A 144179-nucleotide genomic window follows, 5' to 3' on the forward strand; every position below is an offset into this window, starting at 1 on the left:
CCAAACACACCATCTGCACATTCATCGAATGATAACTCTTCCGGTTTCTGTACACCTGTTCACTCCTGCAGGGGGAACCAAGGCCACATGTGTCCCATCAATGGCACCTATGATGTTGGGGATATGTCCCAGGGCATAGAAGTCACCTTTCACTGTACGCAAATCCTCCACCTGAGGGAAATTGATGTAGCTCCGCATGTGTTTCAGCAGGGCAGACAACACTCTGGAAAACACGTTTGGAAAACATAGGCTGGGACATCCCTGATGCTATGGCACTGTTGTTTGAAATGACCTACTTGCAAGGAAATGGAGTACTGACAGCATCTGCACTTGAGGGGGGATTCCTGTGGGATGGCGGATAGCTGACATCAGGTCTGGCTCCAACTGGGCACACAGTTCCAGGATTGTGGCACGATCAAGCCTGTATGTGATGATTACATGTCTTTCCTCCATTGTCGACAGGTCCACCAGCGGTCTATACACCGGAGGATGCCGCCATCTCCTCACATGTCCCAGCGGACGGTGCCTATGAAGGACAACAGCGAGCACAGAGTAAACCAACTCAGAGGTACGTAAACACAGCTTACACAGAACACGATTCATAATCCAAAATTAGCATGTATGAGTGTTGAGGCAAGGCCTAGTTATGTGTGATGCAGTTAAAAATAGAGCCATGTGGGCCCCTGAAATGGCGGCTGCCTGACCTGTAAAGTGGGACAATGGGATATGAGGTAACTGCGCTGGAGTTGTACACCATTGCGGTAGGCGGTCGAAGACCGCTGCACAAATCTGCATTGGTTAACATTGGACCCTATTGGTCCCAGGAGCCAATGATGATGTACGCCGGCGGTGACGGTACGCACCGCCGCGGACGTGACCGCCATTTTCTATCTGTTCAACCCCTCGATACCTGATCTTCGACAGGAGAGGACCTACACTGCAAGTGCTGCTGTGACCTCAGTCTGAAAGGGACAATGGCTCGTGCGTCTGGGGAAAGGGCCCCTGCCTTCACATCGGAGGAGTTGGAGAAACTCGTGGATGGGGTCCTCCCCCAGTACATGCTACTCTACGATCCTCCAGACAAACAGGTAAGTACACTGGGAGCATGCTATATGGGCTATGCCTGTGTGGAGTGGGGTGGATGAAAGATGGGGGGGAGAATGAGGCATGCATGAAATGATGGTGAGTGCATGTGCCACATGGCAAGGGTAGGGATGCGGACCAATGACTGTGACGGTGCAGTTGGTAATAACTTCTCTTTTTTCCCTGTACAATTCATGGAGGTCAGCGCCCACCAGAAGAAGGATATTTGGCGTGCCATCGCCAAGGATGTCCGGACCCTGGGGGTCTATCATAGACGGAGCACCCACTGCCGTAAGAGATGGGAGGACATTCACCGCTGGACGAAGAAGACGGCGGAGGCCCAGCTGGGGGTGGCCTCCCAACGTGGGAGGGGTGCCCGTCGCACCATGACCCCCCTGATGTTCAGGATCCTGGCGGTGGCGTACTAGGAGTTGGATGGGCGCTTGAGGGCATCACAGCAGCAACAAGGGGGTGAGTACACTCTCATTCTGCTGATTCAGCGCGCAGTGGAGGTGTCTCGTGGGGGTGGTGGGCTGTGGGTTCCCATAGGCCAGGGCGAGTGTGCTAGTTAGGTCTCCTTTTTCAGGCAGGCCCTGTGGCACCCCACCCCACCTGGGTACAGTGCTAACTACACCTAGTCAGGCTCCTGTGACATCCATGTGTGCAGATGTTGGCCATAGCCTTGTAGGCCATGTCCCAGGGATTGAATAGTGGACCCCAAGTGCGCGGCGTAGTGCAGGGGGCTTCTGTGTCTGTCGTGTCCGCCATAGGTGTCGGTAATGCATGCTCTCATCATGTCTTTCTTCTGTCGTCCCCACCCCCCTTTTTGTGGTCTCCCTGTTCTTGTGTGCATTAGCATCATCAGGCGGAGGAGCAGTGGCGCCGGACAGGAGGGAGCTGCATCCCACATGGCCCTGGAGGGAGTCGGATTTCACCAGTGGGACGGAGGGCGAGGGGAGCTCCACAGCGGGACAGGAGATGAGACCAGTGATACAGACTCGTCCTCTAATGGGAGCTCCCTTGTGGTGGCGGGCCCATCTGTGCCCCCCCCCATCTACAGGTACAGCCGCCACCCCCCCTTCCAGCACCGCCCTCCCAGCAGCCCCTCAGCCTTTGCCCTGTGCCCGCTCACCCAGGAGGGTGGGCATCACCTTCGCCCCAGTCACATCAGGCCCTGACCCAGTCACCCCTGCTGACCTCAGTGAGGAGGCCATTGACCTCCTCAGGTCCCTCACTGTTGGGCAGTCTACCATTTTGAATGCCATCCAGGGTGTAGAGAGGCAGTTGCAACAGACAAATGCATTCCTGGAGGGCATTCATTCTGGTCAGGCAGCCCTTCAGCGAGCTTTTCAGACTCTGGCCTCAGCATTGATGGCAGCCATTGTCCCCGTCTCTAGCCTCCCCCCTCGAACTTCCTCTACCCAGAGCCACACCCCTGTACCTCAGCCTACCCCAAGCACACCATCAGACTAGCATGCACACAACCCAACACACAAAGGAAGCTCAGGCAAACATAAGCACCACACATCCCACAGGTACTCATGCAAACATCACACACATGCAGACATAGCAACATCCACTGCCTCCACTGTGTCCCCCTCCTCCTCATCTCCCTCCTCCCTCCCAGTCTCGTCTCTACTCACACCTGCATGTACTACATCTACAGCCACTACTTCCATCACCACCACACCCCGCTCATGTGCAGTCACCACCCCCACTATAATTCACACATCCCCTGTGTCCTCTCCCAGTGTGTCTGTGATGGTACCTCCCAAGGTACACAAACACAGGCACACACCCACCCAACAGCCATCTACCTCATGACAGCCTCCAGCACATGCACCTTCACCCAAAGTCACCAAACGTACACCTCCTACAACCACAACCTCTTCCTCCACTCCCAAACCCCCTCCAGCTACCCGTCCCAGTGTTCCCGAGAAACTTTTCCTGTCCACCCTTGACCTCTTTCCCTCACCTCCCCCAACCCGTCCCCTAGGGCTCGACTCTCAAGGTCCCAACCTAGCACCTCAGCCACGACATCGGCGGGATCAGTGGTGCCAGTAGTCACCAGATTCTGGAGTGCACCAGGCAGCAGGGCAGCCAGTGTGGCAAGGAGCCACAGCATGGACAGTCCCCCACCTGTCAAGCATCAAAAGTTGGCTAGTGCCCGGCGGGAGAGGGGGAAGACACCAGCCACCAAGGCCGCTCCCAGAGTACAGGTGGGAGTGTGGAGTCAGCTGTGACACCTTCCAAGGTGGGGAAGGGGCACAAGAAACCCGGCAAGTCTGGGAAGATCGGCACGGCGGAGAAGACCGCCATCAGCCCCGCTGCCCAGGAGGCGACCACCATCAGCCCCGCTGCCCAGGAGGCGACCGTCATCAGCCCCGCTGCCCAGGGAGCGACCGCCATCAGCCCCGCTACCCAGGGGGTGACCGCCATCAGCCCAGCTGCCCAATGGCTGACCACCATCTGCCCCGCTGCCCAGGGGGCGACCGCCATCAGCCCCGCTGCCCAGGAGACGACCGCCATCAGCCCCGCTGCCCAGGAGTCGACCGCCATCAGCCCCGCTGCCCAGGAACCGACCGCCAGCACCAGCCCCGCTGCCCAGGAGGCGACCACCAGCACCAGCCCCGCTGGCCCAGACAGGACCGCCAACACCAGCTCTGCTGGCCAGGATGCGACCGCCAGCAGCAGCCCCGCTGGCCCAGACAGGACCGCCAGCAGCTGAGTCGCTGCCAAGAACACCGCCGCCACAAGCACCGCTGCCAAGGACACCGCCGCCACAAGCACCGCCGCAATGGACACCGCCGCCACAAGCACCGCTGAAATGGACACCGCCGCCACAAGCACCGTTGGCCCATGAGCGCCAAGAGCACTGACGCTACTGAGTCCGCCACAAGCAGGATGAAGCACTCTGGGCACAAAGCCCCCTCCAGAACCAGTGGAGATTGACATTCACTACCTCTGTTCTTGGCAGGATGAAGCACTCTGGCCACAAAGCCCCCTCCAGAACCAGTGGAGACTGTTATCCACTTGAGAGACTGTGGCTTTGCACTGCCCAGGATTGAACAGTGGGAAACCCACCCACTGTAGAGACTTGAGAGACTGTGGCTTTGCACTCCCCAGGATTGAACAGTGGGCAAACCACCCACTGTAGAGACTTGAGAGACTGTGGCTTTGCACTCCCCAGGATACATCAAGGGGCCTGGAGCCCCCTCATGGATCTGGCGTCGTGCACTCAACCGGCTGAGGTGCCCCCCCTTTCCCTTCCCCCTGAGGTGCCTGTTTTATTTCCATCTGATGCCCCTGCAGTGTTCTCTCCGTCATGTTTGGGTATTGAGTGTGGGCCTCGCCCATGCAGTGTGGGCCCAGTGTTCCACGGACTTAAATGGAGCATTACCTGGACTTCTATTCTTGCTGTATATATTTGTTAATAGTGTATATATATTTTTGCGTACTGGATTTTAAATGATTACAATGGTTACACTCATTTCCATTTGTCTTTGCATTCTTCCGGGGGGGTTCGGGGGTGTAACTGTGATGTGTCAATATGTATTAGTGTGTGTGTTGCTGTGGGTGAGGGTGGGGGTTTTGCGTGTTGCTTGTGTGTGTCCCTGTTTTTTCCCTCCCCCCCTCCCCTGTGTCGTCGGTGCAGTACTCACTGTGGTCTTCGCCGCCGGCGTTCGTGCTCCTGGTAGAGGAGCAAGAAGATGAAAGCTGGGAAAATATGAAGCTCTGGTTCCATGGCGTCCTGGTTTCTCGTGGGGTGTGTTGAGGTGAGCGTTTTACCTTTGAAGTTCTGTTTCCGCCGTGTCTTTGTTTGCGGTGAATCTGCCCCGGAAAAGGTGACGGATTGGTAGGTTGTGATACTGTGGGCGGTACATTGTCTTCCGTCTGTCTGTTGGCGGTTACTGCTGCGCTGTTTGTTTGTACCGCCGTGGCGGTCGGAGTGTTAAAGTGGCTGTCTATGTTGGCGGTTTCCGCCACGGTCGTGATTCAATTTTTTTTTTACCGCCAGCCTGTTGCCGGTCTTATCGCCGCTTTAACACCGATCGCCAGGGTTGTAATGACCACCTATGTTATTTAAGGTATATATTCGGTTGAACAGGGTATTAATCCCATTATCCACAACAGCCAATGCCTTTTTTAGATTTTCCTGGTCTATTTGCCTTAAATGGGCAGCTGCTTCTGGTTGGGAAAGCTTCCAAATTTCAATATATACTTCATATAAGAAATGCTTTCTGCTGTGTCTTCTGGGGCCTAACAGGAAATTCTGCAAGTCAGTATTATTAGACAGGAGACTGAGGTGTTCTCTAACCGTATTAAGTGAGGAAGTAATTAACCACTGCTGGCATAATTTCCCTACACTATATGTTGTAACTATACCCGCATGTTCAGATGATATATAGCGAGGGTCCCGCCTATTAGTTCTAAAACCCCCCTGAGGAGTTGATAAAACGTTGGTGACACTCACCACCAGGACGTGTCAGTGAAACATTAAATTACCATTCTGGACCGATTCATCAAGCTGATCTTCAGTTGCATTTGTGTATTTCTGCCATTTATAAAATTTTGCAGGGGCAGGTATACTGGGCGTGTTTAATTCCTTAATCTTTGCTAAGCCTAGACAACTTGTTTGTTGTACTGTTTCATTTAAGAATATCATTTGTACAGGTATCAGGCATGCTCTGAATAAAGCTTCCTTCCCAATTATTTGCAAAGGATTCCGAATATATAAATTTCGTATTCGTCAATGATATATGTATATCTTCAGTAGAGGCTGGCAATTTAAGATAATAAGACTCAGCATTTTTTTACATTGTGCCCAGAAAAATATGTAAACTTTTCAAAATATGTTTTGGAACTCCCTTGTGGTGGAGTTGGACAATGTTCCCATTGTATAAAATGAAAAACAGTTTTGGGGCTGCTCATCCTTTGTATGAAATGGTGCCCATAATAATTATAGCAAAGCATATCACCATGCATCTTCGTTTTCAAATACAGTATAATACTGCAATTCAGTCATCATAGAATCAACTGTTTTCACATCCCAATCATCAGAAACAATGCCTGGTATTATTATATCATTCATTCATAGTTTGAACACATATGGTATTTGAATAACTTCTGTGGGACCGTACATATCAAATATTACTTTATCCCAAATAATCCAATCAGGAATTGGTATTGCGGAAATGTTCACAAAAGATAAGTCTCTTCGGAACTTGTGTGATGAAAAGTGTGGTCTTAGGACCTCATCCACCAATTCAACTGTTGATTTTTCAGGAAGAAAATGACCATGTATTAATAAAAAGAAAGTGTTAACAAAACCAATCCAAAGTAGGAAAGCTAGTACACTCAAGGAGAGCCATAGATAGTTCCATGGAAAAATAAAGTAAGTTATTTTAAGCCAGTTCATTAGCTTACGTGTGTTTGACAGTTCAGATGTCGAAGAGGCGAATTAGTCTGAGACGTCATCATTGATGTCGGCAAAATATCCAGAAGCAGTTTGTGCAAAAGCTAGAGTTGTGTTCATCGGTGGAGTTGGTGTTTCTCGCGGTTGCTCAGAATAAATAGCACCATCCGTTTGGGTTGAAGCTGTATCGAATCGATCAATTGTCTCTGTATTATTTGATGTTAGTGGAACTAATGCTAGATTATTTTCCATCCTCCCCAAGGTCGGAGAGGTGTCCGTGTTACTGCTTACAACTTGTAGAGGAACTTCTTGACCAGTAGTGAGAGGGATTTGGGAAATACTGGGTGTTCCTCATGGTCTGCTGTGCAGGATCGGCCACCTGGTGTAGTTTGACATTGTCGATGGAGACAAAACGATTTTCTTTGACACCTGCCAACAGCCGTAGAATTACAGTTCTGGTACCGTGTATCCTCAAGACTGGGGCTGGGACTCAATAGGAAGGACCCATTTCCTTTTTCATAGCAACCTTTTCACGTACTAGATCCCCGATTCTAGGAATCTAGCCGGTAGGCGTTACAGGTACATCCATGATTCCTGTGGAGGCAGCACTGATAGAAGAATTGTCATCACGGAACTGTTGCAATTCCTGTAAGACAGTGACACATTCATTTATGTCAAAAGGTGTTTCTGCCGCCTCCACACCAAGACCATTAAGATCAGGAACATACATTTGAGTTCTGAACAGGCACTCATATGAAGTACGACCCCCCCAGGGACCTTCTAGGCAGATTGTTAAGTGCTCTCTGAACCCCATACAGGTGATTAAGTCAACTACAACCCATACCTAAGACTCTGGCTGTTAAGTATTGCTTTATATCACGGTTTAATTGCTCCACAACACTATGGGGGTTATTCTAACTTTGGAGGAGTGTTAATCCGTCCCAAAAGTGACGGTAAAGTGACGGATATACCACCAGCCGTATTACGAGTTTCATAGGATATAATGGACTCGTAATACGGCTGGTGGTAAATCCGTCACTTTTCCGTCACTTTTGGGACGGATTAACACCTCCTCCAAAGTTAGAATAACCCCCTATTTCTCTTGGGATGAAATGGAGACGAGTACTGGAGTTGGACCCCCAACGAAGCCATGGCGTCCCTGAATGCCCTTGAGGCGAAAGCAGGGCCCTGGTCCGAATGGAAAGCCGCAACCGCATATGTACTGATAAAGACTCGCAAATCTTTATAACAGTCCGAGCGTCAGCCAAGCGTTGTGGCCACACTCATAAAAATCTGGAGCAAGAATCAACAGCGACTAATATATATATGTATGCACTATCCGGTGTTAGGGGACCACAATGGTCCAAGTAAAACACATTGCAATGGTTTATTTGAAATCTAGAGGGGTATCTGTGGCGGGTGTTTGGCTGTGGAAACTTTAATTTGTTGGAAGATGTCACAGCAAAGGACATACTGCTAGAGGCGGGCTTGTAAGATTGAGATTGTAGCCGCCACACCAGCATGGGCAGAAGCCACCCCTTCATGCGCTGCTTTAATCAATTGTGATCTTATATCTCTGTTGGGAATATCTTGTACCCCTACGCCTGGTATCTTAACCTCAGCGTTCAACATACCTCCCATTCAGTAGGAATATTTGTCAGGAAATCCTTTGGATTAGGGTGTACCATCCGCCGTAGCTGTCACGGCAGCGCATATGTCTCCATCCAGTTTTGAACTCAAACGAGTTACTGCAGCAACAGCAGCCACAGCCACTGCTGACTTTGCTGCTTCATCCACCAATGTATTCCCAGCAACGTGTATTCCAACGTGCTGGTGTACAAGTGTATGTACAACATGGACATCTGGTAGCGTTTCTTTCAGATCTGCTACCTTCCCCCACAGAACTCTGTGTTTAATGGTGTTGCCTTTAGAATCTCTGAACCCATTCTGGCGCCAGTAATGCAGGTATTCATTGAAGGACTGGAAACAATAATATGAATCACAAACAATCAGCGTTGGCTGTGCAGGATCCGTATGTTCCAGTGCCATCAACAGAGCTTTTAACTCTGCCAATTGTGCTGTGCAATCCCCTAGGGTTTGCTTAAATGTATGTAGGGGACAGAATTTATTATCCTCCATATAGCCGCTTATGACAGCGCAAGCAGCAGAATATTGGTGCTTTGTGCCAATTGCAGGTTGTGCAGATCCATAAGTGTACATGACTCTATGATATTGTTCGATAGGCAGTGTGTTTGCTGGAACTGGGTATTCTAGTTCATACTGCAAATATTCTTGAGTTTTTAATTTTGGGTAAAAAAATGTAGTCTACATCAGTGGCTGTCAAAGATGTGGCCCATTGTATCCAGCGTGGATGTAATGCTTTTGCATTTGGAACGCTGGCTTTGGTAACAGCCTCTAGGGCTGGGATTGGGGAAACAACAATTATGTGTTTGTCCTGGGCTAGAGGTCTTTCTTTAATGACCACCATCTGTACAGCAGTGAGTATCTGATGGCCAAATGTGTTTTGATGTCCCTTGTGTGTAAATGTTGTGCTGCAAGCATGTCTGTCTGCATTTCTCTGAGAATGCCTGGATGTTCAATTGTCCACAATTTACTTCAAAAATCAGGGCGTATCAAATCATATAAAGGTTTTATGCGTGAAGCATAATCTGGAATGTAAGTTCTGCCAAAATTTAGGAAACCCATAGAGATTGGAGTTTTTTTATTGTATTTGGGGGTAGTAGTTGTGCGCATTTTTCTAGGAATTGTGGGGCTAGGCTCTTTCCTTCACTTGACAGCTCATATCCCAGAAACAGGACGCTGAGGAAGGCAATTTTTGTTTTTTTAAAGTTGAACTTGTAGCCAAATTCAGAAAATCCTACGACAATGCGGGCTACCCATCTTAAATGTTGTAGCAATTCAGCATCCGTAAGATAAATATCATCTACATAGGACAATGCTTCAGTGCAATCTCGTGCAAAATTGCTGTAACAAGGGCTGCAAACAGTCCTGGGGTAAACAACAGAATTTTTTCTGGGAGCCTAGTGCACTGAAACTTGTTAAGTCTCTACTCTCAGGCGCTATATTCTGGCACAAGAAACCATTGGAAATGTCCAGTGTTGTTTTGTATTTTTTATGCACTATGTTGTTCATTAGTGCTGTGCTATGTGAATTTTGTATTGCATATGTGCGTGTGTGACTGTAAGTGTCTGTAGTCTAAGACTATTTTGTATGAATGGTCTTGTTTAGTTACTGGAAATAATGGATTATTCATTGGGGAGACACAGGGTTCAATTACGCCCTGGTATTCTAGTTGTGTGAGTAGTTTCCCTAACAGGTGCTTTTGCATCATGTTTTATTGGATACTGAGGTTGTGGATGGGGTTGATTTTTAATAGGAATTACATGGTCTTTATCCCATCCTACGTGATTGCGATATAACGCAGGTGCCTGTGCAAAAGCCCAATCAATCGCATAGGATTCAGTGAGTTCCTCTGGAACAAGGGGCGAGAAAGAAGGTTTAATAACTTCTTCTCCATATGGGCAGGTACAGACAAATTCAGGTGACCAATCTTGTTCAGCCAACATCATATATGTTTACTACGCGATCCAAAAAGATTGCGTCTATTATGCGCTCAATGTCTCCTTCTAACTGTAGCTTTACTTTATACACCCTATCAGGCGTGGAGACACGCATATACGCAGTTTCTACTTGTATAAAGTCATCAGTTGCTTTCACCTCCAGAAGACTCCGGCGAACTATTGTGACCTCTCCCGTGCTGTCTAGCAGTGCTAGTGCTCACTTCCTGTTCTTCAAGAGGACCCTCTTCCTGAGTGGCATGTCGGACTGCGACTGCTGCCACTTTTTTCTTTTTGAATTGTTTTTTTTGTTGGGCAGGTTTCTCTTCCTTTTTAACAGAAACCGCCGATGAGCTTTGTGATTCCTGTCTCGGTTTCACGTACTCTGACCTTCGTTCTGATCGCCCACCTCTCTCATTTTGTTTTTCTGATGAGTCCTGAAAGGAATGAGATTGGCGTGTATCAGTATATTGATATCTCACAGGCGTTTTTATATTATCTCTATTTCTGAGATTATATCTATTCTGTGGGGTCTCCATGCGTGGATATTCTCCACTCTCTTTTTTAGGAGCTAGTTGTTTTTTATCCCAGCGTTTCTTATTACCCTCAGGAGCTTGCTTGGAAAAATCCTTATTAGATTTTCCCTGAAATTGTGGTTTAGTTGGTCTGGCCCTGAAACTATCTTGACCAATGCTAGAATAGGTCTCTGCGATAATCTTAGGCAGCTTGCGTTCTTGATCCTGTTGAGGAACGTCACGGGGCCACATGCGCACTGCTAGTGCGACCGCTTCCCCTTTATGATTACTTAAAATAATAGAGGAAACTGTGGCAAAATTGCCCATTAGTTGCATCCCCCAGTCCAGGGCCGGGGCATCCCCGTATTAATCTTGAATTTGTTTCAATACTTCCGGCAAATTGGCAAGTGTTGGTGTACCATGTGCGGTTGTAGAAAGCATGGCAAATACCGTGCCCCAAGTGTTACAGTTATCTACTGTAGGGACCATCCCAAATGGCAAGCACATCGTTAGAATTCTATGTTTATCCTGAGGTCCTGTATGGGGAAATACTGCTTCCAGCGCATTTATTTTTTGTGCTAACCAAAATGGAGTTTCCTCTTGTTTGGCGGGTACTTTACCCATGATCGAATGTACAGTCACAGGGTTCATGCCTGGCGTCACTGAATGTAGTTGTGCTGGCGCAGCACATGCTGGGTTTGTATTTAATGTTTGCATCACAAACTGTACTAATCATCTATATGTCGCTCTTAATTCAGTATATAAGCGACGAACCTCAGCCACTGCTAAATTCGCTACTGCAGGATGTGGTGTATAAGTGGTCAATAAAGGCCAGGTAGGACCATCATTACTTAGAGGACCTAACCTTACTGGTAATATTGTTTGGGATAGGGCGCCATCAAGCCAATTATTATGTTCTTGATAAGATAATGGTATTTCTAATGGTATTTGCATGTGTATAGTGATCAAATGTATTTGTGTTCCCATCAACTGCTGGAAATGTAACCCAAAAATAGAAGATTTCTGTTCTATATACTGGATGGGCGTCCACCACAAATGTTAGGCCATTTGCTAGTAAGTGTGCAGTCAGAGGTTGTCTCATATTGACTGCTATTGCTATCTGCTGTGGAATCACCATACTAGATTAAAGAAATGTTCAGAGAAGGCACACCAAATAGGATTTTTCCTTTTAAAGTTCAAGCTTGAACAACCTCCAGCCCCAAATAGGATAGCCTACCTAGCTGGAGTAGAAATCCTCAGTACCACGGACGTCTCCGTATACAGTATTGAGGCATCATTTTATATAATGAGACAGAGATACTCCGGAGGACCCGAAAATTCGAGCCTGACCAATCGTTGGTGGTGCCATGTCGCATAGGCTCTCATTATTCTAATGAGACTACTGGATTTTGAGTGGCAGAATCACCCACGGTGTGGGAGAATAAGTCTAACCCACTGCAGGTGACACCTGTCGCTCCAATCCAGGTTTTGCTCCGGCTAACTAGCAGTGCCTCATCTCCACCCAAGGATAGGGATGACTGGGCAGCCGAGCGCATGACATACTTGGTTTCTCAGGGAAGCTGTGGTCATTCAGGTCTCATCCATTTCTCTCAGTTATATTTAGTCTCATATGTAAATGACAAACTGAGGCAGTGTATGTTTCAATAATGATTTTAATAAAACAACTGCATCTTAGATAGCAAACGTGAGCTGCAATAACCAGGACGACACAGCATGACAGTATTAAAATTGTGACGAGGAGAGTGAGGCATAAAAATACTGCTATCATATTGTCACTACGGTCAATAGACTAACTCCTACATAGACTATGATAGAGCACATTATGTTAAACTCTAATTCTGCCCTTCAGGTCCCCCTGGGAAGACATCATCCCCCATACCTGAGCAAAGGCCTGCTGTCTGCATTAGTATCTGTAGCGAAGCATTCGGCACTCAGCATACAGTTGTGGTTCTCTGGCTGGAATCTCCCTCTAACGTGTAAGGGACAAGGAAGTGTTTTTATAACAACACAGCTGATGTTCTGGGAAAATGTCCCTATGTAAGGATGTGTGTTTTCTACGAATGTTGGAGGCCAAACTTCTACCACGTTCACCGGCAATGTACTGTTCTGTAGCCTTGGAAGAAGCACGGAGTGATCAAGAATGTCTTGTTTGAGAACAGAGTGCTGGCCTAGGAAAAAAAAACAGTTTCATAAACAGAAAATAAGACAAGACCGTAAAAGTGGCTATTGTAACAATAATAAGCTATAGCTAAAATGGCTACACAACAAGCCGATATGCAGATTGGTTTTTAGATGTTTCCAATGACACTGAGGGCCAGATTTAAAGAAAAGTGGTGCAGCACGGTGCTGCACCAAAATTGGCAGCGAAGCGCTGCGTCACTTTAGAAACGCAGGTATGCGTCGTATTTAAGGGAATACGACTCACACCCCTGTGTTTTCCCCTGTGCTGGCACTAAATTTAGCTGCCAGCGCCAACACAGGTATCCTTGCACCATCGAGAAAGGATGTCTGTGTTGAGGGGTATGATTGTTTATGTGCAGGAAGGTGTCCCTTCCCGCACATAAACAATCGCTAATGGTGCTTTGGCACTTCTGTGTGTGCTGCACAATGCAGCACACGCAGAAGTGTCAAAGCGTCATTTTCAAATGATTGTTTAAGTGCAGGAGGGGACACCTTCCCGCACATAAACAATCATTTCTGGCATTTTGCTTTTTCTATGCGTGCGGCAGAGTGCAGCATGCATGGAAAAAGCAAAAAATGAGGAGGAATAAAAGTATTCCTCCTCGTTTCGCCCTGCTACGCAACCTCTGGGAGTGGCGTTAGATTTTGGCGCTGCCTCAGGTTTACGAAATTTCATAAATCTGTGGCAGCATCAAAACGCAATGGGTGTTGATGTGGCATGCCCACAGCAACACCCATTGCATGCCCCTTCCACTCACAGTGCTGTGTGGGAAGGGGCCGTAATTACAAGGTGGCATTAAGCCACAAAAAGTGGCTTAACGCCACCATGTAAATACGGCGCTGTGCTTAGCGCCACAGGAGCATCACTGAAAGTGATGCTCCTGTGGCACTAGGGCCTCTAAATACGGCCCTGAGTTGTTGTTTCGCACAATCAATGGAAACATTGTGCCTTGCTGATGTGAAAGAGTGAACCTGAATTTGTTGAAAAACTCCTGGAACTGAAAGCCACCATCAAAATATTGGTTTTGGCACTGACACTTATTACTAGAACTCAGATAGCACACACCTGATTTATGGTTCTTTCTAGCCAAAGTCCCGCCGACAAATGACCGCACCGCGGTCAAAAGACCGCGGCGGCCATTCTTACATTTCTGCTGGGCCGGCGGGCGCTCTCCAAAAGAGCGCCCGGCGGCCCAGTGGAAATGCCCCTGCAACGAGGATGCCGGCTCCGAATGGAGCCGGCGGAGTTGCAGGGGTGCGACGGGTGCAGTGGCACCCGTCGCGATTTTCACTGTCTGCTCAGCAGACAGTGAAAATCATGGTGGGGCCCTGTTAGGGGGCCCCTGCACTGCCCATGCCTGTGGCATGGGCAGTGCAGGGGCCCCCAGGGGCCCCACGGCACCCGTTACCGCCAGCCTATTCCTGGCGGTGAAAACCGCCAGAAACAGGCTGGCGGTAAGGGGGTCGGAATCCCCATGGCGGCACTGCAAGCAGCGCCGCCATGGAGGATTCCCTGGGCCAGGGGAAAACCGGCGGGAAACCGCCGGTTCCCCTTTTCTGACTGCGGCGGCCCAGGAAGCACCGCCAGCCTGTTGGCGGTGCTTCCTCTGCCCTGGCGGTGTTACACCGCCAGGGTTAGAATGAGGGCCATAATGACGTATTCTCTTTATGTTCAGAATCAATATACTGAACAGAGGTTTATAATATGGAATACAACTTTTCTTTGACATCGGTGTAGGGAATTAAGGAATGGCAAATTCTAGCAAAGGATGCACTTTTTTTAGAACAGATTTTATTGAGTTTCACAATAATATGGCCACCCAGGCCAGTGACTACAAAAAGAATGAAGCAAACCAAATGATCATAAACATTAACATAAAATGTGCTCATAACACCCCCGGCCCCACTCCACCACCCAATAGTTTGTTCCAGAATTCTCAATGAGCGAGAGTTCAAGTTGACTCCCTATATCTACCTCCCTTGTCTCCATATGTGTAAGGAAATGCCTCCTTGGCATGGTTATCCCCTGACTTTTTGCCTTTGCTGATGCCAAGTTATGATTTGAAAGTGTGCATATGGCTATGGCGCAATTGATAATCAAGTTGTAGCTCCTCAAATGATTTCAGAACCACTCATTACATCTTCTAAAGTGGGGATACCAATAATATTACATTTCCTAAAGCCTTCCAACTGAGCCACCTGCTGCAGATCAGTACCATGCCATAGCAGTGTCCATTCAGTTAATCTTCCACACCACCCATACACTACAGGGTATTCTGCCATATATTCAGGGCCCCCTGTGTTGCTGTGGGAAGAGAAGAAACATTTTCCCTTCCATATAGGTAATCTAGTAGGGGGTTGCACCCATTGCCCACTTTTCAGCTGCATATGCCGGATCTCCATAGAGGTCATACCACCAGTCGTTATCATTAATTTTGAAGCAGAGTTATAGGAGTATACATCCACCATTGCAATTCCACCACCATAAGTAGATTGGAAGCATTTGGTGAATGCAATGTGAGGGTTACCTCCATTCCAGAGGAACCCAGTAAGGGTGGAGTTGATCTGTCTGAACCAGGTCCAGGGGATAACCTATAGATAACTGTGCAACTGATAGTCTGGGTAGGAAGACAATTTTAAATATAGCATACTGGCCCGTCAATGAGAGTGGAAGATGCGGCCACATACTTACCTCCTCCTTCACCCGAGCCACAATTGGTTCTATATTTCATGACCATGACAACCTTGCATCCATCGATATATAGACCCCTTGACATTTAAAGCCTCCTTCCACCGACCAGATGCCAGAGCCCATGTTGCATACCCTTTCAGGGGGGAGACCACGGATTTTGAGATGTTTATATATAGGCCGGAAGTTTCCTAGAAAGTTTGTATAATTTGCATTAGTCGTGGTCCAGAGGCCCCGGATTTGTAATGAAATAAATATAAAGCTATACTATCTGAGCACTCAGAGTTCCATGCAAAACCCCACACCTGGGAATCCATCCTGACCCAGATGACCAGGGGCTCGACAACTAATGCAACAGCAATGGGGAGAGAGGGAACCCCTGGCGCTTTTCCTGCTGTTTTGGAAATGAGTCTGATATGTGACCCGCTACTCGAACCGTTGCAGTCAGGTCGGTATATAGCTGTTGGAAGTAGGAAAGGAACCTGGGACCAAAACCTAGTCTCCGAAGCAGGGCAAATAGATAATCCCAGCTAAATGAGTCAACCACCTTTTCCACATCTGCCTGGAGCACTGCCGCCAGCTGTCTCCGGCAACCGACAAGGGCGTTAGAAACGTGATGGATATTATGTTGTGTGGGTCGGCAAGGCATTAAGCCTGCTTGGTTTGGATGGATCAAGTCTGGGATGAAGGGTATCAGTCTATTTTCTAGAGCTTTGGCGAGGAGCTTTGCCTCCATAGTCAGGAGGGATTATGGGCAATAGGAGGAATGCTCATCCAGTGGGTGGCTCGGTTTGGGGAAGACCACCATTTCTGCATGCCTCCACTCTGGTGGAAGCGCCACAGCAGTATGAATCGGTTCTAAGTAATGTCTCCCAAGTTTAAGCAGGAAGGCTTTGAAAATTTCACCTGGGAGCCCATTCAGGCCGGGAGCTTTGCCGAACTGGAGCCCCGAGAGGCTACTGAGATCTCTGCCTTTGAAATCATCCTATCTAGTTAGTTCCTTGCAGTATCTGGAAGTGTCTTAAGGGGTAAAGCGTCCACAAATTCAATCACCTGCTCAAGGGACAACGTCACCTAAAGGGCATATACAGCTCTAAAATATGCTGCAAAGCTGTGGGCTATCTCCTGGGGGTCTGCCAACAGTGTCCCCTGCAAGACTCTAAGCAATGGAAGGGCTGCAGGCTGGCACGTAGCGTGGCACAAACTATGAAGTAGTCTCCTTGATTTGTTGCCTCATTGGTATATGCAGCTCTGTGCAGCCAACCATATGTGTTTTAACTCATCTAGGAGCAACTGTTGATAATGTTGCTGTTCCAGTACCAATTGCTGCTGCGTCAAAACTTCATCTGCCCAACGACTGCACTCCTTGACGATACTGTTTTTAAATCTGGGGCCAGCCAAGATCCTTTAAATTTACTAAAATATGTGTAATATATTTATATATAGTGGCTTTCAGCTACCTCTTGTCATCCATTTTTCTGTTGTGTCATTCACTTTTTCTTTTTGCCCACTACAGCATTTAGCATTGGGCAATAATAGGTCAGCCTATTAAGCCACTGGTTAACTTCATCTTGAGTGACTGCCTTTTGCTGTCTCACAAGAAGCACATAAGCTTGTTCCCTTCAGTGCCAGTGTTTTTGTTTTTATGTTATAATTACTTTAGTGTTTCATTTGTGTTTAGGGCCTGATGTGATGGCTGGATGTTTCTGATGCACATTCAATATTTATCAGATCCCGTCTCCCTCCAATACTGTTGTAAATTCCTTCTGGAGTGCTTTGCTTTTCTGACTGCTGCTATTTCACAGCATGCCATATTGTGTTCATTGTCCTTTAATTAGGGATCCTCTTTTTACTTTTTTCTTTCTTTCCCTCTTTCCTTCCTTCTTCATTTCCTCCTTTCTTTCTCTTTCCATCTTTATTTCTCTTTCACTTTCCTTTCATTCTTGCTTTTTCTTTCTCTTTCCTTCTCCCTTTATTTCTTCCCTCTTTCCTTCCCATCTCTATTTCTCTCTTTCCTTCTCTCTCTTTCTTTGTCTTGCTCTTTCTCTCTTTCTTCCGCTCTCTTTCTTTCTTACTTGCCCCTTCTTTCTTTTTCTTTCTTTCTCTTTCTCTCTATTTTTCTCCCTCTCTTTTTCTCTCTCTTTCTTTCTTTTCTGTTTCCTGGAGTCCTGGGTCCACACAGGCAGGATGGATTCAGTAGACCATCTCACAACAGCAGAAGAGTACCAGTGCAGCAAAAGCAGGCATTGGCCAGGATAACAGTCCTTGGTCAGGAAAGCAGGGCTTGGGCAGCAGGGCAGATTTCACAGCTGGGCAGTACTTCTTACTGGCAGAGTCCACAGGTCCAGAAGTGACCAGAGGAGTGGGTCTGAGAGCCAACGTTTTATCCATAATACCTACTTTGAAGTTGGTGAAGTTTCTAGAATTTCCCCTTTCAAGTTGCTTGAATATTCCTGCCTCCTTGCCCTGGCTACAGTCATAATGGATAACCTATTGATGTGTAAGGCCATCATGCCTGAGATGGCCTATCCAAGCACATCTAATCCCTCTTTTGTGTGACTGCCTGGGAGGAAAATATACAATATACAAAATATACAAAGACCAACTCCCACTTACACCTAGTCATGTGACCCAATAACAGTTTGCAGGCACCAAAAGATTGGGACAAGACAATGCCAACTTTCTAAAAGTGGCATTTTAAAAATTGTGACTTAAAATCTGACTTTACCATTAAAGAGGATCTTAATTTACAATTCCTCATATACAAAACATGACTTTTCTATCTGTTCCCAAACAAACGTTAGCATTTTTTAAATGTATTAAGGTAACCCAATGTTATCTCATGGGAGAGGTAGGCCTCACAGTAGTGAAAAACAAATTTAGGAGTTTCACTGCCGGGACACGTAAAACTTAAACATACATGTTCAACTGTTTAAATACAATGCACCCTGCCCTGTGGGCCATCAAGGGCATACCTTAGGGTGACCTATATCTAGTAAAACGGGAATTTTTGGCTTGGCTAGGGGGTTCAATTGTCAAGTCGAATTAGCATTTTAAAACTGCATACAGGCAGCAATGGCAGACCTGGGACATGCTTTATAAGGCTACTTAAGTGGGTTGGGTGGCGCAATGTGTGCTGCAGGCCCACTAGTGGTATTTAATTTACAGGCCCTGGGTATAGGGTACCCAATTTACCAGACACTTAGAAGTAATTTAAATATGCCAATCGACTGTAAACCAGTTTTGCCATGTTTTAAGGGGTATGAACAAGCACTTTAGCACTGAATAACAGTAGTAAGTTGTACAGAGTCCTTAAGTCAGCAAAAATGAATTCAGAAAAATAGGCGGGAGAAGGCAAAACATTTGGGGAAGACCAGGTTTAACAGATACTATGTTAATGGGTGATTTGTTTTAGCCTAAAAAACATTTTTTTCCTGTAACAATTTGTTTTGGTTGCTGAGGGCCCAGCTATTCCCAAAGAATAAGGTTTTGCAAAAACCATGACAAAACAAGAATTAACAGAAGGCTGGCGGCCAATGTCAGGCCTATTTGCTTTGCCAATGCTTGTTTTTTGCATGCTACTGGCCGAAAGAATCTACATTTCTGAATGGCACTGTCCAACAAATAATGTGCTTTGGTTTTGTGAATATTAGAGAACTAATAATTTATATTGGTCGTAGACAACATTACTCACTCTTTCAAAACTGGACGTGGAGATAGAAATGAAATGAATGCATTGATTACTTATGGCATTTGAAGAAATATAAAGATGAGAAGCACATATTTGAAACCTGCACAGAAATGAATGTCTTTAGACATTTGCTAAAGGAATTGTGGGACCATTAGAAAATAGGTTGTATCGTATCCTAGATCTGTAGAGGTCAATATCAGCATCTAATGTAGTAGTAATTGTTTTTCATTTATAGTCTAAAAGGTGCCGCATGTAGTGTCGCATGGCAAGTAGAAACAAGAGAAGAAGAACAATACATCCAATATCCAGATGTATTTATTGAAGTAGTTTTTCTCATTAACAAACTCCAACCACTTCTAGCCTCCAACACCCCCACACATCTCTTGTTCTTTTCTCCTGTCTCATTCTAGAAAAAAAAATCCTGGCACAGTTCAAAATGCCACAGAGAAGGGGGATGGATTATTCCAGATATAAAATATATAAAATAAGAATAATAAAATGAAGAAACATACACAGATTAAGATAAATACTACAGTGTCTTCTGGCTATATTTACAGAACAAAGAGAATCATTTAATTAATAAATGAATGAGTGTTTCCTTGTGGGACCACAATAGAAAAGTAGACCAAAAGAGACTTAGGAGCATATTTATACTCTATTTGTCATTTATTTTGACGCAAATTCAGAATAAACTTAACTCCATATCCGTTAAGCGTCAAAATATTGACGTTAACGTCATTTTTTGGATGCGTGAAACCTCCTTGCGTCAATGAGATGCAAAGTAGGCGTTCCCGTGCAAAAAATGACTCTAAGCCCCTTGTGCATTTTTTTTCCTTCCGTGCAAAAATGGTGCACAGAGGGAGGCGGGCCTAAATAATGGCGCGAAGCCTGCTTAGTGCCAATATTTAACGCCTGGGTCAGGGCAGGTGTTAGGGGACCTGTGGACTTATTTCCATGGTCAAACACCATGGAAATAGCCCACAGGTGCCCATCCCAAGGCCCAGGAACACCCCCACCCACACCAGAGAGATACCAGAGGATGGGGGGACCTCATCCCAGGTAAGTAGGGTAAGTAGAAGTAAGTATTTTTTAAAAATTGGGGTGGTGGGCATGACTCCTCTCTCTTATAAGACAGGAGTCATGTGGTATGGATGGTTTTGCATCAGGAAATGATGCTAGGCTAGTTAAATGCATTTTTTGCCTCTAACCAGCCTAGCTTCATTTTTTGAGGCAAAACCCCCTTCCCCCGTACCCCCACCCCTGACCGGCTAATGTAATTTTCCCAGACGCTAGCCCACCCTTTGCGCCGGCTTGCGGGGTTCCATAAATTTGGCGCCCCGCTGCCACAATGGAATGATGCAAACTGGCGCTATACTTTGACACAAAACTGTGGTTGCGCAGTTTTGCATCAAAAAGTATAAATATGGGCCTTAGGGACTAATTTACAGTTTGGCGGATGGGTTACTGTGTCATAAATGTGAGGGATATCCTGTCCGCCATATTACAAGTGCCACAGGATAAAATGGATTTGTATTATGGTATACGGAATATCCAATATGTTTGTGCCAGAATTACCCATCCACAGACTTTAAATTAAACCCATAATATTGTAAAAAAACAATGGAAGTTTGCAAAAATATCTGCCAATTCCACGAGAAAAGTAGCTATGAGGGGTTAGGAAGGAAGATACAGAATGTCTCTTGTGAATACTATGCATACTATGATTGCCTGATGTATATCAGTGTTCTAGTGAAGAGTGACATGTTGATGTAATGCCTTTGATTTGTGGAAATGGTAATAAAAATATGTTTCACAAAAATAAGGCAGGTAGATACAGAAAATATTAAAGGTACTGTAGAACTCTAGATGGAGAACTTAAAATGCTGAAATAATGTATTCATTTTCGGAATTGACTTACTCTGCTCTCAAAATTGTGAAAGACATACTGGAAATTAGCAAGCATGAACAAGAGAAGTAAAAAACTGTGTATGTGTTGGACTCCTCTTTACAGGTGCTGCAATAGTGGAACTTTATCAACAACTGTATAATAGCTGAACATTATAGCATGAAAGATCATAAAGCAATATTGAGTAAACTGAAAGGTATGTTAAGCTTAGTTTCATTTCAAGAATTTGAGCTATCTCCGTTCCCCGTATATGAAAAGCAAGTATTACACAGTTAATCTACTGGTTTATTTCAATGCCAACAAATACTTTGGCCCATATTTATACTTTTTGACGCTAAACTGCGCTAACGCAGTTTAGCGTCAAAAAATTTAGCGCCGTGTAACGCCATTCTGAAGCGCCATGCGGGCGCCGTATTTATGAAATGGCGTTAGCCGGCGCTAGCAGACCGGCGCTGCCTGGTGTGCGTGGAAAAAAAACACGTAGACCAGGCAGCGCCGGCGTAGGGGGAAAATGGCGTTAGGGCGTCTTAAAATGGGGCAAGTCAGGTTGAGGCAAAAAAATCGCCTCAACCCGATTTGCGCCATTTTTTTCGACGCCCAGACGCCATTTAAATGACTCCTGTCTTAGTAAAGACAGGAGTCATGCCCCCTTGCCCAATGGCCATGCCCAGGGGACTTATGTCCCCTGGGCATGGTCATTGGGCATAGTGGCATGTAGGGGGGCACAAATAAGGCCCCCCTATGCCACCAAAAAAAAAAAAATATATAAAAAATTATACTTACCTGAACTTACCTGAATGTCCCTGGGGTGGGTCCCTCCATCCTTGGGTGTCCTCCTGGGGTGGGCAGGGGTAGCAGGGGGGGTCCCTGGGGGCAGGGGAGGGCACCTGTGGGCTCATTTTGAGCCCACAGGCCCCTTAACGCCTACCCTGACCCAGGCGTTAAATAGTGGCGCAAATGCGGGGTTTTTTGACCCGCCAACTCCCGGGCGTGATTTTTGCCCGGGAGTATAAATACGACACATTTGCGTCGCCGTCATTTTTTTAGACGGGAACGCCTTCCTTGCATCTCATTAACGCAAGGAAGGCGTTCACGCAAAAAAATGACGCTATTTGCCCATACTTTGGCGCTAGACGCGTCTAACGCCAAAGTATAAATATGGCGTTAGTTTTGCGCCGAATTTGCGTCGAAAAAAACAACGCTAATTCGGCGCAAACGGAGTATAAATATGCCCCTTTATGTTTTGAGGGTTGTCTGTTTACAAGTAAAATAGGTTGATTAGGAGAATGTTGTTGTATATTATTCTTGGAAAGTCCCTTACTCATTCTATTGTTTATTGGAAGACAAGCCTGTATTTCTATGTACAAAACATTTGTATTAGCTCATTAGTTCCTTCCTTAATATGTAAGCAAATTACACCAAACAGTGAATGTAAGAAATTATAATGGTTGATGGCGGTGGAAGCTCCACTCAGGCAACAACCATGATCCTTCCTTTTCAGGTTGAGCTACAAAATGTCACTAAATTAACCTGTGCTTAACTTTCTAGTAGCTTTATGCAAAAGCAGTCAGGCTTAACTTAGAGGCTATGTGTACATAATAATAAGGTGGAAAAACAACACAAGAGAAATCACTCACCACTTGCGATAAATAGAATACATTGTAATAAATAAAATGACACCAGAACGACTTTAATCCAATCAGTAGAACTGAAGTTATGAATTTTTAAAGTTCTTAGTGAAACATTGTGCCTAATATATCAAAGTGCCAAACACGAGTATCTGGTTGCGCGAGACCAAGTCAGTGTTAAGAGTTAAGGTGGCCTGCTATGGAGAGCTGGTCAGATACAAAGGGTGGATTGGTGCAGGTCTCAGCTTAACTTCGGACTTAGAAAAATTATTGAAAAAGTTCTTAAGAAAGTAGAGTCTCAGCGTGGGTAGGCACCAAGCTGTATCTGAGGATGCGCAATCAATGATGGGGAGATGCTGGATGAGGTCTAAAAGAAGCCGTTGATGAAGGCAATAAAAACTCTGAGCCGTAGAAGCTGGATTTCCAGGCTGAGGAGGTTTTCGTCTTCAATGGGGTGCAGGTCATTGATGAGCCTGGTGAAGATTTCTACCTTCAGACTTAGAGGTTTTTCTGGACCTCAGATTCGCCCCTGCAGGACGAGGTTGCAAACTCTAGCCAAAGAGGGCTCTACAACGCTAGATACCATAGCCAAGAGGCCCCACTGAAGAGGCTTTGCTGTTGAGGAGAAAAACATTGTGGGAGTTGATGTAAAGTCAACCCAATGAGCATTTCACCTGTCGGTTCTCAGAACAGTTTTTGCTGAAAATGTTTCTAAGTGCCAGGTATTGGATTTGAGTGAAAGGATGACACTTTGACACCACACCAAGAGCCCAGGACATGGGGGGCACCATGTGGGGGCTAGAACGTACTCCAGCTAGAACCAGCAGTAGCAGAAAGGAGCTTTTTGTGTCCCTGCAGGGCAGTCCTCCAGCAGCAGGTTGGCAGATCTATCCTTCTCCTGAGTCTTCCACAGGTCCATAAGTGCGTGCCCTGAAAAGTGGTTCTGGGGGGTCAATATGCATATCTGGTATCAGTCTCTGCATGTGGGGAGTGAGGGGTAGGACTCTCTTTGCTACCCCCACATCTGGTTTTGGAAAGTTCTTCCCCTGTCAATGCTCCAAATTGTCTGGGGTGATAAAAGGCAGGTGTCAGGTTCCTTTGTGTGTGCAGGAGTCAAAGCCTTTGAAGAGTAAGTGGGGTGGGGCACAACCCAGCATCCAGCCATTCTAGCAGGATGGCCATTCCTGTTCAAGCCTTGTCCGCTTTATGTCACTGTGTGGAAGGAATACATAAACTCCAACAGCAGAGCTATTCACAGGTGTGTCTAAACAGCATATGTTAGCGCTTGTACATGTAAAACCTAAGTACTCATTTCCTACGTTTTAAATAGCATGCACCATGTCCTATGCACTGTTAGGGCATACCTCAGGGGTGACTTACAGCTATTAATGTTTAGGAATGGCAATATGTTTATTTTCCCTAGAAGAAATGCCAGTTTAAAACTGCAGTAGAGGCTGCAGTGGCAGGCCTGAGGCATGTTTTACAGTGCTACATTAGTGCATGGCACAATGAGTGCGGCTGCCCAGGAGCAGTATTTCATTTACAGGCCCTGGGTACATCTATCACTATTTACTAGGGGCTTATAAGTAAATTAAAATTACCAATCAGGTATATGCCAGTTTTACCATGTTTTAGGGAGAGAGCACAAGTATTTTACCACTGGTTAGCAGAGATACGGTCCTATTGCCAACAAAAACGGGTTCAGCAACAGAAGATAAAGATCTGGGGTGACCCTACAAAAAGGACCAGGTCCAACAGTGAATACAACACAACTGTTCTGAATGAGCAAAGTCTATGTTAATATTTGGCTAGGATTTCAAAAACATGATGTTCGTTGTTAGACCTGACAGCCTTAGGGTGGTCACCCTTAACGTTTTGCCTGCCTCCCTCCACTTTTTACCGTTTTTGCTAGTTTTTAAGACTCTGCACACCTTACCACTGCTAACCAGAGCTAAAGTGCATATGCTCTCTCCCTTTAAACATGATAAAATTGGATCATACCCGATTGGATTATTTAATTTACTTATAAGTCCCTAGTAAAGTGCACTATATGTGCCCAGGGCCTGTAGATTAAATGCCACTAGTGGGCTTGCAGCACTGATTGTACCACCCACTTAAGTAGCTCCTTGACCTTGTCTCAGGCCTGCCATTGCAAGGCTTGTGTGTGCAGTTTCATTGCCAACTCGACTTGGCATTTAAAGTACTTGCCAAGCCTAAAACTCCAGTTGGATTTAATATTACTATTTTTGAAATGCCACTTTTAGAAAGTGAGCATTTCTCTACACTTAAATCATTCTGTGCCTTACAATCCACATCTGGTTGGGTTCAGTTGACAACTCCCTTGTGCAGTCACTCACCTCAAACACAGGATACTCAGCCTCACCTGTATACATATGCATTTTGAATGGGCCTTCCTGGGCTGGGAGGGTGGAGGGCCTGACACTTACATGTCAAAGGACAGTAGCCTGCCCTCACACAAAGGACTGCCACACCCCCTACTGGGACCCTGGCAGACAGGATGGAACTGAAAGGGGAACTTGTGCACTTCTAAGCCACTCTTTGAAGTCTCCCCCACTGCTTTCTGTGAAGGACTGCTGCCTTGCTGTTGCCCTGCTGCCTTGCTGCTCTCTGGCTGTGGTGAGAAGTGCTCTCCTAAGGGCTTGGATCGAGCTTGCCTCCTGTTCCCTGAAGTCTCAGGATCAAAAATACTTCATCTCTACTAGAAGGACTCCTTGTGCGGCGAAAATCGACACGCACCCTGCCAGAAACGACGCACAGCCTGCATCGCGGTGAAAAATTCACCACACGCAGAACCGGAACGACACAGCCAGAGTTCGCAATGAGGAGATCGACGCAGTGCCAGCGTAGAGACTGGAAATTCGACGCATGCCCCACTGGATCGACGCATAGCCGAGCCAGAACGACACAGCCCGACTTCCAAAGAGGAGTCGACGCAGCATCTGCTGTTTTGGTAGTATTTGTGATACGATATAAGTCATATTAGAAACAATTGACGAATTGAAGAGAACAGGGTTGAATTGTTTATATTTCTCATCATTTTAATAATGCTTATAATAATGATATGTCTCACATGTCTAATTATTGCAGTTCATGTTTTACTTAAAAAGATTAGATCTTTTCAACAAACATTTGAAAATGTATTGTTGTCTTTTTTTTGTAAAACTTTGGGGATGCAAAAGTGACAAATGAAAGGGTTAGATCTGTTTCCACTTAGTCCTGGGAAATAAGGGTTATCATGCTTGAGGTTACTGACAGCATCGACAACTCTTGGGATTTAGGAGTTTAGATGAGGTACTGTGAGCTAGCCTGAGCAATACTTACTGCTGATATGAATAGAATCAGCCTCTCTATTGTGAAGTTTTGCTGACCTAATTACACACTCCTACTAAATTCGTAGGAACCAAATAACAGTCTAAAGGGCAGATTTCCCTAGCACCTCCTTGTGCCACATTAGCATCATTCTTTTATGTTAATGTGGAGTTTAGGAAGGCATTTTTGCTACACCGGATATACAAGTGGCGCAATGCATGCATTGTGCCACTTTGCACCCCCTTGCGCCACATTATGCCTGCACCAGACATAATGTATGTAAGGGGGTGTTCTAGCATTAGGAGACCCGTAAAAATGGTGCAGTGAAATCTACAATATTCACTGCAACATTTTTGGCATCATTTTTAATGCCTACTCAGAGCAGGAGTTAAAATGACGTACCCATATTAACCTATTGGCCTCCATGCACTTTGCTCCACTAGCGTCAAAGTTTTTGACACTAGTGGAGCAAAGCGCCACAATAGCATAAAAAATGTTGACACTATTGGCCTATTGTGCGCCATTCTATAAATATGGTGCCCCCATGGTGTCGTTATGTGGGGCAGGGGCGATGCAAGAAAACTGGTGCATCAGTGCTGATGCGCCAGTGTCTTGCAAATCTGCCCCTAAGTGTCTTGTATAATGATACTGGAGCCAAACATGAGCTAACATCTCCTTGCTCCATTGAAAATCATACCTAGAAAAGGTATATAAGGTATTGTACAGGGGCAAGTTTAGACTCACAGACTGGTTGCTGAACCATGGAGTTCTGATTTCGAGCCTGAAGGCAGCGTAAGGTATGCAGTGAGACACTGTATGATTTGCATTAGCATACCAATATGTTACAAAAAATGATTAATCATTCCTTTAGATATTCTAAGCAAAATATGGCCCAAGATTAGTTTTTTTTAACCTTGTGGTGAAAGTACAGGCTCAATGCCAACTTATCATCTAGAGCCCACTTACTACACTTACTGTAGCCCATTAACCACCTGCTCATTGAATAAGGATGGTGCATTCTGGGTAATGATTCGTCCTGTAAGACTCACAGTGGTGTTTGTTGTTAATGGGTTCCAAAGTATTGTCATCATGAATAGGCACACTCAAGAATCCACACCAGGAATATATTTAAATGAATTTATTTTCCTATCTTAGTGCATATGATGCGTATAGTTGTAAATATATCAAGCATTTGCAATGCAATAGGTCTCGCATTAGCGAGAGTTTGAGCTGTAGGCGTTGTAAATGATAATGAAAACCTTGCATTTGGGACCTTATAAATATTTAGCCATGCAGTACATTAAGCCTTTATCAGAAATAAACTGCGTTTGTGCATTTCTTCATACAATTGGCATTAGACTGTAATGGTCTGAACAGCCCCTACAGAGCACCACAGTAAAATAGCATTTGGAGGAAACATGGTCATGTAAGCATATATTCTGCCTCTAGTGGGCATAATCACATAAAAAGAATGAGAAGGATTACTGCAGTGTAATCATATAATCAGCCCCTTGATGGAATAGTGTTTTACACATTTTCAAGCCTAGCAGGCTTTTTAAATATAATTTAACTGTGGAGTCAGTAGCACAAGGGGGTAGTGCTGCAGGCCATTACTAAATGTCCCTGTAGATTCAATAGCAGAAGGCGCAGTAACACCGGTCATGGCTAGATGCCCCTGTAGAATCCAAAACAGGAGGTGCATTGCCACCACCAGTGGTGGTGGCTATATGTCCCTGTGGAGCCAACTGATTTAGTAGTGCTTTGGAAACAATTATCCTTTTGAGTAAAGCATAGTGCATTACACATCTGCAGACCAAACAGAACTGTCAAAATACTAATACCAACAAAACCCTTATAACACAAAGCCCTCTCAGCTGTAGAAACAAAACGTTCAACTATGAAAAAAATTGAATAAAGAAGCACTGAGTGGAGGAAGGGGTTATGATATTTGGGCCCCCTCTCACCTAGTGTGACCCACAAGATTGCCTAAATAGAAACAGCACATCATTTGAAATGTTTCAGGGGTGGTTCCTTTGCCCCGGGACCACCACAGGCTGAGTTATGGGCACAAATGTGTTGTAAACTGAATGCCTGGAAAGCATTATGGGCTGATTTTCCCTGGATACATTAAACTTTTATCAAAAATCAAGTGTGTTCATTCATTAGCAGGAGGTGCAGTACCACTGGTGGTGGCTAGGGGTTCCATTAGAAAAAGGTGCAGTGCCACTGGTGACAGCTAGATGTCCATTAGCAGAAGGTACAATATCACTGGTGATGGATAGATGTCCCTGTTGGGCTAAGTCAGTAGTACCTTGGAAAAATTATTGTTTTGATATCGGCCTGCGGCCAGGCAGAATTGTCAGAATACTAACAAGGCCCTTCTTACACAAACCCCTCTAAGCTGTAAAAATAAATTTTTTAGCTACGAGAGACTTTAAATATGCATTGAATGGTGGAAGGGGTTATGATATCCCCCCACCCACCCACCCACCCACAAGATCGCCTGAACAGAAAAAACACATTATCCTAAATGTTTTTGGGGTGGTCCCATAGCCTTAGGACCACCACAGTCTGAATTATGGGCACCAATGTGTTGTAAAACGAATGCCTACAAAGCATTATGTGCTACATTTCCATGAAAATCTTAAACTTTTATCAGAAATAAACTGTGTTCGTTCATTAGCAGAAAGTGCAGTACCACTGGTGGTGGCTAGATATTCCTGTTGAGCCAACTAAGTCAGTACTACCTTGGAACAATTATTCTTTTGATATCAGGATGAAAAGAGCACATCGTTATAAATGTTTTGGGGAGGTCCCATTGCCCTAGGACCACCACAGGCTGCGTTATGGCCACAAATGTGTTGTAAAACGAATGCTTGCAAAGCATTTTGGGTTGAGGTTTCCCGAGTGCAGTGAATATTGTAGTATTGGCTCTCCCACTGTGCCGGGAGAGCCTAAGGATTCATTCCTAGGTCAAATTATTGTTTTATATAGCAACAAAAAAGTACAAAACACAGGTACAAAACAACTGCTTGTTATTACTGACTATGTAAAGTAAGGACCAAATGATAGGCAAACACAGAAAATGAACCGCATGCGTAAACATGAGTGCTCACTGACAAACACGAGAGGCAGGAAACAAAGAAAAATAGTCCATTCAAACAGAAAAACATGCAAGGCATAAGTGAACTGTACTTGGCCAGTGCTCCTCAGCGAAATACAGGAAGTGACGTATCGGCTGCCAGACCGCTTAGAAGGCAGCACAATAGCAACACTGCCTTCAATTTATTGGAAGTGGCAGGCAGCGGCAGGCATGACCAAATGCCTATACACTTAACAACAGGTCTTCCAGACTGCGCATACGCACTGACGAGGCTCGACCTAAAAATGAACAGAATAGTGTCAATGAAAACAATTAACAAACAAAATATTAAAAAGAATTACAACATTGTAACTGTTATGATGTTACAGAATTTCCCTGCACGTCTTTGTTCTCCAGGCCCTCTCTTCATGTCCCTCCCTAAGCTATCTTAGTATCCAAAGGAGCCTGCATGAGTTTTTAAGTGGTCCTCTCACATACATACCTTAGCTTGAATAACAATGATGTTTCGATTTGAGGAAGGCTTTTCCAACTTGAAAAATTTGTTCAGTACATCCTTAAAAGCCAGTTTATGGTTGCAAAACCTGTGATTTTGTGAATTGGGGTTGTAATTGCAAAAAACCTTTGGTCATCATTTCCTTATAATTTTGTGGTAATTCACAGCTGGTAATTATCAAACCCAAAATTAGTGCAAACTGTCCTGGAGCAGAACGACTGATGCGGTTTTCCACCCATAGTAAAGGCTTAACTCGGCAGTTGATGAACCAAAATTACCATAGACCAAATAGTTAATCCTCCCACCATCATTACAAAATTGATCCCTCTTTTCATAAGGATAGTAAAAAGGAGGGTGGGCAGTTATCCAACAAGTATCTGATCTATTGTCCTCTCTGTACTGGCCAACGCCCTTTATGTTAGGCATCAAATTCATGCCATCAATGAGAAAAAAATGAAAATGGTGAAGAAACTATGGGCCAGATAATTATACACTTGGAATTGCGACTTCCTAATTGCGATTCGATTCGAATCTCAATTAGAAAATCGCAATTCCAAATGTTCAGAACTCCACTGAGTTACATTTGCGATTCCCAGTGGGTCACAAATAGACCTACCTCATTAATATTCAGGGCTTGAAAAATCTACTCAACCCCTGCTGTGGTGAGTTTTATTTTATGAGGTTGAGCTATTTTTAGATTCCACTCAGGAGACCCTTCTGGGAGAGGACAAAGAACAGGTGTTCTGTTCAGTTACAAACTGAATTAGCAATTAAAATGCCTTTAAATCTTATTGTCACATTTGCTCTGTGTTCAGAGGCAGAGGTCAAAAGTCTGTTTATCTTCTTGCCATGCAGTACTTTTTCTTCTGACTGCAGAGTTCCAGGATTTTGTAAGGTGAATTGTCTGATCTACTGAAATGAAAGGCTTTTGGTATCAGGTTTTTCCTAACACACAACATTAATATAACTAAGTCAACTTTACAAATATTTCAAAATATATTTCAGTAGCTTTGAAAGACAATTTTTTCTACTTCTGTGTGATAAAAAAATAATTTAATAGAATTAAAAAAAACATCAGAACGCTTTACTTGGTGATCTGCAAATGATGAATGTTTTCTGAAACCCAATTTTCACAGATTATTATGAATACAATATATAGTTTTATCAGTAAAGCTGCAAGTTAGTGGGAAACGTTTTGGACATCTCTTGGAAATTTACTGTCTGTAAATGACAGTGCGCTACCACATCATGCTTTAGTAATATATTTATTAAAAGTGAGTGTTTAAACATACACTGAGAAATATTCCTGCCCAGATGGCAAAGCTATTAGTAAACTAAGGCCCATATTTATACTTTTTTAGCGCTTCATTTGCACTGTTTTTTTACGCAAAAGCTGCGCAAACTTACAATATACCATTGTTTTGTGTATTTAATCAAACAAAAGAGCAGAAATGCTGAACTCACACATTTGAAGATGCAGTTATACACGAGAATGAAGAAAAAGGTGATTGTAAAATACAATATTTGCCTAAGATCACACAATTTGAGCCCCATTTCCGGGTCAAGTACATTACAGTTAGGTCGAGTAGTTTATTCAAGCTACTCGACCTGCAGGCCTAGTAAAATTTTTATGATTTTTCAAGGCCTGATATTCATGAGCTAGGTCTCCCTTTGCGACCCACCGGGAATTACAAAACATCACAGGGATGGTGGCCTGCTGGGATCAGCAGACCACCATGTCTGTGATTGTGTTTTTTTTTTATGCAACCTGTTTTCCTTAAAGAAAAACATGATGCATTTAAACAAAGAAAATGAAAAGTTTTCCTTTTCTTTTTAAAAAATGCTTTTGAAAAATGCTTTTACAGACATTCACAAATAGGAAGGGGTCCCTCGGGGACCTCATACCATTGGCAAATGGGTTACCACCAAAATAAAGTTTTGCATGACTGAATTGCGGTCTCAAAACATTCAATCATACCACTGCGATTCGGTTTTAGGAAGAGACGTCCTAAACACGCCCCTTCCTAATACTGCATCACAGTGCCAAATTGCAGTTTGTTAACAGGTTACCGAATCACAATTTTACATTTGGAACATGCCAGACATCATTTCAGTGGTCACAAATGGCCTTTTTCTGCGAATCGGACCTTTTGCGACCGCTAAATAGCTTTGATCATCCGGCCCTACAATGTATAATTTAATGTGAAGAATACATCGTGCATTAAGACTGCAGGCAAAGTGGGCGACAAACTTTCAAATCTGTCCCTGGGGAATGGTGTACCTTTGGGTGGCGTTTGTTTTTCCAATAACCTTAAATCAAGTACAACCAGAGAGAACCCTACTGTGTTCATTTCATGATACTCCTTCACCCATAGGTAAAACCTTAAAATGGAAGCCCTTTATGATATCAGAGCCACAGCTAATGTCATGGCTACTGCGTGTTTTCGTGATCTGAGTTTTCATGTCTTGGGGTTTTTAACTATTGGTTTGCGTGGGTGCTCGCATGTTGCAAAATATTGCTCTGGGTTACTTGCCATTCAGAAGGCCCGTAGGAACAGAACAAAATTGTGCAGCACCACACGATCCTATAACATCCAGTAATGAGTCCAAACTAACCTGTATACTGGAAGAAACAAGAAGTGGCAGTGACGTGCGCATTTGGTGTTAGATGTTCCAAATGGCCAGATGTATGTCCATTTCATTTTGCGCATATCTAATTGCCACTTTTTGTGAGTCACAATTAGAGACTCACAAAATGAAATCTACAAATGTGTCTCAGACACATTTAGCGATTCCCAATTGGGTCGCAAAGACCTATTGCATCAATATTCATGAGGCAATTTGCGACCCCATTGGGAATGGCTGCACTCACAGAGATGGTAGCCTGCTATGGACAGCAGACCACTGTACCTGTAACAGATTTTAAATAAAGCAGCTTTTTTTAAAATGCAGCCCATTTTCCATAAAGGAAAATGGGATGCATTTCAACTAAAAAAATGAAAATTTTTCTTTTCATTTTTCCAGAGTAGGCAGCAGTCTTTGGGACCACTGCCTGCTCTGAAAAAATATTTACGCTTCCATTCACAAAAGGGAAGCAGTCCCTGGAGACCCCTTCCCATTTGCAAATGGGTTGCCAACAACTTGAAGCGGGTGGTAACTGCGATTATACTTTGCAACCGCATTCACAGTCGCAAAACATTCCTACATGCCAGTGCGATTTGGTATTAGGAGGGGACGCCCTAAACACGCCCCTTCCTATTACCGAATCGCAAAAGCAAAATACGATTCGGTAAACAAATTACCGAGTTGCATTTTGCTTTGTACATAGAAAAAAGCATTTTTCTGGTTGTATGCGACTGGAAAAATGGGGTACGATGTATGACATTTTGTTTTGCGACTCACAATTTGCGATCCTTTTAGGAATAGTAAATTGTGAGTTGCAAAACAAAATGTACAACAGTGTAAAGCAAATTACCTATCTCATCAATATTCAAGAGGTAGGTCGCAATTTGCGACCCCATTAGGAATGGCTACAGTCACAGGGATGGTGGCCTGCTGCGGACAGCAGGCCACCATATCTGTGACTGCTTTTTAAATAAAGCAGTTTTTTTTAAAAATGCAGCCCGTTTTCCTTTAAGAAAAATGAAAACATTTTGGCACCTCCATACACAAAGGGTAAGGGGTCCCCTCAGGACCCGTTCCCATTTGCGAATGAGTTACCACCAGTTTGAAGTTGGTGGTAATTGCGATTGTTTTGCACTCAGGGTCGCAAAATAATCTTACATACCACTGCAACTCGCTGTTTGGAAGGGACGACCTTTGGCATGCCACTTCCAAATAGAAACTCGCAAACCAATTTTGCCATTCGGTAAATAGGTTACTGAATCGCAAAATTGCATTTTTACATATGAAAATGTTTGTGACAAGAACATAGTACGTACATCTGGCCAATGCTTCGTACATCTGGCCCTAGGACTTCACATTTATTTAGGGTTATTTGGTAATACCCAGGCTTTTTATTGTTTGACAGCAGCTCACACTGTTCCTTATCTTACTCAAGAAGGTTTGAGAAATTGTAAATGTAACTCGTAGTTGTCTGGTTGTGCATTATTTTAAACACACCTGCTGGCTCTGTGTCAGAAAGTAGCCTCTTTCTAGCATGGTTACCCCTATTTTTGGCCTGTTTGTGAGTGTGCAAGTGTGTTTTTACTGTGTCACTGGGATCCTGCTAGCCAGGACCCCAGTGCTCATAGATAAAAACCTATATGTCAGTGTGTTTAGCCTGTCTCACTGGGATCCTGCTAGCCAGGACCCCAGTGCTCATAGTTTGTGGCCTAATGTATGTGTTGTCAGTAGTGCTTGACTGTCACTGAGGCTCTGCTAACCAGAACCTCAGTGCTTACGCTCTCTCGGCTTTTAAATTTGTCAATGTAGGCTAGTGACTTCATTTACCAATTTCAATTGGCACACTGGACCCCCCTTATAAGTCCCTAGTATATGGTACCTAGGTACCGAGGGCATTGGGGTTCCAGGAGATCCTCAGGGGCTGAAGCATTTCTTTTGCCACCCATAAGGAGCTCAGACAAACCCTTCCACATGCCTGCCATTGCAGCCTGCGTGAAATAGTGCACACACTATTTCACAGCCATTTTAACTGCACTTAAGTAACTTATAAATCACCTATATGTCTAACCTTCACTTGCTGAAGGTTAGGTGCAAAGTTACTAAGTGTGAGGGCACACTTGCACTAGCAAAGGTGCCCCCTCATAGTTCAGGCCCATTTCCCAGGACTTTGTGAGCGCGGGGACGCCATTACATGCGTACACTACATATAGGTCAATACCTGTATGTAGCTTCACAATGGTAACTCAGAATATGGCCATGTAAGGTGTCTAAGATCATGGAATTGTCTCCCATTCCAAATCTGGTGCTGGGGAGCCAATGCCATGCATCCTGGGGGCTCCACCATGGACCCCCAGTACTGCCAAACCAGCTCTCTCTTGCACTGCAGCTACAGATGCTGCCACCTCAGAGACAGGGTTCTGCCCTCCTGGGGTCTGAGCAGCTCAGTCCCAGGAAGGCAGAACAAAGCATTTTCCCTGAGAGCCGGGTGTTACACCCTCTCCCTTTGGAAATAGGTGATACAGGCTGGGGAGGGGTAGTCTCCCCCAACCTCTGGAAATGCTTTGAAGGGCACAGATGGTGCCTTCCTTGTATAAGCCAGTCTACACCAGTTCAGGGACTGCTTGTACCCTGGTCTGGCACGAAACTGGACAAAGGAAAGGGGAGTGACCACTCCTCTGTCCATCACCACCCTAGCGGTGGTGCCTAGAGCTCCTCCAGTGTGTCCCAAACTTCAGCCATCTTGCTTTGCAAGGTGTGGGGGCACTCTGGAGGGCTCTGAGTGGCCAGTGACAGCAGGTGATGTCAGAGACCCCTCCTGATAGGTCCTTACCTGATAAGGTAGCCAATCCCCCTCTCAGGGCTATTTAGGGTCTCTCCTGTGGGTTCTCTTCAGATTCTGCTTACAAGTTTTGTTCAGGAATCCTCTGCAACTACTACTTCATCCTCTGACCTCGGATCAACCGCAGCCTGCTCCAGGAACCGCTGTAACAGCCACAAAGTATCCACAAGGGATACTTTTCCTCTACAACTTCAGCTCCAGCCAGCAACTGCAACAGTTTCCACAGTGTGCATGCTCTGAGGACTCCCTGTCTTCATCCTGCACCAGAAGGACCGAAGAACTCTCACGTGGGGTGACAGAATCACTCCCCTGCTCACGCAGGCACCTTCCAAGGCGACGATTAGTACTCTTGGACTCCTTTCACAGCGACAAGCGTGCTCCTAAGGACACAGTGGGTGGACCCATCGACATAGACTGTCCTGAGGTCCTGCTGACGCAATTTGGAGGAGGTAAGACCTTGCCTTCCCTGACAGTGACGGTACCCCTGTGTACTGCTTCTGCTTCACCTCCTGAGGCCTCTGTGCACTATTTACAAATTCCTTCATGCACAGCCTGGCCCAGGTCCCCAGCACTCCATCCTGCGATGCTCAACTCGCTGAGTTGTTCTCCAGTGGCGTGGGACCTTCCTTTGTTGTGCTGCACCAACCACGTTTTACAACTCCTTTGTCCCAGTGTCCTGGGACTTCCGTGGGTGCTGCCTGGTATCCTGAGGAATCTCTAAAGTGCCCCCTCTTCCTCCTCACACAGAGTTGAGGCCTCCAGGTCGCTCCTGTGTCCAGCCAGAGCCATTTTTACACAAAACGCATATTTGTTATAACCAAAGCTTGTTGGCGACTTCCGACACAAAATCACGTCTGCATCTATCTTCACGTTGTGGGACATCTTCTGCATCATGCAGGAACCTGCTGGCATCTTCCTAAGGTGCATTTCTGCAACCTTTGTCCAACTGGGAACTCTTCTTTTGCACCCTCTTCTGGGTCGGCAGGGGCTCCTGTCCTTCTTGGAACTTATTTCGACTTCTGGGTTTCTGGGCTTGGTCCCCTTCTTTTGCAGATCTTCAGGTCCAGGAATCCAGCAGTTGTTGTTTGCAGACTTGGTTGGTTACTGCAATACAGATACAGTTGCAACCTCCACCGCAGATACAGAGAATCTATCCAGACGTCCCAGTACTAGAGACTACTACAAATCTGATAGTGCTGCCAGACCCGATATATACAAAATCGAGGTTAGTGCAGATTGAGCCAACTCCGCAATTGCTGCCCCAACAACAGCCACAACTGATACCAGGGTATGATCCAGTAGCAGGTCCTCCATTAATACCTGCCCCGGCTTCAGAAAATCAGACCTTTGGAGTTGCCGCTCCACGTGGTTTGGGACCAGGTCAGACACCAGCTGCGATATCATTGCCAATTACTGTTGGTCCACCTGTACCACTCTATGCACAGGGTAAACCTGAGACAAGTGATCAAAGAATGAGGACCCAGGAAATTATAGGAGGGGGATTCATAGGAACCCCTCGATCAATATCACCAGGATCACAAACAGCTGAACACCTCAGGTCTCTGTTAAGCCTTAGTCCGATTGGGGCTCCTATTGAGGCGATAAGAAAAGTAGGGTCAAGTGTGTTAGCCCCTCAGACAATGAGTGCGGAAACATCACAGACTCCAATAATGCAAGCAGGAAATATCTTGTTGCAAGGTTTTTCTGTGCAGCAACTAAACGAGTGGCTGGGAAATAATAAACCTTCACAACTTGCTGCAATATCGGCAGAGAAAGATGATTACCTGAACTTTGTGAGACTGGGCGTGGAAGCGGCTGAATTCGTGGACGGAACAATGGGGGTGAACAGATTAGAGTCATACACAGAAGCAGAATTGAGATACCTGTGCCCTAAGATTACTAAAGAAGTAGGCAAGGTACATCAGAAATTAGCAAATCTGGCAGACAAATACAATATTGATATTGAGAATGCTAAACATTTGAAAAGAAGCTACAGGTTAGACTTTGATTCAAAAGACTTCGAGCCCATGAGGTCTGCCGGAATGAAAGCGCATTTAAAGGAAATACTGCAAAGTGCGCAGATCTGGGGAGCATTAGAAAAGTAGGAAGGCAGATGAACAAAGAAAAGAGACAAGGAGAAAGGTGACAGCCCAGGATCAAGTCAAATTAAAGCTACACCAGATACGGAATCGGTAAAAATGCTACCAATGAGAGAGACAGCTGGTGGGATTTTAATTCATGTACCGTGGTCCAGGGGAGACATCCTATCTTTTACAAATGATTATCTCAGGTTGAGGGAGAAACCGATCGAGTGGTACCAACAAACGGATAGGTTTGTGAAGCTTGAGAAGTGTCTCTGGGAAGATCTGAATACCTTGTTTGAGATTATTGTTCTGCCCGACTTATGGCTTGAGTGCAAGAGAGGGGTAGACTGGCCGACACAGGAGCCGGCAAGGGATAAGGTGACCGGAGCACCCTCTGAGGAGGTGATGAAGTATTATCATAAAGGGATTGAGTTTTTGAAGCAGAAAGTGTCGCTGAAAGTGACTGATTGGCACAAAATCGACCGGACCTCGCAGGAGGTTAAAGAATCAATACATGCTTACTATGAGTGGTTGCTGAAGGCATTCAAACATTACAGTGGCACTGAGACAATTGAGCCGAAAGACATGAACCATCTTGTGTTCAGATTTATCAAAGGGTTGAGACCAGAAGTTAGCCAGATGATTAAGAATCATTTGATCTGTTGGCAAGCGAAGCCGATTGACGAGGTGTTGCAGTATGCGAAATACTGTAGTGATGAGATTGAGCTGAAGCAGAAAAAGTTGAAGGAAAAAGTGATGGTGATGCAGATAAGGGCTGCGCAGGCAGGAATGCAGGGAAATGGAATTCAGCAGATAATACAGCAGCAACCGCAAGGGAATGGTGTGTTTCAGGCACAACCAAGAGGTCGAGGTTTTGTGAATCGCGGTCCAGATTTGAATACTGTTGTGGTCAAAATGATGCACAAGGGATGAAAAAGATGTCACCATGTCACACGTGCGGGGCATGGGGCATTGGAAGCGGGAGTGCCCAAATGTGGTGCAGGATGGTGTCGTTCAACAAAGCACTAATGTCGGTACATTGCAAAATATGAGAGGTCCAAAATTGAGGAATCAAAACCCGAAATTCCAAAATAACATGGTTCAGATGCAAGGGTTACAGCCCATGCAGCAAATGCAAATGCCGCGTGTTCAACCAGCACAAATGCAGCAAGTACAACAGCAGGCTCCCATGGTACCTAGACAGCAAATGCAATTACCAATGGCTCCAATGGGACAGCGACAGGTGATGCTTCCTCAGCAGATCACAGGTCAAGTGATGGGCCAAAATAATACAGTACAGCAATTCCCATTGCGTGGTGAAGATGGAATGAATGAGGAATGGTCGGATGACAGTTCAGACAGTGAAGAGTGCAGGCTTGCAGCTTCCCTAGAAGTAGATCAGAGGGGACCCTATGTAGAGGGGGAAAGGTAATGGGTCATAAGGTTTCATTCTTGGTTGATACCGGAGCTACACGGTCTACAGTCAGGAGTGCAGAGGTTTCGAAATTGCCACTTTCGGGGCGTACCATAAGAGTGGTCGGAGTAGCCAACCAGTACTTGACAAATCAAATTACAGATCCGGTGCAAGTTGAGATTGGCAACTTCCAGGGACTGCATAAGTTTGTAGTCTGCGATTCAAGTCCGGTATCCCTACTGGGAAGAGACTTACTGTGCAAAACAAAATGTTCGATTACCTGTTCCAATGATGGAATTGAGGTGCAGACAAATAGTGATGATGAAGGGGATGATGGTCAGTTCTTAGAGTCAGAAACAGCAGCTGCAAATGAAGATTACCCTTTGATAACATTATTCCCAATGCTTACAATGACTGACTTACCAGCTGAATTACAGGGAACAGTGACAGAGAAAGTGTGGGACTTGACAGGAAAAGAAGTGGGACTGATAAAAGGAGTGGAACCAGTTAAAGTTCAAGTGAAGCCAAATGCAGTGTTTCGCCAGGTGCCACAATATCACATGGCACAAGATGTTCTTATCCAGGTGGCACAAATAATTGCGGACTTTGTGAAACAGGGAGTCCTGAAGGAGGTATTGAGCAGTCCATGTAATTCACCAATAATGGGTCTGAAAAAGCCTTTTGGGAAGGTTCGAATTGTGCAGGACTTGAGAAAAATAAACAAGATTGTGGTGAAGTGTTGCCCCATAGTGCACAATCCAGCAGTGATTATGTTTCAGGTCCCGTGTGATGCTGAATGGTTCACCGTTGTAGACCTGTCACAAGCTTTCTTTTCGATACCTCTTCATGAGGCAGCCAGTTTTTATTCAGTTTCAAATTCCTGGACAAGATGTACAGTTGGTGCAGAATTCCTCAAGGATTTTCTGAATCACCGTCCATCTTCAATCAGATATTGAAAAAGAACTTAGAATCCTTAGTACTGCCTTTCAATTCGACTCTAGTACAGTACATTGACGACTTGCTGATTGCGTCCAGGACAAAAGATGACTGTAAGTATGACACAATTGCCTTACTGAATCATTTGGGAAAGAACAGACATAAAGGGGGTCATTCCAACCCTGGCGGGCGGTGTTAAAGCGGCGGCCAACCCGCCAACAGGCAGGCGGTGTAAAAAATTGAATTCTGACCCTGGCGGAAACCGCCAACAGAGACCACCACTTTAACACTCCGACCGCCACGGCGGGACAAACAAACAGCGCGGCGGTCACCGCCAACAGACAGGCGTGAGACAATGTACCGCCCACCCTATCACAACCCACCAATCCGCCACCTTTTCCGGGGCGGTAGCCCCGCCGATAAAAACACGGCGGAAACAGACATTACGAACGGAAAACGCTCACCTCTACACACTCCACGAGGAATCTGGACAGCATGGAACCCGAACTACACATCCTACCAGCTATTGTATTCCTGCTCCTCTACCAGGAGCACGAACGCCGGCGCAGAAGACAACGGTGAGTACTGCACCTACGACACAGGGGAGGCAAAAAATTACGGGGACACACATACGCGACACACCCACCCTCACCCTCACCCAAAACTACATACACATCAATGCAGAGCAATAACTCAGAGTGACACCCCCAAACCCCCCGGAAGAATGCAAAGACAAAAAAAATGATCATGAAATTTGAAGTATATTGTACAGCTAAGTAAAAAAATATATCAAACATCTATAACTATATATACATATGTAAATTGTCCAGTCCAAATTGGGTATCAGCCATTGTTCGTGGGCCAATGGGCCTAAACACATGGGCAAAGCCCACACAGGATACCCGGCTCCAATGGAGAGAACACTGCAGGGGCATCAGATAGCAAAACTACAGGCACCTCAGGGGGAAGGTAAGGGGGAGCACCCCAGCCAGATGAGTCCACGACGCCAGATCCACGAGGGGCCTCCATGGCCACTGTTCAATCCTGGGGAGTGCAAAGCCAGAGTCTCACAAGTCTCTACAGTGGGTGGATTGCCCACTGTGCCATCCTGGGGAGTGCAAAGCCACAGTCTCACAAGTCTCTACAGTGGGTGGATTGCCCACTGTGCCATCCTGGGGAGTGCAAAGCCACAGTCTCACAAGTCTCTACAGTGGGTGGATTGCCCACTGTGCCATCCTGGGGAGTGCAAAGCCACAGTCTCACAAGTGGATTACTGACTCCACTGGTTCTGGAGGAGGCATGGTGCCCAGAGTGCTTTGTGCAGCCCTGCCCGAGGGCCAAAGGGCCAGCGGTGCTTGAGACGGCGGTGCCCAGCGGAGCGGTGCTTGAGATGAAGGGCCCAGCGGAGCGGTGCTTGAGATGAAGGGCCCAGCGGAGCGGTGCTTGAGATGAAGGGCCCAGTGGAGCAGTGCTTGACATGAAGGGCCCAGCGGAGCGGTGCAGAGACGGCGGTGCCCAGCGGAGCAGTGCTTGAGTTGAAGGGCCCTGTTCAGCGGTTCTTGACTTGAAGGGCCCTGTTCAGCGGTTCTTGAGATGGCGGTGCCCTGTTCAGTGGTTCTTGAGATGGCGGTGCCCTGTACAGCGGTCCATGAGATGGCGGTGCCCTGTTCAGCGGTTCTTGACTTGAAGGGCCCTGTTCAGCGGTTCTTGAGATGGCGGTGCCCTGTTCAGCGGTTCTTGAGATGGCGGTGCCCTGTTCAGCGGTTCTTGACTTGAAGGGCCCTGTTGAGCGGTACTTGACTTGAAGTGCCCTGTTCAGCGGTTCTTGAGATGGCGGTGCCCTTTTCAGCGGTTCTTGACTTGAAGGGCCCTGTTCAGCGGTTCTTGAGATGGCGGTGCCCTGTTCAGCGGTTCTTGAGATGGCGGTGCCCTGTTCAGCGGTTCTTGAGATGGCGGTGCCCTGTTCAGCAGTACTTGACTTGAAGGGCCCTGTTCAGCGGTGCTTGACTTGAAGAGCCCTGTTCAGCGGTTCTTGAGATGGCGGTGCCCTTTTCAGCGGTTCTTGACTTGAAGGGCCCTGTTCAGCGGTACTTGACTTGAAGGGCCCTGTTCAGCGGTTCTTGAGATGGCGGTGCCCTTTTCAGCGGTTCTTGAGATGGCGGTGCCCTGTTCAGCGGTTCTTGACTTGAAGGGCCCTGTTCAGCGGTTCTTGAGATGGCGGTGCCCTGTACAGCGGTCCTTGAGATGGCGGTGCCCTGTTCAGCGGTTCTTGACTTGAAGGGCCCTGTTCAGCGGTTCTTGACTTGAAGGGCCCTGTTCAGCGGTGCTTGCCTTGGCAGTCCTTGCCATGTTCAGCGTTGCTTGAGTTGGCGCTCCTTCATTGCCCAGCTGGGCTGTGGCTGGCGCTCCTTCATTGCCCAGCTGGGCTGTGGCTGGCGGGGCCCTCCTGTGCAGCTGGGCTGTGGCTGGTGGGGCCCTCCTGGGCAGCTGGGCTGTGGCTGGCGGGGCCCTCCTGGGCAGCTGGGCTGTGGCTGGCGGGGCCCTCCTGGGCAGCTGGGCTGTGGCTGGACTTGTCGGGCGTGCTGCCCTTGCCACCCTTCCCTGCTCGTCTGTGGCCCTTTCCTCCCTTTGCCGGTGTGCCAGGTGGCACCCCACTCCCAGACGGTGCCAGGGTAGTGCTTTTGGAGCCTGCTGTCTTTGGCCTCTCGCGCCGGGCACTGGCTTTCTTGGCTTTTTTTGCAGGGGGTGGGCTGGCCGGCTCTTTACTCCTAGCCGAAGTAGCTGGGCTTGAAGGTGGTGGACTCCAAAATCCTTGGACTATTGTCTTTGTAGGTCCAGGTTTTGTGGTGGCTGAGTTGCTGATTGGAGCCTTATGAGATGGAGGGGGTGGGTCAGTTGATGGAAAGAGGTCAAGGTTGGAAAGGAAAAGCAATTTAGTAAGACAGGGACGGGTAGTTGTAGTGGGTATGGGAGTGGAGGAAGAGGATGTGGTTGTAGGAGAGTGAAGTCTGGTGTCTTTGGGTGCAGGTGCTTGTGCTGGAGGCTGTCGTGAGGTGGATGGCTGTTGGGTGGGTGGCTGCCTGCGTTTGTGTGGTTTGGAAGAGGGGGTGACAGACACACTGGGAGAGGACACGGGGGACGTGTAAATGGTAGTGGGGGTGGTGACTGCACGTGTGCGGAGTGTTCTGGTGGGTGTGCTGGTGATGGACGTAGTGGCTGAAGATGTTGTGCATGCAAGTGTGAGTGGAGACATCACAGGGAGGGAGGAGGGAGACGAGGAGGAGGTGGACACAGAGGAGGCAGTGGCTGTTGGCATGTCTGCATGTGGATGTTGCTTGTGTGAATGCTTGTGTGATGTGTGGTGCTTATGTCTGGATGAGCTTCCCTTGTGTGTTGAGGTGTGTGCAGGCTGGTCTGTAGGTGTGTCTGGGATAGGCAGAGGTACAGGGGAGTGGGACTGGGTTGAGGAAGTTGGAGGAGGGAGGCAGGAGACAGGGACAATGGCTGCCGTCAGTGCTGAGGCCAGAGCGTTGAACGATCGCTGATGGGCAGCCTGACCCGAATGAATGCCCTCCAGGTATGCATTACTCCGGTGCACCTCCCTTTCTACACCCTGGATGGCATTCAAAAGGGTAGACTGCCCAACAATGAGCGTCCTCAGGAGGTCAATGACCTCCTCACTGAGGGCAGCAGGGGTAACTGGGGCAGGGCCTGAGGTGCCTGGGGCGAAGGAGACGCCCACCTTCCTGGGTGAGCGGGCACGGGGCGAAGGCTGAGGGGCTGCTGGGAGGGCGGAGCTGGTGCGCTGGGTGGTGGCTGTACCTGTTGTTGCGGTGGGCACGGATGTTGCCGCCACCACAAGGGAGCTCCCTTCCGAGGACGTGTCTGTGTCGCTGGTGTCACCACGTGTCCCCGCTGTGGAGCTCCCCTCGCCCTCCGTCTCACTGGTGAAATCAGAGTTAGTTGCATGGCCCTCCGTGGCCATGTGAGATGCAGCTCCCTCGTTCTCTGATGCAACTTCTCCTCCGCCTGATGATGCTAATGCACACATGAACAGGAAGACCACAAAAAAACGGGGGGGGGGGTGGAGAAACAAAGACATGTTGAGTGCATGGATTCGCGACACCGTTGGCGGAGAGGACAGACACAGAAGCCCCCTGCACTACGCCACGCAATTGGGGTACACTACTCAATCCGTGGGACATGGCCTACAAGCCTATGGACGACAACTCCACACATAGGTGACACAGGGCCATGATTAGCTGTACTAGGCAACCTACAGAGGTGGGGGGCGGGGGTACAGGGCCATGCCTAACGGAGGAGCCTAGCCTACAGAAAACGCCCTGGCCTAGGGATACCCACAGCCCTCCTCCCCCTCCCAGACACCTCCAATGTGCGCAAAATCAGCAGAATGTGCTTGTACTCACCCCCTTGTGTCTGCTGTGATGTCCTCACGCGCCCATCCAAATCGGGGTAGGCCACCGCCAGGATCCGGGACATCAGGGGGGTCAAAGTACGACTGGCACCCCTCCTACGTTGGGAGGCCATCCCCATCAGAGCCTCTGCGGTCTTCCTGCTCCCGCGGCGGATGTCCTCCCACCTCTTCCGGCAGTGGGTGCCCCGTCTGTTGTGGACCCCCAGGGTCCGGACGTCCTTGGCGATGGCACGCCAAATGTCGATTTTCTGATGGGCGCTGACCTATGTGACATGTGCAGGGGGAGAAAATGAAACAAACATCACCTTCTGCATGCTCGATGTGAGTGGCCCCCCATCCCCACCCTTGCCATGTGGCACATGCTCTCATCTTTCGTTTGATGCATGCCTCATTCGCTCCCCTCCCCACCATCTTTCATTCACCCCACTCAACCCAGGCATTGGCAACAAAGCATGGTCCCAGTGTACTTACCTGTTGGTCTGGAGGACCGTAGAGTAGCGCATACTGGGGGAGGACCCCATCACGAGTTTCTCCAATTCTTCAGAAGTGAAGGCAGGGGCCCTTTCCCCAGTCGCAGCAGCCATTGTCTCTTCCAGACCTAGGTCACAGCAGCACTTGCAGTATAGGTCCTCTCCTGTGGATGATCAGGTATCGAGTGATTAAGCAGATCGAAAATGGCGGTCACGCACGCGGTGGTGCGTACCGCTGCGATGCGTACCGCGACCGCCGGCGCACATCCTCATTGGCTCCTGAAACCCATAGGGTTCAATGTTAACCAATGCGGCTTTGCGCCGCGGTCTTCGACCGCCTACCGCCACGGTGTGCCACACCAGCGCATTGACCTCACATCCCACTGTTGCACTTCACAGGTCAGGCAGCCGCCATTTCAAGGGCCCCCATATCTTAATTTCTACTGTGTCACACATACCTAGGCCTTGCATCAACACTCATACAAGCCATTCAATGCATTGAGAATCGTGTACTGTGCAAGCTGTGGGAACGTACCTGTGGGTTGATTGACTCTGTGCTCCATGTTGTCCTTCCTAGGCACTGTCCGCTGGGACTTGCGAGGAGATGGAGGAATCTTCCCGTGTACAGACCGCTGGTGGACCTGTCGACAATGGAAGAAAGACATGTCATACTGACATACAGGCTTGACAGAGCCACTATACAGGAACTGTATGCCCAGCTGGAGCCAGACCTGATGTCACCCATCCGCCAACCCACAGGGATCCCCCGTCTAGTGCAGGTGCTGTCAGTATTCCATTTTTTGGCAAGTGGGTCATTTCAAACAACAGTGGCCATTTCATCAGGGATGTCTCAGCCTATGTTTTCCAAGGTGTTGTCCAGAGTGTTGTCTGCCCTGCTGAAATACATGCGGAGCTACATTGTTTTCCCTGAGGTGGGCGATTTGCCTACAGTGAAGGGTGATTTCTATGCGCTTGGACATATTCCCAACATCATTGGTGCAATTGATGGGACACATGTTGCTTTGGTCCCCCCCAGCACGAGTGAACAGGTGTACAGGAACAGAAAAAGTTATCATTCCATGAATGTCCAGGTGGTCTGTTTGGCTGACCAGTACATCTCCCATGTAAATGCCAAGTTCCCTGGGTCAGTGCATGACGCGTACATCATGCGAAATAGCAGCATCCCTTACGTGATGGAACTACTTCAGAGACACCGTGTGTGGCTAATTGGTGACTCTGGTCACCCCAACATGTCCTGGCTACTGACCCCAGTGAGGAATCCCAGGACAAGGGCAGAGGAACGGTACAATGAGGCCTATGGGCGTACTAGGAGGGTGATCGAGCGGACCTTCGGCCTCCTGAAGGCCAGGTTTAGGTGTCTCCATATGACAGGTGGATCCCTAATGTACTCACCAAAGAAGGTGTGCCATATCATTGTGGCCTGCTGTATGCTTCACAACCTGGCTTTGCGACGCCAGGTGCCTTTCCTGCAGGAGGATGGTCCAGATGGTGGTGTTGTGGCAGCTGTGGAGCCTGCGGAGAGTGAAGAGGAGGAAGACGAAGAGGACGACACAGACAACAGGGACACAGTGATACAGCAGTATTTTCAATGACATACAGGTAAGAATCAACACCGGCATTTTACATTTACTTAAAGTCTCCTGCCTCTCTACTGTCTGAGTTTCCCCCCAGTGTATGTTAACTGAGTTGTGACTTTCCCTTCCAATTTCAGAGATGTGGGCCCCACTCCGTGACCTCTGCTTTGTTTCCCCATGGACTACAGCTGTGTGACAGTGGTATGTTGTCATCACAATGTAACTGGACATTTTGGCACGGTTCTGTGTAATACATTTGTTCAAAAATACAGGCAGACTCCAGATTATTTTTGTGCAATAAGTGTGTTTATTAAAGTGCTACATTTTGGGTAATGGTTGCAATTCGGTGATGGGTGATGGTGGAGGAATGTCCATGGCAGAGTCCAGATTTTCAGGTGGAGCAGGGGCAGTTTAAGGTTGGACAGGGTGACAATGTGGGACAGTGGGATGACAATCAGGGGGTATCCTTTCCTGGCGGGGGTCTTGGCATCCTACTCTGTCTTCTTCCTAGATCTCAGGCACCGCTTGCGGGGTGGTTCTCCTTCTGCAGGGGGTGGGGTTCTGGTGGCCTGTTGTTCTTGTGTCGGGGCCTCCTGTCCACTAGCGCCGGCGGAGGTGGTAGCCTGTTCTTGGTCCATGCTAGTGACAGGGGCCCTTTGTGGTGCCACATGGTCCCGCAATGTGCTGACAATCTGATTGAGAGCCACAACGATGGTGCCCATTGCGGAACTGATGTTTCTGAGTTCTTCCCTGAACCCCATAAACTGTTCCTCCTGCAGTACCTGGATCTCCTGGAACCTGGCCAGGACCGTCGCCATCGTCTCCTGGGAGCGGTGGTATGCTCCCATGATGGAGGATAGGGCCTCGTGGAGAGGGGGTTCCCTGGGCCTGTCCCCCCCTGTCGCACAGTAGCCCTCCCAGTTCCCCTGTTTCCCTGGGCCTCTGTCCCCTGGACCGTGTGCCCACTACCACTGCCCCCAGGTCCCTGTTGTTGTTCGGGTGGTGGGTTAACCTGGGTGCCCTATAGTGGTGGACACACCGCTGATTGACGTGTCCTGGAGACAGAGGCATGGGCCCGCTGGGTGGGTGCTGTGCTGGTGTTCCCAGAGGGGGGTAGGTCTGCTGTGGCCTGTGGCTGTCTGAGGGGAACCGACTGTCCTGAGGTCGCCGATGGGCCAGGCTGGTCAACTGGGTCCAGGGAGACAGAGCTGCTGTCATCACTGTGGGCCTCTTCTGGGGGTGGAATGGACATTTCTGGACCCTCCTGGGCGGTGTTGTGGCGTTCGGGTCCTGCAGGGGTATAAGAGTATGGTTATTGCTTCTGTGTGTGCCATAGCGTGCAGTGGGTGCCCGTGTACCCCAGTGCTGGCATTTCCTTGTGGGGGCTGTTGTGACAGTGGTTTGGGGAGGGGATGGGTATCTGCAGTGGGCATGCTTAGGTGATGGGTGTCCATGGTTTGTGGTCGCATGCAGGGCTTGGTGTTGGGATGGGTGGGTTGTGATGGTGAGACATTAGCAAGGAGGATGTGTGATGGGGGTGGGGGGGAGGGTGGGAGTATGATTTGGCATGCCGGTGGGTGGGGGGGGATGAAGTAGTTGAGATTAGACTTACCAGAGTCCATTCCTCCGCCTACTCCTGCGAGGCCCTCAGGATGCAGGATCGCCAAGACCTGTTCCTCCCATGTTGTAAATTCTGGGGGTTGAGGTGGGGGTCCGCCGCCAGTCTTCTGCACCGCGATGTTGTGTCTGGATACCATGGAACGCACCTTCCCCCGTAGGTCGTTCCACCGTTTCCTGATGTTGTCCCAATTTCGTGGACGTTGACCCTGTCCACTATTCTTTGCCATAGCTCCATCTTCCTGGCAATTGTGGTGTGCTGCACCTGTGCCCCGAAGAGCTGGGGCTCTACCCGAACTATTTCCTCCACCATGACCCTGAGTTCAGCGTCTGAAATCCTGGGGTGTCCTTGGGGTGCCATGGGGTGGTGTGGATGAGGTGTGGGGTGGCGTTCGTGGTGATGAGTGTGGTGAGTGTGGTGGTGTGTGGTGTTTTGTGCGTGGATGTTGTGTGAGTGATAGTGTTATGTGCCTGTGAATGCTCTGTACTAGCTGGTGGTGTCTCTCTCTGGCCTTAGTCAATAAATGGTGGTCTTAGGGGTTTGTGGGTGATGTGGGTGTGTGTTTTATATTGTGTTGGGTGTGTGGGAGTGGTGTTTGTATGTGTATCAGGTGTGTGTGTTTCAAAATGACCAATGTGGCAGTGTTTTGGAGCTGTGTGTGTATTTTGACCGCGGCGGTGTGTACCGCCAATGGAATACCGCGGTTGAAAGACCGCCACGTGAATTCGTGGGTCGTAATGGAATGGGCGTATTTCTGTTGGCGTGACGGTGGAGGTTTGATCATCGCCAGTTTTTCGCTGGCCGTTGGTGTGGCGGACTTTTGTGGATGTCGGGTTTTTTGCGGTTTGCCTGTTGCGGGTCAGAATGACCGTGGCGGTTTCCCGCGGCGGTGTTATGGCGGTCTTCTGACCGGCGGTAAGCGCCTTTTACCGCCGAGGTCAGAATGACCCCCAAAGTGTTGCCAAAGAAGCTGCAGTACTGTCAGAAAGAGGTGAAGTACTTACGACACTTGATTGAGAGAGGGTCCAGGAGAATATCGAAGGAAAGGGTGACTGCCATTTTGCAAATGAACCCCGACAACAAAGAGATGTCAGGATGTTTTTGGTAATGGTGGGCTACTGTCGCCAGTGGATACCCAACTTTTTGATTATCTCAAAACCCTTAATAAAGCTGACAGGCAAAGAGATTAAAGACAAACCGTACACAATAACCCTATCTAAAGAGGAGCTTGAGTCATTCATGGAATTGAGAGAGTGCATGTGCAGGGCACCAGCTTTGGGTATGCCTGATTACACAAAACCTTTTCTACTGTTTTGTCATGAACGTGATGCTTGTTCTTTGTCTGTCTTAACACAGGTCCATGGAGGTGCAAACCGCCCTGTAGCATATTTTTCAGCTACCTTGGACCCCGTTGCAGCAGCCTTACCGGATTGTTTGCGCGCAGTTGCAGCAGTTGGTCAAAGTCTCACGCAGTGTGAAGGCATAGTGATGGGACATCCCTGGACAGTAATGGTTCCCCATTCAGTTGAAATTTTGTTGACTCGAACCAAAACACAGCACATGACAAATGCCCGACTTACCAGATATGAGACAATTATTTTGGGGTCGCCTAATGTTTCACTGAAGCGATGTACTGTATTAAACCCGGCAACTCAGCTTCCTGTTGAGAATACCGAGATTAATAATGAAGAGGAAGTGGAGCATGATTGTCTTGAGGTAACAGAACTATGTACCAAGCCCGACCTGATATTCAAGATACGCAGTTAAAAGAAAATGACTGCATTATGTTTGTTGATGGATCCTGTTTGAGAGACTCAGTCAGAATGCTGAGAGCCGGTTACGCTGTATATACCATAGCTGGTATCATCGAAGTTTCCTGGCTCGAGAGAGTGTATTCCACAAAAGTGGCAGAGCTAATTGCCCTTACTAAGGCATGCCACGCAGCTGAGAATCTGATGGTCACTAACTATACTGACAGCAGATACGGATTCGGAATTGTACATGATTTTGGCTAATTGTGGTCACAGAGAGGTTTCATGACCTTTTCTGGTTCTCCTGTGAAAAATGGTGAACAAATTAAGGATTTGTTACAGGCGATTCAGTTACCTCTTGAAATTGCTGTGGTGAAATGCAATGCTCATGTTAAGTCGAAAGACTTTGGGGGTCATTCTGACCCTGGCGGTCAACGACCGCGGGAGCACCGCCAACAGGCTGGCAGTGCTCCCAAGGGCATTCTGACCGCGGCGGTATGGCTGCGGTCAGAAACAGAAAACCGGCGGTCTCCCGCCGGTTTTCCGCTGCCCTGAGGAATCCTCCATGGCGGCGGTTTTGACCGCCAGGAACAGGATGGCAGTGAGGGGTGTCGTGGGGCCCCTGGGGGCCCCTGCAGTGCCCATGCCAATGGCATGGGCACTGCAGGGGCCCCCATAAGAGGGCCCCTAAAAGATTTTCAGTGTCTGCCATGCAGACACTGAAAATTGCGACGGGTGCTACTGCACCCGTCGCACCCTTCCCACTCCGCCGGCTCCATTCGGAGCTGGCTTCCTCGCCAAAGTTAGAATCACCCCCTTTGTGTCCATGGGAAACGGCTATGCAGATCAAGTCGCAAGATTTTGCGCATTGAACTGTATATCGTTCAAGGATCAGTGGGAATTGTTACCGCAAACCGAAAATGACACATGTTTGAACCTTGCATTAAGGGTAGTTGATACATTAGACAAACTAAAGACACTACAGGGTCGTGCTAGTAAGGAGGAAAAACGTTCCTGGCAGAGAATGCAATGTGTACAAAGAGCTGACGACTTATGGGTCTCAGAGGAGGGGAACCTGTTTTTGCCAAACAGTCTTCTGTCACAATTTGCGAGGCTCTACCATGGACAGGCACATCTTGGGAGAGACACAATGATCAGGTCATTCAAAATTGACTGATTTAACACAAAATTCAGAGATGCCGCAGAGGTTACTTGTCACAGGTGCATCATCTGTCAACAGATGAATGCTGGAAAGGGGACTGTGGTAACTTTGAGCCACATAGGGAGAGCTGGTTGTCTATTTAGCATGATGTAAATGGATTTCATTGAGATGCATGTTAGTGGAGGATTGAAGTATGTGTTGGTGATTGTGTGTGTTTTCAGCCACTGGATTGAAGTTTACCCCACACGTAGAAATGACAGTCTCACAGTTGCAAAGCTGCTGCTTAGGGAACTAATACCCAGGTTCGGGTTTCCGGTCTCCATAGAATCAGATAGGGGCAGACACTTTGACAATGAGGTGATTAAGCTCTTGTGTGCCGCATTAGACATTGAACAGAAGCTGCATTGTAGCTACCGCCCTAAAGCAGCAGGACTAGTAGAACAAATTAATGGTACCTTGAAATCGAGAACGGCGAAGATGTGCGCAGCGACCAATATGAAATGGCCAGATGCATTGCCCTTAGTGCTGATGTCTATGAGGAACACCCCTGATAAGAAGACAGGACTGTCACCCCACGAGATCCTTATGGGTAGAGCTATGAGGCTGCCCGCAGTACCTACAAATGCTCTTGTGAATATCACGGATGATATGGTGTTGGACTACTGCAAAGGTTTGGCTGATGTGGTTCGCTCCTTTTCTCACCAGGTGGAAGCTAACACATTGCCACCAATCAGTGATCCAGGTCACACTCTGCAAGCCGGTGACTGGGTTGATGTCAAGAAGCACGTGAGGAAGTCGTGTTTGGAGCTGCGCTGTTAAGGGCCATATCAAGTAATATTGACAACAACCACTGCTGTGAAATGTGCAGGCGTTCCAAACTGGATACATGCCAGTCACACAAAGAAGGTAACGTGTCCAAATGATGAGGAACTTGAAGTCTCCGACTCAACAGTTCCAGAGAGGGAAGTCTCAGGGCCTGAAAATAGCCAAGAGGGAACTGAGACTCCAGGAGAGCCCATTAAGAACAGCCATGTCCCTCAAACAGTAAACGAGTTCGAGAGAGGTGACAGTGTGCCTATCTCAGTAGAGGCAGCAGGAGAACTAAATCAAGGAGAGGTTCTCCCAGAAGCAGACGGATACGGGTTAGAGCGTGAACCCGTTAAAGATCCAGAAGAAGAGGAAGAAGGGGAAATAATAGAAAGAGATCAAAGTACATCGGCATCCCCTGAGCCAGTTGCAGGTCCATCAAGAGAAAACACAATAGCACAAGAGGAGGGTGCTATTCAGCGTCCTGAAAGAACAAGCAGGAAAAAGACGCATAAGGGAGATAACTGGCCAGAGAAGCAGGCTGCGAAAGAAAGGATCGTACCAAGTGAAACAATAACGGAAGAAACCGATACCACAAGGAAAGAGGATCTGAGTGAAGGAGAATTTCAAGGCGAACGCCGGTTGAAAAGAAAGAGAACCGCAAATAGAAGGTACGCGGGTCCTGAATGGGAATATACAACAACATCTGAATGGCAACAAGAATTCTTAGCGTTTTGTTTTGATCGAGAAGTACCAGGTCAATACTATGGTACCTGAAATCAATTAGGAAAAGAGACTGTGCTAAAACTGAAAAGAAATTGAAAGTTGGAAAAGCTAAGAAAGAGACTTATGAACTACCGGATGCGACACTGATAACCTGAATTGACTTTGAAAACCCGATTATGACAAGCTGCTAACCTGATTTGACAAAAGGGTCCTGGAGTGAGTGAAACGCTGTAAATATACGCAGAGAGAAAGAGACTTTTTATATTGAGAAGAAAAAAAAAAAAGAGAGAGTTATATATCGTCCTCAAGTTTATTATTGTTCTGCTATCTGATTCTTTACAGACATGGCTTATAATAGAGGTAGTAATAAAAAGGGTAAGGTGTGTGGTTGGTTAAGTCTCATATTAGGTGTTGTGTGTGCAATAATAATTGTAGGTGTGATTGTGGGAATGCCATGGATGGATAAGAAAGTGACTAGCAACGCTTCAAAACCTGAGACTACAACACTAACACCATGGGAAAAGTTTGAGCAGGATGCAAAACACTTGCATGAGGGAACTAACTCAAAGGGGGAACTTTCCACTAACGTCTTCTATCGCTTGCTGAATGAGTATGTTGAGACCATGGATGCGAAAAATTGTAATGTGTGCACAAAGATTCCTTCATCAGTACAAGAGGGGGTCACCTATCATAGTTTACCACTTACTTACGGGATAAGTTGTAGCTTGCTATTAACAAGATTCTATAATCAAGAGCATGTGCAATACTTCTTTTCGAATTTGGATGTAGTGTTTTATTTTGTGCCTGTGATTGAGTTTCTGAACAAGCTAGCTAAGGAGCATAGTATAAAATTAGTCAGAGGTTTCTTTGAACCAATGCTTACATTTGGGACAGCTTATGCACACCGCAATAATCTGACTTGCTTATTGACACCTGTAGAGAAAAGCTTTTTAGATCACACTGATGATAGATGCAAAGCATTGAAGGAAAGATTAAAAAAAGGGTTAGAAAAACGCACATATGCAAATGATTATGCTTACAGAGCAATAAAGACGCAAGGCAAACTAGCTATAGACGCATTACATGTAGGAAGGCTTTGTATATTTAGGCCGAAATCTGAACATAACACTTTATTTGTGGGAATGAGTGAATGCAGGCATGTGTTTTTGTTTCAGAGTAAATGGACATTCATGTTAAATGGACAGGATCCAGCGATCCCTGGAATCTATTATATCTGTGGACTTAATGCTTATTACCGTCTTCCTAAGGGATGGTATGGGACATGTTATTTGGGAATAGTTTTTCCAAAGATTTACCAGATTGATGACTTAAAGCAAATACCTAAAAAGTCTGAATTACAACATCCTAGACAAAAACGAGAGACAGCGGCTGCTGTCGTTGGAGACATATTTGGAGCCATAATTCCTTCAGTAGGGGTTATCTTAAACTCCATAAAGATTCAAAAGTTGTCTTCTATTGTGGATAACATGCTGACAAATTTTACAGGGGCTATACTCCTGATGGATACTGAACTTGCTGCGGAAAGAGCTATGACTCTTCAAAATCGGCTTGCTTTAGACATTCTTTTAGCAAAAATTGGCGGAGTCTGCAAGATCCTCAACGAGCGTCATTGTTGCTCATATATACCAGATAATAGTAAAAAGATTAGAGGTATGCTTACTAACTTAACTAAAGATAATGTAGATTTGAAGGATTTGAAGGAACCTGGAGTGTGGGAGAAATTATGAAAAGGAATTGCCAGAGTAGGGAGCTGGTTTAGCAATATTTGGAATGGGGTACTTGCAAAAATAATAGGGGGTCTATTAATTGTTCTGGCCTGTCTGTTAGGATTATGGGGAGCATGCAAAATTAATGATAAAATTATAAGAAATTGGACAAAAAGAAACAAGAACAATTAGGAAAGTGAAAGGGAGAAAATGTTTAATGAAATTTGGGAGAGTTCACACAAGGGACAAGATGTTGAAATGCGCATTATGCGTAAAGTGAAAAATTAAAGTGAAGAGATAAAGGAAAAGGTTTGTGTGATGACAAATGTCATCAGTGGAGGGACTGAGAGAGCGTAGCTTATATATTCTATATTATCATGAAATGTTTATATATCAATGTGTGGTAATGCTGCATAGAAATTATAATGATAGTAATTTTGCTTAGACGTGCACTTGAATTGTGACCATGGGGAGTGGCCACCAGTGTATACGTAGACTAATAATAATGACCAAAATGTTTATTTTATGTTTAAATAAGTTTATACTAATGATTGCGTTAATGAATCTGTACTGAAATCTTCATAGGCCTTAAGTTAGCATGAGCCGAAGCTTAGCTGCCTTGTCTCTCATATTAAATGCATTTTTCTATTTTTCAGTATGCTGACTCACCAAGGGACATGACCCTGCATGTTCTTTTTCTTCAAATTAGAAGACGAATGTAACCATGTTAAATCCGTTCACACATCCCTTGCAGAATAAATGTTAAAAGTAAATTGAAACTGTGTAGATTAATGGTATGTACAAGGTCATTCAAACCGGTGAAGACAATGGAACTGCTGACCAAAGATATGCAAAGAATGACAGAAGGATGAAATCATACAGGACGTGCCACCTCTGAAGACGTCAATTACGAAGACCAATCAAAAACTTGTAAAATAATATGGGGTGAAGAGTTAGATTACCTAATGTGTTTTATGATAGGTTAAAGATAGTGGGGTATAGCAAATGTCCAATAGAATTTTGGGGGAATGTATAATGGAAAAGGGATAAAAACCCATGTCACGGGAGGCATTTAGACGGTGGGTTAGGGAATGCTATTGATTTTATCCAGAAACTCTGTCACTCTGTTTGGTGACTTGATACTTTGTTAAAACCATCCTTGCCCGTAGATTGTCCAATTTTACACTTTACCTCCTTATGAGGGAAGTGCCCTTTTGCCCCAGAGCTGAGTTTTGACTGATGGCGAATTGACTGATGTCCTGAAGACGAAGACTGAACCTGTGCGCTGACCTAAACTTTGGAGGGTAATTATGACAATGAAATTGTGATTTGTCTGTTTGCTTTTCCTTTCTAGGTACCAACTGCTTACTTTTGACAGAGACCTTAGTTAGATGTGTTCCAAATTGGTGTTCTAAATTGTTTTGCATGAAGCCCAACATGCTAATGCTAATCAGTGGTTAGGACAGGTGTTCACCAAAACTGACGCAAATAGACAAACAACTGAGACTATGCTTTGTTGAACTGATGCAATATTGACACTCCGCTAATCTTGATCTATGTTCACTCCGTGTTATGTTCTAATGTTTGTGATTCTCGCTTTAATTAAATCTTATCAAAGTTGCCATATCGTGACTATGCTATTATGCTTCTTGGTTTTGAGATTGACGTATCTGATATTAGAATTGTAAGCAATAGGGAATAAAACTCATAAAAATCTAATACACTGCTGTGGTTATTCATGGCTGCAAGGTCATCTTAGAGTTTTGAATTGATTAATGGCTTTGACTAAAGTGATATGCATTGTCGTGATAAATATTGATGACATTATTGATGTATTGATTGACATATTGATTAGCTATCTCGTCCTAAGGTGTCTCTCAACTGAGTCAAAAGATTCATTGGCCTAAAACGAGTCCTGATGTGTAATAAATTATCATAAAGGGACGCGTTAACATTCCAATAGGGACAGTCTAGGTCCCCTCCAGATCGGAACACAAGCATAACCAGGCTGTTTCTGCCTACTTAGGCCTCATCAGTGAGTGATAGCTGAGTACTAAGGCACATTGAGCACGGGACCAACAGCTGGACATACCTGTTGCACTTAGGGCTTCTCACTATTTCAAAGTGATGGGAGGAATGCTTGAATTAAGACTGGCCACTGGTGATTACTCAGGCAGCATTCCACTTTATGTTATATTCCTCGATTATTTTCCTATTGCTTTGGATCTAGTAGACTCTGCCACTTCCGGCTGCCCTTGCAACTGGACTCTGATGCTATATTCCCACCTTGGCTGCACCTTGTGGCCCCCCATACTTTATTAAACCCGCCTCTGCTCAACTTATGATCTGGAGCAGCGTGCTACTTGCCAGGATAGCGCCTCAATGCCTCATCAGGGTTTGTAAGCATTATATAAATACAGTAACAGTTACAAATACGTAGCCTTCTCCTGGGCGGAGTGACGCTGTAACAACTCACATAAATAAGAACTCCTCGATTCTCCTCATTGTTACACCATCTTTCATCTGTGACCCTTCACTTCTTATTATGAACTGAGGCAGTGGTATGCAATTATTAAAGCAAGTAAACAGATCCACAATATGAATGTTGCCTCCTGCATATTCTCATTATCCCCTGAATACTGTGTGACAACACAACTTCATTTTAGCGTAGTTAGGCCCATATTTATACTTGGTTTGTGTTGAAATAGCGTAATTTTTTTTTTTACGCTATTTCAGCACAAACCTAACTCCCTATTTATACTTTAGGGCTAGACACGTCTATCGCCAAAGTTATGGAGTTAACGTCGTTTTCTGGATGGGAAACCTACCTTGCGACAATGAGATGCAAGGTAGACGTTCCTGTCCAGAAAAGGACGATATGGCCTTTGCGCCATATTTATCCCCAGTGCTAAAATCCAGCACAGGGGGATGGGGGCCTTAAATAATTGTGCGAAGCTTGCTTAGCGCTATTATTTAACGCCTGTGTATGGGCAGGTGTAAGGGGACCTGTAGGCATATGTTAATGTCAGACCATGGAAATTGCCCACAGGTGCCCTTCCCTGGCCCAAGGGACACCCCACCCACCCCAGACCACACCAGGAGAACACCTAAGGATGGGGGACCCATCCCAGGTAAGTCCGGGTAAGTATTTTTTTTTTTCACCATCACCGCTCGGGGGGTCTGACTTGGTGCCCCTTGCATGGCGCTGGCCACAATGGCCATGCCCAGGGAACATTCGTCCCCTGGGCAAGGCCATTGGGGCGGTGGGCATGGCTTCTGTCTTTACAAAGACAAGAGCCGTGTCCATGGGGGTTGTGTGCCAGAAAATGGCACTACACTGCTTAGAGGCAATTTTTTTGCCTCTAAACAGTATAGCGCCATAATTCGTCGCACAAGCCCCAGTTCCCCCTACGCCTCCCCAGCCCTGTTAGCATCCTTTCTAAGGACACTAACAGAGCATTAGCGCCGGCTAGCACCATTCCATAAATATGGCACCCGTCGGCGTTTTGGAATGGTGCTAGCCGGCGCTATACTTTTTCACACAAAACTGCGCTACCGCAGTTTTGCATGAAAAAGTATAAATCTGCCCCTTACTGTCGTTGTTTTAGTTCCTGAATCATACATTTCCGAACCACCTCAAAGATTTGTATAAAATAAAGAGGACCCACTTGTCTGACAGAAGAGATGGAAAGAGAAGTTTCAGACATATTAAGTGCCACAGATGTCTGTTGAGTGAAGAAAGGGCATGGTATTAAGCTTTTAGGGTTAGAGTGGCAAGATTTTTTTCACACATTACCTAAAGTTGAGACGATGAGAAGTATGATGACTTTGAAGACGTATTAATGACGTTAGGAGAAGGTTCAGTCCTACAATAACCATCTCTCTTGAAAGTTATATCAGAAAGCACAGGGAAAGAGAAACATTTGAGAAATGTATAACAGCACTACAACGTGTCTTTGGAGCAGTGGCGGCTGGTGACATTTGAAAGTGTGGGGGGTAAAAGTTGGGTATGACTTTTATGTAGCAAGGGAAGCAAGCAAGCTTAATGAATAAATGTGGGGTCCAAGGTAAGTCCTCCCCGCAAGAAAAAATTTAAAAAAAGATTGACAAATGGTGCATTTGAAAGGAAATGAATTTAGTGAGAAAGTAAGGTTTATAAAGCACTGGAAAAGTATAGTGTTGAGATACTAAACACATGAAAGACTGCCCCATATCTTACTGCAATATTACGTTCAACCGTTACTTTAATGTGGAAATTGTACAGCGAGACAACTTCAAGCCCTTTAAAGTATGTGCTTGCACAGTGTCTTGTACTGCATGCAGTATCAGCTTTGGAGGAAAATGCTCCAACCAGGCATCAGGAAGCACCCACAGCTGCTGGCTGCAATCAATCAATCATATGTGCAGACAGATCTTTAAGTGGGATGAAAAAAGTGGGGGGCTCTCTAAAAGGGAGCATGTAAAATACAGTGCTGTGATTTAGATAGTGTGCCATCTGACTTGTATTTTGGTTTCTCTCCGAGATGTAATTGCATCCAGAAATATAATACAACAACTGACATACACCTAAAACCTGTCAGTACTATTGGCTTTGTCAATGGTTGTTAGTTGTTTAAGATAAATGTGTATCAACAATGACTAGTTATAAATAATTAACATTGGATATGTTTAAATTCTGTGAGACTGTGAATTTAATATTATTGAGGCCTACGCAAGGAGTATTGCCTTAAGTTATGTCTGCTTTACGTTGGATATTCATGCCCTTTTTCTCATCACATTTCATCCATCTGCACATTTTCAACCTCCTCTCTTTCCTCTTCAGCACCCTCTTTTCCCTCTCCCATGAATGCACTCCCTCGCATCTCCCTCATTTTACCACCCCAAACATACACTGCACTCATTCACATTTAAGCACTTTATTTAATTTTTCTTTTGCCTTCTAAATATTATGACCTCTGCGCACACCTTCACACACATTTAGGCTGAATTTCATTTGCAACTGGAATACATGACCATTGTTCTGTGTGCTCTGCAGAGAGACCAACCCAATGGCAGGCACTTTGTTTTGCCTTCAGCCTCGGTACCAGTGCTCTCAATCAAAGCACCTCATTAAGACCTGGCACTAGTCAAATTATGCACTATGCAAGATTAATACAATGCACAGAAACATAGCATGATGAAACAGCTAACTCTCTGGGAAATGCAACATTAAGTAAAACATGTGAATTAAGAGGGTCTAAATGGCTGACTCATTTAACATACATTGTTCGCATACAATCCATGTTTGTGGCATTAATGTTAAGGGCATGAACATAGGGCCAGTTTTAATACCATACACCACATAATTGCCTTTACTATAAGCACATATTTCTCCCCTTGAGCTTGACTCGGATATTTGGGTCTATTTCGCAAGGGAGCAAGAACCCTGCTCGTCTTTGGGAACAGTTTCACCAGGAACAGATACAGCCGCTCCACTTCCAAAGGAGCCAGCAATCTGCAACTAGGGCCTGGGATGTCACATGGGGGAGGATAGTGAGACAGGAAGTCTCAGTACAACAAAAATAACACAAGATTAGCATTATAACACTTACCGTTACTGAAGAAAAGGCACTAAATCACTTGTGTTTGCATACATTCCTACTGTGTGATGAATGGGGAAAGGGTGGGATCTATGTATTTTAATGACAGATGGCTGCCCTCAGGCAGGGATGAAGACTCCAACACCAAAAATCATGATGTTAAAGCATCACTGGCCTATAGTGGATTCTGCCATAGACCACAATGGAAATGAAGTGCTTTAGAGCAGTTAGCCCTGCATCGTGCATCACAGTATAGAAAGTTGAGTTATTGCCTGGCTTCCGTATTGTGCTTCATAGTGAGGTGGGGCAGGCAGCCTGTGACAGACAGCCCAGGCTTAAACGCATTGATTTGTTTAGAGATAGGATTGTATCTCTAAACAAATTTAGCTATTTAATATTTTTTATTTGAATGTGTTGGAATTTCAGAGGTACACAGCTCCTCAGCCCTAAAAGTGAAACCGCCCCTGCTTTGGAGTGTATACGGATGAGATGATTGGTGACCAGTTAATGGTCAATAGCAACAGTAAGTGTATACAGAAAACATTGTGGGTCATATAGGGGATCCCACGCTTAAGGAGGTAATTATATCTGCAAAAGTCATAGGAAAATCTGTTTCATGGGCGTGTGAAGTAAATGAAGAAACATTTCCAAGTAAATAGGATGAGGTATGTAGCAATGCTAAGCTGTCTTGTTTCCAGTGTGGAAGCCTCATGCACATAGGGGCATATTTACAAACCCCTAGCGCCTTCTAGTGCCACCCTAGCGTAATTTTTTAAAATGCTAAGACTGTGTCAAGGAGGCCCTTTCCCGTGCCAGATTTACAAAGTGACGCAATGGTTGCATTGTAACCACTTGTACCACATTATACCTGCCCCAGGCATAATGTATGCAAGGATGGAGGTACCCCGTTAGGAAGCCCAGAAAAATGGTGCAGTGGAATTTATGAGATTTCACTGTGCCATTTCCCATCATTTTTAATGCCTGCCGAAGGCGAGTATTAAAGTGACACTCCCATTGTTTCCAATGGTCCTCCCCACCCATTGCTGGACTAGATCCATATTTTTTGGCACTAGCTGACCAATGTGCCACAACAGCATTAAAAATGTTGATGCTAGTGCTCTAACATGTGCCGTGGTGCACCGTATTGTAAATAAGGCACTACCATGGTGACATTATTGGGGGCACAGGGTATTGCAAGAAAAGTGGAGCACTATAGCTGATGCACCACTTTCTTGTAAATATGCCTGTATCTCAGAACTGTCCAGCTTAGGGCAAGGATTGCCATGTATGCGGTCCAGGGGCGTAATTAAATTTATGGGGACACCCCTGCAAAGTATATGGAGGGCCCCCACTCTGGTCTTATTCAGGACCTCTCATGCCTGGGTACTGTGCTGAGGCGGCCCTCTCGCACCAAAGGGGCTGCAGGGGCATTTGTTACAGCACTGATGAGGAGGAAAGGGGCTTTTCAACACCAAGTAGCTCACATATGAACAAAAACGCACCTTAATAAGTAAGAAGCAGCAGTACTTGAGCCAAAAAAATATTCCAAGCAGTGGTTTTAGTTGTTCAGGAAATGGAAGGGTTACTATGTTTCTCATGCTGGATTTAAAGTCGTTCTATCAGTATCGGCACATGCCCTTTGGCCTAATCTCTCCCTCTTCTGTATTTAAAAGAGCAAGTCAGCATATTTCAAAAGACATGAGTGAAGGTGCTTCCAGGATGGTATTATGGTGTTCTTAAAAAAGTAGAAAACATCATCTTGTGATTTTCCAAATGGTATGCTCAGTCCTGGAAGCTCACGACTTGATGCTTTAACCCGGCAAGTGCAATCTCTTTAAAGGCTACCTTGTCTGCAAATTGATAGCAGATTGCGTGGCCTAAATGCAATTAGCCAAGCATCACACCCAGCATGTAAGAAACAACTACTATCACGTGCGAACTATGTGAATACTAGCCACGTTTCCTCAAAAACGTTGCCACAGACATGGGACCTCTAAAACTCTTGCTTCGTAAAGGTCAGAAACATGAATAGAGTAAAGAACAAGAAGAAGCCTACAACTTGTTTAAACAGAATAAATCTAAAGCAACCATGCTCCAACGATTCACCAATGGGAAAAAATGCAGCATCCCCACAGATGCCAGTGCATACGAGTTGGATGCTGTTCTCTCACAACAATGAATAGGTGGCTGGCTACGCTTCCAGAATCCTCTGACAGAGCATGAACTCGTAGCCTCCGTTTGGGAGCATTTGAGGCAATTCGTTTGAGGAACTAGTTCCATTTGCAAAAAGACCACAAACCTTAAGTTCACATTTTGTCTCCGAGAAGCGCTTAATTCCACAGCATGTATTGCAAGGTTGAGCTCAAAGTTACAAGAGTATGGCGCATATTTATACTTTTTTTAGCGCCGAATTTGCGCCGCTTTTTGACGAAAAAGCGGCTCAAACTTACCAAATACAATTGTATTTTGAAAGTTTGCGCCGCTTTTGCGTCAAAAAGCGGCGCAAATGCGGCGCAAAAAAAAGTATAAATATATGATTTTAAGGCTGTACATGTTCGGGGTAAAAGCAACAAATGTGCAGACTTCTTATCACATTCACCATGCCCTATTACTAATAACGAGGCAAGTAAAGCGGATAATCTTGATGTGGTTGCAAAAGTGAATGAAATCTGTGGCTTACAAAATGTGCCATTGACCGAAGAAATGTGGGTTAGTGAGGATACCAAAGGTACAATGCTATGTACAGAAAAAGAACACTCTTGGTCAGATTGGCCACTGATTTGGCATTTACGAGGAGACTTACACTCTTTTGCCCAGGTTGCAAGTGAGCTAAGTGTATTCAATCACATATGCTTAAAAAATGATAAATGTATGCCACCCGAAGGTGTCAGGCGCGTTAACATAAAAGCGAGGCACTGGCGTCTCATGGGTATGTCACATTTGAAAAACTCATTAAGAGATCAATTTTGGTGGCCTGGTTTGGACCTGGAGGCTGATTGTTATTTGAGAAGTTGTACTGATGTGATAAGAACCTTAGATGCATTACTCCTCCTATGTAGCCAGTTCATTGGTCCCAGTTACCATGGCAAAAACTATGCTTTGATATTGCAGGTCCCTCCAAGGGATTACCAGTTCATATGCAATATGCCATTGTCATGGTGGATTAAGTTTTTCTAGCGGCCTAAGGTAAAGTTTGTGGAAAAATTGGCGACAGATTTAGTCATAGATTTTATGAAGGAGGGAAGGGGTCCTCGAATCCATAGATACAGACAATGGCAAGAGTTGTTCCCATCAACAACGATTTCAGTGGAATGTGGCTCATGATCTTTTGAAGAAGAAGATGGGGAGGAAACAATCTTTAGCCAAACACAGATATGATGTTTGTGTACAAGGTCAAACATCGTGATCTGTTGGGGAGGATGTGGTTCGGTAAAGTTGCCTATGAAGTCAGAAAAGGGAAAGTTTAAATATTCCAAACCTTTAAAAGTGGTCAAATTGAGCAAGGGAAGTATTGTCACATCGGATGCCATGTGTTCGAGCATCAGAAGGGTTTGCCTAATGTGTACACCAGGATAGGACTACTGTGAGGAGCAGGAGCTGGATGATAATATGTACTCCTGCCCTGACCTAAAACTTGTGCCTCCAACTATGCATTGTGCCAGACTGTTAGACCTGTCAGCCTTAGGGTGGTCTTCCCCCAAATGTTTTGCCTGGTTGCCTCACATTTTGGCTGTATCTTTTTGTTGGCCTTAGGACTCTGCACACTTTACCTATACTGATCAGTGCTAAAGTGCATATACTTCTCCCCTAAACATGGTAATATTGGTGTATCCACAACTGGCATATTTAATGTACTGGTAAGTCCCTTGTAAAGTGGTATGCCATATGCCCATGACCTATAAATTAAATGCTACTAGTGGGCCTGCAGCACTGATTGTGTCACCCACACAAGTATCCTTTCAAACCTGTCTCAGGCCTGCCATTGCAGAGCCTGTGTGTGCAGTTTCACTACCACTGCGACTTGGCATTTAATGCAATTTGCCAAGACCTAAACGTCTCTTTAATACATATAAGTCACGACTAAGGTAGGCCCTAGCTAGCCCATGGGGCAGGGTGCTGTGTAAATAAAAGACAGGTTGTTGTTGTGGGTTATATGCTAAAAGAATGGGTAACCAGACAGTTTGTCTTAGTGTGGGTTGTATTAATTTATTTTTTTCCCTTTTTATTGTCACTTAAGTGTACTTATTGTCTCTCTTGTATATCTTCTTCATTCTTGTCTTTTCTTCCTCGTACTTCTTTGGTCTGTGGATATCTTCTGGCCGTTCGTGGTACTCCTGCCAGTCCGCCTCAGAGGAAGAGCAAGAGAAGAACAAGGAACCGGAGTCAGGTAAGTGCCTCAGGGATATGGGGTGGGAAAACCGGGAAGGTGATTGTGAGTGACAGGTGAGGTTCATAAACTCTCAGTGACAAACTCACGTGGTGACCCCATGCATAACTGCCTTTAACACGGCCCTCCACCAGAACTCCACAACCGTCACACTTAGGGTGTGTTCTCTTCCTCTGCCCCTTCACCACAATCCCCACTTTCGTGTAGGCTACGGTTCTGTACCACAAAGACCATACCTTGTCTAGCCACGCTTCTTCAGGAGTGTGGCGTGGCTGTCAGGTCTGGACTCTTCCTCCTTTGGTTCCCCAGACTCCTCTGTCCTCAGGTTCTACCTTGTTAGGTTCTTCCTCTGCCTTCGGCTCAGGTCCCGCGGCTTCTATCCTGCACGTCCCTGGCTCCTCTCACTTGGGTCCTGCGGCTTCTCTGCTGTACATCCCTGGCTCCTCTTGCTCCTCTTGCTCGGGTCCCGCATCTTCTCTCCTGCACATCCCTAGCTCTTGCTCAGGTCCTGCGTCTTCTCTCCTGAGCATCCTCTTGTCTCTCTCAAACTCGCTGCCGTCTCTCTTCTTGCCCCCTTCCTGTCCCCGTTTGCCCTCTTCATCGGGCCATCACTGGAAGCAGTTCTCGCCTACGCGGCGCTGCTCTCTGATGTTCCCCCGGTGAACCTTGCCGGAGTGGTTGCTGGAGCCCTGTCACAGTCATATACTTTTACATTTTACCCTTGAATAGGGAACTGTCTGTCCCTACACAAAAGGACTGGCTAGCCCCTTCTCATAGTCTGGAGCCAGGGCTAGGAGGAAAGGCACTTCAAGGACCCTGCTTTGAAGTCACCCTACTTCAAAGGCACTTTTGGTTATAGGTACTGGGACTCTCAGACACCTCTGTATTTTGAACTGAAACCTTGTCAGAAGAACTGCTGGGCTGCCTTAAGGACTCAATTTGACTGGTTTTCTAGAAGAACTGATTTTCTGCTTTTTGCCCTACTGCCTACTGCTCTCTGATTCTGTTGAAGGAGAGCTAGACTCTGCCATTTGCCAGGTGATCTCCAGGGGCTTCTTGGCTTGCCTCTTGATCAAGAATTCTCAGGAACAGCAAAGACTTTGTTTTTCCCTATACAGTGGCTGGACACTACCCTTCCTACCTGAGTGACAGTGGATTTTGTCTACAAGTAGCATTTCATGTATGATTGACACTTTGTCTATGATTAGCATTACATGCCCGAGTGACAGTGAAATTTGTCTACACTCAGCGCTTCATGTCCAATTGACAGCGGAGTTTGTCCTTGAGCAGCGCTTCATGTCTGAGAGACAGCAGAGTTTGTCTACAATCAGCATTGCATGCCCAAATAACAGCAGAGTTTGTCTATAATCAGTGCTTCATGTCCAATAGACAGTGGAGTGTGTCCAAGAGCAGCGCTTCATGATCGCACGCCGGCCGAAGTCGCCACGCTCCTTCCAAACACCGCCGCAGCCAGCCACCGTAAGGAAACTCCATCCTGTGTGTGTGCCACATGGTGGGCCCCTTCCCATCCTAGAGACTTGATGACGTAGGCACCGGTCTAAGGTACGGTGTGTTACATGACCTGTGAGTGCCCATTGCCAGCCTGCACTCCCTCGCTGATGGTTGTACCGGTGAAAGTACTTGGTCTCAGTGATCGAAGATAAGCATTGGATATGTAGTGACTTATTGGTGCATGGTTCCATCACCATTGTGATCAAGTCTCTCTAGGAAACCTCTGAGGGACTGCTGTCGCACTACCCCGGTCTACATGACCGCAACTGACCTTTTTGAAAACATTAGTGATGTCAGCACTGTTATGCAATTATACTTAAAAAGCATATTGTGAGATCCACTGATTGGATTTTCTTGTCGTTTTGGTCTTGACCTCTTTATTATATACAACCTATTTTTAAAAACCTATGTAGAGTATTTTTATGGTGCTTTCATTTTGTTACTGGGTGTATGTGTTGTACAAATACTTTACACCTTGCCTCTTGAGATAGGCCTAACTGCTCTGTTCCAAGCTGTTCCAAGCTACCAGAGGGTGAGCATCGGTTATCTCTAATTCAGAGTCAGTATGGGTTAACTGAGAATTGGCCCTGTGCTCTCACCCACATTGTGATCAAGTCTCTCTAGGGCACCTCTGATGGACTGTTGTCTCATTACCCCGGTCTACACGACCTCAACCAACCTTTTTGAAAACAGTACTAATCTGTCAGCACTGTTGCACAATTATACTTAAAAAGCATTTTGTGAAATCCATTGATTTGATTTTCTTTATAACAATCTATTTTTATCAACCTGTGTGAAGTCTTTTTTGTGGTGATTTTTGTGGTGCTTTCCTTGTGTTACTGTGTGTGTGTGTGCTGCACAAATACTTTATATATTGCCTCTTGAGATAAGCCTGATTGCTCTGTGCTAAGCTACCACAGGGTAAGCATAGGTTATCACTAAGTGTGTATCTAGCTTACCCTGACTAGAAGTGGTGGTCCCTGCTTATACGTGGTACATAATTTGACAACCAGAAACCCCAGCACTAATACAGATCCTCTGATGACCATGACCCTGATGTAAGATCTCATCCTCTTGGAGATGATAGGGGTAGTCAAGCTTCCACATCTTCACAAGATGATCCTGGAGAAGGATCCATTGCAGGTAGAGGTAAAGTGTCCACCAGATTGAAGACACCTTGTTTTGTTGTAATGGGAATGATGTGTTAGAATCCATGATTATAATTGTATTATTGATGCATAACTAGGTGCCCTTATTGTCACATGTTTCCTTGTTTTCTTTTTCGTTACTCCCCACTCCTTGTCCAGTTGGTACACTCTATAGAATGTGGAGAAGATTATGATGGTTAGCAGTGTCACACTGCTGTTATTCTGGATGTGCTCTCCTTGTTGTGAAGATTCAATAAAGACTGTTATTACCTAATGATACAGCTCCTTGCATTGCTACCATCTTCTCTTTTTCCCCACAATGCCACTATAGACCAGTCGAATAGACAATCCAGAAACATGGGCTTTCTGATATAAACACCTGTGCTCATATATATCAATTATCTGGTTCACATTGTCATGTTTGTACCTTGTCTCTCTTCTTGCCTCTGTAGGATGGACCAGGCTTGAATGAATTTGAGTGGTCAGTTCTTTTTCTTTAAAGTATATGTATGAAAGTCTGCTATAACCTTCTTACTGTTAATAATGACAAAGGCACTCTTTGGAACTGACAGTAACTCCCTGGGGATATTACTGCATATCTGTGATCTGTGTTTTAATCTGCAACTGAGAGGTCCACCCCTAAACTGATGTGAATCCTTCTCTGATTCTTTTTCTCATGTGCATTGTCTTTGGAAGAGTTCCCTGCTTTTAATCTAGGTTTAACCTGAGGTTTGTTTGGTTGGGTATCTAAGTTTCCAATACCCATTGAAAGTTATTGGTAGAAGTGACTTTGTTCCGCTTTCAATAGGAATCATGTTAGCAATCTTTAGGTGATTGCCTACAAGAGCTGCTTCGCTTTATATTACCTATAGTTATTTCAGACTTTGTGTCATTGTAATCAGCAGCATCACAGTGTGCATGGCAGGGGATGGCCTGTGTTCTTCTTGAATCCGGTTTAGGCCCTATGTCCAGTAAAACTACAGCGGAGGTGCCAGGTACAATACTGTAGACATGAGCAAATAGGCAACATGGGCATCATTTATGGGTCTCCAGGTGTCACATTGGCAACCCCTACCTTTCTCTTTGATACCCCTGGCACTACCCACTGTGTTAGGGATCAGCCAGGTAATCCCAGGGAAGAGAACAAACATAGGGCTTTAAGAGCCATGTTTTCCCCCAGTTCATGCTCCTCTCAAGAGACAGGTCTCTCTCAACACATGTCCTTTTCATGCAGAGGGGCCTGCCCAGGATGGAGAAGCCACATTTTATCTATACCCAGCAGGAAAAGGCACAATAGGCAGAGGTATTATAACACCCCTTCATGACCCAGGATTCATGGCAGTATTGGAAAAAACAAAAGGAATCATGCAGGTAATTCTGCTGTGGGAAATGGGGTCTGAATGGGCCCCTGCAGCCGTACTGAATGAGGACTTCCAGGGGTAGGTACTGGACTCCTTGGATATGAGGTAGAGCAGGGGCGGTTTCTCTTTTAGGGCTGAGGGGCTACACCCCTCTAAAATTCCTACACATTCATATAAAAATATTAAACAGATCGATTTGTTTACAGATACAATTGCATCTCTAAACAAATCGATGCATTTAAGTCTGGGCCGCCTCGCTTTAAAGCACAAGAATGAAGCCATGCAGTAGTTCAACTTTCTACACTGTGATGCACGATACAGGGCTGACTGCTCTAAAGCCCTTAATTTCCATTGTGGTCTATGGCAGTATCCACTATAAGCCAGTGACGCTATTAGTGTGATGATATGGGGCGATGAAGTCTTCATCGTGCATGCGTGAGGGCAGCCATCTGTCATTAAAAGGCATAGATCCCATCCTTTCCCCATTTGTCACACAGTAGGAGTGGATGCAAACACGTGTGATTTAGTGCCTTTTCGTCAGTAACAATAAGTGTTATAATGCTAATCTTGTGCTATTTCTATTGTACTGAGGCCCCTTGTCACAGTAACTACCTCCATGTGACACCCTAGGCCCTGGCTGCAGATCGCTGGAGCGACCTCTGACCTGTTTTTGGTCTAGAGCTCGCCCCCCACGTCCGCAGCACCACCTTGCTGTCTCGTGCCCCTGACCCCCGCCCACGCTGATGCTAGCGTGTTCGAGGCCCTCCTCCACCGCAGGCATCCTCCTGCGCCTCATCCCTGGTGTCTCGTGGGCTCTGGTAAGCTTCGCTAGACCCGTGTGCAATCTGCCGCTTTTGCCGTATCTGTAAGTGTTTTTACTTTTCAGCGCCTTTTCCTCATTGCACTCTTGCCCCCATTTGTGCCCCTTCTGATTGCTGTTTCCGCTTGTACTTTGTGCCTTTTTACCGTATTTGTGACTGTTTTTGTCTTGTGCTAATCTTTCACTTTTGTGCCTTTTTTACCTGGTTTTTCGCCCCTTCGGCGCTCCCCCTTGCCGCTTCCCCTGCCTCCCTGTGGCCCCGCCCTCCTCGCGCCCCCATTCGCCGCTCCCTCCCGCCTCCCAGCTGCTCCTCTCTCCCCCTCCCTTCTTAATGGCTGGCGCTGCGCGTCAAGGGTGAGCGACCTCTGACCTGTTTTTGGTCTAGAGCTCGCCCCCCACGTCCGCAGCACCACCTTGCTGTCTCGTGCCCCTGACCCCCGCCCATGCTGCTGGTAGCGTGTTCGAGGCCCTCCTCCGCCCGCAGGCATCCTCCTGCACCTCATCCCTGGTGTCTAGTGGGCTCTGGTAAGCTTCGCTAGACCCGTGTGCCATCTGCTGCTTTTGCCGTATCTGTAAGTGTTTTTACTTTTCAGCGCCTTGCCTCATTGCACTCTTGCCCCCATTTGTGCCCCTTCTGATTGCTGTTTTCCGCTTGTACTTTGTGCCTTTTTACCGTATTTGTGACTGTTTTTGACTTGTGCTTATCGTTCACTTTTGTGCCTTTTTTTCCTAGTTTTTCGCCCCTTAGGCGCTCCCCCTTGCCGCTGCCTCCCTGCGGCCCGCCCCCCTCACACCCCCATTCGCCGCTCCCTCCCGCCTCCCACCTCCCAGCAGCTCCTCCCTCCCCCCTCCCTTCCTAATGGCTAGGGCTGCGCGTCGAGGGTGAGCGACCTCTGACCTGTTTTTGGTCTAGAGCTCGCCCCCCACGTCCGCAGCACCACCTTGCTGTCTCGTGCCCCTGACCCCCCGCCCACGCTGCTGCAAGCGTGTTCGAGGCCCTCCTCCACCCGCAGGCATCCTCCTGCGCCTCATCCCTGGTGTCTAGTGGGCTCTGGTAAGCTTCGCTAGACCTGTGTGCAATCTGCCGCTTTTGCCGTATCTGTAAGTGTTTTTACTTTTCAGCGCCTTGCCTCATTGCGCTCTTGCCCCCATTTGTGCCCCTTCTGATTGCTGTTTTCCGCTTGCACTTTGTGCCTTTTTACCGTATTTGTGACTGTTTTTGACTTGTGCTTATCGTTCACTTTTGTGCCTTTTTTACCTGGTTTTTCGCCCCTTAGGCGCTCCCCCTTGCCGCTTCCCCTGCCGCTGCCTCCCTGCGGCCCGTCCCCCTCGTGCCCCCATTCGCCGCTCCCTCTCACCTCCCGCCTCCCAGCTGCTCCTCCCTCCCCCCTCCCTTCTTAATGGCTGGCGCTGCGCGTCGAGGGTGAGCGACCTCTGACCTGTTTTTGGTCTAGAGATCGCCCCCCACGTTTGCAGCACCACCTTGCTGTCTCGTGCCCCTGACCCCCGCCCACGCTGCTGCTAGCGTGTTAGAGGCCCTCCTCCACCCGCAGGCATCCTCCTGCGCCTCATCCCTGGTGTCTAGTGGGCTCTGGTAAGCTTCGCTAGACCCGTGTGCAATCTGCCGCTTTTGCCGTATCTGTAAGTGTTCTTACTTTTCAGCGCCTTGCCTCATTGCGCTCTTGCCCCCATTTGTGCCCCTTCTGATTGCTGTTTTCCGCTTGTACTTTGTGCCTTTTTACCATATTTGTGACTGTTTTTGACTTGTGCTTATCGTTCACTTTTGTGCCTTTTTTACCTGGTTTTTCGCCCCTTAGACGCTCCCCCTTGCCGCTTCCCCTGCCGCTGCCTCCCTGCGGCCCACCCCCCTCGTGCCCCCCTCGCGCCCCCATTCACTGCTCCCTCCCGCCTCCCAGCTGCTCCTCCTTCCCCCCCTCCCTTCTTAATGGCTGGCGCTGTGCGTCGAGGGTGAGCGACCACTGACCTGTTTTTGGTCTAGAGCTCGCCCCCCACGTCCGCAGCACCACCTTGCTGTCTCGTGCCCCTGACCCCCGCCCATGCTGTTGCTAGCGTGTTCGAGGCCCTCCTCCACCCGCAGGCATCCTCCTGCGCCTCATCCCTGGTGTCTAGTGGGCTCTGGTAAGCTTCGCTAGACCCGTGTGCAATCTGCCGCTTTTGCCGTATCTGTAAGTGTTTTTACTTTTCATCGCCTTGCCTCATTGCGCTCTTGCCCCCATTTGTGCCCCTTCTGATTGCTGTTTTCCGCTTGTACTTTGTGCCTTTTTACCGTATTTGTGACTGTTTTTGACTTGTGCTTATCGTTCACTTTTGTGCCTTTTTTACCTGGTTTTTCGCCCCTTAGGCGCTCCCCCTTGCCGCTTCCCCTGCCGCTGCCTCCCTGCGGCCCCGCCCCCCTCGCGCCCCCATTCACCGCTCCCTCCCGCCTCCCAGCTGCTCCTCCCTCCCCCCTCCCTTCTTAATGGCTGGCGCTGCGCGTCGAGGGTGAGCGACCTCTGACCTGTTTTTGGTCTAGAGCTCGCCCCCCACGTCCGCAGCACCACCTTGCTGTCTCGTGCCCCTGACCCCCGCCCACGCTGTTGCTAGCGTGTTCGAGGCCCTCCTCCACCCGCAGGCATCCTCCTGCGCCTCATCCCTGGTGTCTAGTGGGCTCTGGTAAGCTTCGCTAGACCTGTGTGCAATCTGCCGCTTTTGCCGTATCTGTCAGTGTTTTTACTTTTCCTCGCCTTGCCTCATTGCGCTCTTGCCCCCATTTGTGCCCCTTCTGATTGCTGTTTTTCGCTTGTACTTTGTGCCTTTTTACCGTATTTGTGACAGTTTTTTACTTGTGCTTATCGTTCACTTTTGTGCCTTTTTTACCTGGTTTTTCGCCCCTTAGGCGCTCCCCCTTGCCGCTTCCCCTGCCGCTGCCTCCCTGCGGCCCGCCCCCCTCGCGCCCCCATTCGCCGCTCCCTCCCGCCTCCCAGCTGCTCCTCCCTCCTCCCTCCCTTCTTAATGGCTGGCGCTGCGCGTCAAGGGTGAGCGACCTCTGACCTGTTTTTGGTCTAGAGATCGCCCCCCACGTCCGCAGCACCACCTTGCTGTCTCGTGCCCCTGACCCCCACCCACGCTGCTGCTAGCGTGTTCGAGGCCCTCCTCCACCCGCAGGCATCCTCCTGCGCCTCATCCCTGGTGTCTAGTGGGCTCTGGTAAGCTTCGCTAGACCCGTGTGCAATCTGCCGCTTTTGCCGTATCTGTAAGTGTTCTTACTTTTCAGCGCCTTGCCTCATTGCGCTCTTGCCCCCATTTGTGCCCCTTCTGATTGCTGTTTTCCGCTTGTACTTTGTGCCTTTTTACCGTATTTGTGACTGTTTTTGACTTGTGCTTATCGTTAACTTTTGTGCCTTTATTACCTGGTTTTTCGCCCCTTAGGCGCTCCCCCTTGCCGCTTCCCCTGCCGCTGCCTCCCTGCGGCCCCACCCCCCTCGCATCCCCATTCGCCGCTCCCGCCCGCCTTCCAGCTGCTCCTCCCTCCCCCCTCCCTTCTTAATGGCTGGGGCTGCGCGTCGAGGGTGAGCGACCTCTGACCTGTTTTTGATCTAGAGCTCGCCCCCCACGTCCACAGCACCACCTTGCTGTCTCGTGCCCCTGACCCCCACCCACGCTGCTACTAGCATGTTCGAGGCCCTCCTCCACCCGCAGGCATCCTCCTGCGCCTCATCCCTGGTGTCTAGTGGGCTCTGGTAAGCTTCGCTAGACCCGTGTGCAATCTGCCGCTTTTGCCGTATCTGTAAGTGTTTTTACTTTTCAGCGCCTTGCCTCATTGCACTCTTGCCCCCATTTGTGCCCCTTCTGATTGCTGTTTTCCGCTTGTACTTTGTGCCTTTTTACCGTATTTGTGACTGTTTTTGACTTGTGCTTATCGTTCACTTTTGTGCCTTTTTTACCTGGTTTTTCGCCCCTTAGGCGCTCCCCCTTGCCGCTTCCCCTGCCGCTGCCTCCCTGCGTCCCCACCCCCCTCGCGCCCCCATTCGCCGCTCCCTCCCGCCTCCCAGCTGCTCCTCCCTCCCCCCTCCCTTCTTAATGGCTGGCGCTGCGCGTCGAGGGTGAGCGACCTCTGACCTGTTTTTGGTCTAGAGCTCGCCCCCCACGTCCGCAGAACCACCTTGCTGTCTCGTGCCCCTGACCCCCGCCCACGCTGCTGCTAGCGTGTTCGAGGCCCTCCTCCACCCGCAGACATCCTCCTGCGCCTCATCCCTGGTGTCTAGTGGGCTCTGGTAAGCTTCGCTAGACCCGTGTGCAATCTGCCGCTTTTGCCGTATCTGTAAGTGTTTTTACTTTTCAGCGCCTTGCCTCATTGCGCTCTTGCCCCCATTTGTGCCCCTTCTGATTGCTGTTTTCCGCTTGTACTTTGTGCCTTTTTACCCTATTTGTGACTGTTTTTGACTTGTGCTTATCGTTCACTTTTGTGCCTTTTTTACCTGGTTTTTCGCCCCTTAGGCGCTCCCCCTTGCCGCTTCCCCTGCCGCTGCCTCCCTGCGGCCCCGCCCCCCTCGCGCCCCCATTCGCCGCTCCCTCCCGCCTCCCAGCTGCTCCTCCCTCCCCCCTCCCTTCTTAATGGCTGGCGCAGCGCGTCCGCGCCAGAGGCACGCCAGAGGCAAGCCCGTCTGCGCCCGTCCGCGCCAGGACCGCGCCCAGCGCCACCCCCCCTGTTCCGCACGCCCCGCGCACCACCAGCCTTCGCTACTCGGCCAGCGAACTCCTCGCCCTCAACCCTGGCTCCTCCACAGCCTGCTTCCAGGCCACTCCGAAGCACACCAAAGGACCCTTCTCCTGCCGCACCTGCAACTTCACCTGTAACAGAACAAGGAAGCCTGCAACAACCAACACAAACCACCTCCACTGCATCCTCCTCAACACACGCTCCGCACGAAAGCACGCCATCGAGCTCTGGGACCTGCTCGACACCACCGCCCCAGACATAGCCTTCCTGACCGAAACCTGGTGGAACGACTCCTCGGCCCCAGACATCGCCATTGCCATCCCTGATGGCTACAAGATCACCAGAAGAGATCGCACCAACGGAATCGGTGGAGGAATAGCCATCGTCCACAAATCTACCCTCAAGATCCACACCCACACGGACGACACCCTCAAGACAGCTGAACACCTTCACTTCCAGATCCACACGGACCCCAACACTACCCTCAGAGGAACTCTCATATACCAACCTCCAGGACCAAGAGTCCCCTTCAGTGACACCATTTCCGACATCGCAAGCACCCACGCCCTCGCCTCAACGGACTACATCCTCCTTGGAGACCTCAACTTCCACCTGGAGAACAACAACGACGCCAACACCTCATCACTGGCCACCAACCTCTCCAATCTCGGACTCAGACAACTGGTCAACACACCCACCCACATCGCCGGTCACACTCTAGACCCACTCTTCACTGCAAGCAACCACATCTCCTTCAGCCACACCACCGAACTCCACTGGATCGACCACCACTGCGTCCACTTCACATTCAAGAAACACACCGAACACCACCGCACCCCACTACAGCCGCACTGCCGCTGGGGCAAAGTCACCGAGGACCAACTAACCAGCACCCTCGCCAAGAACCCGCCGACCGACCCTACCGACCCGGACTCCGCCGCCATCACCCTCCAACAGTGGATACTCAACTGCGCCAACACCCTAGCACCACTCAAGAGGCCCACCGTCAACCAAGAAAAGAAAAAAGCAGCCTCGTTCACAGACGAACTGATCACCTCCAAACGCACCTGCCAGAAACTTAAGAAAAAATGGCTTCTCGAGCGCACACCCGACAGCCTGGCAACCCACAAGGAAGCCACCCGCAAGCACCACCAACTTATCCGACTCGCCAAACGCTCCCACTTCACAGAACGCCTAAACAACAACGCACACAACAGCAAGGAGCTCTTCTGCATCGTGAAGGAGCTCTCCAACCCCAGCGCCAACGTCAATGACGTCCCACCATCCCAGAAACTCTGTGACGCACTCTCCACCTTCTTTTACCAGAAAATCGCCGCCATCCAAGACAGCCTCAACACCACACCTCCACCAGACCCCACCCCTGACAACTCCTCCTACGCCGACCGCCTCACCACCTGGACCCACGTAGATGACGCCGAAACCCGAAAGACCATGAACTCAATCCACTCAGGATCCCCCTCAGACCCCTGCCCACACCACGTCAAGTGGAGAAGTGTGGCTCAATGGTTAGAGCGGCAGACCCTGAAGCAGAGATCTGGCTCAAGACCAGGGTTCAAGTCCCGCTTCGGCAGGTCTTGGGCTCAATTCCCCTTGACCAGATAATTCTCGCCTCGGTGCCTAATCTAATTCATGGGTCCCACTCTGCAACTCTGGGCAATAGCTTGCTTAATCTCCACAACGGCCCCAACAGCGCTTGGAGGCCTGGCTTCACCCTGGGGGTGCTCAGGAGTGGGCGCCTCACAGGGAAAAGCCAGGAGGGGTTCCATAGCGGTATGAGTACAGTGCCTTGAGACCTTAACGGGTGAGTAGTGCGCTATACAAGTGCTAATTTTTAAAAAAAAATGTTTACGTCTACAACAAAGCCGACTCCACCATCGCCCCCCAACTTCGTAAGATCATCAACCTCTCCTTCGATACTGCAACCTTCTCAGACAGCTGGAAGCACGCCGACATCCAAGCCCTCCTCAAGAAACCCAAGGCTGACCTCAACGACCTCAAAAACTTCCGCCCGATCTCCCTCCTCCCCTTCCCAGCGAAGGTCATCGAGAAGATCGTCAACGCCCAGCTCACCCACTACCTCGAGGACAACTCCATCCTAGACCCCTCCCAATCCGGATTCAGATGCAATCACAGCACCGAGACTGCGCTCCTCGCCGCCACAGATGACATCAGACAGCAAATGGACAACGGCGAAACTTCAGCCCTCATCCTCCTAGACCTCTCCGCTGCCTTCGATACGGTCTGCCACCGCACCCTACTAACTCGTCTCCACGAAGCCGGAATACAAGACAAAGCCCTCAACTGGATCTCCTCATTCCTCTCCGGCAGAACCCACAGAGTCCGACTCTCACCCTTCCGCTCCGAAGCCACCAACCTCATCTGCGGCATCCCCCAAGGCTCCTCGCTAAGCCCAGCGATGTTCAACGTCAACATGGCACCCCTCGCACAACTGGCCCGTCAGCACAACCTCAACATCCTCTCCTACGCCGATGACACCCAGCTCATCCTCTCCCTCACCAATGACCCACACACCGCCAAAGCCAACCTCCATGAGGGATTGAAATCCATCGCCGAGTGGATGAGAAACAGCCGCCTGAAATTAAACTCCGACAAGACGGAAGTCCTCATCCTCGGACGCACCCCCTCGGCCTGGGACGACTCCTGGTGGCCCACCGTGCTGGGACCCCCCCCCCTACTCCAGCCAACCACGCACGCAACCTCGGCTTCATCCTCGACTCCGCCCTCACCATGTCCAAACAGGTCAACGCAGTCTCCTCCTCCTGCTTCAACACCCTTCGCATGCTCCGTAGAATCTACAAGTGGATCCCTACGGAAACCAGAAAAACGGTGACCCAGGCCCTCGTCAGTAGCAGACTTGACTACGGCAACGCACTCTACACAGGCATCCCAGCAAAAGACATCCAACGACTCCAACGCATCCAGAACGCATCCGCCCGCCTGATCCTCGACATACCCCGCCGATGCCACATCTCCCACCACCTGAAGGACCTCCACTGGCTCCCCATGGACAAGAGGATCACCTTTAAACTCCTCACCCACGCGCACAAAGCACTACACAACGCCGGACCCACCTACCTGAACAACAGACTCAACTTCTACGTCCCCTCCCGCCAACTCCGCTCTGCCAACCTCGCCCTCGCAATCGTTCCCCGATTCCAACGCAAGACCTCTGGCGGCAGATCCTTGTCCTACCTCGCCGCCAAGACCTGGAACTCCCTCCCGACCCCCCTGTGCCAGACCCAGGACCTCCTCACCTTCAGGAGACTCCTCAAGACCTGGCTCTTCGACCAATAGCAGCTGCCCCCCCTCCCTCAACACCTTGAAACCCTAACGGGTACATAGCGCGCTTTATAAATTTAATGATTGATTGATTGATTGATTGGCTCCTTTAGAAGTGGAGCTGCTGTATTTGTTCCTCATGAAACTGTTCCAAAAGAGGAGCAGGGTTCTTGCTCCCTTGCAAAACGGGTCTAAATATCCAAGTCAAGCAAAAGGGGAGAAATATGTGCTTACAGTAATGGCGGTTATCTGCTGTATGGTGTTAAAACTGTCCCTATCTTCATGCCCTTAATATTAATGCCACACATATGGATTGATATGTGAACAATGAACATTAAAATGTGCGTAATGCGTGTCAGCCATTTAGTTCCTCTTATTTCACGTTTTACTTAATGTTGCATTCCCCAAGAGTTAGCAGTTCCATCATGCTATGTTTCTGTGCATTGTATTAATCTTGTATAGTGCATAATTTGACTAGTGCCAGGTGTTTATGATATGCTTTGATTGAGAGTGCCGGTACCGAGGCGGAGTGCAAAGCAAAGTGCCTGACAGTGGGTTGGTCTCTCTGAAGAGCACACAGAACAATGGTCATGTATTCCAGTTGCAAATGAAATTCAGCGTAAATGGTGTGAAGGGGTGCACAGAGATAAGACTATGTACAGGGCAAAAGGCAAATGAAATAAAGTGCTTACATGTGAATGAGTGCAGTGCCTGTTTGGGGTGGTAAAATGAGGGACATGCGAGGAAGTACATTGATGGGAGAGGGAAAAGTGAGTGCTGAAGAGGAAAGAGAGGTGGTTGAAAATGTGCAGATGGATGAGATGTGAAGAGAAAAAGGGCATACATATCCAATGTAAAGCACACATAACTTGAGGCCATACTCCTTGCGTAGGCCTAAATAATATGTAATTCACAGTCTCACAATTTCATAATTGAAACATTTCCAATGTTAATTATTTATAACTAGTCATTGTTGTTACTCTTTTATCTTAAACAGCTTACAACCATTGACAAAGCCAATAGCACTGACGGGTTTTAGGTGTATGTCAGTTGTTTTGTTATATTTCTGGATGCAATAACATCTCAGAAAGAAATCAAAATACAGTCCTGGTGGCACACTATGGGAATCACAGAAATATATTTTACATGCTCCCTTTTAGAGAGCCCCCACTTTTTTCATCCCACTTCAAGATCTGTCTGCACATACTTCTGTATGCAGCCAATACATGTGGGTGCTTCCTGATGCCTGGTTAGAGCATTTTCCTCTAAAGTTGATGCTGCACGCTGTGCAAGTACATACTTTAAGGGGCCTGAAGTTGTTGCGCTACCCGCATTGGCTACGTACATTGGGGAATCACTGTACATGTGCAGGGGACCAGTACAGACATGTACATGTCACCGTAATTATTTAAAATTACTGCGACATACATATGTCGAGGACACGAGCGGGTCAGACACGGATTGGGACAGACAGGTACACAGCACATAATCACACACATACACAAATAAAATGATGGTGCCAGTCTTCATTGTCAAATAAATGCTAGCACCGCAATGACGGTACAATCACACTTGTTAACTGTGTCCAGGTTTGCACATTGCAAGGAGACCTGTACCAGTCATGTTGTGCATTGAGCTGTGCGTGAGTCAGTAAGTGTGTGTGTGTGTGCGATGCGATTGTCTGGGTGAGGTGGAGGGAGGTGTAGTGGGGATGTGGTTATGACAGTAAGTGTGCCACTTGCACATGGTGCGGATGTTGTTTATATGCTGTGATGTGTGTTGTGTTGCTACTTGCACCATACAGGTGCATGTTGTTGTGTGGCTGTCATCGTCATGATGTGTGTAGTTGTGCTTGTGTGTGCATGTGTTTGTGTAGATGAGCATGTAGTTGTTTTGGGTGTGTGGTGGGGGGTGCAGCATCAATAGTGTGTGTATGTCGTGTAATGGATATATGGCAATGTGTGTGTGTGGCATGTAGGTGTGTTGTGGTGGAATGGCAATGGATAATGGTGTGAATGTGGTGTGTTGTGTTGTGTGTGATGCAGAAGGCCACTTATGTCAAGGGTACGGTGTGTGTGACTTACCTCTATTCCACAGCAAGTGCCATTGTCCGAAGTCCATTGGGTCCAGCGATGTCCTCCCTGTCAGCAAACTATCTCCAGAAAACCACCTGCAGAACTGTAACATCTAAATTTCTATTGTGTCGTGTCTTACTTATTTACTGTTTTGTTGATATTAAATGCTTTATGCACCTATCTCCTAAGTTAAGCCTAACTGCTCAATGGGCCAAGTTATGAAGGGTTGAGCAAGGATTAATTTGTTGAGACCTTGACTGGACCTTATTTGTGAATGTTGCCTTATTGCTAAGTGTAGGTACCTACCTGCTCTCACTAATAAACCACGTTCCAAAAGGGTAATTTGAGACTTTGTTATGTACTGAATTTTGCAGTTATAGTGAATCGGCAGCATTTGATGTGTGCTTTGATCAGTGAATTTTAGCTGCTTTTAAACCTGGTTTTATATGCCATACTGCATTGCTCAGTGTATGATCTAAGCACACACTATTGCACATCATTTTGTATGTTAAGCACTGTTATATATTTAGGGCATTGTAAAGTTAATGCTTTCTGAATAATATTGTGTTGTTTGTTTTGGGTGATGCATTATCTTTTTCCAAATGAACAGAACACCATGTGGTTCAGAATTAAAGCTGGGTGGCATGCTGTCTTATTTTAACTGGACTCTATGCATAGCTCTCGACTTCTCTGTTTTAATTATGGTGCCTATTCAAATATTGGTGAATGTGTAACTTATTGTAGAAATGCACTAGAACAATACCAAAATAAATTGGGATAACTTGATAGTTGGTATGTCATATTTAGGGTACTGCATCATACATTTTTTGAATTAGACAACATACCAGGTGAAGACAAATTTCACTGCAGCATTTCAGACTGTTATGAATCTAATTAGGCTGCCCAATTTAAATTAATTGCTCAATTAAATGTGTCAAGCATACCACATATTGTATGTCATTGACTGTCATGTGCTTAGTATTTTGAAGTTTTTTGTAATCTCAGTGAATCCCAAGAATGTTTTGTATTGCATTGCAAATTTTCATAACTGGGCACATAATGCTTCTCAGTCTGTTAAGAGAGTTCCTTTGATATTGAAGTGTCGTTCTAATTCAATTTTACTCTTGAAAGTAACAAAGTATGTAATGTGACATGTGTAAAGCTTTACACTTTACCTTCGTTTACCAACTGGCCGTAATGTCTTTAAAATGCACCAGCCCAGAAAACAGTATTACCACACACTATTAGCATGTTAACTTTCACGTGATGGTGCTTTCTGTAATGTCATCAGGCCCAAATATCATGTGATACAAGTTTCTGTGATGTCATTATTAGGTCAAAGAGTATGTGATGTCACTTTCACAACCCTAAGCCTTTTGGTGAATTGGACATCCCTGCTGCGTAACAGGTGCCACCACCTTAATTAGATGGTATTGTACATGGCCATAGTCCTGTGTTTTTATCTCTTCAAAAGAGTGTGGGTATATGACTTCTTAGCTATGTACCCTCTATGTTGCACACTAGGACAGCCACCCAGCCTCTCTCAATAGTGTGCAGAGAAAAGCTGGAAGGGCGCTCACACCATAGAACTACATCTACTAATACCCTTGAGGCTCCTTCAAAACAAAGCAGGTTTCTATGACATTATGGGCGCACTGTGATGCACTGAGAGTGCCCCCATACTGTCAAAATGATCTGTGTTAGACACCTGTCAGGGCAAACATGTATTTCATGGTTTAGCAGAGGGTGTGAGAGCTTCAGCACTTTAGGTTCATATTTTCTGATGCCAATGGGGAAAATGTGCCGTGGAAGAAAGATTCCAGAAAAGCAGTCAAAGGGGTTGGCACCCATAATATCTTTGGTGCAACCTGATGGTCAGTCTGCGTTTACATCACTGCAAAGGGCCTGTCTGAAAAAGTGTACAGTACAACAGCAGCCTGTGGAACAGCTTGTTATATATAGAGCTTCTTTCTGTACTTCTAAGCTTTCTAAGCACTGAAAACAACAGGTGTTATTGTTATGGTAAAAAAAATACCAGCCTCAGACGTATGGAAGGCGGAGACTCACTTCCTGAGATTTAAACGTGTGGCCTGCAAATCACTGCATGTCTCAGCAACAGGCACTTAAACTGAGGCATCATCTTTACTTTAACTCTTTCTAACTTGAAGCACTATAACTTTTATTAAGTGCTCCACACTAGTGCCCTGCCATACACCTGTTTAAGCTCATAAATGAGACTTAGAGATTTTTTTTTGCATTTTTCAACTCTTAGTACATATTACTGAAAAGATAGGTCAAACAGTAAAATGATAATCACAGGTTTTATCCAATAGCTTAGAGTGTTATTGTGCTGGATGGAGAATACTGCATGTAAAAAGTCTTTGGTTTCTGTGGTAGTAAGGGAGCTCCGTTGCTGTATGTGTCCACTGCAGAAATCCTTGTGTAACCTGCAGGTCACATGTTCCAGTCCTGGTAAAAATGGTTAGTGGATTATGTGCCTGCTGCAAACAGTTGCATGCAACTTTTATGGGATAGATTTGAATTTTATGTCAGGACCAGAGGCTCTTATAATGCTTTCTTTTCCTGCTTTATTTTAACAGCAGCTTCCCTCAGATCACGTTGCAGAATATATTACTGCCAAGTTACGCCTACCGCTTGACAAACAAGTTCGAACTTAACTCTGCTCTGAATGTCCAAGGCCTTTCCTTCCTCTTCACATCACTTCTACCCCTGTTATAGATCGCTCTAGTGATGGATCCATGCCCCAAAGCTGAAGTCTTATAATTCAGTGATTCCTTCATAAAGGAATTAAGCAAATATGTAACAACTTTTGTGTCATTGGATAAAGCTCAACACTCGCTTAAAAAAGTCTTCGAGAAAGGAGTCGCTTTACCAGCCGTTTTGCCAAATACCACGGCTACAGAGGCTCCTCCAATCCGTCTCAACAGGAATTCCGTCCTCAGTTCTACCCTAAAAGGAGACGAGGCTTCAGAGGTCAAAACCAATGAAATTTTAAGTCCTACCAATCTGAAGATAAATCCCGATTTTGGCCATCTTTTGGTAGGGAAGCGTCTAAAATTCTTTCTTCACAGGTGGAAAAACATCACTTCCGATCCTTGGGTCTTAAACACAGTCCAGGGCTATTCCATAGAAAAACCTTTTCAAAGGTCCCTCCCACCTCCTCTAAAGTTCTCTATGGATATGACCTTTCTAATTTGTCAAGACATTCAAACACTTCTTCACAAACACGCAATTCAACTCTCTTACCTTCACCCGTCAGGGTTTTTAAGTTCCATATTTCTTGTTATCAAGAAAAACAAAAAAAATGAGGCCGGTTCATAAATCTAAAACAATTCAACCAATTCGTTTTCTATCATCCCTTCAAAATGGAAACGATATTACATCTCAGGGATGCTTTATTACAGAACGATTAGAAGGTTCGCCTCGACCTCCAAGACGCTAACCTTACCGTCCCCATTCATCACAAACACAAGAAATTTCTCCAATTCCAATGGCAAAACCAAATTTATCAATTTTCTTGACTTCCATTTGCTCTCTCTTCAGCCCCTTGGTGTTTTACCAAATTAATGAAACCGGTAGTTACGCATCTCAGAGCCCAAGGTATCAGGCTGATTATTTATCTGGACGATATTCTTCTCATGCACCAAAATGTCTAAACTCTTCACAAACAACTTACACCTCTTCTCTGTTATCAAAATTGGGCTTTATAGTAAACAAAATGAAATCTATTCTAATTCCTTCTCAAACCATGGAGTTCCTTGGGTTTCTCGTAAATTCCACACAAGGCACCCTTCAGTTGCCAGAGTCAAAAGTAAACTAGATAAAATCAGAGATAACCCACTCTTTACGGCTGACTTCTCTCTCCCTGCAGTCTCTTGCAAGGCTTGTAGGTCTACTTTCCTTTTTGATTCAAGCGATCTTTCCGGGACCCTTTCATTATCGGGCTCTTCAAAGATTGTAAATCCGACACTTACGCAAGGGTCTTGCTTATTCAGTTCTATACCTCTAGACCAAGAATCCTGTATAGAACTTCAACAGTGGCTAGATCACCTAGACGCTTAGAATGGCAAGACCATCTTTGCCTCAGCTCCAGATTTTGTGTTAGAACCCGATGCAAGCCTAATAGGATGGGGCACAAGAGTGGTCAGATATCAACTGGAGGCACATGGTCTCCTCAAGAGTCTTCATTGTACATCAATTGTTAGAGATGCTTGCAGGCTCCTTTGCGATCAGAAGCTTTACAAAAAACAAGGTTCAATGTTCAGTACATTTACGCATAGACATTCTCACCGCCGTCAGATACATCAACCATCTTGGCGGTACCAGATCAAGACGACTGGCAGAACTCGCCAAACTTTTTTGGGAATTTTGCCTCCACTGCAAAATTGCATTACAGGCGGAATATCTTCCAGGAGCACTCAATTCAGTAGCAGACTGGTACTGACATCATCTACTCTACTCCAGCGATTGGAAACTCCATCCATCAATCTTCAACTCGCTTTATCACAAGTGGCGTCCTCTTCATATAGATCTCTTTGCGCCTCGACTGAACGCTCAACTTCCCCAATTTTTCAGCTGGAGACTGGACTCCCAGGCCTTAGCAACAGATGCCTTCCTTCATGATTGGTCATTGACGACCAATTATGCCTTCCTTCCATTCTAGATGATCAACAGATTGCTCGCCCAAGTACGTCAACAGATGGCCACGTTAGTTCTGGGTAGTACCCTTTTGGCAGTCTGAGGTCTGGTATCCTCCCCTTCTAGAATTAGCAATGAATTTTCCAATCCTTCTTCCTTCCTTTCCCAAACTCCTGCTCAACCCTCAGGGTCTTGCCCACATGGTAGCTCTCAACAACTCCCTTCTTTCAGCCTGGAAAGTCACAGGTCTTCAATTTCTTATCCAGGAATTTTGATTGAAGCTCCATCCTATATCAACAAGTCATGGGCCCCAGGCACGACAAGGGCATGCATATCTACCTGGTCAATTTGGTCCAGCTAGCGTCTGGGAAAATCTGGTAATCCCTTTTCAGCAGATATCACCCTATTAGCTAACTTTCTTGCCTCAGGATAGTTCAGGCAAATCTTACAGAACTATCAATCTCTATCGTTCAGCCATTTCCTTAAATCACCCTTTCATTAATGGTAAACCTGTTGGCAAACACCCTCTCATCTGCCGTTTATTAAAGGGAGTAAAATTTTCTAATCCTCCTATTCCCACGTATAGTGAATTATGGGATGTTAACCTTATTTTACAGTTGTTTTTGTCTTGGCGGGATAATGATTTGTTATCACTCAAAATGCTCTCCGCTAAACTAACAATGTTATTGTGTCTAATCTCTATGAAGCGACTTTTAGATGTCAGAGCCCTTGATATCTCATCACGCCACTTCACCACTAATGGTGTTATTTTTAATGTTACAAGACATACCAAAACCAATATCTCTACTATGTTTTACCCTTTCTTCCCCAATCATCCAAAATTTTGGGTTGGAAATTGTTTAAAATCTTATGAACAAAGAACTACCCATCTCAGAACGTCCTCTGTCACCCAACTCCTCATATCCATTAGAAACCCCCATAAACCAGTTTCTTCCCCCACCCTAGCTCGTTGGGTTAAATGGGTCATGTCTCTTGCTGGAATTGATACGTCTAAATTTGGAGCCCATTCTTCCAGGGGAGCCATGGCTTCCAAAGCCCTTTGAGATGGTTCCCATCTAGAGGACATTCAGAGATCAGCTGATTGGTCTAATGATGTTACTTTTCGTACTTTCCATTGTAAACCTATTAATACAGCCTCTTCTGTGGTAATTGATATGCTTTGAACAAGCATAATAGGAGCCTCTGTTGTTGACATAAAATGAAGATTTTCCAAGTAATCTATGAAGGAAAATCTTAATTTTATTAAAGACACAGAGGCGAGTATTATCCCACCTCATATTTGCTTCAACTGTGTTTTGTCTCTTTCCTACCCTATAGTTTCTACAAATGCTACACCATCTTCCACCTAACAAGTTTCCTCACTCCATATCCTCTCCAAGATGGGATTTCCTGTCTTCCCCTGTGACGCCTAAGGATTAATTTCTTCCAACTCTGAATACGACTGGCAAAGTTTTTTGTTTCAACTGGATTCAAGACCTTTTATATTTAATTTTGGCTATATGTATAATCGCATGTATATTTCCAATTTTTAAATCTTATTCATGACTTTCTCGCAGAAGAAAAGAGGGCTGCTAGCATATTTGATTGGTCCATTGTATCGTTACTTTTTTCCCATTGGCAGCATGTTCGCTAGCCTTCTGGGATTGGTTAATCTTTTCTTGACTATGGCTGCTGTTAAAATAAAGCAGGAAAAGAAAGCATAATACTCGCCTCTGTGTCTTTAATAAAATTAAGACTTTCCTTCATAGATTACTTGGAAAATCTACATTTTTCATTTTATGAAGGCTGATAAGATGGGTATGGTTAATATATGTACAGATTAACAACGATTAAAGACAGAGTAACCCAGTTTGTATTTTATTATTGTAGTCACACACACATACATAGATAGATCTGCATACCTTACATGCATAAAGAGCATGACAAAGTTGTTGAGATCTTAGTTATACCCTTAATGAAAGTTATAACGTAATTGGCAGAATGTGGAATGGAATGGTTTGAAGGTGAAGGGATTTACTGCAAGCAGAGCTTCTGCCAGTCCACACTGAGGTTATATCTTCCAATAAAATTTATGAAAATGCTTACTGGTTTGGAGATCTTTTCAATGGTTAGGAGCAGACTGGCAGGCTCCCACCGTGTATTGTACCACTTGTTATTCCCTGGGAGGACTTTGCTTACCAAGATAATGGATGCAAGGAGAATTTTTCAAAGAACCAAGATAACGGGCAGAAAGTTAACCGCTCGAGAAACCTCATTACTGCTGAGCAACTTGTTTTCTAGTGAAGTCTCATGTTGAATATTTGTACATTCAGGAAAACTTCCTGTTCTGATGTGCTCCTCATCAGTTGTTTGCAGCAGAGATAATCAAGCAAGTACAACGTTATACAACACCTTGCTAACGTCATATTAAAGGTACTTTGATTCACTGCGTTACCTAGCAACAGTACCGTGCCGCTATCATACCTCGCAGCTGATGAGACACCTTGCGTTGCATTGCTTAGCAACTGCTAAGGTGAAGTGCTACTCAGCAACTATTACTTGCTTTGTGTCTCAACTTATTTGGCACTGCTAGATGTAACCTACAGTCCTGTTGAGAGCATTGATATGAAAATTATACTCGCTCAACGTGCTGTGTGGTTTTCATTCAGCGTGATCTTCGGTGACAAGCACACCTTCCAGCTGTGGTTTTAAGTCAGTGTGTTCTTTGGTGGCATGCACTCCTTCCATCCTTCTAGCTGTTGCACAGCAACTATTGTGTGTTCACTCATTGGCATGTCTCATCAAGTATTTCACAAGCACTGTATCTTATGATATCCTGCATTCAGCATATTCTTCGGTGGCACACACATTTTTACAATCAAGCTGCATCTCAAGAGATTTCTTCTTTTAACATACAATACATTTTATTCTATAATCGCAAGGACTGTTTGGTTGGTGATATGCAAACCAAGACTGTTCCGTATCTGGTTACAATTTCTACACAATCACAATGTAGTTGTAATTTGAACATTTAGGTGACAAGTACATTTATTTTCAAAAACTAAGCCTTATTCCTTCCATATCACTAAAGGAATATAGTTAAAAATGCAACAAAACATAATACCTCCATCTGCATTTGTTCCCAGTCCAGAACATGTGGCCTTTGGTTGGGAAAATTGGAAGGAAAGTTTTGAAGCATATATGAAAGCCATAGACTTGAGAAGGTTTCTGAAATAAGATAAATGTGCATTATTAAGGCATTGCTTGGGCAAGGAAGGTAGAAAGATTTTAAAACATTTACCCAGACAAGCACTATTAGGTGAAGGTGATGAAGATGAGTTTGCTTCTGCTATGAGAATGCTTAACGACAGATTAAAAATTCATAAAAATGTTACTTTAGAAAGGCACAAGTTCTATAACAGGCATCAGTTACCAGGTGAATCTACTGGAAGGTATGTGGGTGCATTAAGAATACTGGGAGTCGAATGTGAGTATAGAGAGTTTGAAGAAGAGTTGATTTGAGATCAAATATTAGAAGATGCTAACAAGAAGAAGAATCAAGAGATATTTCCAACTCCACCAAATTTAACACTAAGTAAAGCTGTGGAATTAGCATCTACCATAAAAAGTACAACTATGTTTATGGCCCAAATGTCTGTGTAACAAGATAACAGAGAAGTAGTTGCCAAAGTATCAGGCAAAAGTGGAAAAAAGTATAGTAAAACACAAAATACAAATAAGAAAATGTCTTCATTAAAATGTTATAGATGTGGCAGTTTTTCTCATATAGACAATTCGCTGTAATCATGTCTTGCCACTGATAAGATGTGTTCATGTTGCAAGAAAACAGGTAATTTTGCAAAAGTATGTAAATATAAAAAATAGGGAAAATAAAAATTGTAAGTGCTTTAGGTGATTGTGGAGCAGTAAACACTAGCAACACATCTGAATCTAGTGATGAGAGTGGTATATTAAGTTTTGAGCAAAATACAGAAAACAGTGATGAGGGGGTATTTTCAACAAACTTGTCAGGAGTCAAAAGGCCTTATTGTGTAATAACTGTTGGTAATGAAAATGGGAACATGATGGCGGATTCAGGGTCACCATATACATTAACTGGAATTCAAGATTAGGAACATTTTGAGAACACACATATTTCAAGAAAATCCAGAATGAAAACCTGTAGCATATGCTGGCAAACCTATTGAGTTAATAGGTGAGTCTGGTACCACTTTATCTTTTAAAAGGTAACAAAACTAGAGCTATATTGTATGTGGCTAAATATGTGGCTTCACTTCTAGGTTGGTTGGAACAAAATAATTTGGAAATCATTTTAGACCCAAACAATGCTGATTAGGTTTTGTTGAAAAAAGAATGCATGGATGTGTGGGCAATGGAAAAGTCAAAATGGGAAATCAAATTTCCTGAAGTGTTTAACAGTAGAGTTGGAAAATTGAAAAGTTTTAGACACATGATTCAACTCAAGAAGGGAGCAAAACCTATAGTACACAAGATGGGAAATGTATCACTCACGGTAAGAGCATAGTTATGCAAAGAATTGAACTAACTTCAAGAACAGGACATAATGGATCTAATAGTGGTCTCAGATTAGTTATCTCTAATTCTCCTAGCGAGGAAGCCCCATGGCTTGTTACATGTGTGTGTTGATCTACAAGATCTGAATGACAGAATTTGGGTCGACAGACATCCATTACCAAATGTTACACAGATGCCTTCAATGATAAAGGGAGCTAAATATTTTACTACTTTAGACATGGCATCTGCATATCATCAGGTAGTTTTAGACCAAGACTCATGCCGCCTTACTTCATTCATCATTCCTGAAGGTGCATTTCATTTCAAAAGAATGCCCCTTGGACTGGCTTTGGCTTCAGCCGTCTTTCAAAGGTTCATGGAATCATTATTTAAAGAAGAACAAGGAGTTGTATGTTTTCAAGACAATGTATTCATTTATGCAGGTGACAAAGTAAGTCATGACATGAAATTGACTTGTGTTTTTTTTTATATGTAAGGACAAAGGCATGACATTAAGAGCAGATAAGTGTAAATTTTAAGTGGAGAGTGTAGATTATATAGGACATAAACTATCTGCAAAAGAAATTGAGCCTAAAGAAAGTTTGATAAAAGATCAGTTACATTCAATTATGGACTTGATGAAATATTATTTGAGGTTTATACCTAAGTGTGCAGAGAGGATGTATAACATGAGATTGTTGTTGAAAAAGGGTGAAAGATTTGTGTGGAATGAGATATGTGACAAGGAGTTCACAGATGTAAAAATTGTGTGTCTAAGACCATTCCTCTCAAACCATTCAATACAAAAGACACCAACATAGTAATTGTTGATGCTAATCAGTATGGATTTGTTGCCGTACTGTTACAGAAAAGAGGTGAAAGAAAGGAATTGGTGGCTTTTGCCAGCCATGTGTTGAAGGGGGCAGAATCTTCATATTCTGTGATAGAATGTAAAGCAATAGCATGTTGGTGAGGAGCAGACCACTTCCACCAATATTTATGGGATTCAGAATTTATTATTCAAGTCAATCATAAACCCCCAGTTGATTTGTTTACTACAAAGGGAGCAGCCAAATCTACACCTAATATTGCCAAACGACAATATAGAGTTCAAGGATATAGGTATCATTTGGAATACATTTCAGGATTAAAAAATAAAATGTCTGACTGTCTATCAAGGTTACTTTTAGAAGACAAAGATGATAAAAGGGAGAATGATGGAAGTAGTGAGGTGATAGTGGTCAATGAGCCATCATTTGCAACTAAAAAATGCAATGAAAGAGTGTGAATGTATTGATGCACTGAAGAAAGATACAGTTCCTAATGAAGTCATTATATACGTAAAGAAAGTTTGGCATAAAGGAAAATTATCTGATACAGGGCTGGATGTATACAGACCTCTGGGAGCTTAATTGTCTATAGTAAAGGATGTGCTTCTCAGAGCAGACGTTTTAGTTGTACCAGAGGAATTGTGGGGAAAGGTAATTGAATTAGCACATGAAGGCCACATTGCTATGCGTCCAATGAAAAGATGTGTGAGAGATTCATATTAATGGCCTGGTTTGGATAAAGAAGTGGAGAGGTATGTACAGCATTGCATACAGTGTGTTGCTAGTGATAAGTCAATTGACTGTACTGAGTTCCAAAAATGGTGTTCTGGTACCGGACACAGCTTGGTCCAAATTGACAAAAGACATTATTGGGGTGGTGAAGGTAAATAGCTTCCTAGAAAAGTATGGTTTAGTGATCATGGATTAGTATTCACATTGGCCAGAAGTGGAATTTATGAGCAATATTAATACGTCAACAGTGACAGGCGTGGTAGGGAATATGTTTATTAGTGAAGGGGTTCTGGAAGAACTAGTCTCTGATAATGGACATCAATTTGTATCACGAGAATTTAACAATTTTTTACGGAATTTGGAATTAAGCACATTACAACATAATTTTACCATCCTAGGAGTAACGGCCTAGTAGAAAGGTTTAATCGAGTAATAAAAGAGAATTTGCAGTTATCAAACATTAATAATCTTCCATGGAAACAGGAAATAAAGACATTGTTATGGCCAATACATCCAACTCCTAATGCTGACACTAAAGTGTTGTCATTTGTATCACTCAAAGGTAAGGTACCCGGGTCAAAGAGCATGGACGAATAAAACGGATCCATCTCTGGACATTTTGGATGCAGTGCCAGTAAAAAGAAAGTTACCACAGAAGAATTATATTAAGGTGCATCCATGCAAATTGAATATTAAGGAAAGGGGTTTGGTTAGAATCAAAAAGATGGATGCAGGAAAAAAAGTTGTTTTTCTAACCATGGAATGGCAATGAAAGTGAAAGGACATGTTGTAATTATAGAAGATGGTAGATGTTGGAATAAGGACAACATTTCAATTGTACCAGAGTTGAAAAGTAAGAACAGAAATGAATGCTTGGAGAGGAAACAAGATAATGTAGTAATTAGAAGATTGAGCAGGATAATAAACATACCAATAGGGATCCGAGATTAGAATGTGCAAAAAATGTGTTATGTACATGACATGAAACATTTGAGGGCAGATAAAACACATAAATGGATGTAGACTTGTATATAAGATATGTTAACTTAAAAATCCTTTTGCTATTGTACAGGAGATTATTTATGGGGGGTAGGTTGTGTTGGGATCTTAGTTATACCTTTAAGGAATGTTATAATGTAATTGGCAGAACATGGAATGGAATGGTTTGAAGGTGAATGGAGCTACTGCAAGCAGCGCTAATGCCAGAATTGAATTTGTATCTTCCAATAAAAGTTATGAAAATAGTTACAGGATTGGAGATCTTTTCAAAAGTAAAACTATTCATGTGACATATAGAGAAAATCTATGTCTTCATAGATGGACTACTGAGTCTGGAGATAAGGTTTAGCAGTACAACTCTAACAAACATTTGTCAAATTATGCATTTAGACTGAAAGCTCTGGTGATGGAATTAAAAGCCTTCCAATACCCTGAAACATGGCATCCAGAGCAGGCACCAGTGTGTGCAGCTGCCACTGCATCTATAATGCTCTATCAGCACACTACACCTAGACACACTTGGATGGATCTGCGTGAATTCTAAAAGAGGAGTTCCTTTTTGTGCTACTTCTTGGTGCATTACTTCGGATGGAAAAAACTCCTTACGTACTGCTACTTCTAGTCAATGTATTGTATTCATTAGAACCTAGTTAAAGCCATCTTACTTAAGTAATGACATGAACCTTTAACCAAATCTACTTTTTTAAGGGATTTGTATATGGAAGTTTCTAAATATTCACCAGGGAATGTTTTGTGATAGGCATTAGCCAGAGAGTCCTAGAGAGCCCTACCCCAATCATACATACAGAAACAAAGAAAATAGCACTCAGGAAAAATTCAGTATGAAATAATAAATTGAACATATTGATTTCTATTTTTAATAATGGGTTAAGCATTTATTACATTTGCTCAACTGGTACATAATTATTATTGAAAAGTCTATATTTACTTGATTATGTTCAAGGTGAACTGAACACACTGCCCATGATCAGTGCCCATTTTATATCCAAAACCTTCAATAAAGTTTTGCAGATTTATCAGTGCACATTTTATATCCAATATCTTTAATAAAATTTTGCAGATGAACACATAACATGGTGCGAGCTAGCATTAATTATTACGTTGAAGAAAACAGCTCACAAAAAATAAAGTTCCAGTTTGTACAACTAGATCTCGATTACAGCTATACATTGGAGAGGATATACGAAATCCCCCAATTTGTTTCAATAATCCTGAATTTAATTGACTGGACCAATGCACCACACACAGAAGTGACAGCTTGCTCAATTTGAGTGAGCAAGTAGTAGCTCATCACTAGTCTTGATTTTGTTCACAGCAACAGAAAATGCTTACATGAACATTTTGGTGTTGCACACAGAGGAAAATTATTAAATGAAACATTGCTTCTGAGTGGTGTATTTCATGATTTTGATAAGGGAATTCTGTCCCATTTATCAGGGTACTTGCAGAGGTTTATGATTCATAAAAAAGCAATTAAAAACATTCATTAATTTCTGAATGTCTAGTAATTTCTGAATATTTATTGTAGTTCAAATAACTTAATTTATATTATATGCAAAGAAAACAAACAAAGTATACAGTCAACATACTGAGGTATGCAAAAAAGTAATGCAAAATTCAACTGAAATATAAGAGGCATCAGTATTCCAAAAGTGTGGAAAACAAGTATCATTATACATATTGGTTATCACTATCTTCTCTAAAAACCTGATTGTGATGGTACATGGCTCTCTGAAGGATTCTGATTATGAACTAGGATGTATGTTGTTTGCAAACCTATTTGAAAGAACAATGATATGTCTCTGTGCAAATGGGATAGTTTTACAACATTTTATAGTGGCTAAAAGAAGAAAGGAAGCAAGGAATAGCAAGTAAGACTGATAACACAGTCAAGCACAGATAAAGACTAGGTTTAAGGTATCAAATCTAAGTATTAATTATGTAACTTAGATGTTCATTATAAGGGAGAGAAGCAATATTGTGTAGTGTTAGTTGTTTAGTATTATCAGGGTGGTGCAATTCATTGTAGATAACCACCTAGTTTATTCCACAACTGTTGGTTGGGTGAAATACAAGGGTATTGTTAAGTCATGATGTTTTGAGCTCTAATTAATCTGAACCATTCCCATCATTTATGTGTTGATGCTTTGGTTAAATCTTTCCAGTTATTTTAAATCATCTTACTTGCTAATGTAAACATCAAATTTGCAGATGCAGTTGCTTTTCTTAGCTGGTCTTTTATCTTCCAAATTGATGGGCCTAAGACTATAAATGTGATGTTTTTTAGTGGTTGTATATTAAAGATGTCCTTGATGTAGATGACTATTTTACTTTAAAAATCTGTTAAGAGGGTCAATCAAAGAAAAACATGCAGGCTAAGTTCCTTATGTAAATTTTGCAGCACTAACATTTTTCATCTTCTTTAATACCTAGCTTGAACAATCTGTCGGGTGTCCAGCAAGAGCTATGTAGAATGAAGTATCCTGTTTGTGACAAGTTAGGTGTACAACATCCATTTTAGGACATCCTCATTCCTCGCTCCTCATCCCTACTTCTCATCCCTACTTCTCATCCATCATCCCTGCTTCTGTTCCATCATCCCTGCTTCTGTTCCATCATCCCTGTTTCTGATCCATCATCCCTACTTTTCATCCGTCATACATCATCCCTATGTCTCATCCCTGCTTCTCATCATCATCCCTACTTCTCCTCCATCATTCCTGCTTCTCATCCATCATACATCATCCCTGCTTCTCATCCATCATACATCATCCCTGCTTCTCATCCATCATACATCATCCCTGCTTCTCATCCATCATCCCTGCTTCTCTTCCATCATACATCATACATGCTTCTCATCCATCATCCCTGCTTCTCTTCCATCATCCCTGCTTCTCTTCCCTGCTTCTCATCCATCATACATCATCCCCTATTTTCATCAATCATTCCTGCTTCTTTTCCATCATCCCTAATTCTCATCCCTCATTCCTGCTTTTCATCCCTACTTCTTTTCTATTATTGCTACTTCTCACCCCTCATCCCTGCTTCTCATCCCTACTTCTCATCCATATTCCATCATTGCTACTTCTCATGCCTCAGCCATCATCCCTAGTCCTCAACCATCATCCCTACTCCTCATTCCTCATCCCTCAGTCATACCAACACATTTTCAGTTTTGTGAAACACACCTTTCCCTGAAAAACAGCCTTCTCACTGCATGTACTGAGTAAATACAGAAGAGAAAATGCAACTGTGCACTTGTTTCCAGTGAATTCAAGGCTGTAAAACATTTCATTTTATTTAAATGAGTTTTTTTCTGTTTACACAGGCCTCTGCAGAAAGCTCTGCTGGTATGGGAAATACAAGGAGAACACAGCTTGGACCATAAATCAGCTCTTTGAGAAAGGGTTATATAGTTCATCTACAGTTTACTGAAAGTCTTTCTGGTTTCAGAAAATAAAAAAAACTGCTCTCAGAGATAAAAGCAGCCTCAGATTTAAACATTTTATTTGTTATAAATAAAAAGCAAGCTCAGATTTAAACATTTTGTTACAAATAAAAATGAAACCAGAAAAGGTTTGGATGAATTGGATTGCACCGTCACCAGCGCTGATTTTAAACATTTTCTTTCTACATATGAAACTGAAACCAGAAACGTTTTCGGTTGAACTGCAGATGACCTGTATAACCCATAATCCAAGAGCTGATTTAGGGCCCAAGCTGTGGGCTCCTTGTATTTCACAAACCATCAAAGCTTTCTGCAGAGGCCTCTGTAAACAGAAAAACACTTAGTTAAATAAAATGAAATATTGTGCAGCCTTGAATTCACTATAAACAAACACACAGTTGCATTTCCTCTCCTCTCTCTTCACCCACCTCCGCCAGATGATGCTAATGCACACAAGGACAGGGTGACAAAACAAAAAGGGGGGGGAGAGACAGAGGATACACTTGGTCAATGCCAGCAACAACACTACCGTTGGCATACACAACTCACAGGGAACAGCCCTATGCACTAGGCCATGCACTACCCGTTACAATGCTAGTCACCAGGCCATGGGGTACAATGCCTAATGCCATTAGCTGCAAACCTGAAACCCACAGGACCCTGCCCAGTAGTAGATGCCCACTAACATTATTAGGGTTGGAGTGAATCTGAGCTTGCCCATCATTGAACCTACCCTGCCATATTCACCCTGGCCTAGGGACACCCACGGCCCACATCCCCCACCCAGGGAATACCTTAACGCGCGCAAAGTCATGATTCTGAATCTGTACTCACCCCCTTGTGGCTGCTGTGATGCCTTCAAGCGCCAATCCAACTCCGGATAGGCCACCATCAGGATGCGAAACATCAGGGGGGTCAGGGTCCACGGGCACCCCTTCCTCATTCGGAGCCTCCGCCGTCTTCCTTGCCCAGCGGCGCAGGTCCTCCCACTGTTTACGGTAGTGGGTGCTCCGCCTGTCAAAGACCCCCAGGGTCTGCACTTCCTTGGCAATGGCACGCCAAATACCCTTTTTCTGATGGGCGCTGACCTGCAGAAAAGATATAGCAGAAAAGGTATTAGACATACAGTCCAGACTGTTATACTCATGGCCCACCATATACCCCCCATCCCCTTACGCAAATACATTGACGACCATACATGCAGCTCTCTGGCCAGGACCCCTCACGCCCCCCCTACACGAGGCTTACACACACAGCACTCCATACATTCATGCCCCATGCATCATGCTCACAGTGTACTCACCTGTTTGTCTGGAGGACCATAGAGTAAAGGGTACTAGGGTAGGACCCCATCCACCAGTCTCTCTAACTCCTCCGAAGTAAAGGCAGGGGCCCTTTCCCCAGACACTCGAGCCATTGTCGCTTCCAGACACTGGTTACAGCAGCACTTGGGGTGTAGATCCTCTCCTGTTGAAGGTCAGGTAGCAAGTGAGTGAACAGATAGAAAATGGCGGTACGTCCGCAGCGGTGCGTACCTTCACCAGCGGCGTACATCGCCATTGGCTCCTGGAACCCATAGGCCCCAATTATAACCAATGCGGTGTTGCACGACGGTCATCAACCGCAACGGCGCACAACGCCAGCGGAATTACCTCATTTCCACTTGTTCCTCCTCACAGGCCATGGCACCTAACGGCGTCACAGCAGACATTGGCACATCAACTGACTTACGAGTTCACATACTGTTTCTGTAAAGCAAAAATTGCATATTAATCTGAGAATATGTTTGAATATGACCTTCTGCTCACCGTTCTTCACCCTAGAGTTCAATCACTGAGGATGAATAGGCGATGGAGACATCCCCCCGTATACAGACCTCTGGTGGACCTGGCAACAATGGAGGACAGGCACATTATCCTAACCTACAGACTTGATAGAGCCATAATCCAAGAGCTGTGTGCCCAATTGGAGCCAGACGTGATTTCAGCTATCCGCCGCCCCACAGGTATCACCCCCTCTAGTGCAGGTCCTGTCAGGGCTCCATTTCCTGGCAAATGGTTCCTTTCAAGCGACAGTGGCCATGGCATCACGGATGTCACAGCATATGTTCTCAAACGTGCTGACCAGAGTGTTATCTGCCCTGATGAAACACATGCGCAGCTACATCGTTTTCCCCCAGGTAGAGGATTTAGCCACTGTGAAGGCTGACTTCTATGCACTGGGACATATCCCCAAGATTATTGGTGCCACTGATGGTACACATATTGCATTTGTCCCCCCCCCCCCGGACAAATGAACAGGTGTTCAGAAATAGAAAAAGCTTTCACTCGCTGAATGTGCAGATGGTGTGCTTGGCGGACCAGTACATCACCCATGTCAATGCAAAGTATCCTGGCTCTGTGTGTGATGCCTTTATCTTGAGGAATAGCAGCATCCCATATGTGATGTCTCAATGCCAGAGGCACCAGGTGTGTCTAATAGGTGAGCCCATGGTCCCCATCCAGTTGATGTAGGTAGATGGGTGTGGGTTTGGCCCTAAGGGTGAGTGTGTAGCTAACAGGTATTCCTCAATATTTACAGGTCACTCTGGTTACCCCAACCTCTAATGGTTACTGACACCTGTGAGGAATGCCAGGACAAGGGCAGAGGAACATTACAATGAGGCACGTGGGCGAACAAGGAGGATCATTGAGTGCACCTTTGGTCTCCTGAAGGCCAGATTCAGGTGCCTCCATGTGACAGGTGAATCCCTGTACTACTCACCCAAGAAGGTGTGCCAGATTATCGTTGCATGTTGCACAACCTGGCCTTGAGACGCCAGGTGCCTTTTCTGCAGGAGGATGAGCTTGGGGATGGTCGTGTGGCAGCGGTGCAGCCTGTGGACAGTGACAAAGAGGAGGCAGAGGAAGAGGATGTGGACAACAGGACTACACTAATTCAACAGTACTTCCAGTGACACACAGGTAAGACACTGTAACTTCACCTTCCATTGCAGTTTTGCGTTGGACATTGAACATGGCAGCCTGATTTCCCTATTTCTATGGCCACTTACAGTACCCTTTGGCATCTCTATTTTCAGATATCTGTGCCCCATTCTGGCTCCTGGTGTGTTGACTGCTGCCCACTACAGATCATACCTATGTCAATATTACAGTACATTTGAATTGCAATGTTTACAGCTTGTTAAACCAATATATATTTCAAACAATTGACAGACTCCATACTTGTAATAGTTCCAAGGGTGTTTATTTTAGTGCTGAAAAGTAAATCGAGATGTGCAATGGGCTGGGTTGATGATGGAGGAAGGTCCAGGATAGAGTTCAGTCTATTTGGATCCCAGGTGCATTGTCCAAGGGGGCATAGGAAGTGGAGCAATGTTATTTCAAGGTGGACAGGGTGACAGAGTGGGACACAAGGGTGACATTCAGGGGAGTGTTATTTCCTGGCGGGGAGGTCTTCACAATGTTCCCTGGTTTCTGCCTGGATCGCAGGGACTGTTTGCGGGGTGGTTCTCCTTCTGCAGGGGGTGGGGTCCTGGTGGCCTGTTGTTCCTGTGGCAGGCCTTCTGTCCACTAGCGGAGGTGCAAGGCTGTTCATCAGTGTGGCTAGTGTCAGGGGCCCGTTGGTGTTCCACTGCCTCCCTCATGGTGTTGGCCATGTCTGCCAGCACCCCTGCAATGGTGACCAGGGTGGTGTGGATGTCCCTCGGGTCCTCCCTGATACCCAGGTACTGTCCCTCATGCAGCCGTTGGCTCTCCTGCAGCTTGGCCAGGATCTGGCCCATGGTCTCCTGGGAATCGTGGTATGCTCCCAGGATGTTGTTGAGGGCCTCTTGGAGAGTCGGTTCCCTGGGCCTATCCTCCCCCTGTCGCACAGCAGTCCTCCCAGCTTCCCTGTTGTCCTGTGCCTCTGTCCCCTGAACCGTGTGCCCACTGCCACTAACCCCAGGTCCCTGATCACCCTGTGTTTGTGGGGTTGTCTGGGGTCCCTGTAGTGGTGGACACACTACTGATTGACATGTCCTGGGGACAGAGGTATGGGCCCGCTTGGTGGGTGCTGTGGTGGTGTTTCCTGAGGCGGGAGGCTCTGTGGTGGGTTGGGAATGTGCCTGGGTAACAGACTGTCCAGAGGTCCCTGACGGGCCTGGTTGGTCATCGTGATCCAGGCGTGCAGAGCTGCTGTCATCACTGTGGGCCTCTTCTGGGGGGGGACTGGATGTGGCTGGCACCTCCTCTCCGGTGATGTTGAGTGGGGGTCCTGTGGGGATGTAAATGCAGTGTTATTGTTTCTGCGTGTGCCATCTTGTGCATGGGTATGTTTCCATCTATGGTTGTTATTACCAAGGCAGCTTTCGGTTGTGTGAGTTGTGATTTGGTTGGCTAAGTGATTGTCATTAGTGTGCATGCTGTGGTGATGGGTGTCCATGCAGGTCTGTGATGGGGGTCCATGCATTGGTGTTGCATGCAGGGCTTGGTATTGGGATGGGTGGGTTGTGATGGCGGGGTATATGTGAGGTGGTGAGTTGATGGGGTGAGGGTAGCGGTAGGTGTTTGTGATGACATCCAGGTAGGGTGGGGGATATAGTAGTAAAGATTTGACTTATCAGAGTCCAGTCCTTCTGCTACTCCTGCCAGGCCCTCAGGATGCATGATCGCCAAGAGTTGCTCCTCCCATGTTGTTAGTTGTGGGACAGGAGGTGGGGGTCCACCGCCAGTCCTCTGTCCTGCTATCTGGTGTCTTGCAACCACGGAATGCACCTTCCCCCGTGGGTCGTTCCACCTCTTCCTGATGTCATCCCTTGTTCTGGGGTGCTGTCCCACAGCATTGACCCTGTCCACGACTCTCCGCCATAGCTCCATCTTCCTAGCAATGGACGTCTGCTGCACCTGTGATCCAAAGAGCTGTGGCTCTACCCGGATGATTTCCTCCACCATGACCATTAGCTCCTCCTCCGAGAATCTGGGGTGTCTTTGTGGTGCCATGAGTGTGGTGTGAGGGTGTGTGCTGTGAGGTGTGTGGATGGTGTATGGGTGATGGTATTTTGTGGCTCAGATTCAGTGGGTGCTCCTGGCTTGTCTTTCTCACTTGCCAAAATCTTTGGGTCGTAAAGGGTTGTGGGTAGTGTATGTGTGTGTTTTATAGTGGTATGTGGGTGTTGTGTGTGTATGTGTGTCAAGTGTGTGTATTTTGAATTGTCCAATGTGGTGTTGTTTTGTATGTGTGTGTGTATTTTGAGCGCGCCGGTCTGTACCGCCAATGGTTTACCACGGTTGAATGACCGCTGCAGTGATCTGTGGGTCATGATGCTGTGGGCGTATTTCTGTTGGCATAACGGTGTGGGTTTCAGTACCGCCAGTTTATCTCTTTGGGCTGGCGGACTTGTGTGTGTGTGTCTGTATAGTGGCAGATTTCTATGTGTGGGTCATAATACCTGTATTGGTATACCGCCGCAGTCGCGGTCTGTTGGTGGCAGTCAGCATGTTGGTAAGCGACACTTACCGCCAATGTCATAATAAGGGCCTAAGTGTCCCATTTTTTTATAATTTGAATAGTAATGAAGGGTCTTCATGTATGTTAATATTACATTGTGCAACTGCAGCTTTTATTCCAAGAAATTTACAGAATTCTGCATTATCCAAATTAAATATGTTTTGCAGCAAGGCAAAGGATATGGGATTATTTCCTGAATCTAGATCTTCATGTAGCCATACACCTTTTTGATACCAATCGGGGCACTATCTATCCCAAATTTATAGTTATGCCATATTGCTCATCTATTTGAATCTTTGGGTCTGATTGAAGATTGCCTATCAACTCTTAAAATCACTGAGTGACTTAATTTTAAAAATGGTGAGGATTGACATTATTAATGGAAACAACAGATATATTCTAGTTGGTGTTAATTGCGAGAAGAAGGGGTAAACTTGCAACAAGAAATAAGGCAGGTGATAATGGACTGCCTTGCCTCGTGCCCTGATTCGTTGGGAATGTACTTGAGATCAGACCCCCGGCCCTAACCCTTGTAGAGGGATTACAATAGGTGTCATGGTCATTTTAAAAATTGATTTCTTTTATTCTTGATTTAGGGAAGGGACATGCTACTTTGGCAAAAGCCTCCCCAGAAGCTAATGCAATTGATGCAACAGGTGCTGCTTCAAATTTATAGCAGAACAGTCTAATGTCCGTATTAAAAAATATTTTTTCATAAACCCTGCTTGGCATGGGGTAATCAAGAATGGTGAAATGGTTTCTAATCATTTGGCAAGGAGTTCTGTGAAGATCTTGCAATCCAGATTTATTTAATGGTATAGGCCTGTAGTTTTTTGGTAGGCTTTTATCTGTTCCTTCTTTGGGGTTGTGTTACCGTGGCTTCTGCAGTAGAGCCTTTGATCTCACCTGTTTTCTCAAAATACCAGAATAGGTCAATGAGGGGTGATTTAATGCCTTTCCAGAATGTTTTTATAAGATTGTGCAATACATTTGTCTTGCCTCAGTGCTTTCCCTTCATTAATGTCCTTGATTATATCATTAATTTCTCATTCATTCAACAGCTTTATTTAACCATTCCTTTTGGAATTCAGTCAGTTGTGTGAGTGGTATGTCTTTGAGAAAATTGATACAATCATCTTCCTTTATTGTATCATTTTTATTATACAGGACTTTATAAAAAGTTTTAAAAATGTTTTTCATTTTTTGTGAGCCTGAGTGTGATTTACCAGAGCTGTCTGTAACCACTATAATATTGCCATTGTTCTGTTTTTACTTTAGACACCTGGTGAGTACTTTCCTAGCTTTGTTGCTTTCATGTTTATTTTTGTTTATTAGTCCGATGTTGGGATCTAGTGGTAAGAATTCTGTTATATTAATTTCTTTCTTATTTCATATGGGTAATAAATCACTCTCTTTGGATTTCCTATAGTTTATTTCCAGAGTTTTGATGATTTTTTTAGATCCTCATTCAAGTTTTTATTTATGTTAGTCATCAGGATTATCATGAAGTCTCTCAGGGTAACCTTAAAGGCATCCAATCTTAATTGCAATTTCTGTAATTCTTACAATTCTTGTAACTCGTCTAATTCTTGTAGATTCTGAGGGCAGTATTTATACTCCGTTTGCGCCGAATTTGCGTCGTTTTTTCCGACGCAAATTCGACGCTAAACTAACGCCAACTAACGCCATATTTATACTATGGCGTTAGAGGCGTATAGCGCCAAAGTTCCCGGAATGTGCGTCATTTTTTAGCGTGAACCCCTTCCTTGCGTTAATGATATGCAAGGGAGGCGTTCCCGTCTAAAAAATGACTCCCAGGCCTTTACGTGGTATTTATACTCCCGGGCAAAAGAGACGCCCGGGAGTGGGCGTGGCTAAAAACGGCGCATTTGCGCCGCTTTTTAACGCCTGGGTCAGGCATGGCGTTAAGGGACAAGTGGGCTCAAAATGAGCCCAGAGTGCCCTCCCCTGCCCCCAGGGACCCCCCCTGCCACCCTTGCCCACCCCAGGAGGACACCCAAGGCTGGAGGGACCCACCCCAGGGACATTCAGGTAAGTTCAGGTAAGTATTTTTTTATTTTTTTTAAATAATTTTTTTTGGCATAGGGGGGCCTGATTTGTGCCCCCCTACATGCCACTATGCCCAATGACCATGCCCAGGGGACAGAAGTCCCCTGGGCATGGCCATTGGGCAAGGGGGCATGACTCCTATCTTTACAATGATAGGAGTCATGTTGATGGGGGATGGGCGTCGAAAAAAAATGGCGCAAGTCGGGTTACGACAATTTTTTCGACGTAACCTGACTTGCCCCATTTTAAGACGCCCATGCGCCATTTTCCCCCTACGCCGGCGCTGCCTGGTGTACGTGGTTTTTCTCGCGCACACCAGGCAGCGCCGGTCTGCTTGCGCCGGCTAACGCCATTCAATAAATACGGCGCCCGCATGGCGCTTCAGAATGGCGTTAGCCGGCGCAAAACTTTTTGACGCTAAACTGCGTTAGCGCAGTTTAGCGTCAAAAAGTATAAATATGGGCCTGAGTATTTACAATTTATAAATTTAGAAATCTGTTAATTTAGCAACTAGAATAATGGAAAAGAAAATCATGATTTCAAAATATAAGTGCTACATATTTGTAGTTATTATCCTATTATTTTTTTAAGTTGTCGCAAATGCATATATTAGTACAAACCTGCTTGGGATAAGTTTAATATCAAGAAAAATAATTTAGAACTAGAATATTCAGTTAATAGGTCAGAGGTTCAACAGCCACTGATAGACAAGATGATACTATTACTGTGAAGAGCTGGCAAATACTAATTGCTGCACGTGTGCACCACACCTTCTGTGCCCGACAAGGCCCGTAGCCTGTGGAAAGCTGCTGAGGCCTCCTAAAGTGGCTTTAGTGCTACCTAGTGGTTATTTATCACCCCCACGACAGACCAAGCCTGCATCGTTATCTCTAGCGCTGTGTGGCCCACCGTCTGGTGATAGCTGCCATGGCATCATGAAGAGTAGCTGCAGCGCCACCTAGCTGTAATTTCCTGCACCACACCTCGGCTCTGTCCCAGGAGACAAGGAAGAAAGAGTCCCCATTTACATGAACACTGTGCAAAAGGAATTTCCAGTGACAGACAAGACCCACGGTCTGGGGAAAGGCAGTATTTGTGTAACAGACACACCACCTGGCTGTACTGACACTAAGTGACCCTTCTGTACCAATAGGGCATGTTTGGGTGAAAAGATTGCATAAACTCACCAGTGCTCCCCCTGAGAGAGTAACATCTGCTGACTGGTTTGTGAGGCTGCATCAGCACTGAGCACTGAGTAGAACCATGTACTAGCATCTCCAGTGTCTGCAGCACCACCTGGCGGCGGACCGCCACTCCGTACCTGGCAGCAAGCAAACAGAGTTCATCAATAGTCAGAGGCAGAACTGTACAGTCATTTTGACGCAATACAAAAGAGACTAACATAATATCTGTGCTGTAACAGTTCAGAAGAAAGCCAGCAATCCAGCAGGAGGAAGACTGGCACTATTCCACAAAACAAGACAAGTAACGGGTTGCCTGCCACCTACCTCACACATCTATCGCACCATCAGTGCTCCTCACAAACAAGAAGGGAGGAGGGGCCCCGTGTGGCTCGAAGCAGGAAGGAGACCGTTTACACCCTAACTGCAGCAGCACTGCCCACAGTGGGCCAGAGACTGTTCAGGGAGCGTCCTCCATCACGCTGTCTCAAGATGGAGTAGCAAGTGGTCCATGACAGGCAAGAGGAGAGTTGCACACCCAGAATGGCAAGCTGCCATCACCATGACACAAAGGGGAGAAGACGCCTAGTCCTCAGAAAGGACCAGACCTGTGAGAGGTCCACACAAAGAGAAGACATGACTGAATGGCACATCACAGCAAGCAAGGAGAGAGTGTGTCACAATGCCACATCTTGAAGAAGGAAGGAAATGGAGAGGTGAGAAGAGGTTGTGACAAGACCTGTCACACAGAAATATTCACCTTTCAGCTCATGTGCTCCGTGACAGAGACTCAGACTCCATCAGTGTGTCATCCATCTCTGCTTATAACAATTATTTAGCAAAATTGTTAACAATACTGGGTCTTCAGACAGAGCAGGCTGTAGCCATAAGGGAACTGTTCTTAATTCCTTTGCATGCCTTCACCTGCAGGCTGCAGAGAAGGATGAGCAGCCCCGTTCACAGTGGGTTAACCTGGGGGCATCCCCCTACCACCGGGGTGCAGACTTGTGTTATGCCTCTGCTCAGTCATAGAATTATACCTTAGAATCTAGTTTCAAGGGGCATGATGGAAACATTGAATTATGTGGAATATATAGGTAAATAAAAATACTGAGTATGTTGAAGAATAATAAGCCATGACAAATTGCATACAAGGACAGACCTTTTTTGATAAAAATGAAAAGAGTACTACTACAGCCATTGGCTGGTTTGGGTTAGCTCCTCAAGTCATCGCTTTAAGATAGCTTATTTTACATTTTTGGATCAATCCACAACAGAATTTCTCTTTTCCTGTTATGCTATTGGCTATTAGGTGTATTATGGCACTTCCTAGGTTGTGCTTACTTTGCAATGCCTGAGGTGTATTGTTTTAGGAGCAACAGAATCTGCCAGGAATGATCTGGTCAACATAGATGGCATCTAAAAAGCAAGCATTGGCAAAGCCAATAGGTGTAGCATTGGCCACCAGCCTTTTAGCATCTTTTGTTTTCTAATGTTTTTTGCAAACCTTTTTTTAGGAAACTGCCAGACCATTATCAGGCTAAAGAAAAGCATTAGCTAAAGGCAAACATGTTTCTTGATCCCAAAAAAGAACACATTACCACAGTATTCTATGGCATTGAATGGAACTACTTTGTGTGTGGACTATCTCATAGTGAAGTCACCCAATGGCTGAAGTGGGATGATGCATTGTCCCATTATGCATACCAAAGTGGGTGGAATTAAATGTGAATGACACAACCACAGACCAATGGAAAACGTGTGGCTGAAAACCTCCACAAATAACTATGTCATACACAGAATTTTAATAAAATTAAAAGGTCTAGGGTAACCTAGACTTAATAAGCCAATCATTTCGCCTATGGCTTCCAGCGTCTTGCCATTAAGAAAGAAAGATAGAAAGATAGAAAGATAGAAAGAAAGAAGCAAATGGAAAGAAACCCTGGGCAACACCCGAGACAAATCTTTAGATTAATTTCTAAAAAGTTGTTTTGTGTCAACCAAACGCCATCTTCTGCTTAGGCTGGTGTTTTTCCTCGAATATGGCTGGTATATAAAACAAATATTTTTGTTTTCCTCTTTGTAAGAGATGACAAGAAGAGAACAATAAGAAGTGAAATAAAGAAAACAAGATAGTCACAAGAAGTAGAAGGCTGGACACAAAGATAAAACACATTTGGAAATCCTGGAGTCAGGACAGCTGAGACAAATAGCTGAAAAGAAGGAAGATGAGAGAAATTAGGTATATGACAAGACTGAGCAGTTTTTTTTTCTTCTAACACCTACTGTTTTCTCACAATAATAGCATCCCAGAAGTTGAGTCTGCAGCTGTTCTCATTGCGATGATGAAATTGCATCAAAAGGAAAAAGAAGAACTGTGATGTCGCGTTTCCTAATGGTCTTGCCCTGGTCTATAAGGTTTGAATTCCCAACTCACAGATGCAGGAACACTGAGGTCAGTGCACCTTTGCTTGAGCAGGGAATTCCAGGTTACTGTTGCCCCACACTTCCCACTGAACATAATTGCTGATGTGGGTCCGGGCATAATGGGATACTAACAGTCCCTTACAGGGTTTTGGGACACAGTGGTAATCCAAACAATCTTTCATTAAGTTACACACTCAGGGATCACTAGAAATGGTATATGCATTTATACATATTTTTTTTAAATAATCAGTTTAAAACTCCTGAATCTAATGCACACAATATTGTTTTGTAACATCACGCAAGATAAAAATTATAAGCAGCAAAGCATTTCATGAACAGTGGAACAGGGAAAATTTGTAACATCACAATTTCTGGCCCTTGATACTCACTCTGGTATTTCTAGGCACCATGCTAATTCTAACAGATGAGCAAATAAGAAGCCTCTTTCTGGAGTTTCAGAGGTGTTGCACATACCTGGAACAACAGAGTTTGTTGTCTGTTTGGAATAGCTTGCCAGCTTTTTGAGCGCAATCGTAAGGAGACTGTTTGCACAAGAACGCAATCTCTGCACCAGTAAGTGTAGGCAAAATGCTTTCCAGAGTCTCCAGGGCTTGCTGGACTCTTCTTCAGTTAAGGTGGAATCTGATGCTTTGCCCATCTGGATCTGCACAGTGGGTGAAGTTTCTCTCTCATTCAGCTGTGATTCATGGGATGTATATAAAGCTGACCACTTACCTTTAACCTAAACTGGAGAACTTTCCATTTAATCCTAGACATTACTGTTCATAACTGTTATGGATTAGCATGATGAAAATACGTCAACTAGGGCTATATATTTATTTTACATCTTGAAATGTCAATATCATTTAGCTTTTAGCAGACTTGTGTCACCTTATGTGTTGGCAAAGTCATTATGTAGTTGACTTAGAACTTTCACAAGTTCTGCAAGTTACAATGACATTGTGATTGTGGATTAAAGTGCAGACAGACCATCTAAAATGGAAACTACAGCTGTATGTGTTTAAAAAGCTAAAACTAAAATAAAGAACCATAAAAACAGTGATTAAAATAAATGATATAATAGAATTATTAAGGGGAACAGTCATACTTTTTGACATTCCAGGAGTACCTTCTACACTAAACATCACTGAGAGTGTTTTTGCATGACATTGCTTATTGTAGCATAACTTCATAACATTTACAGAACATAAGCAAATACTAGAAATTTGCATTTGATTAATCACAGTTCTTCACTTGTTGAATGTTCAATAGTAAATTTTTTCAAACTGAAATTAGAGGAATCGCTCCATTAGAAGACATGAGTTTGTGACAGCGAGACCTTACATGGGTTTTACTCAATTCTAATCAACTGTCATTACTATAGTCTAAAAAACCCTTAATTACTTAACAATTCCTGATGTTGACTTAAGTTACTGACTCAGAACAAGCTCACATCCCACAAGCAGTGTCAGTAGTGGAAACCCTTTGTGGTCTCCTCATGGAAGCTCAGGTTAAGCAGCTGATCAAGAGCTGAAAGAAACTGAACGGGCCGTAGAAATGTATGTCCTGTCAGCACAGCAAAACCATGAACATTTTCAACCAACCCTCCAGACACAGGCTGATCAAATTACCCAAGTCACACTTGCACAAACTGCAACAGTGGGTACACTAGTGGACACTTTAAATCATCAATGCATGTCTTGTTATTCCCTTTCTATTGTACTGTAGAAGTTTTCACCAACTTTAAAAGAATTACTCAGGCTGCCAACTAGTCTCCTAAAAAGTGGGGACCTTATTTAGGACCATGACTTGTAGATGATTTATAAGCAGCCGATCAATCCATAAAACCCTCAGGAAAAGCATCCTAGATTTGAAAGTGATTATAGTTGTTTATTTTGGATACAACATCCATAAAACCACATATTTATATAAAACATTTAATTTAGTTACATACAATTGACATCAAATCCAAAATCAGCTAAAAATATATAAAACCAACATTTCATCTTACCTTATTCAAATAACACCTGTTACTAGAGCACCATTTCTCTCCCCATCAAATACAAAAGCTTTCAATTGGCAGGATCTCAAATCTAAATTTGATATATAGCTGCTTCACTATAGGGCATGTAATTTTATTGAGAAATGGTTCAAATAATGGGATAGATTTGTGGTCTAAAAATCTATCTGTCAGACTTCCCGCTTTACATTTTTGCAGCTCCTCTTCCCATGAGAAAGCCTTTTGTTTTTCTTTGATGTCAAACTTGGACATCAAATGGGCATTAACAGGGCACTCCCAAAGAGCAGCTAGATCTAGACTGTGCAGAATATTTTTAACATACGCTAGCCATGGAATTCTCATGTAACCCTTTAAACGTAGTATTTCCTCAAAGAGTAACCTATATGAGTGTTGCTTCTTTGGTGACACAGTCTTCAGCAATACAGTAGAGGTCTCAACTTGACAGTATTGGTAATCGAATACATACCTAAATCGATGAATTTAGGTTTATGAGGAGCGCACTGAGGAAGTTAATAAGGACCACATATATTTATTTTCAACTACTGCTAGCCGTGTATCCTTTACATGTCCTCATAACTCAGATCCGTACAGGGATATCCCCTTAGCCTTAACACTGTATATTTCTAGGGCTGGTGAAAGAATTCTTATCTTGGTATTCTTATACAATCTGGAAATGGCTGTAGATTACTGCTATAATTTTAGTGTGCTCTTGCTAAGCTGCTGCGACTAGGAAGTATTGCTAGTCAGTCTGCTCAAGTATTTTGTTGTGTGCTTTTGTGCATACCTTCATAGATTTAGAAGGGTCAAAGAGTTTGTATATATATATATATATATATATATATATATATATATATATATATATATTATTTGTTTTCCAAACAAACAATTGAAAAATGGTAACGTTGCATTCCAGGACAGTTTATATGCTTTAATCCAATCGTGTACTCCACCAAATACCACTACCTACTCGTTTCGACCATACGGTCTTGCTCACAGTTTATTAAAAAGGCATTTCAGATATCTATGAATTATTGTTGATCTTGTATGTACAAAAGGGTACAATTAATATTATATAACTTTTATTAGAAATGGGGTCTCTAGTTGCCATTGGTTTGCACCCTGTCCAAGTAGGGACCCTCACTCTAGTCAGGGTAAGGGAGTCACAAAGCTAAGATAACCCCAGTTCACCCCCTTGGTAGTTTGGCTCAAGCAGTCAGGCGTATCTCAGAGGCAATGAGTAAAGTGTTTGTACACACACACACACACACATAGTAACACAGTGAAAGCACCACAACAGTACCCCACGCCAGTTTAGAAAAATAGCCAATATTTATCTAAGTAAAACAAAAACAAAAGAACAAAAATCCAACATGCTCAAGTAAAGATACACATTTTCAAAGATTAAATCTTAGTATAGTGCTTAGAAACTCAACAGCTCCAACAGAGGCTACCACAGCATCTTTACGGAGTCGCTTCCAACAGTCTGATGCCACATGCGGGGGAGTGCTGGCCAGCCATGGAGTTGCACGGACCCTGGGTACAATATAATGGAAAACAATGAGGAAACAAAGACTCTGCATGGACTTGGGTGGTGTTGCGTTGTTGGAGCCGGTGCGGCTTTGGTTCTTTACTGCTCCCGGGGAGGTGAGGCGTCGGTTCTTTATTGCTAGGTAGGGGAGGTGAGGCGTCGGTACCTTACGGTTGCAGGGGAAGTGATGCAGCATCGGTTCCTTATGACAAGGCAGGGTCGATGAATCCAGCAGGTCAAGATGTGAGGAGCGGACTTTGCTGTGTGGCAATCACGCCATGGGGGAGAGGCCATCAAACTGGGGGTCAGGCTCCCAAAGTGATCCCAGGGTGGGCACCAGGCTCTGACCAAAAGAAATATTATGCAGATAAATGTGCTTTGTTTTAATTACAAAACAACTTCATGCATTTTAAAAAATGTATCATAACTTAACTGCAATTTTAAATAAGTCTAGACATGTTTAAACGTTGCCATCTTAATAGAATAATTGTGAAGAATTCTGAGGGGGGGCGATTATTTTAATTTTTTTACTGGGAGGGCGCAACATAAAAAAGTTTGAAAAACAGTGCCATGAGGCCACATGTGCTGCAGCAGAGTCGGATGCCATGGATGTCGGTGATGCGGCGCTCAGGACTCAGCCTGTGGAGAGACTTTGGAGGCGGTACAGTGGCATAGGGCCTGCAGCGTTGGTCATTTTACTCAGCGGGGACCACAGTTCTGGTGCAGGTAGTAGCGTGGAGTTGGACAGCGGCGCTGGTTCCGAAGTCGCTCTGGAGTAGATGTGCTTGTTTCTTCTTGGTTACACCAGATCTCACTCTCAAGGGCCCAGGAACTGGATTTGGCACCACTTGGCAAGTCAGGACTCTCAGCAAGAGAACCCAATTGCTGGCAGATGATGTCTTTAATGTCCCTGAGACATCTTAACAGGAGGCAAGATCAGTCCAAGCCCCTGGAAAACCTTTGGAAGCAGAATGTAGAAAGCAAAGCCCAGTCCTTTCACTCCCAGGACAGAAGCAGCAAGCAGCAGGGCAGCACAGCAAAGCAACAGGCAGAGTAGCAGTCCCTCCTACAGCATCCAGCTCTTCTTCCTGGCAGAATGTCCTCAGTTCAGAAGGAATCTAACTTTGTGGAGTCAGCGGTCCAGTACTTATACCTATTTCTACCTTGGAAGTAGGCAAACATCAAAGAAAAGTCTTTGTTTCAGAAGACCCTGCCTTTCCTGCCCTAGCCCCAGACAGACTCCAAGGGGTTGGAGACTGTTTTGTGTAAGGACAGTCACAGTCCTATTCAGATGCAAGAGTCAGCTCCTCCCACCACTCTAGCGCAGGAAGGTCCATCAGGATATGCAGGGCACACCTCAGCTCCCTCTGCGTGACTGTCTAGAGTGAATGCACAAGCAGTGCAAATGTCATCCTGACCCAGACTTGTATTCCACAGATCTGTAGAGGCACAAAATGGTTAAGTAAGAAAACGCCCACTTTCTAAAAATAAGCAAAATAAACAATGGCCCTATAGGGGGAAATAAGAGCCTTGTCTTGCTGGGAAACAACTTTTAAACAATCTTCAGCCATGTGCAAATTTTGTCAACAATTAATATTTTATTATATAATAGATGCATATATCTTTAGTAAAAACCAGTCGTTCTTATACTTCGAATTCAATGATTATGGTGCTCCTATAGTGACGGCGCAGTGAAAGTGAATTAAGTGAAAATTGTTTGCGCAAATGTGCTCTGTACAATATATACAAAATGTGGTTAAAACATACGTATTTCTGCGATCTTCCATAGGTGGACTCATATTACTCCAGAAGTCCAGAAGTCACTTTTTAGTCTCTCACAAAAAATCCACAATATCAAAATGTTGATGTTTCAACCCCATTTATGTAGATTAATCTATCTGGGGTCATCATCAGGACTGTCAATTTGCTATAAGTAGCACCTAGAGTAAAACAAACTGTATTATTCTCTGTGTGTAAAAGCTAATTTCACTTTCTCATTATGGGAATCAATCCATATTTCTGGGTGCTTAAGGGTATTCACCAGTCAATCATCATATTCTGTTTTAAGGTAATTATTTATTAATCTCATCCTTCATTTGGCTTCTGATCCTGTTAATAGTCCTCACCCTGTGAAACGCCATGTGGTCCATAAGGCAAAAGAGCGATGCTTAGCCCACCCATAGCCTATAGCACGCCCCAGCCGAATTCATGATTATCTATCCGTGCGTGCGCTCTACTGGAGCTGCTTGTAAATTCTCTGGCTCAACAAGCAAACCATTTATTCCACTAGATGTAATCTCCAAAAAATGTCATAATAATCACTTTTCATATTGACTAGATTTGGTAGCCCACAGTGATTGGTGAGGTTGTTTAACCCTTCCGTTGGGGCACAAGCTGACCAAGTACTCAAATAGTTATATCCTGCTCCCTTTCTTATCTTTGTTTAATAAATGAATAATGGTAGCATGCGACCTGTGTTGAAGCTGCTTGCCTGGAAGGTAAATCAATTCAATCATGTAGACAGAATGTTATAATTGAATTGGGTTCCTTTTCTTTAAAAAGGCCCTTATCTATTTCAGCTATTTATATTTTCTTCCACAAGTTAAACAAAATTCTTAACAATGTGCTAATGATGCCTCAGCCCCTCATAATCAAAAGAGTGTGTAAAGCCCTTTTCACTGGTCATGCCAATAAATCAACTAAAAACAAAACACTATAGCCTAATTCATGGATTCCTGCACCCTTTCATATCTTTGTTTTAATAAATGAATAATGGTAGCATGCGATTTGTGTTAGAGCTGCTCTGCTCAACCGTGAAACAATTCATTCCTATAGACAGAATGCTACAATAAAATTTTTGGGTTCCTTATCTTTAGAAAACCCCTTATTTTTTACAGCTATTTATACTCTCTTCCACAAGTTAAACTTTTAACACAATACGTGTGCTAGGAATCCCTCAGCCCCTCATGATCAAAAGGGCGTGTAACGCTGGTCAAGCAGATAAATCAGTTTTGAAAACGTAACGCTATAGCCCGATTCGTGAATTTCATCTCCTTCGGAAAGGCCCTTGTCTAATGGAGCTATTCATACTTTTACCAAAAGTTAACATAGTGCAAGGCCAAAATGCACAACACTTACTTGTTTTATCTCTCGCTACTTTAGGACGCCTGCTTGCATCTCTCCAGACGCGCTGAAATTACTCACTAAAATAGATTATACTGTGCGTCAACGTACATGTTGTAGCCATAGCGCGCCCTCTGGTGTCATTAGAGTGTAACATGCCTGGACCTGATTTAATAATGATTAATAAAACGATAGATCTGCAAAGTCCTTTTTCTCATATTCTTGATTCTGTCTAAAGCCCTAGTTTCTGCAGAAACATACAACTCCTCGCAACCTCCTTATGTTGTTTTTATTAGAACCAGCTTATAGCAATAAAGAACATACATCATTTGTACATCATTGGTATTATATACCAGTTGCAGTTATGCATGTATCAAGTTGTGAGTTGTAATGGTGATAGAGCGAAGTACACGGAGACATATACAAAAGTGTCTCAATATTATTTTACAATGCAACCACAGGTACATGTGCGGCCATCATGTCAAACTTTAGACTATGGATGCTTGTCCCCAATCCTCAAGTGTACTGAAGCCATTGGTTACTGTCCAACATTTCTCCATCCAAAATAGTTCTCGTTTTGACAGACACTTGTCCTTGTCTCCCCCTCTGGATCCCAGTGTGGCTTTATCTATCGCTTGCCATTTCATATCTTTGCAATTGTGGCCCAAATTGAGATAGTGTTCCACCAGAGGAGCATTTGATTCTGCTCCTATGTTGCAGAATTCTGCACTCGATTTTTTGTGTGGTCTTACCTATGTACAGTAAATTACATGGGCACCAAATTGCATAAACAACATCTTGAGTTATACATTTACTGAAAGTAGTCAAATAAATGTTGTTATTATGGCAAAACACATTTGGTTAAAACTGTAGTTGCATGCTATACACTGTCCACATTTATGATGTCCTAGCACAGTTGGAAGACCCCATAATGTGTTCACAGGTTTTTTTCTGGGGTTGCGGTACAGCAGCTCTGACTAATGTGTTTTTAAGATTTTTTCCTCTCTTAAAAGAGAAAAGGGGGAAGTCTTTCTCAGTCAGATATTCCCTAACCAATTCCCAATGGTGTCTAATGATCTTTTTGATGTCATTGCTGGCAGGGCAAAAAGCGGTTACACAAGTTGATCTATTCAGGCCTTCCTTTTTAATTCTAGGTTCCAAAAGCTGCCCCTATGGATAAACCATGCTCTTTTTCTCACCCTTTTCACCAGTCTTTTTGGATAACCTCTCTCAACTAATCTAGTGATCAGTATGTCTGATTCCTTAAAATAATCATCTTTCTTCGTGCAGTTCCTTCGAATGCGCAGGAACTGCCCAAATAGTAGATTATCCCTCAGACTTCTCAGGAGGCACACCCCGTAACCCTAGAACCTGGGTAGTTAAATGAGCAAAATAAACATTTAGGGCCATTGTTTATTTCGCTTATTTAACTACCCAGGTTGTAGGGTTACGGGGTGTGCCTCGTTTTCTTTAAATAGTTATCAGAGCAGTCGGTTGACTGCATAGGCCCAGACTACATAGTTTTTAAGGCTGAGACTATGTAGTCCAACAACAAAATTATGTCAGATAAAGACACTCTATCCTACATGGAAGATTACATAGATAGGATTCTAAAAGGACCTGCATTCATTAATAAACCACCAATAAAAGATGTAGATGCTCCACAAGAAAAAGTGGCAAAGCTTGAAAGGATAAAGAAAAAGCTAGTAAGAACAGAGTTACATGGACATCTCATGAAGGAGTATTTATGTTTAAATGCCATACCAATGGGGCTACAAGTAAGGAATGAACCGGCTATATTTGTTGATGAACCTAAATATAGGAACAATTTTAGTTTTGTAGCCAACCAATGTTCTCAGCACTGGATGGTGTTAGGTACTGACACCATCGCTCTGTGGGGGACTCTGTGAGAGGGGGGTGGCACCAGGACCAGTAGCGCTTAATAGCGCACCGGCTGCCCTGCAACGCTGGACACCATCTCTCTGTGGGGGACTCTCTGTCCCAGAATGCTGCTTGTGAGAGGGGGGCGAAGCCAGGACTAGTACTGCTTAATAGTGTATCAGCCCCCCGCAACGCAGAACACCATCGCTCTGTGGGGGAATCTCCGTCCCAGGAGGCTGCTTGTGAGAGGGGGGCGGCGACAGGACCAGTAGCACTTAATAGCGCATTGACCACCCCTCAGCGCAGAATGCGCCTGAGCCAAGGGTGGGCACAACCACGCCAGTCAGAGACTGAAGGAGGCCGGGCTGAGCCACCCCTTTCGATTCAAGGTAAGAGCAGGATATTGATCCCCCGACTGCGCCAGCATATCAAGATCCTTTTTTGACCTTTACCACTAAGCTGAGGTATGGGCAAACGCAAGGCCAAAGGGAGTCCTGCAGCGGGTGCAGCTTTAACCAAAGTTCCCAAACTTCACACAACTTCTCGTAACCACCAAAACTGTGTCATTAATCAGATTGATACACTGATTGAAGAAGTTGAAACTATGTTGTACGGAAAGACCAGCGCCCTCACAAGGGGCAAAAAAGTGGTCCACTCTCTTCTTTTTTTAAATCTAAGTCAAAGAATAAGGGAGAATCTGGTTTCAAAGCAAGAACCGCGATTGTAGTGCTAACCCCGGGGGAATGTGACAATTCCAATACTGAAACTGGGAATATTAACTCCTCGCGGAAACCTGGGGGTTGCATCATCACACAGCCCAATTATCCACAACATTCCTTGCTCAAATCGCTTTTTACCCTTGGGGGCCCCTGATCAACTACCGGACTCCGGCAAGGTGGATTTAGGTGTGGAAATACCAATCCATCAGCCCGTTTGAGTGTCCTCTCAGGAAGAAATGGGCAACGTTATTTTAAGTTTAAGAGAAGAAATAAATGAGCTTAAACAAATGATCAAGGAGGTGCTTAATCTCCTACGACAGCCTGATGGGGTCAAGATAAATCAAGGCATTCTAAAAGACTGTATGGACCCTATGTTTCCCACTTATGAAAAGCAGAGGGCCACAACGAGTAAAGGCTCTCTAAATCTGGATTCTGGAATGAGATCACCCCTGGCTATGGCATCTAACCACTGCCTCAATGGCCAGAAGAGATTTATGTCAGCACCCTGTCCTCGAGCGAGCAGGTCACATGAATTGTTTCCTGTACCACTTCCCCTTAAAAACAATGACAAAGGCCATCAAAGTTTTATGTGCAAAGTACCACCAGTATCCTCTACCATACGTGAAAGTATCTTGTCATTAAAGAATAAAGTTATACATTGGATTAGGCATGTTAGGCAGTGTGGATCTATTATATACTGTGATATAATCTCTGTCAAGCATTATACAGAGAAGCCAGGATCCTGGGACACCATAGAAATAACACTTGCCTGTCCTAAGTTGGTGGAAGGGTTGATATCCTTGGAGTTATGGAACACCCTCAGGAATGGCTCGAATATTGTTTTTAGGCTTTCCCGCCTGGAGTGATACGTAGGTGACTTGGGGGGGCCTTCCCACCACAAACAATGTGCTGGATCCTCTGGGTCACTCGCCTGCAGTGTTATCTGAGAAGGAGCAATCCGTGACTTCCGGTGAATGCTCCAACCCGCTTGACACCACATATAGAGAGGGGGGGCCCCAATGGCACAGGACTCGCGACCCCACTTCCACACTTGAAGGTGCACACGAAGGTGTGTGGATCAGAGGACACAAACTTGTCTGGGATTCAGGCCCCATCGCAACCTGAGGATCTCTCTGAAATTGATTGACTATGTCAATTCCCTGCACCCTCCACCATCCATCCATTTCTTGAGATAGGACCCCAACCACCACTGGAACTGGTAACATCTAGAAGTACAGACCAAGCAGAGACTGTAAATATGGCAGACACTGATAATCAGTTAAATACAATCCCCACCTATGGGCTTCCAATGGGTAACTCTGTGGGACCAGGCCCTTTCAACCCTGTATACATTTCATGGAATGTAGCTGGCATTCATAATAAGATCATCAACACTGGGTGGGGGCAGTTTATTGACACCTTCAATGCCTGTTTTTTTCAGGAAACTTGGTCTACTTCGAATATCCATAGGCAGGGGTTTATCTCATATTGTAAGAAGGCAAGACCGTCTGAGGCTGGGCAGGCAGTTGGGGGCCTTATTACATGGATAAATATTTTTCATGTGGGGGAAATGAAGGAAATATATAATGACTCATGTGACATATTGGCAATCTTAATCAAGATAAACCAGGGCTGTAGGCTTTGTGTATTAATGTATACAATAGACCAGGCCCTCCGAGTCAAATCACTACCACCATGAGTATGCTGAGTGCATTGGTCTCGGTATTCTTTCCTTCTCACTATGTCCTTGTTGCTGGAGATTTGAATGTGCCTCTGGAGCCCAACTCCCTCTTTTCTGAATTAATTCAATTAGAGAACGTCTCATGGGGAATCCTCTCTTTTTCTTCTATAAGAAAACAGGCTAAATTTAGTACTAGGGATTTACAGGTTATTGACTTTATGATAACGCATGGTCTTCACCCTAGAAATGGGCGCTTTCCTTCTGATATACCATCCAATCGGACTTTTTTTAGAGGGAGTTACAATAGCCCCATCGACTTTGTGCTTTTTGACATTAGGATCTGGCATGAATTTAAAGATCTTAGGGTAGGAGAACAACACAGAAGTGACAACTCACCCATTTTAGTACAGTGCGAGAGGTGGTTTTCCACTAAAGCTAACATTCAGCGTGAATGTGAGGGTATGCTCCCCATTATGGTGGCAAATAACAAACGCTCCATAAAATGGGAGACCTTCGCAAATTTCAATGGGTCAATGGCCAAAATGCATGACTTAATTCTCAAGTACTCAACTGTGGTTACACTGTCTATATGCTCACCTACTCAGTTTATGGCTACACATGCAGTGTTGTTTCCTCTATGAGGGATTTACTCTCCAGAGATTTTAAGGGGAACAAACAGTGTAGAGGGAGTGTCTGTAGGTGGTTCAACAAAGAGTGCAGGCAGGCCAAGAGTAGACTCATGGAAGCAGTAAGGTCAAACAATAGAGAGAAGATAATTATGGCAAGACGTGAGTATGCCCACAAAGATCTGTAAGTCCAATTGGGAGGAGGTGACCTGGCAAGATTTGTTACAAGCAGCAAAAGATAGTAATTCCAAACGGTTCTGGTCTCTGATTGCTAATAGAGGGCATAACAAAAACCCTAGACCTGAATGCCATATCTCTGCCGAAAACTGGATGCAATATTTTTTAGACCTTTACAGACAGGAGATAGTTCTTTGGGTAGGCACTGAGGGTGTAATAGGGATAGATACTCTTGAAACAGGTGTGCTTATACCGTTTACCCTAAGGGAAACTGTAAAGATGCTAGCAACACGTATTTTAGAGCTCCAAAGGGTTTATTTTTCCACAGCAGTATCCACGTCCGTTCACAACGATATCCCATCAAAGAATGCCCGTTCCCAACTCCAGAATGTCCCTCTGCCTTCCACACACCACATTCTACTACCCTAAACCTTCCAATACAATTACATCATACAATACACTTTCCCTCCTTAAACAAAAAAAAAGTTTAGAATTAAAACATAAAAATAGTAAGTGAACACAAATGTACATTGAAGTTTTAAACAAAATCTTTAAACTTGGCAGGCCAACATCTCATTCTAGCATTGGATTTCACCCATGATGCAACAGAACTATCATTCATAGTAATACTATCATCATTGTCTTCCAACTCCATAATTGTCTCTCCTTCATCAGACCCATTTTCCATGACTTCCTGTTGTTCGTGATCCACACCTTCATCCATACATCCAACAGACTGCATACCATTTCCAACCTTAACCAAAGAATCAGTTCCACTACTTTCTTCTTGGTACCCACCATTCCTACCGCACTTCGCCAATCTTCTCACTTTCCACACTCTACCATCCTGTGTAACCATACTCTTTTTATAAACTTTAATCACCTTCAAAGCTCTTCCAAACCTAGCTGCACCTTTCTCCACAAATCCTGGCTTATGTACCCTAACCCAATCACCAACTGAAAAGCTAGGTTCTTTCACCTTTCACTTGCCATTAAACTTCTCCTTAAATTTCTCTTGTTTCCTCCTTACCCTTTCTCTCACTTCCTCCACCGAAACATTGTCCCAATCCTTTCCTTGTTTCTTCTTAAACCATCACAGACACAATTTAGACACAGGATGTCTCCCTTTCAGCAACTTGAACGGACTCACCTCTGTAGTACTTTGTGGAGTAATACGATAATACCATAACTTCTCCCTTAACTTCTCTCTCCACATTCCACTAAATCCTCGTGCCCAAAAAATACTATCCTTAAGAACCCAGTTCAATCTCTCGACTTAACCATTACCTTGCGGATCATACAGTGGAGTAGTAACATGTTTGATATTACTATATTTTTTAAAACTTTGCATTTCACAAGCAGTTAACTGGATGCCATTATCCGAAATCAAGACCTCAGGATAACCTTCTCTAGCAAACACCTCCTTGAAAAACTCAATAATAGCTGCAGATGTCACCTGGACAACCAATTTCACTTCGGCCACTTGGAATAATAGTAAATTAACACTAAGTCATAACGTGCATCTGCCAGAAGAGAATAGAATCAGCCAGAAATATCAAAACCTAACCTCTGCCAAGGAGAATTCAACCAGGGAACAGGTATAAGAGGGACAGGCACTGTCTTCAACATTTGTTCCATATTCACAAACATGCAGCACTCCCTCACCACTCTGTCTGCCATTTTATCTAATCCTGGCCACCAAAAACATGTACGTATCAGCCTTTCCATAGAAGACATTCTGGGATGACCTTCATGCGCTAGTTTCAAAATCATCTCTTGCATACCCTTGGGAGGAACACACTTCCCTTTCTTAAAAAACAACTCATTCTCTATATCCAATTCATCCCTAACTTTACCAAATGGCTCTTTCTCAGCAGAAATCCTATTTTTGTCTGGCCACCCATCCCTCACATATCTCTTCACCTCTTGCAGAACCACATATTCCTCATCACATTTCATCCACTTTTACTCTTCTATACTACCAAACTCTACAGACATATATCTGGACACACATCCTCACCTTTCAAAACATTCTCAAGCACACCTACCCTTTTTTCCTCATTTTGTGGAACACGCAACAAAGATGCCACAGCATTACTTTTTCCCGGCACATTCTCGATCTTAAAACAATACTCCTGCAACTTGGAAACAAGTCTGGCAATCCGCGGAGTGGCATTCCAACCCCCACCAGGAGATAAAATACCCACCAAAGGCTTATAATCCGTCTGCAGTACAAAATTCGACCGCCAAATATAGTTCTGAAAATGCTAAACAGCCCAAATGCATGCTAACAATTCCTTCTCAATCACAGCATACCTCTTTTCTGCATCAGTCAACATACGAGAACCAAAAGTAACATTCCATTTGTCCTTCCCACATCTCTGAGACAATACTCCTCCAATTCCATACATACTTGCATCGACAGTTACAATACATTGTGCCCCCACACAGAAAGGCTTCAAGGTAGGTGCTGCCACAATTTATTTTTTTATTGTATCAAATGCATCACTTTCTTTTTCTGTCCAAGCATACTGGATTCCTTTATGTGTAAGCTCTCTCAATGGCTCCATTTATGTTGCAAAATTCTCTATACACTTACTATAATACTCACACAGACCTGTGAATGTTAACAACTTCTCCTGATTATTAGGAGCAGTAGCATTGACTATAGCTTCCACTAAAGATCGTTTTGGTATCACCCCTTCTCCTGATATATGCCCTAAGTATTCCATGGATTTAGAAAAGAAACTGCATTTCTTTTCCTTTAAGGTCAGCCTACTCTTACTCAAAACTTTGCAAACATTCTCTACATGCTCTTTGTGTTCACTCTCATTTTTTGAGAAAATCAAAACATCATCTTGGAAACATTTTACATATTTGTCCATGTCCTTGAACAGATGAAAATCACCCTTTGGAAGACTGATGCTGCCGACGCTAATTCAAACGGCATCCTCTTAAATTGGTATAATCCTTGCAGGGTGATAAATGCTGTGAGATGTCTAGAGTCTTCCGTCAATTCAATCTGATGATACACTGATCTTAAATCCAGTGTGGAAAAAATGTTTGCCCCTTCCAACATGCTAATAACCTCATTTATCTTGGGTAAAGGATGGCAATTCACAATAATATTGGCATTCACAGCTCTAAGATCCACAAACATTCTCAAGGATTTGTCAGCTTTTCGTGCCAAGACAATCGGAGAAACCCATTCGGAAGATTCAGTCTCTTCTATCACACCCTCATTCACCATTTCTGACAAAATCTGCTTCAACTCCTCTCTGACACTAATGGGAACATTCCTAAGTTTCTGTATTACAGGTTTAGCATTAGCCTTAACTGTAATTTTGTGGCTATAATTAGCCAATTTGCCCAACTTACTAGTGAAGACTTGCGGGAACTTAGAACTAATCCACTCCCTAGCTTCACCACACTCCACAACCAACACAGGTTCACTACACCGGGGATTCAAAATTATTCCTAATTTACCTTGGTCTCTCCATCCTAGGACATTAACACCTTTAGCTGCGACATACAACTATATGTTGGCACGCCTCTCCTTAAAAACAATTTCCGTTTCAATAAAGCCAGTCACATCAATAGTTGCACCATCAAAACTTTCAGCAATTATATCTGGTCCTTTTAAATCAGACATTTCCCAAATTCCTTTGAATGCCTGCTTAAAATATTCCTGTGTAACAATTGTCCAAGGTGACCCAGAATCTGCCATTAATTCCAAGCTCCTCCCTGCAATTCGTACCTCACGTCTTGGTTGCCTTATCCTTCCATTCACTACTTCATCTCCATTATTGAGTGATAACACCAAACCCCCTTGCTCACTATCACACCTTAGCCAGTCTTCCCCATCTCTCCTACTATTTACGCACGCCATCTTCCCTTTCGTAATACTGTTACCTTTCTTAAAATCTTTGCATACCCGCGCAAAATGTCCCAACCTCCCACATTTCTTACATTCTTTCCCAATAGCAGGACACTAGGATGACGATGCAAGATGGTTCAAACTACCACAGCGGAATCATGATAATCTCTCCATCTTATTGTGTCTCTCCCAGTTCATACCAACAGCACTGTACTTGATACTTAAGTTACTGCTCGAATTACCACCCCCCATAGCACCCAACACCTCAGATTCTATACTTTTAACTTTATCAGAATCTTGTACTGATTTCATCCACTTCTCAGATTGCTCTAAAGCCTTCACAGTAGAAATAACATCTTGCAATTTAGGATCTCCCATAACCCACAAATGCTCTTGGATTTTCCTACTTTTCACATGTACTATAATTTGATCTCATTATCATCTCATCAGTCATATCACCAAAATTACAATGTACAGATAATCCTCGTAGTGCTGTTAGAAATTAATCAAATGTCTTGTAACCGGGCGTCTATCGCCGCGGTTATTCACGGGCAGCCGGAGCCGTCAACACCATACCCCCGGGGCACTCCAGAGAGACTGGAGGGAGTGACGTCAGACACTGAAGGCGTCGAGATCCGCCTTGAAATTGAAGACGGACTCCCGAGAGCGTCGTCAAGGAAGCATGAAGGAACCCTGCCGTTCAGGACCGAGAGAGAGAAGACATCGGTAAGCGAAGGATTCCACGAAAAGCGCAAACCAATATCCAAAGAACCGGAGGAAGGAGAAGATCTCGCCCAGCCATTAGAGAACACCGAGGAGAGACCAGGACACCGTGAAGGGGCCCGCCACGTCCCCGGAGGGGCGTGGCATTCACAGGTACGATCGTACCTGAGCCTTTCTTGGGTGCCGGCATGGTTACAGGGTGGGAGGAAGAGTGAGGGAACCACAGGGAGGAGTGGGGAAAGGTGCTGCAGAGCAGGAGAAGTCTGTTAAGCAAAAAACCACTAATCCCACTGTGAATAAACCCTCTCCCAATCAGAGAAAGACATTAAAGAGGAGAGAAAAGAGAGAAAGTTCACAGGACGGTGACTTGCACTAGAAAGTAAAATACCCAACCACACCCTGCACAACCCCATCCTCCCACCACCCATATTAACCCTAATAAACCACATATCCTTACCTCTACACTTACCTGTTTTTCCGTTCTTTCTGTTTTGGGGAACCCGATCCGGCGTCACGAGGGAGAAGCCCTGACCTTACTCCACCAAGGGACTGACTGGTTTGAGACATTTACCCGAACCCCTACAAGAAAGAAAAGAACCCGGATAAACACAGTAGCAAGCCACTTAGGACCCTAAAACAAAGAGAGGCAAAGACACTTGGAACCTACCAATAAAGCACTTATCCAATCAAAAACCGGGGCCTATTGTATTATTCCAATAAATCCCTCCCCTATAGACTAAGAACCCATTACATGTCTCTTCTGAATGCTGTACCCTGGTATAAAACTTGAATCTATTAAATGCTAGGCTTGCTGTAGGTTTGAACCTATTCTCTAACCTCTTACTGCTGGGCCTTTTCCCCCCAAGTGCTGAGCCCTTTTTTGGCTATTTGGGGTAGTTCACGCTTAGGCCTTCATAACTTTTTGTCCACATAAGCCTTCCACGCCAAATTTGCGTCCTTTTTTTCCAACATCCTAGGGATTCTAATGGTACCCAGAGTTTGTGGTTTCCCCTGGACGAGACCAAGAAATTAGCCAAAATACAGTGAAAATTTCATTTTTTTCAAAACAAATGGAAAAAATGGCTGCCGAATAAAGCTTGTGGTTTTTTCCCTGAAAATGGCATCAACGAAGGGTTTCTAGTGCTAAAATATCATCTTCCCACCTTTCAGGAACGGGCAGACTTGAATCAGAAAACCACATTTTTCAACACAATTTTGGCATTTTACTGGGACATATCCCATTTTTACTATTTTTGGTGCTTTCAGCCTCCTTCCAGTTAGTGACAGGAATGGGTGTGAAACCAATGCTGGATCCCGGAAAGCTAAACATTTCTGAAAAGTAGACAAAAGTATAAATTCAGCAAGGGGTCAGTTGTGTAGATCCTACAAGGTTTTCCTACAGAAAATAACAGCTGAAATAAAAAAATATTGAAAGTGCGCTGAAAAAAACAACCATTTTTCTCCATGTTTTACTCTGTAACTTTTTCCTGCAATGTCAGATTTTTTAAAACAATATACCGTTACGTGTGCTGGACTCTTCCGGTTATGAGGATATATAGGGCTTGTAGGTTCCTCAAGATCCCTAGGTACCCAGAGCCAATAAATGAGGTGCACCTTGCAATGGGTTTTTATTCTATACCAGGTATACAGCAATTAATTTGCTGAAATATAAAGAGTGAAAAATAGGTATCAAGAAAGCCTTTGTATTTCCAAAATGGGCATAAGATAAGGTGTTGAGAAGCAGTGGTTATTTGCACATCTCTGAATTCCGGGGTGCCCATACTAGCATGTGAAATACAGGCCATTTCTCAAATAGACATCTTTTTTACACACTGTCTCACATTTGGAAGGAAAAAATGTAGAGAAAGACAAGGGGCAATAACACTTGTTTTGCTATTCTGTGTTCTCCCAAGTATCCCGATAAAAATGGTACCTCACTTGCATTGGTAGGCCTAATGCTCGCGACATGGAAAAGCAACATGGACACATCACATTTTTACATTTAAATCTGACGTGTTTTTTGCAAAGTGCCTAGCTGTAGATTTTGGCCTTTAGCTCAGCCGACACCTAGGGAAGCCTACCAAACCTGTGCATTTTTTAAAACTAGAGACCTAGGGGAATCCAGGATGGGGTGACTTGTTGGGCTCTCACCAGGTTCTGTTACCCAGATTCCTTTGCAAACCTCACAATTTGGCCAAACAAACACTTTTTCCTCACTTTTCGGTAACAGAAAGTTCTGGAATCTGAGAGGAGCCACAAATTTTCTTCCACCCAGCGTTCCCCACGTCTCCCGATAAAAATGGCACCTCACTTGTGTGGGTAGGCCTAGCGCCCACGACAGGTTATGCCCCAAAACACAACATGGACACATCACATTTTCCCAAAGAAAACAGACCTGTTTTTTGCAAAGTGCCTAGCTGTGGATTTTGGCCTGTAGCTCAGCCGGCAACTAGGGAAACCTAGCAAACCTTGGCATTTTTTAAAACTAGACTCGTAGGGGAATCCAAGATGGGGTGACTTGTGGGGCTCTGACCAGGTTCTGTTACCCAGAATCCTTTGCAAATCTCAAACTTTGGCTTAAAAAACACATTCTCCTCACATTTCGGTGACAGAAAGTTCTGGAATCTGAGAGGAGCCATAAATTTCCTTCGACCCAGCGGTTCCCCAAGTCTCCCGATAAAATTGATACCTCACTTGTGTGGGTAGGCCTAGCGCCCGCAGCAGGAAATGCTCCAAAACACAACGTGGACACATCCCATTTTTTGACAGAAAAAAGAGGTGTTTTTTGCAAAGTGCCTACCTGTAGATTTTGGCCTCTAGCTCAGCCGGCACCTAGGGAAACCTACCAAACCTGTGCATTTTTGAAAACTAGAGACAGTGGAATCCAAGATGGGGTGACGTGTGGGGCTCTGACCAGGTTCTGATACCCAGAATCCTTTGCAAACCTCAAAATGTGGCAAAAAAAAACACTTTTTCCTCACATTTCGGTGACAGAAAGTTCTGGAATCGGAGAGGAGCCACAAATTTCCTTCCACCCAGCGTTCCCCCAAGACTCCCAATAAAAATGGTACCTCACTTGTGTGGGTAGGCCTGGTGCCCGCGACAGGAATAGATCACACAACGGTCAATGTTGGTCCTTACATGAGGCAGCTGTTGACCCTGGGGTGATCCATTCCTGACGCAGGCACTAGGTATAGGCACTCAAGTGGGGTAGTGTTTTTATCAGGACAGATAAGGAATCACTGCGTGGTAGGAATTTTGTGGATCCCAGCATATTCCTGTAGTTTGTGTGACAGAAATGCGAGAAAAATAGAGTTTTTATTCAACATTTCAGCTTTGCAGGGTATTCTGGGTAAGAAAACTTTGAGGAATCCACACAAGCCACACCTCTGTGGACTCCCCCGAATGTCTAGTTTCCAGAAATGTTTGGGTTTAGTATGTTTCTCTATATGGCCGACGAATCCAGGACCAAAAACACAGGTGCCTGCCTTACAAAACCAGTTTGTTTTGTGATAGATAATTTTGATGTCTCCACAATACGATTTGGGCAGTGGAATTTGGGGCTGAACTAAATTGGGGAGCTCCCAAGAGAGCACTCTCTCTCTCTGCTTGCCGCCGCATTTACCTGCTCTCTGGGTTGGGCTAACCCACTATTACCTCGTTGCACAGACTGTGCTTGCGAAGGGACAGCAGAACTGTCCTCATCACCTACCTCATAATTTACTGGAAGAAGAGTCATCGAATGGGACTCCTCCGACTGCAAAATCACTCCCAGAGTCTGCGCCATTGTCCTATCCCTCAGATGCTGTCTCAATATCTGCTGTCTCAGTCTCTGATCCTATGTCAGAGCTGTCCTCTATAACCAGAGTGATGTCAGCAGCAGTCATCCATCAAGATGCCATCTCTGCTATTGGCTAAACTGTTGCTCTAAAACACTAGCCTACGTAGACAGTCACAAAATCGATGGTGTGTGTGAGATACGTGCAACAGTAGAGGCCACCTTACCTGCGCTTCTTCCCTCAATCAGCACGTTCTTTCAAGACACTCAAAAAACACCTTGTCACATACCATTCGTCACAGTCTTTAGCACCTCCTGCGCCCAGTCCAACAATCATTATTGGTGCTCCCACTCGCTCCTCCTCGGATTCCCTCATTACCACCCAGCAAAAGTGCCCTTGATCTCTCCATAGCCGCCCCCCACCCCGCAAATTCATTTCATTTGTATTATAGCGCAGGTAATGGCTGACTTTACTAATGTACTCAGCTATTGACATAAAATACAGATTTGCTCTTTGTAGTAGGCATATAAACCTTCTGCGCTTTTTTATGGCACTATAACTGCCACTAGACAAAAGTCTGATCCTTTTGTAGCAGAAACAAAATCACAATACTTACTTGACTTTTTTATTGCTGCCTAAAAGCTACAGGTGAAATGCGTCTTTGAAGACGCAAGCTGCAACTGCAAGACAACTGGTGGCAAATATATATATATATATATCAATTTTATATGTGGGTCTGGTTTTCCTGGGGGCCAATCGCAGCCCCCAGGGAAACCACACATGTATTGACAAAAGTGATCTATATACATATATATATATATATATATATATATATATATATATATATATATATATATATATATATAGATCTATCTCTCAGCCAAAGGTAATCCTGTGTTCCTTCCAGGGCTCGCCTGTCGAGGTTGGTGCTCAGTTAATGGGCACAGGACCCATTTTAAATTTCTCCAAAAACACAATATATAAAAATCAAAGTCTGGCACTCCTTACAAAAATATGATGGTCTTCATTTATTCAAAAAAATTCATGAAGCAGAAACATAGGGCAACGCGTTTCAACCTTCGCGGTCTTCTTCCTTGGCCCTTCTTACAATACATGTCTAACAAAGTGAGTAGATATATTTATCTACATAGATATCTATAGCTATATATATATATATTTGGCAAAAAAAAGAAACTAAAATGAAAAATAGCATGCTCAGGATTTAGGTAAAGAGAAAGCCATATTTAATCAAAGCACAACGCGTTTCGGCTGACGCTGCAGCCTTGGTCACGTGACGCCCGCACCCAAGGGGCTAATCTCATTAGCGCTTCTTTAAAAACATCCACTTCTTCATCAGCTTGACCTTGTACAACTACAGGAGGTAAAGTCCTGAAAACCATTTGCCCCTCAGAGCCCAAACAATGCAATAAAATAATTGTTTTCCTTTCTTGCGACATATCATCATCAATCGCCTTCATGTAAGTTAAAAATTCTTCCTTCCACCTAGTCCAGTGCATTGGTGGATCTCCTTTGTTCTGTAAAAATTTAGCTGGAGGTTCAAACTGCATTTTTTCCTTTTTTTTTTTTTCTGTGCTGAAAAAAAAAAAAAAAATCAAAGTTGGTACACACCAATACCAACTGCAAAATCAATATAAAATAATAAAAGAAAAAAAAAAAATAGAACAGCCTTCTTCCTTATATGTTAGTCCTTCCACAATGTCAATACATTTTTGTCATAACGGCATCCATCTTCCATAAGTAATGCTTTTTTTAGTCCTTCGTTAGTCTCACTTTAAGGACAAGTAATCTCAATAATGGTCCTTTCTCTGTGTCCATGTACTGGAATCAGGGCTCCACCCAGTACAACTTACACGAAACGGCAGGAAGAACAGGAAGGTGCTATGCTCCAAGTGCCATAAAAAAATAACGAAGCGGCAGGAAGAACAGGTAGGTGGTATTGCTTCAAATCCCAAAAAAACCAACGTACTTGCACAGAAAGTGCGCAACAGGTCAGCTAATTGCTCTCCACTGACACGCGATCAAATAAAACGCGTTGGTCACCGCGCGCACTGAAACGCGCTCCACTTCATGTAGCCCGCGTTCGTTTTCACACAGTCGCATGAAGAGACAGGAATCCTTCAAAGGAACGTCGCACGGTGCATTGTTTAAAACAATGCCACGCGACAAGGTGAACAACCGTATATTAAATACGGGGCAACAAAGGCAACAGAAGGAATGGGAAAAAGTAAAAAAAAAAATTGAAATCCCAACCTTCAATGCCGTGCCTCCACGTCCTTAACACACCTTCCCTGTATTTTCCGCCCATAACACTTCCAAATCCACGCTTGAGCACATCCTCTGTTAATAAACGACACCGCTCCTGTGCCGTCTGTAGTCGAAATGTGTGACAAATCTCATTGCCAATGTAAAGATGCTAGCAACACATATTTGAGAGCTCCAAAGGGTTTATTTTTCCACTGCAGTATCCATGTCCGTTCACAACGATATCCCATCAAAGAATGCCCGTTCCCAACTCCAGAATGTCCCTCTGCTTTCCACACTCCACATTCTACTACCCTAAACCTTCCAATACAATTACATCATACAACATAAACAGAGACAGCAATTCTAGCCCAAAAATCAGGAAAGGCGCCAGGTCTAGATGGTATCCCTTTTGATGTGTTCAAATCTGATCTCAAATTTTGGGGACCTTATATCAACAGCGTGTCTAATGCAATTTTGGAAGGGTGCCAACTTCCCCGAACATGGAGAGGTGCGATACAATTGTCCCAATAAGAAGGGGACAGGTCAATCCTAGGTAGTTATAGACCAATAAGCTTCCTAGACAATCTTCAGATGATCTTTTCTTATCAGGTCCTGTGTAGGCTTAGGACTGGATTAAAGACAATGATGCTTTAAGCCATCTGCAGACAGGATTTAGGCAGAAAACAAGTAAAATAGACCAGGGTTTTCACTTTCTAACAATAAAATGGAAAACTGTAGATTTGGAGGCAGGGAGACTTTTTGTTGTCTTTGTGGACCTTACGTCCGCTTTTGACCTGGTCCCCCAAGACAAATTTTGGGAGATCATTGGCATGGTCGGAGTCCTGGGAACCTTGTTAAAACTGATCAAAGACCTATACTCTGGAAGCTATGCTAGAATAAGTTGGGGAACAGACAGTGAACTCACAGAGGAAGTCCCATTACAGAAAGGTGTGAGACAGGGTTGTGTATTGGCCCCCACACTCTTTTTACTCTTTATAAATGCTTGTATCCCCTATTTATATGATTGCGAAAATGATGCCCCGAAATTGGATGGAGCAGAGACGCCATGCCTCTTGTTTGCGAGCCATACCTTACTGCTCTCACAAACTGCTTCAGGATTAGCCAGGCTTCTTGAGAAATTCTGGGGGTTTTGCAGGGATTACGATCTCCAAATTAATGCCACTAAGACCAAATATATGGTGTTTGGGGATACAAATCATAGAATGAGGAAAACGATAATGCTTGATGGCAAAATTCTAGAAAGAGTATTGGATTTTGACTATTTAGGAGTCAGGATGGAGGATTCGAACAAATGGCCAGCTCACCTGTTAAAGTGTACTATGTCATTGAAACAAAAAGCAGGAGGCATATTGAGATTTGCTGCCAGATCATCTAGATATTCCATTACACCAGCAATGGAAATTTACAAAAGCCAAGCTAGAGGAGAAGCCATATACGGTGCAGAGCTATGGGGGCATAGCAATCTGCAAGACTTAGAAAAAGCGGAAAACTCAAGCATTGCTAAAAGTTCCTTTTAGCTCTCCCACACTGCCCATTTGAATGGACCTAAACTTACATTCCATTGCAAAGATAGCTGCCCTAAGGCTACTCCAATACTGGATTAGAATATGGCCCATAGATTCTCTAGACCTGTATAGAGCTTGGCTTAGAGCGGTGTTAGTAGCCCCCCAAATAAAGAAAATTCCATGGTGCAAATATGTGAAAAAAGCCTTTTATAAACTTGGCTTAGGTTAGTACTGGTCAGATCCTACGCATCTTCCAAAGAACGCTGCTCAGATTATGAAGGATGTTTATTGGATGAACTAGCAAGTAGACGAGTTGCCATTAGTCCCGCCCTCTAGCTTGAAGGATGATTTCTTCTTAACTTTGCCACTATGAGTTTGAGCACTACTTAGACATAATAACTTCACCATTAGCACATGCCCTTTATATTAGATTTAGAGTTGGATCATTACCATTGTGGGCTTTTTACTTCCAGATGGGAACAAACAGAAAACCCAACCGATCTCTGTCCAATGGGATGCATGACCCAAGAGAGTATTGCACATGTTTTATTTTTTTGCTAGGCGCACAAGAAACTGAGGGCTTGCTGGATTAGATCATTATGCAAATCTTTGGGTAGAGGGGATCGCCACTCGGCCCTTAGAATCTGTAAAACAAGCCCGCATGAGATTGTGCTATGCGCACTGGCAAGGGTTTTAGAGGCAATTTGGCATATTAGAGGCAAAATCCTACCTACTACAGCATAAACTTTACTTTTAAGTATAGCCATTATCGTTGTACACACACAGTTTTAGTGAATAGGAGAACACATTAGATAGATGCAAATACTTGCGATTAATAGTGATTAACAGTGAGAAAATAGAATGGGAATCTTATTTTTGCTATTGTGTGAAGGATATCATACATTCCATATATTGTGTGAATTGATAGGCCCATATTGCTTTTTGCACAAAGATTTGTATTTATAGCTATGTATTAATATTTTTATGGTGATGTGTATATGTGTACTTTTCTCACTATTTATACTATCAATATTTTATATATTTGTATCACATGGCTTTGGGTGAGTTTGGACCTGAGATTTATCAAGATCTATGTGGATTTTAATGATTTCTTTTAAGTGCTTTTATATACAAGAAATTTTGTTAATATGCTTTTAGGGTATTTTTGTTGAAATAAAGCTGAATTGAATTGAATGTATTTATCATTGAGCAGAGTAGCTTCAACACAGATCGTTTGGTACCATTATTCATTTATTAAAACAAAGATGAGAAAGGGTGCAGGATATAACTATTTGAGTACTTGGTCAGTTTGTGCACTGACGAAAAGGTTAAACAACCTCACCAATCACTGTAGGCTACCATATCCAGTCAATATGTGTAGTCCATGTGATTATTATGAAAATTTCTTGAGATTACATCTGGTGGAGTAAATGGTTCGCTTGTTGAGTCCGAAAACTTACAAGCAGCTCCAGTAGTGCGCACAGATAGATAATCATGAATTCGGCTAGGGTGTTCTATATGCCACGGGTGGGCTAAGCATCGTTATTTTGCCTTATAGACCACATGGAGTTTCACAAGGGGAGGATCTATTAACAGGATCGAAAGCTAAATGGAGGATGAGATTAATAAATAATTACCCTAAAACAGAATATGATGATTGACTGGTGAGTACCCTTAATCACCCAAAAATATGGATTGACACTATAATAATTGACACTCATGATGAGAAAGTGAAATTAGCTTTTACACACAGAGAATAATACAGTTTGTTTTACTCTAGTTGCTACCTATAGTAAACTGACAGTCCTGATGATAACCCCGGATAGATTAATCTACATAAATGGGGTCAAAATGTCAACATTTTGATATTGTAGATTTTTTAAGAGAGACTAAACTGTGACTTCTGGACTTCTGGTGTAATATGAGTCCGCCTATGGAAAATCTCAGAAAACATATTTTTTAACCACATTTTGTATATATTGTACCGAGCACATTTGCACAAACAATTTTCACTTTATTCACTTTCACTGCACCGTCACTATAGGAGCACCGTAATAATTGAATTCAAAGTATAAGAATGACTGTTTTTTTTACTAAAGAAATATGCATCTATTATAATTATATAATAAAATATGAATTGCTGACAAAAATTGCACATGGTTGAAGATTGTTTAAAAGTTGTTTCCCAGGAAAACAAGGGTCTTATTTCCACCAATAGGGCAATTGTCTGGACCGTCATACTCATGGCCCCCCAGTTCCCATCCATGCCCTGACACACATACAGTCCCCATCTGCACATGCAGGCCTCAGCACCCCCATGTATCTTCCATCCACACCACTCAAAACAGGCATTGCCCATGCAGCATGCTCACAGTGTACTCACCTGTTTGCCTGGAGGACCGTACCCCATCCACTAGTTTCTCCAACTCCTCCGAAATGAAGGCAGGGGCCCTCTACCCAGACACATGAGCCATTGTCGCTTCCAGAAACAGGTCACAGCAGCACTTGAAGTGTAGGTCCTCGCTTGTTGAAGGTCCGGTATCAAGTGAGTGAACAGACAGAAAATAGCGATCACGTCTGCGGCGGTGCGTACCGTCACCACCGGCGTACATCGTCACTGGCTACTGGGACCCACAGGGCCCAATGTTAACCAATGCAGAATTGCACTGCGGTCTTCGACCTACCGCGACGGTGTGCAACGCCAGCGCAGTTACCTCATATCCCCTTGTCCCACCTTACAGGTCAGGCAGCCGCCATTTCAGGAGGCCACATGGGATGGATGTTAACTGCATCACACCTATCTAGGCCGGGAACATAGACAGATACCGGTACATTGCGGATTAATAACACATTGTGATACCTCAGTGTTGGATGACTCTCTGCTCGCTGTTCTCCTCCAAAGGGCACGTCCGCTGGGGCAGGTGATGAGATGGCGGCATCCTCCGGTGTACAGACCCCTGGTGGACCTGTCGACAATGGAAGAGAGACACATCCTAGTCACATACAGACTTGATTGTGCAACAATCCAGGAACTGTGTGCCCAGTAGGAGCCAGACCTGATGTCAGCTATCCGCCATCCCACAGGAATCCCCCCTCTAGTGCAGGTCCTGTCTGTACTCCATTTCCTGGCCAGTGGGTCTTTTCAAACAACAGTGGCCATGGCATCAGGGATGTCCCAGCCAATGTTCTCTAAAGTGTTGTCCAGAGTGTTATCTACCCTGCTGAAACACATGCGCAGCTAGATCATCTTCCCTCAGGTGGAGGATTTGCCCACAGTGAAAGGTGACTTCTATGCCCTGGGACATATCCCCAACATCATTGGTGCCATTGATGGTACACATGTGGCATTTGTACCCCCCCCCGCAGGAATGAGCAGGTGTACAGAAACCGGGAGAGCTACCATTCGATGAATGTGCAGATGGTGTGTTTGGCAGACCAGTACATCTCCCATGGCAATGCCAAGTATCCTGGCTCTGTGCATGACGCTTACATTTTGAGGAATAGCAGCATCCCTTATGTGATGGGGCACAACTCCAGAGGCACCGTGTGTGGCTAATAGGTGAGCCCAAGGTCCCAATACAGTTGACATAGGTGTCTGGGTATGGGGCTGTTCCTAAGGGTTAGTGTGTGTCTAACAGTTGTCCCTCGACATTTGCAGGTGACTCTGGTTACCCCAACCTGTCATGGCCACTGACCCCAATGAGGAATCCCAGGACAAGGGCAGAGGAATGCTACAATGAGGCACATGGGTGAACTAGGAGGGTAAACGAACGCACCTTCGGCCTCCTGAAGGCCAGATTCCGGTGCCTCCATCTGACAGGTGGCTCCCCATACTACTCACTGAAAAAGGTGTGCCAGATAATCGTGGCCTGCTGTATGCTGCACAACCTGGCTTTGCGACAGCAGGTGCCTTTTCTGTAGGAGGATGGGCCAGATGGTGGTCTTGTGGCAGCTGTGGAACCTGTGGACAGTGAAGAAGAGGAGGCAGAAGAAGAGGATATCGACAACCGAAATAACATCATCATGCAATACTTCCAGTGAGACACAGGTAAGAAGATGTCACTGCTTCCCCATCTCATACTATTGTTTGAGCTAGCATAAGTCTGTCATTTTCATTTAGTGTATGGACCCTGATTTGTCACTTTGACTTTCCATTTCACAGATCTGGGTCCCACTTTGTGCCCTCAGCTATGTTTACTGCCGGCCTACAGCTATGTTACATTGGTATGTGAACAACAAAATTGACATTGCTCTAATCCATAGTTATTGCAATTACACATTTGTGAAAGCACAGACTGACTCCAGATTGTTTTGTGATTGAAGTGTGTTTATTCCTGTGCTAATAAGTGGAGGGGGTTGTAAAATGGGCTGGGAGGATGGTGGAGGAATGTCCATGGCAGAGTCCAGTCTATTTGTTTCACAGGTGCATTGTCCGAAGGGGCATAGGAAGTGGAGCAATGGCAGTTTAAGGATGGACAGGGTGATATAGTGGGACAGAAGGATGACATTCAGGGGGGTCTCATTTCCTGGCGGGGGTCTTGGCAATGTATCGCAGGGACGTTTGCGGGGTGGTTATCCACCTGCAGGGGGTGGGGTGCTGGTGTCCTGTTGTTCCTGTGGCAGTGCCTCCTGTCCACTAGCGCCGGCAGAGGTGGAGGGCTGTCCATCGTCCAGGCTCAGGGGCCCCTTGTTGTGCCACTGTGTCCCTCCTGGTGTTGAGAAGGTCTACCAGCACCCCTGCAATGGTGACCAGGGTGGTGTTAATGGACTTCAAGTCCTCCCAGATCCAAAGTAGTGTTCCTCCTGCAGCCGCTGGGTCTCCTGAAACTTGGCCAGTACCGTTGCCATTGTCTCCCGGGAATGATGGTAAGCTCCCATGATGTTGGAGAGTGCCTCGTGGAGAGTGGGTTCCCTGGGCCTGTCCTCCCCCTGTCGCACAGCAGTCCTCCCAGCTTCCCTGTTGTCCTGTGCCTCTGTCCCTGAACTGTGTGCCCACTGCCCCCAGGTCCCTGATCGTCCTGTGTTAGTGGGGTTGCCTGGGTTCCCTGTAGTGGTGGACACACTGCTGAATGACGTGTCCTGGGGACAGAGGGATGGGCCTGCTGGGTGTGTGCTGTGCTGGTGTTTTCTGAGGGGGAGGCTCTGTGGTGGCTTGTGACAGTGGCAGGGGATCAAACTGTCCCGAGGTCCCAGATGGGCCAGGCTGGTCATCTTGATCCAGGCTTGCAGAGCTGCTGTCATCACTGTGGGCCTCTTCTGTTCGGGGTGGGGACATGTCTGGAACCTCCTGTCTGGTGACGTGTGGTAAGGGTCCTGTTGGGGTGTAAATGCATAATTATTGTATCTGTGTGTGCCATTGTGTGCAATGGGTGAGTGACCCTCTTCTCCAGCATTATTGGCTTGGTCCTTGTGTGATTGGTCATTTTGGGGCATGAGTGAGTCTCTGTACTGGAGTGTGCTTGAGTGATGGTTGTCCATGCATTGGTGTTACATGCAGGGCTTGGTTTTGGGATGTGTGGGTTGTGTTGGTGGGGTATCTGTGGGTTGTTTGGGTGATGAGTTGACTTACCAGAGTCCAGTCCTCCTGCTACTCCTGCGAGGCCGTCAGGATGCAGTATTGCCAAGACTTGCTCCTCCCATGTTGTTAGTTGTGGGGGAGGAGGTTGGGGTCCACCCCCAGTCCTCTGTACAGCAATCTGGTGTCTGGAGACCACAGAACGCACCTTCTCCTGTAGGTCATTCCACTTCTTCCTGATGTCATCCGTGTTCTTGGATGCTGTCCAACTGCGTTCACCCTGTCGACAATTCTGCGCCATAGCTCCATCTTCCTTGCAATGGATGTCTGCTGCACCTGTGATCCGAATACCTGTGGCTCTACCTGGACGATTTCCTCCACCATGGCCCTGAGCTCCTCCTCAGAGAACCTGAGGTGTTGTTGAGGTGCCATGATGTGGTGTGGGTGATGTGTGAGGGGATGTATTGGTGTGTGTTGTTTGAGGTGCGTGGATGTTGTGTAAGTGATGGTGTTGTGTGTCTGTGGATGCTGGTGTTGTTTTAGGTAGTGTGTCTCTCTGGCCTGCTTTCAAATTTCTGGTAGTAAGGGTTTGTGGGTAATGTGGGTGTGTGTTTTATATTGGATTGGGTGTGTGGGTGTGGTGTGTGTATGTGTATCAGGTCTGTGTATTTCGAATTGTCCAATGTGGTGGTGTTTTGTAAGTGTGTGTGTATTTTGAGAGCGGCGGTCTGTCCCGCCAATACATTACCGCGTTCGAAAGACCGCTGCGTTGATTCGTGGGTCGTGATACTGTGGCCGAATTCTTGTTGCCGTGAGGGTGTCGGTTTTGTTTTCGCCAGTTTATCAGTGACCTTTGGTGTGGCGGACTTGTGTGGGTGTCTGTATTGTGGCGGATTCCGGGCTGTGGGTCGTAATAACTGTAGCGGAATTCCGCAGCCGCAGCGGAATGTTGGCGGTCTTCTGCACGGCGGTAAGCGGGATTTACCACCAGGATTGTAATGAGGACCTTAGTCTCCTGTCCTGAAGTTAGAAAAAAATAAAGCTATATGAGTTAAGGGGAAGCAGCTTTTACATCGTAGCTCGAACCACGCTGTGCCTTAATAACACAGTCTGAACCACAAATGCATCTTTACAACACATTCCTTTATCACGCAAGTCGTAATGAAATAAACAGTTGTTGGACTGATGTTGGATCTTAAGTTCAACACTTTTCGTACTGCTGAGCAGACTGAAGTTGGAATAGTAGATTATAATATTCCAAAGTCCAGTGGTTTCCCTAAGGCAAGTCGTTGTAACGACTTGCGTGGTAAAGGAATACGTTGTAAAGACGCATTTGTAGTTTGGACCGTCTTGTTAAGATAGACGTTGTAAATGCCTACGTGGTTCCAACATATAACCGAGGGCAAGGTAGGAATACCCTGACCCACTAGGCCCCATCGAGCGTCCCAGAGGGACCCCCCTGGAGTCAAATAGAAAGAAAATCTGTAAAAGTGCCACAATCCTGCAAGACTCCTGCGGAATCGGAGAAAAGCAAACAAAAAACAAAATGGTGGCAGGAGCATTTCTTACATAAAGGCCCCCAGGAAGCTCACGATCAGGGCAAAATCACAAAAGAGGGACCGGGCTGCATGGTCTCCCTCCTCAAGCCTTCAGAGACCCCATGGACCACATCCCACAATACTGAATTTATTAATAAAGGCAAGCGAGACCCCCCTCCCTGAGCCATTAAAAGCACCGGGGAGCATACCTCCAGAGCTGAAATGTGTTAAAAAGAGGAAAGGGTCGATGTGGCCCTCCTACCAGAACCATTAAAGACCCCAGGGACCCCATCCAACTGGGGCAGCTGAGTAACTATGTCTGGGGTGCCCACCATCTGGACATAGCGGTTTTCTGCCCGCAATCGCGTGGGATGGGAAACGTGTGTTTGCTCTCGCTTGGCTGGAGCATTTTCAAATCTCTTGCAAAGAGGAAGAAAACACCAAGGGGGTTATTCTAACTTTGGAGGAGTGTTAATCCGTCCCAAAAGTGACGGTAAAGTGACAGATATACCACCAGCCGTATTACGAGTTCCATAGGATATAATGGACTCGTAATACGGCTGGTGGTAAATCCGTCACTTTTCCGTCACTTTTGGGATGGATTAACACCTCCTCCAAAGTTAGAATAACCCCCCAAGTCTGCTCCCAGAGGACAGGAACTTTTTCTCTGTTTCCCTATCCACACTGATAAAAGCAGAGAAACAGATCAAAATATTGCTCCCATACACAGGGAGTAGCATTAGTAGCTGCTCCCTGTGGGCAATACTGATGTCAGCTGAGGCCGCAAGGGCCTTGGGGCTCATCCTGTGGCTCCCAACATTGGTATGGTGGATTCCTTGGTGGTACAAGGACATCTACCTTAAATAACACCTGCCCTTGAGGATAAGGGAGGGGGGTCACGTGACCTCCTCCACTTTATTTTAATGAGTGGCCCTAGAGAATGGGGTCCCCAGGGTTTATCAAGTCCTGGGGATGGGGGCCACGTGGCCTCGCTGCCTTTAAAAGAAAAAGGACCCCGGGCATGAGTTCCAAAGGACCTAATAAGGTGCAGGAAGGGAACTGTGCAGCCCACCTCCCCTTCAATTAAAGGGGGAGCCTTGGGAAGGGGGTCCCCAGGGCCTCATAAGGCTTGGGGAGGAGAGACGTACACCACCCCTCACCTTTAATAAAAAAAAGGCCCTGGGAGATGGGGTCCCTGTGGCCTAATAAGGCTGAAGGAGAGGGGCTGCACGGCCCACCTCCCCTTTAATAAAAAAAGAAGGCACTGGGTATGGGGTCCCCAGGGCCTAATAAAACTTGGGAAGGGGGCCTGAGTGACCCCTCCCCTTTAATATAAAAAAGGCCCTGGGGTAAGGGTTCAACATGAACTTGGCTACCCATGAAGTGTATGGTACAGGGTTAATGTTGCAAATAAAAAAAACTTGCTTTACCTCTGGTGGTTGTAAGTATGACAGCAGTAAAGAGTCTTCATGTTCTTCCAAGCTATTTCGAACTTACTATCATAACTCTAGTGGTATACCCATTTATAGAGCAAACTGTACAAAGAAGCTTGGATTATGTCATCAGTGATATCATCAATGATTTCATTTGAGGTGTCAACACTGATGTCATAAATTATGTCATAGAACATGTCATGAGTGATGTCATATGTGAGGGCGTAAGCAGTGCCTGGCTAGGGCGCAAGTTATACTTAGCTCTGCTACCTATAACTGGTAAATTCCTGTATTATTTTTAGTTCAAAATGTTAATGTTGGCACTGACAAGTTCAACTAAATATAATGGGGGTCATTCTGACCTTGGCGGTCCATGACCGCCATGGCGGAGGGCGGCGGAAGCACCGCCAACAGGCTGGCGGTGCTTCCTGGGCGATTCTGACCGCGGCGGTAAAGCCGCGGTCAGAAAAGGGGAGCCGGCGGTTTCCCACCGGTTTCCCGCTGGCCCAGGGAATCCGCCATGGCGGCGCTGCTTGCTGCACCGCCATGGGGATTCCGACCGCCTTCCCGCCAGCCTGTTTCTGGCGGTGTCCACCGCCAGAACCAGGATGGCGGGAACAGGTGCCGTGGGGCCCCTGGGGGCCCCTGCACTGCCCATGCCACTGGCATGGGCAGTGCAGGGACCCCCTAACAGGGCCCCACAAAGATTTTCACTGTTTGCTTAGCAGACAGTGAAAATCGCGACGGGTGCCACTGCACCCATCGCACCCCTTCAACTCCGCCGGCTCCATTCCGAGCCGGCTTCATTGTTGAAGGGGCTGTCCCGCTGGGCCGGCCGGCGGTCTTCTGGCGGTCGCCCGCCAGCCCAGCGGGAAAGCCGGAATGGCCGCCGCGGTCTTTCGGCGGGAACCGCTTGGCGGGCGGCGACCGCCGACCGCCGCAGTCAGAATGACCGCCAATATTTCTTTAACTTTTGTTTTTTTTCAGTGAAAAAAATACATATATATATTACTTATTACATATCGGCGGTTTCCAATGGGTAGTTATAGATAGGACCATGTTTCCATAGAAAAAACGTTTTTTGACTTGCCTATACCTTTGGCACTGTTTGCCAAATCTTCATGTGGTATTTCCAGTTACTATAACTCCCAGCCTAAGGTAACTATAACTCACACCCTCACCAGGCATTGCTAATTACTCCAGATGTTCCAGCACTCATGACAACTTTTATATCTATGAAACAGAAGTCAAATTATTGAAGAAAAAACTGTGCATAGTGTGGGCGTGAGTTATAGTTTTATAGTTACTTGAAAGAACTCTAACTATAACTGCTCAATTTCTTTGGTTTTGTGTGAGTAAATTTAGAACCTAACTAACTTTAGTTTTTTAAAGTGAATATATACATACAAATACAGATATTTGTATCAGAGATAGATAATGTCTGCTTTCTCTTCACTTCAAGAAAAGAAAGAAACGCACTTCCGAGTTCTGACTATGCGAGTAGCTTTATTTAATTATACCTTCTGGTCAGCAGACATGCCAATATCATTTCCCAATGTGTTTCAGCAAATAGCATTCATCATGGGATCCCCCGCAGGCAGCCATCTCACAGCGATTTGTGCAAACTACATCCCTAAGGCATTGTTGACCCCGGGCCCCCATCTCCCGGAACCTTCTTTTTAAAAAGGGGAGTGGGGTACTCTGCCCCATTCCCCAGGCAATTATTGACTCTGGGGCTCCATCACCTGGGGCCGACAACATATTATTAGCTAAGGGTGTCATGCAACCCTCCCCTCCTTCCCCATCCCAAATAGGCCCCAGGGATCCTATCCTCTAGGGCCATACTTTTATTATAGGGGAGAGGAGCACATGGTTCCCCTTACTGAGCCTTAGGAGCCCCTCGGGAACCCATCCCCCAGGACCAAATACTTTACTAGTAGGGGAGGGGGGGCACATCGCCCCCCTCCAAAAAGACAAAATGGACCCTAAGGAACCCATGCCTTGAGGCCTTCACAACATTGGGGGCCTCGGGGTATATACAGACCCCCGTAGCCCAACTGTCTTCCAGACTGGAGCCGGCATTGCTTCCGCTCTGCGGAAGCACCTACTTCAGTTTGCTTCTGATAGGTGGGAGCAATCACAGTTTCCCTGTCCACAAGACCATGGTCAGGAAAACAGAAGCACACTTCTTTTCCTGCCCGCAGTCTTGCGGGCTGAAAAAGCAACAATGTCCCGAGGATGGATTCCCTGGAACACAGTTATAGAGCTGGCACCAAGGGATGGGTCTCCTGGGAATTGTAGGCTCAAAGAGGAGGTCTGTGTGCCCCCTTTCCATCTACTTATTGGTTTGCCCAAAGGGGCGGGGTCCCAGGGTTCATTTAGGGTAGGGGATGGGTATGCATGCATGGTGATGATGCCACTGACCAACTACTCCAAGTCTGTCCAGCAATCTTTGTCCTGAGCGAGGCCACTGGCGCAGTTTCCATGACAGAAGAGTCAAACCATGGGGTGAGAGTGCAACACACTTGAGCACACAGCCCAGACTACCATTAGCAACAAGTAGGGACACCACTGGACTGCATCAGGAGGGTGAAATTGCTTTTTAAATTGTAAGTTTGACTACGCTGCATTCTTACAGCGAGACACTATCCCCCACTCCTGACAATGGTAGTACCAGCTTTATTGTATGGATGGCCTAAAATATTCTGCAATAATTAACACAGAAATGCCTTACTTGCCAAAAAATTGAATAAATAAAACATTGTTCAGTTTTTGCTCCGCCTGCTTTAAACCCCTACTCAGTCTTGCATAGGTGCAAAATTTTCAGCATGTTAGTTTCCCATATTATCTGATAAAGTGTAACTGGTTATGTTGAAAAGATAATGATAACGCTGTGGTATGTATAGGATCTCTGTATAAGGGTGAGTAGAGAAACAAACACTCTGCTCGAGTCTGTACGTAACTGCAGTCACACTTGTGTTTGTTTTCATTAAAGTATGTTGAGGTGAGAGCTGCTATTTGTTGGTGCATCTGTATGGTTGTGTTTCTGTGTGTTTAAGCAAAGAAAGCATGCCTGTGCTATGTAATATGGTGTTTGGTCTGTTTCGATTAGAGTGTATTTTTTTGCTGTGTAAAGCATGTGTACTTGTTTGGCTGTTTCGGTGGGTGTATGTTTAGTTTGCAGTTGCGCATGTGTGTTTGCTGCTATGTAAGTGCTGACACGTGAAGAAGGTGTGATTGTTTATGTGGAGTACATGTGTAAGTGATTGTAGCTATGTATGCTAATCTGCTGTGTAAAGTGTATACGATTGTGTGGAGTCTGTATTTGATGCTTATATGAAATGTGTTCTAACAGTTTTGTGTGTTTGTCTGATGTTGGGTACGGAGTTTTTTGGGAAAGTACCAAGAGGTGTGGTCTAGGTTCCATCATAGCTCCCTTTCCTGAGCACACAGCATTGAGGCCCTGATTTATACTTTTTGGTGCAAAACTGCACTAACGCAGTTTCGCACCAAAATGTTTAGCACCGGCTTGCACCATTTCTGTGCTCAAGCCGGGCACCATATTTATGGAATGGTGCAAGCCTTTGCAAAGGGTAGGCTAGCGTAAAAAAAAACAATGTTATTCAGGTGGGGCTGGCGGCATAGAAGGAGGGGTTTTTGCACCAAAAAATGACGTTAGGCAGGTTAGAGTAAAACAAAAATTAACTCTAACCTACCTAGAGTCATTTTCTGACGCAAAACTATCCATACCACATGAATCCTGTCTTAGAAAAGACAGGAGTCATGTCCACCACGCCAATGGCCAGCACAGGGGACTAGGGTCCCCTAGGCATGGCCAATGCACCCAGTGCCATGTATGGGTGCCCATTTCAGGGCCCCCAATGGCACTTAAAAAAAATAAAAATACTTACCTGTACTTACCTATACTTAACTGGGATGGGGTCCTCCATCTTCCACTGTCCTTCTGGTGTGGGTGGGGGTGTCCCTGGGGTCTGCGGAGGGCACCTGTTGGCTTATTCCATGGTGTTTCACCATGGAAATAGGCCCACAGGTCCCCTACGCCTGCCCTGACCCAGGCATTAAATAATGGTGCAAAGCATGCTTTGCACCATTATTTGACCCCTCCTCCTCCAGTGAATGATTTTCGCACAGGGGATAAATATGGCGCTAAGGCCATAGAGTCATTTTTTGCATGGGAGCGCATACCTTGCATATCATTGGCGCAGAGTAGGTTTCCACGTCCAAAAAATTACGTTAACTCTATAGATTTGGTGCTAGACGGGTCTAGCGCCAAAGTATAAATATGGAGTTAGTTTTGCACCGAATTTGCATTAAAAACATGACGCAAATTTGGGGCAAAACAAGTTTAACTATGCCTCTGAATGGGCGGCACAGGCATGCACTCTTCCTCTGTTGCAGCTGACCCCACAGGCAGCCGCTGATTCTATTAACTATTGGGCACCAAAAATCCAAATAGGTGATAATTCGGGCGGAAATCATACACCTTTCTCCAAGTAAAAGAAACAAGCAGGGGTTGTTGGAGGAATCATCACACTAACGAGCGGTTGCCTGATGGTGATATTTTTCTCATCCTGCTATAATGATACAATAGTAACCTTGGTTGCAGGGAAGGCTACTGGCTGAGAATTATGATATTATTGTGGCACTAATCTTGATGCTACTTGTTTTGTTTTAGTGCGAAAGAAACATTACAAAATACTGATCTGTAAAATAACAAAGCATCAGACTCATTCCTGCTTTGGGCAAATGTAAGATTGTGCTGGCACCTTTCCATTCTTGTGTGCACACCAGGCTGTACTAGGAACAATATTTTGCCTAGTGGAAACACATTTAATAGAATTGTTACTCCATGTGACCAAGCACAGTAATCAAGCCTGTCTTCCTCCAGTGGGTTGAGCTGCTTCATTCTAAGGAAATAATCTTAAAATGGTCCAAACGGTGTTAATAACAACAAATTTGACAAATTTATTGGCTAAAACAGATAGGATTTAGTGATCAAACAAATACATTCTGCAATAAATACATTTTGCAGTACTTCAGGGTCTGTTATAATTTACAGTATCTATATTTATTTCCTGAAAACAGAAAATAATGTATGTGTCAATGTAGAAACTTAGGGCCTAATTTAAAACCCCTTTGCCCCATCGCTGCGTCATCTTTTTTTCAAGGCAGTGAGGCTAGCAGTGCACTACACTGCTCCATATTTACAAACTGAAGCACTAAGCCTAATGCCTCAGTTTGTAAAGCGCTGCAATACATTTTACCTGTGCCAGGTATTATGTATGCAGGGTAGGCATTCCCACAGAAAAAGCCATATAGAACTGACGCAGCAAAATTTACAACTGTTCACTGCATCATTCTATGAATTCAATGGATAAAAATTTTACCACCTGGTCAGAACAGGGGTAAAATTGACGTAGGGTTTTTTCCTATGTGACTCTCCTCACATTGCTGGAGTTGCAGCAGTTTAACTACACAACTCCAGCAATGCGTCAGTTTAGCGCCAACTGATGCGTCAAAAATTCAGATGCATCTGTGAAAACATGCGCCATAGAGCTTTGTTTATAAATACAGCGCATGCATGGTGTTATTATGGGATTTGTGGCAGGAGCAAAAAATCTGACACATCAATGGCAATGCTTCAGATTCTTGTAAATGAGGCCCTGAGAGTCAAATGCTAAAAGAGCTGTCCTATTGAACATGCAGTGATAATTTGAGCTAGAGTGTCTCACTGACTAAATGTCCATACAGAATTATATGCCAAGAGGAATTCTGTCAGTTTAAAATTTTCTGTGAAAGTGTAATACCGATCATTGTTTATGTGCCAGTTAAGAGATGTTGGATATACTTTGTGGGCTTCAGCCCACTCATAGGCTTACCAGTTGCTGGCTCCATCATTACTCTCCTGCTCCTTCTCCCCATTTGTCCACTGCATGCATGCATCATACCTCTTTCTGTGTTCAACCCTCCCCGAGAGCATGGATCGATTTACTTTTCTATAGTCTTTGCACTCATGTTTGCTTTTGTTTTTGCTCGTGTGTGCTGCCACACTAACATTAACACTAACACTCTAACATTAACACACGAACACTGTCACAGTAACATCAGATAGGGGACCAAATACGGCTAAAAGGCATTCACAGTGACAACGCCAATAGCTCAGGCATTGCTGAGGCCTATTGGCTTTGCCAATGCTTGTTTAGGAATTGAGCTGGACATGATTGAGATTGTGGCACGATTACCTGCAGATAAAGTAGGGGAAATACTTTCTTTTTTTAGAGTCAGTAATTGGAGAACAAAAGTTAGAAATATAGAAAGTGCAAAAAATATTAGGCTACTTGAATTTTGCTTGCATGGTTAGAGCAGGGAGAACATTTTGTAGACAGCTCGGATTTTCAATATCTGGTGCCTCTCTGCCACATCATAAAATTCATATTTCAGCTGCAGTAAGAGCAGATCTGGGTGACTTTTTGGAGAACTTTAATGGAGTTTTTTTCTATGTTTGGAGGAGCATACTATTTGGCAAGTGCAGATTTATTTCTGATGCTGCACGTATAAAAGCTTTTGCTATTTTCTGGAAAGGGCAATGGTGTGGCGAGAACTGGCCC

This window comes from Pleurodeles waltl, chromosome 1_1, assembly GCF_031143425.1.
Source record: "Pleurodeles waltl isolate 20211129_DDA chromosome 1_1, aPleWal1.hap1.20221129, whole genome shotgun sequence".
Classification (NCBI taxonomy): domain Eukaryota; kingdom Metazoa; phylum Chordata; class Amphibia; order Caudata; family Salamandridae; genus Pleurodeles; species Pleurodeles waltl.